We start from the raw sequence: 144179 nt of genomic DNA, 5'->3' as shown, positions 1-144179 counted from the left end.
TTACATATCCACAAATTGCAAAGCATGCAGTTGTTCTCTATCTTGCCTTGATTTATAAGTAATAAAAAAACCTGTCCATTAAAACAATCTATTCTCACCAGTGTTTCCAGTGTCACCAAGTGTTTCAAAGACAGTTGTACACCTTTCAATTAAAGTGGGACATATTTACAGTTTTTTTGAAGCACATACTCACATCTGCCAGTCACTGTGTGACCCCCCTTCATGGTTTTGATCTCAGCCTTTTCAAAGATGTAATTGCAGAACTCCTTGGCGCTCTGCACAAAGCAAGGATCCAGATCTTCATCAGTCAGCTCATGCATTCTTTTCATTTTCTTGGGATGGGCTGGGCGGTCAAACACAAAGCACTTGCGGATACGGAAGTACTCTTTGATGCACTCTCGAGGTAAGTTGTACTTCTGGAGGTTTGTTGAGATACCTTGGAGAACAACTGGGATAAAGCTGACATTCTGAATTAAACAGGTTTCTTCCTAACCTGAAAGCATTTGGATAGATTGGAGTAAGATATCTACAAAGTAGAAAAAGTGGAAAGAAAGAAATGTTGCAGATTGCATATTCCCCTGACCCACACCTGCAGTTGGGGACCCAATAAGCCATTCAGTTATGTGTCAAATTCTTTAGAACATTTTACCTTCTTTTAGCATGAGAGAGTTTTCAAGGTATTGATCTGCTGTAATGGGCTTGTCATCTATCTCCAGCTCCAAAGAGAAATCTCGCACTGTCCACACAAAAGAGGGAAAGTAATAAGCCAATTCAGATGATTGATTCTCTTCATTTGAATCTGACTGCACTTTAATGTGATTAGACAATTCGGTCACATAGCTGTAGATGCCCGAGTTGAGGAGAAAAGTTTAATATTTTCTTGAAGCAGTTTCTGAGCACATTGGTATAATGTCCATCAATGCAGGACAAGACACATATTGATCAAGTTATGGAATAACCAGCTCCAAAATTATGCCATTAAAGTAATCACCCCTTAATCAAACAATTTAATCCCTGAGATCAGTGTATTTTTAGGAATGTACAGTGGGTCTCAAAAGTATTCACCCCCACATTTCATTGTGTTACAACATGAAATCAGAATGGATTTAATCAGAAGTTTTTGCCACTGATCAACACAGAAAATGTCCATAATGTCAAAGTGAAGAATATAATCTGCAAATTATTCTAAATTAATTACAAATATGAAACAGACAATAATTGAATGCATAAGTAATCACCCTTTCAGTCAATATTTCGTAGAGGCACGTTTGGCAGCAATTACAGCCATAAGTCTATGTGGATCAGTCTCACCAGCTTTGCACATCTGGATACAGCAATGTTTGCCCATTCTTTGCAAAATTGCTCAAGCTCCATCAAGTTGAATGGGGACCTTGGTGCAATTTTCAACTCTTTCCACATATTCTCCACTGGATTGAGGTCTGGGCTTTGACTGGGCCACTCCAGGACATTGACATGTTTGTTTTTGAGCCACTCCAGTATGGCTTTAGCTGTATGTTTGGGGTCATTCTCCTCCTGGAAGATTAATCTTCTCCCAAGTCCCAGGTCTGTTGCATTCTTCAGCAGGTTTTCTTCCAGGATCTCTCTGTACTTTGCTGCATCCATTTTGTCCTCTATCTTTACAAGGTTTCCAGGCCCTGACACACAGAAGTATCCCCATATCATGATGCTGCCATCATCATCCTTCATGTGTTCTCAGGATCATGTGTGGTGTTAAGCTTGCGCCAAATGTAGCTATTAGCCTTGAGGCCAAAAAGCTCTATTTTAGTCTCATCAGACCATAGAATCTTCCTCCACTTGGTCTCAGAGTTTCACACATGCCTTCTGGCAAACTCTAGCTGAGATTTGGTGTAAGTTTTGCCACTCTCGCATAAAGGCCACTTTTGTGAAGCACCGGGGCTATAGTTGCATTCGATTATTTTCTGTTTTGTATTTGTAATTAATTAAAACAATTTGCAGATTATATTTTTCACTTTGACATTATGGACATTCGGATTTCATGTTGTAACACAATGAGACATGGAGAAGTCCAAGGGGGGTGTATACTTTTGAGACCCACTGTAAACCTTTCAAGTCACTATAGAAATCAAAGGAGTTATAGCTTTTCACAGTTTCTCTAGGATGTAAGTGGTCAAGAAACACTGAAACTGAGTCATTGAGTCCATAGTTGCATGTATAGAGTTACCCTGAGGCCTGAGGTGTAAAATGTAGCTGGCATTCTGCTACAAGAAGTAATTGCACACATTGAGGTTTGAATCAGGCTATAACACTAAGGATGGATGATAGAACATCTGGATCTAGAACACTTTCTTATCTAAAGGATAATTTTGTCCCCTTCTTCTCCTCCAAGATCAGATATATCTGCAAGGTCTTCAACAGTCCCACCTCCTCTCCCATCATGCCCAAGTCTTCCACTGACCAAGCTTCTTTTTCTTCATTCTCACCTCTCTCGGACTCTGAAGTTTCCTCTCTCCTCCTACGTCACAAACCTACAATGTGTGCCCTCAACTCCTCACTCCTCTCTGGCGGTTTCCCCTCTGCATTTAAACAAGCTGCTGTAATCCCACTCCTCGAGAAACCTTCCCTTGATCCCACCTCTCCTCAGAACTATCGCCCTTTCTCCCTACTCCCCTTCCTCTCAAAGACCCTCGAGCGTGCTGTCCACCATCAGCTCTCTGCATTTCTTTCTCATCACTCACTCCTGGATACTCTGCTATCCAGCTTCCGCACAACTCACTCCACTGAGACGGCTCTCCTGGCAGTCACTGACTCCCACAGCTGTGCTCGGGTGCCTCTCCTCAGTCCTCATCCTCCTTGATCTCTCTGCAGCATTTGACACTGTCAATTACTCCATCCTCCTCTCCTGCCTTGTTGACCTTGGAATCTCTGGAACTGCTCTCACCTGGTTCTCCCCCTACCTCAACGACCTGACCTACCAAGTGTCCTGGCGAGGTTCCTCATCCACCCCCCAACCTCTCCTCACAGGCGTACCCCAAGGCTCCATCCTGGGCCCGCTCCTGTTCTCTCTCTACACTCATTCCCTGTGCCCCCTCATCGCATCTCATGGTTTCTCCTACCACTTCAATACAGATGATGCCCAGATCTTCCTGTCTTTTTCCTCTTCTGACCCTCTCATCCCCTCTCGCATCTCTTCCTGCTTTTCTGCTATCTCCACCTGGATGCACTTGCACCACCTCAAGCTCAACCTTTCCAAATCGGATGTCCTCTTTTTTCCCCCACTCTTCCTCACCTTCTGCTGATCTCTCCATCTCAATCCCCCTGGAATCCACGACACTCTCTCCTTCTTCTTCTGCTAAAAACCTAGGAGTCACCCTTGATCCTGTGCGCTCCTACACCCAGCACATCACCACGCTGACACACACCTGCAGATTCTTCCTGAGCAACATAAGCCAAATCCGACCCTTCCTCACCAACTACTCAACTCAAATGCTCATCCAGTCACTGGTCCTCTCCCGCCTGGACTACTGCAACTCCCTCCTGGCCGGCCTGCCTGCATCTACTACCTGCCGCTCCAGCTCATCCAGAACTCTACGTCTCGTCTGGTATTCTCTCTGCCACAATTCGCACACACTACTCCACTGCTCCGCTCCCTCTACTGGCTTCCGTTACCGGCACTTATATTTTGGATAAGGGTGTCTGCCAAGATAATAATAATAATAATAATAATAATAATAATAATAATAATATTATTATTATTAATAATAATATTAATAAAGGATACTGCAGCTGCTCTAGGGCAGTATTGTTGATGGTCCCCATACTGTTGTACACTAAAGTGCTACTGAGAAGGACTGCCAGAGCAAAGATCCAGTTATCATTGCATTCATCCCCCTGCCAAGACAGAGAAAGAGAATTAATGATTGCAGATTCACGTCATGCACTTCCTGTGCAGTGACACAATAAGCTATCACCTGAAAACTGGGTTTATCTCTGGACTGTCTATAAGAAGCTCACATCAATTTTTTGATTCAGCACCAGGAAAAGACTGTTCATTCATGTTGCAGTTGCATCATTGCAATCCTATCTCTGTCTAAATACTAAACAACAACCTTACAGCTGCCAATACCGAGTGTCTGGATTTTGGAGGCCAAGCACAGAAAATCTGATTCCACATTGTACCCAGTATCTGCCACAGTGTATTGATCACCACCAGGTTTGTTCATTGTATTGTAGAAGTCTTGTCATATGTTGTTATATGTTAGCTGATACACATACAGTGATCCACCTCCGCTGTGCGTACATTGTTTAGTTGTACCATTTGTGGTTGAAGGACACTGTTTGTTTATAGCCTACTTGTTTGTTTGAACCATGGATGCACACGTTTTTTTATGAAGAGAAATATGAGCTATTAAATAAAAATGCTTAAGTGTTCTGTAGCTGCTGGAGCTGGCAGTGCTGGAGCTGGACCGGAGCTGGATTCAGGCTCACTCCGGAGCCTGGAGCTGAAGCTGAGGTCATGGAGCTGCTCCAATCCCTCCCCCTCCATTAAACTCTACCAAACAGGGCATAAAATCACTCAAAATGTCTAGGAGCCATCTGGATACTGAATATATTTTTTAAGTTGCCAGACCAAATTGTATTTATTTATTTAATCACCAGGAAATGTACCCATTGAGACCAAGGTCTTATTTACAAGGGGGTCCTGGGACACAAACAAACAGTCAACACATTAATTAATGTGTGTTACAACATTCCAAATACTCAAACAATACAATTAAAATAAAATAAATCAATAAATCACTTAACTGGTCCTATTTACAAAGCAGGAGCATGTCATTTTAAGTAATTGCCTACATGTTTAAAACCAGATAAGAGTGTTGGGAAAATAATTCCAAGTTTTTGATAGCCTTTATCCAAAAGGCAGTTCTTTCTTGCATGTACGTAACCATGGAACAACCAGGCTATCCGTACCACTAGACCATAAATTATATGTGTTGCTATTCTTTACCACCAAAGCATACAAATATGCAGGAACCAAACCATTGATCACCTTAAATACAAAACAATACCAATGGTATAGTCTATGGTTAGGTAAAGTAAACCACCCTAGCTTGATATACAGTTGGCAATGATGCATCGAAGAAGGGCACTGTAAAACAAACCCACCAAATGAATGACCATGAATTGTACAGCACATCTAATTCATACAAATATGTTTTACCAGCAGTTTGATAAATGTAGTCACCATAATCTAAAATTAGTAAGATAGTAGTTTTCACCAACTTTAGTCTACTGGAAACATTAAACACATTCCTATTTCTATAAAGAAAGCCTAGTTTTGGTCCAATCTTTTCAACCAATGAATCAATCCACCTGCCTAAATACTTATAATATTGAACCCTCTGAAGTGACTCTCCCAGGAAAGTAACAATGTTCCAAGATACATTGTCAACCTTTCTCTTATTCAAAGTAAACAACATTGTATTTGATTTGGATCCATTTAGCAGTAGTTGATCACAAAGTAATCTCTTATGCATAATGTTAAAAGCACACTGCAAGTTATTTTGTATGATCTCTATTGTTTTCTCAGACGTATATAAGATTGTATCATCAGCATATACATGTATACTAGTATTATTATCTATATCTGTGCCCAAGCAATGCATATAAAGAGTAAACATAATTGGTCCAAGTATCGAGCCCTGAGGAATTCAAAAGTTGAAATAAATGCATCAGGTCTTATTGCTTTTGTTCTATCTTTAAGGTAATTTCTAATCCAATCTGCAGCCCTTTCACTGAAACCCAGCCAGACCAGTTTTTTACACAGAATTGCATGAACTGCAGAGTCAAAGGCTTTAGATAGTAAAGGCTTCCAAAAATAAAGCACCAGCAATGTTACCTGAATCCAGCACAACAGATATATCAAGCACTTTAAGAACAGCAGTGTGTGTCACAGAGGGTACCAGAGGTTCTGTGTGTTTTCTCTTAATTTTCACATATTGTGTTTCTTTAATTGTGTTTGATTGTTTTTCTTGTATTATTCACTTTGATTATTATTCTATTATCACTGATTGGTTTATTGTGTTCACTTCATATTAATGCATGTGTATTTGATTGCACGGGACACTGACAAGCAATGCAGCACACCTGTTACACTGAACGGCACGCCAACCTTCATTCACAGCCACTACACCTGTTCCTACTTAGCGCAAGACTTCCTGTATAAAAGCCTGCAAAAGCCTCAAGTTAGTTGAGGTGCTATTTGGAAAATAATCCCATGTGAAGGGCCAGATGACACAATAAATAAATAAATAAATAAATAAATAAATAAAAATAAATAAACAAACTAACAAATAGTTTGATCACGGTTAATTACATTATTTGTCATTTAGCAGATGCTCTTATCTAGGGCGATGTACATTTGTACCCATTTATACAGCTGGGCATTTTACTGGAGCAATCTAAGTGAAGTACCTTGCTCAAGGGTGTAACAGCACTGCTCCACCCAGGATTTGAACCCTCAACCAGAGCCCTAATCACTACTCCACAGTGCTGCCTACGTTAATGAAATATTGTACGGGTTCATGTGTATATATAGGCTCCAGATAACCAAACTTACACAAAACATTTTTTATCAAATAACTACACAACCTACAATATACAATAGACCTCACATACTGTGTGTTAAGACCATCAATAACAATTTAACAGGTTTAAGCCAATGAGAAATATAGCTACATTTGGAAAAAATATATAACACTAAATACAGCACTGAAATGCTAAATATTTTTCTTAAAATGAAACCTTGGCTCATGTAGATATATATTCTAAAACATGTTTAATGCTGTGTAACTGTTTGTAGAATATAAGTCTTTATATGTGTATTGTATGTCATTGTAAACAGAAATTAAAACAAATTATTTTGAAAATTCAAAAAGTACCATATTGTAACCGTTGTCATTAGGAACTTAAGCTAGTGGAGCTCTCAAAACAGATGAGTTTGTTTCCCGCTTCCAGAAAATATTAGCAAACAACTTCCTAAAATACCGGACAGGGGGTCAAAGTACATAAAAATAGCACAGTGCAATAAAATACCATAATTTTCACAGACATCTTTTTCATGTTTGAATGATTAAATATGTTTTTTATAAGTTTTTCAGTTTTGGTAAACATTTATTTACATTTTGTTTTAAAGAGTAATAAAACACTGACACTTTAAAAGCTCCATGAAGTTGGCACCCCGTGTGTTCAGAATATGAATAACAATATATGCATTAATTTGTGCTGCATTTGTGCTGGTTTGTGCCACAAAAATCATTGTTTGTGCTGGTATGGCTCCCAAGATATTAAAGATTATATTTTATGAGCTGTGACATCACTCAGCACCCCATCAACGTCCAAATCGCACCACAATTTTCTATTTAGTTTGTGCTAGGTTTGTGCTGGTTTGTGCAGTATTTGTTTTCATCAGAACAATTATAGTTTTTTAGATATTCATTTTTTAATTATCAGCAATGACATCACCTAGCACCCCACAACATTCCAAATTGATCCAAAGTGGTGTCATTCGTTTGTGCTGGTTTGTGCAGCAAAAAAAATTTGTTTGTACTGACATGGTTTTTCAGATATTAAACATTATATTTTAATTACTTAACAGTAGTCTCTGTCCTTTATGCTACGATTGTGCCGATTTGTGCTGTAAAATACATAGTCTATGTTGGCCGTATCCAGCTTCAAATGCGTATTCTGATTCAATATAATTCTGCTTGTAGGTTGCAGTGCAATTGCACAACAATTTTATTCGGCTGCCTACAGCAAAGCAGGAGAGTCAGGTTTGGACTGCTGACAACACCAATCAAGCCATGTTTTGCTTTAATGATAATTAAACATGTCATCAATGCATACACTTCTCCATGTCTCATTTTCATAGGTTAGGACTACATAATTTTGTATAGAACACCCACATACAACAAAACTGAAAGCAGATGTTTGTTACAGTAAAAAACAACAACGAAAAAAGTCTATTATATTTATTTTAGTAAAAGACATCGATGTCAATCGAATCATTCCTAATTCTGGAATGTCTAAATCATCTTCTTTCATTATCACATGTCTATGTGCTATGCTGACCACTGTTTTATTAGGGTACATGGGTTAACTTTTTATTAAATAAAAGAGAACAATTTTAATGCAATGCGATTGAAATAACTTAAAATGCATGAATAGCATCGACCGTGTAGTAAGAAGTTGCCCTGGATAACTGATGTCTGGTGCAAAAAAAACCTTTTCAATTGTATAGGGTTTGCATGGAGTTATAAGCTACTTCCTTGTACCCAGAATGGAGTGGTGAACCTGTTGATAACAGGTATCAATTTGTGAACTGAAAGTTTATTCATGTTGTCATGGTTTCCAGTGTTTGTTTGCAGTTTCATAGTAGAGGTTTAGGCTTCAGCCTATCAGGGCTGGCCGTAGCCTTTTGATGGCCATAGGCGAGATATGATTGTGGGGCCCCCCACCTTGCCGCAAAACTTTTTAGTGGTGCCCATCTTTATGGCAGAGAGAAAATGTTTAAGTAAAACTAAGAGAGACACAAACATTTAAATAGGGCACATCACAGAACATGTATTGCACTTTAACATACACTGAAATATATTTAGTAGTAATACATACAAATGTAAATAGTGCTCTGTGCACATTGAAATAACAGCAATAACTAATAAACAGTTTAGGTAAAAAAAAACACCCACACCATAAATACTCAGTAGTGTAGAGGTTAACTACTAATCATTATCATCATTTGGATGGCAACTGCAGTAGGCTAGCTATCAAACGAAAGATAATATTTTGGTGTGATTTGGATGTTACTCCTTAAAAAAGTAATAACTCCAGATATAAGATAGCACAAATGTTTCTTTTTACGGCACAAACCAGCACAAACCTAGCACAAACTAAATAGACTATTGTGGTGTGATTTGGACATTGATGGGGTGCTAAGTGATGTCACAGCTTATAAAATATAATCTTTAATATCTCAGGAACCATACCGGCACAAACGATGATTTGTGTGGCACAAATGCAACACAAACAAATGCATATATTTGTATTCATATTCTGAACACATGGGGTGCCAACTTCACTGAGGTATTATGGTTCCATCCTAGCTTCTTAAAAGCAGCCGGAGCTGGAGTAGCAGTGAGGAGCTGCACCGGAGCTGCTGCAAAGCTGGAGCTAAACCTCTGGAGCCACTCCGGAGCCAGAGCCATCAAACCCGGAGCATTGATTGGGAGTATTGCGAATTCGGCTTGTTGGCGATGTGGGAGCGCTATAAGCCTCCCGGCCTCTCCTGCATTCTTTACACAAGACCCTAAGGGGTGTATGGGTATATAATATAACCGATTATATCCCTGCACAGAATACAACGCGAACCCTGATGCATGTGTAGTGTGTTTGGGATTATAAGAGGGGAGAAAAGGATAATGTTATAAAGAAAGACTTATTTATTTTGTATTAATATAAAGTACTAATATATTGTATGTTATCTGTATATGTAATGCCAATCTGGATTGTGTATTTTGTTGTATAATGTTTTGTTGATCAATGTTATATTTATATAGATATATACTATAAGAGTCTAGAATGAACTTTATTTATGCAAGAGGAGTCTTACTCTATATAAACAGGTATCAGTAACACTCTAGATTGAGGGTGTCAATAGATATTTCATAGTTATTTAATTAATAATCTATATGTGTTCAACAAACACACTATTGCATTTTCTTGAATGTTTATCAGCTATATCTATAGATGTGCCATATGGAAGCCACGTTGTGTGTACTTGTACAAGTTGTAGGCTTACTTAAATATCTATAAACACACCATAAGGACACTACATGAACATGCAAACATTTACATAATATAGTGTTAATAGATCAACAGATATTTTATTTCTTGTCATTTGCCACTTAAAATAAAGTGAATGCTATTTAAACCTTATTGATGATCTACGAACATTCTATAATAGGTACATTTAACTCCATACAGGTAACATAATGACACGATAAAAAACTACTTTATACCAAATTATGTATGGTGCCTTCTTTCCATCAGAAGAATCTTACATGTCCAGTGCCCGAGGTCTCTTGCTGCTCTCACTCAGGCAATGTAATGTGACATGTCTCAATGACCCACCTTCTCCACGTCCCCCAGGCCCTCAGTGTCCAGCAGCACCAGGGTCAGGTCAGGTTTAGTGGGATGAGGGACACACCACATCCAGATGCCCTTGGTGTGGGACTGGATGGTGGAGCCCAGGGAGAATCCTGAGGGACAGACAGGATAGACTGGTACTGAGGGGAGACGCACAGTCCTGAAAAGCATACCTGGCAGTAGGCACAGACAACATCCCCTGACTGTTTTGATTTTTTAGAAGACACTATTTGAATATACATGCACATATATTATGTATAATATATTTATTGTCCAAAAAAGGTATAAATATATATAATTAACAAAGTACTTTTCATAAATATACAGTTCATGGTTTTAGTGTTGGTTGGGATGTCATTTTGTACTGTTCAGATGTGAAATGTGTCACATATTAATTATAGATATGACTCACCCTGTCTCTTCCCCGCCAGCCTGTTCATGAGGTAAGATTTGCCAGTGCGGTACAGCCCAACCACCGCCACAGCCACTACCGGCTGCTCGATCAGCTTCAGGATGCCCAGTGCCTCAGGAACGACCTGCAGCTTCCCGTCCTCGCCGTTCTTGATCAGACACACCGGAGCTGACATCGGCACCATGATACTAGCCATGACTGCTCCTGTAAATGGAGACAACCTAAAAAGTTATCGTATCTTAATAATAACTCATATATACACTCACCTAAATGATTATTAGGAACACCTGTTCAATTTCTCATGAATGCAATTATCTAACCAACCAATCACATGGCAGTTGCTTCAATGCATTTAGGGGTGTGGTCCTGGTCAAGACAATCTCCTGAACTCCAAACTCAATGTCTGAATGGGAAAGAAAGGTGATTTAAGCAATTTTGAGCGTGGCATGGTTGTTGGTGCCAGACGGGCCGGTCTGAATATTTCACAATCTGCTCAGTTACTGGGATTTTCACGCACAACCATTTCTAGGGTTTACAAAGAATGGTGTGAAAAGGGAAAAACATCCAGTATGCGGCAGTCCTGTGGGCGAAAATGCCTTGTTGATGCTAGAGGTCAGAGGAGAATGGGCCGACTGATTCAAGCTGATAGAAGAGCAACTTTGACTGAAATAACCACTCGTTACAACCGAGGTATGCAGCAAAGCATTTGTGAAGCCACAACACGTACAACCTTGAGGCGGATGGGCTACAAACAGCAGAAGACCCCACCAGGTACCACTCATCTCCACTACAAATAGGAAAAATAGGCTACAATTTGCACAAGCTCACCAAAATTGGACAGTTGAAGACTGGAAAAATGTTGCCTGGTCTGATGAGTCTCGATTTCTGTTGAGACATTCAGATGGTAGAGTCAGAATTTGGCGTAAACAGAATGAGAACATGGATCCATCATGCCTTGTTACCACTGTGCAGGCTGGTGGTGGTGGTGTAATGGTGTGGGGGATGTTTTCTTGGCACACTTTAGGCCCCTTAGTGCCAATTGGGCATCGTTTAAATGCCACGGCCTACCTGAGCATTGTTTCTGACCATGTCCATCCCTTTATGTCCACCATGTACCCATCCTCTGATGGCTACTTCCAGCAGGATAATGCACCATGTCACAAAGGTCGAATCATTTCAAATTGGTTTCTTGAACATGACAATGAGTTCACTGTACTAAAATGGCCCCCACAGTCACCAGATCTCAACCCAATAGAGCATCTTTGGGATGTGGTGGAACGGGAGCTTCGTGCCCTGGATGTGCATCCCACAAATCTCCATCAACTGCAAGATGCTATCCTATCAATATGGGCCAACATTTCTAAAGAATGCTTTCAGCACCTTGTTGAATCAATGCCACGTAGAATTAAGGCAGTTCTGAAGGCGAAAGGGGGTCAAACACAGTATTAGTATGGTGTTCCTAATAATCCTTTAGGTGAGTGTATTTATGTATTTATTTTTTGCCATTGCTTGCTCAATCTCAATTTACACTCTATATTACTTAAATCAATTTGAATCTCTACAGTTCAGCCACCATACTGCTTTAATATTAATTTGATTTGATCTGTTGAAATATAAAGTACCTTGATCAGCTCCTCTCACTGCTGTGTGCTGATCACTTTGCTCCTGAATCTCCAGTGACTGCAGGTCAGCAGACATCTTCTCATCCTCATTGTTCTCAGTCCCGCGCTCTGGCACTGGCACAGACATTGCACTTCTATCTGTGACTGTGCTTCTGTAAATGCACACCCCATGAGACAGAGTTCATGAAAGTTTGGGGATTGTCTGTATGCTTGTTTGTGCAGATGTGCGAATTAGGAGTATTGCAGTACTATTCTTTACATACTTATGTTGAAGTGACATAGAAATTTGCTTAAAGCTGCAACTTAACGAATGAATCACTGTTGGTTTCAATTTTGATTGCATAATGTCTTTCAGTGCAGGAAATAATACCTTTTGGTTTAGCATTTTCATTATATTACAAACAAGATGTGATAAACATCATACACTTTTCAAAATTGCCAATTTTAATTGTATGTTTATTAAGATGATGAAGATCCATTTTAGATTAGATTTTTACAGGTCCTGCACTACATTATCCCTGTTAGTTAACTGGCTATTGAGTACTAGCAAGTATAACAGTCAGAACCCAGTTTAAATATAAAAATAAGAAATTTTACCTTTCAGAAGGACTGTACTGCTCTTGAAAGCACCAAAGTCTTTGTGTTTCGCCCTCCTGGTGATTTTATAGGGCAAATCAACACGGCACTGATAATGTTTAACATGGCATTGTCTAAATAAAGCATCAAGTAATAATGATTAGGAACACATTTAAATTTCAAGGTCAGGGTCATATAGAGGAGGAGAGCCTGTCTCTGTCCACCAGTCTGTGTTTTATTATCTGAGCTAACATCTAAGAGCTGGCTGTAGTAAACATTAACAAGTCATCAAGAGCAGTTACCAGAAATCAGGTTTGAACTTCAATAGACGTTGCGGTTAATGGGTGTGGAGACATGTCATAAACAAATTTTAAATGGGTGCTATATCCATTGTCTTATTGTTAAGATTTTCTAGGTACTTCCCATTTTGTGAAATATTGCTTTATGACCGATTGCATATGATCACATTGCATCACATCATTATTTTTCTGTTCGAATGCATATGAAATATATACAGTGGGAGAAAAAAGTATTTGATCCCCTGCTGATTTTGTATGTTTGCTCACTGACAAAGAAATGATCAGTCTATAATTTTAATGGTAGGTGTATTTTAACAGTGAGAGACAGAATAACAACAAAAAAATCCTGAAAAACGCATTTCAAAAAAGTTATAAATTGATTTGCATGTTATTGAGGGAAATAAGTATTTGACCCCTTCGACTTAGTACTTTGTGGCAAAACCCTTGTTGGCAATCACAGAGGTCAGACATTTCTTGTAGTTGGCCACCAGGTTTGCACACATCTCAGGAGGGATTTTGTCCCACTACTCTTTGCAGATCCTCTCCAAGTCATTAAGGTTTCGTGGCTGACGTTTGGCAACTCGAACCTTCAGCTCCCTCCACAGATTTTCTATGGGATTAAGATCTGGAGACTGGCTAGGCCACTCCAGGACCTTAATGTGCTTCTTCTTGAGCCACTCCTTTGTTGCCTTGGCTGTGTGTTTTGGGTCATTGTCATGCTGGAATACCCATCCACGACCCATTTTCAATGCCCTGGCCGAGGGAAGGAGGTTCTCACCCAAGATTTGACGGTACATGGCCCAGTCCATCGTCCCTTTGATGCGGTGCAGTTGTCCTGTCCCCTTAGCAGAAAAACACCCCCAAAGCATAATGTTTCCACCTCCATGTTTGACGGTGGGGATGGTGTTCTTGGGGTCATTGACACCGTTCACCCAATTTTGGATGTAACTACCCTCAAATTAAAGATGAAAGTCTACACTTAAAGAACATATTGTTTCCTTTCAAATCCATTGTGGTGGCGTACAGAGCCAAAATTATGAAAATTGTGTATATAGCACCCTTAGATCAGCATCTGAAGTATTGGAGAACATTATGGAAATCAGTCTCCTCGATTCTTCCCTGAAACCTACGCTAATAGAATACATTCACATGATGTAGGCATTTAAATGTAAAATGTAGAACACTCTGTCTGGGTATCAGAACAAATTTCCTAGTACTTGTAAGGAATAAAACAATCTGAACCTGGGGAAATTCCACCCTGGTAATATTCTACAGTTTAATGTTGTCTCCTCAAATGCTCTTGGGTATTGTCCTAATTCACAGGGGGTAAACTCAGATGGCTGAGGGAGGGAGGTCTCTGGTATTGACAGCATAACAAAATGACAGGCTGCCTACCAGTCTTGTATCAATAGCATATAAAAACAATTGATGAAGATGAGGCTGTTGGCAGGGGTGAGTTAATCACCTCCAAAAGAGATACGGGTGATGGGAGCCAGAATCGTTTCCCTGGAATGTGGGAGTGCGGGATGCTCTCCCACAAAGGTCAGCTGCCATTGGATACTCTGGTGTGGCACTCTGGAAGGTGGAGTTGGACATGGGTTCAACTTATAAAAGTTGACTTGTCCATCAAGTAGGGGTATCAGTTTTGCATTTGCTGTACCTTGTGTACTTGTATGTTGTGATCTGTATTATTTTCTTCATTAATAAATGAATAAATAAAGTTAAGTACAAGGCATCAAACATTACAAATTCAAATTTACATTATACAAAGCAATTCAAAGTATAATACATTTTACAACTTCCAATTTACACAGGTAAGTACAGTAAGTGAGGTCATACATCCTGGAAAGTGCTGTCAAGATGTTAGGTCACAGTCAAGGGCTATGGGAAAGGGAGCAAGGGGGATATCAATCAATAATACAAGTATTAGTAATGCAAGAAGCATGGTAAAATGTTGTGAAGTGCTATCTTACAGGGGATTAAAAGGAATAATATTACAAGTACTGTCTAAAAAGATGTGTCTTGAGTAAGCACTGGAATTAAGTCAAGGACTCTGCTGTTTTGACTTCGGTGGGAAGGTCGTTCCACCATTTAGGGGCCAGGGATGAGAAGGAGCGCCCTTTCTCTCCCCTCCTTCCTTACTCCACCCACTCCCTCTTTCACCTTCCGCCGTAATCTCTGCTCCGTCTCCACTCTGTTTGGCTCATACAGTTATTTCTTATGCAATAAACAAGAGGGAATTTGGAACCAACATGGCGCATACAGTCTTCAGTTTCATAGCACTCAATGAGTTGTTAGGACGAACGAATCCGCCAGGCTCGAGAGTCAGTGAGTCATTGAACGCTGTCGAGGCGGGTAACCGGCTCCTGAGTACCGCTGCTGTTCACAGGGAGAATCAATAGAACCGATTCATGTGCGGACACGGATTCGATTCCCATCGGTCACCAAAATTATTCATTCAAAAAGAACGAATCGTTCGTGAACTGCACATCACTACTCCACAGACAGTAAGTCTAAGACTCTGGTGTTTTACACCGATCAGCCATAACATTATGACCACTGACAGGTGAAGTGAATAACACTGATAATCTCGTTATCATGGCACCTGGGTGGGATATATTAGACAACAAGTGAACATTTTGTCCTCAAAGTTGATGTGTTAGAAGCAGGAAAAATGGGCAACCTTAAGGATTTGAGCAACTTTGACAAGGGCCAAATTGTGATGGCTAGACGACTGGGTCAGAGCATCTCCAAAACTGCAGCTCTTGTGGGGTGTTCCCGGTCTGCAGTGGTCAGTACCTATCAAAAGTTGTCCAAGGAAGGAAAAGCGGTGAACCAGCGACAGGGTCATAGGCGGCCAAGGCTCATTGATGCACGTGGGGAGCGAAGGCTGGCCTGTGTGGTCCGATCCAACAGATGAACTATTGTTGCTCAAATTGCTGAAAAAGTTAATGCTGGTTCTGATAGAAAGGTGTCATAACACACAGTGCATCGCAGTTTGTTGCGCATGGGGCTGTGTAGCCGCAGACCAGTCAGGGTGCCCATGCTGACCCCTGTCCACTGCCAAAAGCGCCTACAATGGGCATGTGAACATCAGAACTGGACCACGGAGCAATGGAAGAAGGTGGCCTGCTCTGATGAATCACATTTTCTTTTACATCACGTGGATGGCCGGGTGCATGTGCGTCGTTTACCTGGAGAACACATGGCACCAGGATGCACTATGGGAGAAGGCAAGCCGGCGGAAGCAGTGGGATGCTTTGGGCAATGTTCTGCTGGGAAACCTTGATCGATCCATGGAGGCCCCACCTCGCAACTTACAGGATTTAAATGATCTGCTGCTAAAGTCTTGATGCCAGATACCACAGCACACCTTCAGAGGTCTCGACGGGTCAGGGCTGTTTTGGCGGCAAAAGGGGGACCTACACAATATTAGGTAGGTGGTCATAATGTTATGGCTGATCGGTATTTATGAGTGCAATATCTTAGTGTTTTGGTTTCTCTCTATCTTACTGTGCTCTGTGCTTGTCAGATGTGATAAATGAACTTCAGCCGCCATCCCTTGTTTAAAAATGCTGTAAATATGTGTGTTTCGAGATATGTAACGGCGGTGACGAGCCGGTGGGTGAGCTCCAGGGACCGCAAAGCGGCGACGAGCTGGAGGCTGAGCTCCAGGGACCGCGGAGTGGCGGTGACGAGCCCCCGAGACAGGCAGCTTCCATATTGGGGAGAAAGGCCCAGAAGCTGCGGGATGGCCATGACGAGCCCCCAAGACAAGCGGCTGGGGCACCGGAGAGAGAAGCCCGGAAGCCCCGGGGTCCAGATGAGTCGGACTGGTGGAACTTTAAGAGGGAGCACATTGCACAATTAAGTGGCTGGGGCGACAAGATGAAGCAGACGCAGCTTGGAGCATGTTTGAGGGAAGATGAGTGGGAGGTGGTGGAACAGGCTGTGAGTGGACAAGCAGTGACATGCACAGAGACAGGACCCAGCATGACTGTGATGTGGATCAGCAAGATGGCAACAGCGAGGAAGTCCGGCAAGAGGGAGGATACACTGAGCCAGAGTGCGCAGCCCAGCTACCACTCCCCGCTGAAGAAGAGGAAGCTCAGCTGGGAGAACACCATCAGGGGCAACCACAACAACCAGGCTCTGATAGTGAAGCCCGTCCGGCAGAGGCCTCCCCTGAGCCGACGGGACCTGCAGAGAGCGAGAACGACTGCAGCCCAGAGCAGCGCAACAACGCCACCAAAGTGACGCTGGAAGACGAAGAGCGGAAGTGCGGCCATCTTGTCGGGGATGTAAACAAGACGGAGCTCTGCTTGAGATAGCGCTGGCATACGTGGCCCAGAAACAGCTCCCCACCCATGTAGAAGACACTCAAGCGGGAGAGCAGCGCCAGGGGCACTCACAGCAACCCGGCTACGATGGCGAGGCCTCCCCCGAGCTGACGGGAACTGCAGAGAGAGAGAACGTGTCACAAGTGGTGTGTAATGGCATAAACCACTAATTGGGTTGTATTATCACTGATTGATTTATATATTTCCTTCTGTTATCTTACTGCTGTTGCACTTACTCACTAATTGTGTTGCTTTATTATTGGTTGTTATTAGTTGTTGTTGGGTGTTTTGATTGTGTATATATTGTTTTATTATATTTTATTTGGTGATGGGTTTATTATAAGAAAATCAAGATGACACTTAAGAAAAATAGATTTCAATATCCCTCCATATTAAAGCGAATACCTTCACTTACCTCTTTAACATTTTGATACACGTTTCAATGGTAACATATTATGAAAATTCATAATGGCTTTTGAAAATATTAGCATATTTTTCTTACAATCAATCTTGAAGTCAAAGTTTCACATTCAACCTTTTAGTGTGAATAACAAAATAAAACCACCTTAAACATGTTTTATAATATTTCACATTTGAAAATCCAAAGGTCAAACCAATAAAGTCCTTTATTATCTCTCCACTATTTCCCTTTTGCTGTCACAGTTCTCCGCCCTTCTAAATTCATGCATATTAGCTACCTTTAGCTATTAATAATAATAATAATATAGTATACATTTCCGTAACTTTGGTAAGGATAATGGACATGTCAAAGTTATGGAGGTTCCTTTTAAATTCCATGAGAAATGTATATGGGTCATTTTTGATCTGGCATATGCAAACTAGGGGTAGAAATGCAAAAACTCCTTTTGCTCAATGAGTTAAAAAAGGAGTCAGAGAAATAAAAATGGTGATTACTGAACATTAAAAATGAGATATTTAATAAATACTGTATTAATTACATTGATTTTATTGTAGCAAAAAGAAAGGTCAGTTTGACGAGTGCAATTTCACTGAACTCGTACGCAAAGTCAATACAGGAAAAAAAAAAAAAACATAAGGCGGGGTCATTTTGACCCAGTATATGAATCCTAGGTTTAAAATAAAATAGTGATAAAATAAATAGTAATTCTCATTTCCATTTCAGTTACAAATATTAAGCAAGGAGGGTTGAGAGGAGTAAGACAGGAAAGGGGATAGAGAGAAGGACATTAATGAGAGGAGGAAGACTGCTAGGGAAGGAAAAGACCAGAGGGACTTTGCCCCATCTTTTACTACAGTACTACATTTACCATGGTAATAATATACCAAAATGTAAATGTCCCCTTTTTTATTTCAGAAATCTGGTCACCTTTCTTTGGCAGCTTCTGTGGTGCACACACTCTCATTCATGTTGAGCTTTGAGGAGCATAATGCCTTAACAGAAAGGAATAGGGACAGTAAATTTAATAATTAAAAAAAAAATCATGATTGAGTATAAACATACAAATGGAATACATTTTTGGAAGCAGTCTATAAAGTACATTTAACATTCACTTGCAATTTTAATTCTTACAATTTTATCTTCTGCTACTCGTCTTTGCCAAGGGTTATTTTGGCAGCAGGAAAACAAAAAAAAAAACTACATATAATGAAAGTAATGTTCTGTACGACCTACTTTTGCTTCTTATAGGCTGTGCAGTAGCTAATTATATTGTCACACAAAGGTTTGTGACTTGACCTTAATCACTTTAGGTTTCTTACATTTACTTTATCTTATTATGTTTCACTTATTCATGGATTGATTCTACTTCATTATTGTGTGTGTTTTTTTCCTTTTTTGGTCCCAATTATCTAATTGGTTGTGTGGTTTGATTTCATTAAAATTATTATTTGCACGTGTTATTTTCTTTGCCGAGTTTCACAATCTAGAAGTGCATTCCACGTGGATTAACCCACATTCTGCCGCTGGTAGCTTCATTTACGCCCCTGACCTGAAGACTTGGGCTATTTAATCGACTGGCTGCAATCAGTCAGCAGGCTGCTGGTGCAGAGCAAACACATAGTGGCCAGTGTCAAGGTTGTGGGATGGGAGGCGGAACAGTGTGCAGCGGCAAAGAAGAAGAAGAAGAAGAAGAAGAAGAAGAAGAAGAAGAAGAAGAGTAGCCTTTTCCTGTCTGGATTACAAACTCTATACCAGAAGTCGGCAGAGATTCCTGGTGAAGAGGGCTTGGCGAGCGCAGACAGAGAGGACAGATCCCCCGGGTCTGAGCTAATGCATCTGTTCATTTGGCAACTTTTGGCAAGGATAAAAAAAAAGCACAAGCAGTAGATTGTTTAAATGGCATGTTTATTAATATAGCCATGTATCCTCCTATTTTCCTCCTGTGTTCAGCAATTGGACAAACGCAGCTCTGTCAAAAAATACAAAGACAGAGAGACTTGATTATTATCTATAGTTCCCAGGGCAAATAAAGACAATTACAAATACCTGTTGGTGCTAACAAGAGTATTGCCTGATTGACAATTGGTATAGCTTCTTACTCTTTTCATAGGCTGCTGTGGATACATGGACAAGAGAGACAACAGGAAGCCAGTCAAGCATTTAGTTGCAGCATAATACAGTGGCACTTACCTGTGGTGGTGAGATGTACCTGTAAGCGCATCTGGAAGTACCTGAAAAAAGTTTTGGGATTTATGCAATAGGCTTGCGACGATCATATCTCACAGAGCCCCGATACCATACTCATCTGGCAGTGGTGGTGCATGATGTTGCCATCTGCAGGGACAAGCCAAGTATAAGTTTGTATGCTTAGCACTTTACGTTACCTAAATTAGAAGGGGAATTGTTAGCTTCTGTTATGGTTTTAGTTAGGATCCTTATTTTGTTCCTTTCTTCTGTATATTTCTTTTCCAACTTTGGGTAGGGATTATATAATATTGCCTGGGTTATTAAAGGCACTTTTAATTAGGTTTTATAAATTGTCATTCCCTGTTGAAAGAATTTGCCAGTGTACAGACTTATTGCCCTGTAACTGTTATTGGTCCTGTGTTTGTAATAAACAAATGGAATGTAACTTAGTGTTGTCTGTCGTGGTGTACTGGGGTCCTGAGCCGGGCCTGTGCAGGGATAAGCATGAGTCCCCCCTCATTAAACCGGGGTGGTGTAGTCCATTGTGTTCATACGCTATTGCCAACCTTGGCTTGTGTTTTCTTGAAACAAAATGTAATCATACTAAAAAAAGAAAAAAAATCCTCTGAATTAAAATTGGTTTTGTTAGTCTGGGTGTTAATGCTTAAGCAAAAAGGAGTTGCTTGAAAATTAAGATATTTACTTTACTTAATTCTGACAATGAGATTAGAATTATCATCTTGACCTGTTAAATATAGGCTTCCTTATAGGGAGATAAAGCCTTTTTTACCCAGGGCTGGAATAACAAATTCTGGGCCCCTGGGCATGAATGTGTAATATATACACTAAACCCAAGTGTTTAAGTTTTGAACACAGTTAAACACTTATCTGTAACACTTTTTAAACATGTCAAGGCATTTATTTTCTTGAACACATTTAGAAAACTAACATGCTCATGTGTTTAGGAAATAAACACCTTGACATGTTTATACATTGTAATACTTTTTAAACACATTGACACATTGATTTAAATGTAGGTGTTTATAATCTAAAAAACCTGATGGAGATGCCAATCTAATTGAAATATACATAATTAAAAGTTTAACATGATTACTAAATATAATTAAGCCACATGTTAATTAAAATAAACATTTGTTATAAAACAATGAAATACAAATTTGTATTGACCTATATACAATGCCTTGTCATTTTTCCTATTTTGTTGCATTATAACCTGTAATTTAAATTGATTTTTATTTGGATTTCATGTAATGGACATACACAAAATAGTCCAAATTGGTGAAGGGAAATTTAAAAAATAACTTGTTATAAAAAATCTCAAAAAAAAAAACGCAAAAGTGGTGCGTGCATATGTATTCACCCCCTTTGCTATGAAGCCCCTAAATAAGATCTGGTGCAACCAATTACCTTCAGAAATCACATAATTAGTTAAATAAAGTCCACCTGTGTGCAATCTAAGTGTCACATGATCTCTCACATGATCTCAGTATATATACACCTGTTCTGAAAGGCCCCAGAGTCTGCAACAGCACTGAGCAAGGGACCACCATGAAGACCAAGGAGCGTGCCAAACTGGTCAGGGACAAAGTTGTGGACTAGGACTAGGACTAGGACTAGGACTAGGACTAGGGATCAAAAAATATCCAAAACTTTGAACATCCCACGGAGCACCATTAAATCCATTATTAAAAAATTTAAAGAATATGACACCACAACAAACCTGCCAAGAGAGGGCCACCCACCAAAATTTTAATACCCACCGTATTTTAAATCTGGAAGCATCCTCAAGAAACAAACTATTTATACCAATTCAAGCACAATTATATCCTAGAAAAGATGCATAGAAACAGTTACAGCAATAACACTATAGTCTGGGTCATGGCCAAAAAACACAAAATAATCTAAGTAGAAATTTCACAGTGAACGTGTAGAATATTGGTCCTAAGCACTTACACACTAAATATTGAGCTCAAACTTTGATTATATTGAAAGGGCAAAAATGTGTCTTTTAGGTGGAAGGATAAGTGATAATATTCTTAATCTAGAGACTGAATTAGTAATTTCAGTAAATAATCTGATGTAGATGAAACAATACATGCAACCTCTTCCTGGGATCCCAAGAATGACTCTGCATGACCTATTAAAAGTAGAAGTCGATGAATGCATTTTGTAACTGATCAAATTAAAAGGAAATATTGGAAAGCACAGTACCAACAAAAACACTCAAATATAAACACTTAAAGCATAGATGCATGTAAATGTATCAAATGCAGTGGGTCTCATGTAACTAAAACCTACTTTTAAAGGGGGGAGCTGTGTAGAGACCCAGCAAATTGACTAGTAATGGAAGGACATGTGGGGCTGTGCATGTATGGTCTGTGTATTGGGGGTGGGGCGGTTTGTGTTTGGGGATGCACATCTAATGCTTTTATTGTGCATGTTTATTAGTTCAGTGGTCCAGCATGTATACTGAAATATTTGGTACTTCATGTCTTCTGAAGTGGGATGCCAAATAGTTTTCCATATGCCTGTTGTAATATTTGACACCCCATCCCAGGTTATGTGTGTGGTCATGAACGTGCATTTATTGTGGATTGAAGGAGAACAGAATTGCTGGTAGGTTACAGTTCTAAGGCAGACATGGGTTCAAATGCAAAACTGATAACCAAGTTAATTTTAAATCACATTCAACTCCCAATCGCCTTTAAAGTCTCCTTAGTAAATAATACAGATACTTATTGATTGCCCCCATGTCCCTTTGCCCTGAACTATTAACTATGACTCCACATCTTGTCTGCAATTATTAGCTCACAAATCTAGGATGTAGGACTGTAACTGTATATTTTCTGATTCCAGCAATTGACAACAATTGTGTCACTGTCCAAATATTTATAGACCTATGTAATGTTTAACATTTATAATGCTCTTATGTTTTGTAAGTTGCCCTGGATAATGGCGATAACATCTGCTAAAAAATAATCATAATACAGTATGCATTTTATATTAATAAATCTAAAGCTACAGTATCACAATGTGGAGAGTTTACAAAGTTTAAGTATAAAATTGAGATTCCAATGCAGTTGGTTACATTCCAGTAACGATTTGAGAATGTACTGTGGGACAGGGTTACAGGGGGACCCAGTTGTGGTGCATAGTATAGGTGCTCAATCAGGTGTGTGTCAGATACCAGCAGGACAGAGCAAACAAAGGCAAGGCAAGGCCAGATGTGGTCATGGTTACAGGCAAGTTTTCGGCAATCAGGCAAACAGAGAATCAGGGGAAGTCCAAGGTCTTGGTCAGGAGGTAAAGCAGGAGGTGAAGGATGCAAGACTATAACACAGCACAGGGCTACTGCTCAGAAATATAGTTAATACTGACAAAACTTCACAGTAAGTGAGAGTCAGTGAGGGGTTTTTATATGGAGCAGAGGGAAGCAGAGAACAAAGTTGGGAGGTGCAGGGCGGATGGGAGCAGAGGGTGATTGAACAAGTGCACAAGGTGTTCAGGAATGTTGACTGAATGATTGAATGAAGGGAGCTGGGAGAAGTGACTGGTATGGAGAGGGCAATGATGACCTCTGGTGGGGATATGTGGAGGTGCATTTAGACAGGGATCGTAGAGGTGCTAGATGGGGCTGTGACCACAGTAATATAAAAAAGGTTCAAATTTCTAGAAGACCGGGGGTGCCAAATATTTCAGTATACGTGTTGAAATATTTCAGTATACCTGCTGTAATATTGAGCATCCCCATCACAAGAGAAAACAGGGGATGCCAAATGGTTCTGTATACATGTTGAAATACATGCAAAACAGTTTTGCACTTGTGACAGGGCCAGTGGCTTCTGTTTGAAGAGCATTCAAATTCAGCATAGTAGCAAGGAATTATGTATTTATCTGTGAAATATATAAAACAAGTAAATGTGAGAAAACCCATTTGTAAGACTGATTTAAAGATTTAGAATCTTGTCTGTAATAAATAATAGAAGAGGCAATGTTTAAAAACATAGGATGAGAAGGGTAAAAGTGTACTTTATACATTCCAGCTTAACTGTATAGTACATTATCCTTGAAATGTCTATCAATAATACATTATTAAAATATATATATTAGTACTCTCAAAAACATACTTACCAACACCTTTTTCTACAAAACAAATTGAAATTCCCTATAGATTGTTAAGGAGGTGGTTCTCTGTACATTTGACAGGGGTCTGGCAAAATTGGCAATCTTGTTCATCTTTTGATAATTGACACAAATCCTCCAGTGATGAAAATATGATGTGACTTATTTGAAAAAGGACATATTGGAATTTTGCTTTGTTGCCTAAATTCTGGGCACTTACAACATGTTGACAAGTTCAGTTATGGACACAAAGGGCAATGTCATAACTATAGCTAAACTTAAGTATAACATAAGATCAGACAGTTCAAAGTGCAAAACGGGTTAGGATGCAAAAAACATAAATAAAAAGAGGGAAACAATACACTTATGAATTTAAACGTGTAGTAACATGAAGGAACACAGTAATATATTAAAATAAAAAAATTCAAGGAAGATTACAATAATACGTTCATTCTACTTCTTGTGGTCAGTATAATATACCATATGAAATGGGGAGCACGTTAATTCGTCCTTGATAATTCGTCCCTGTCAGTTTGCCCCGGCTACAATTCCCCCCAGGATAATTGGTCCCGGCAACAATTTGTCCCTGAGATAGTTCGTCCCCGCATCAATTCGCCCCTATAACAATTCGTCCCCATCATTATACGTTCTCCACTTGATCATCTGTAACCATGACTGCATTCACCTATTGTAGAGCCATAGAACTCACATATGTGTATACATAGTATGCAGGCTATATACATATGTATATACAGTGCATCTGGAAAGTATTCACAGCGCTTCACTTCATCCACATTTTGTTATGTTACAGCCTTATTCCAAAATTGATTAAATTCATTATTTTCCTCAAAATTCTACAAACAATACCCCATAATGACAACATGAAAGAAGTTTGTTTGAAATCATTGCAAATTTATTAAAGATAATAAACAAGAAAAGCACATGTACACTCACCTAAAGGATTATTAGGAACACCATACTAATACTGTGTTTGACCCCCTTTCGCCTTCAGAACTGCCTTAATTCTACGTGGCATTGATTCAACAAGGTGCTGAAAGCATTCTTTAGAAATGTTGGCCCATATTGATAGGATAGCATCTTGCAGTTGATGGAGATTTGTGGGATGCACATCCAGGGCACGAAGCTCCCGTTCCACCACATCGCAAAGATGCTCTATTGGGTTGAGATCTGGTGACTGTGGGGGCCAGTTTAGTACAGTGAACTCATTGTCATGTTCAAGAAACCAATTTGAAATGATTCGACCTTTGTGACATGGTGCATTATCCTGCTGGAAGTAGCCATCAGAGGATGGGTACATGGTGGTCATAAAGGGATGGACATGGTCAGAAACAATGCTCAGGTAGGCCGTGGCATTTAAACGATGCCCAATTGGCACTAAGGGGCCTAAAGTGTGCCAAGAAAACATCCCCCACACCATTACACCACCACCACCAGCCTGCACAGTGGTAACAAGGCATGATGGATCCATGTTCTCATTCTGTTTATGCCAAATTCTGACTCTACCATCTGAATGTCTCAACAGAAATCGAGACTCATCAGACCTGGCAACATTTTTCCAGTCTTCAACTGTCCAATTTTGGTGAGCTTGTGCAAATTGTAGCCTCTTTTTCCTATTTGTAGTGGAGATGAGTGGTACCCGGTGGGGTCTTCTGCTGTTGTATCCCATCCGCCTCAAGGTTGTACGTGTTGTGGCTTCACAAATGATTTGCTGCATACCTCGGTTGTAACGAGTGGTTATTTCAGTCAAAGTTGCTCTTCTATCAGTTTGAATCAGTCGGCCCATTCTCCTCTGACCTCTAGCATCAACAAGGCATTTTCGCCCACAGGACTGCCGCATACTGGATGTTTTTCCCTTTTCACACCATTCTTTGTAAACCCTAGTAATGGTTGTGCGTGAAAATCCCAGTAACTGAGCAGATTGTGAAATACTCAGACCGGCCCGTCTGGCACCAACAACCATGCCACGCTCAAAATTGTTTAAATCACCTTTCTTTCCCATTCAGACATTGAGTTTGGAGTTCAGGAGATTGTCTTGACCAGGACCACACCCCTAAATGCATTGAAGCAACTGCCATGTGATTGGTTGGTTAGATAATTGCATTAATGAGAAATTGAACAGGTGTTCCTAATAATCCTTTAGGTGAGTGTATATAAGTATTCACTGGTCAGCACTGTGGACTTGGTGATCTGGGTTCAATTCCTGAGCGGTACTTTTTTTTTTTTATAAATAATTTCCTGGAGTTAAATGGTATCAGAGTAGAACGAACAATTACAAGGCAATTACAACGACCTTCCCATCTAAGTCAAAACAGCAGAGTCCTTGACCTCCTTCTGGTGTTTATTCAAGACACATCTTTTCAGACAGTACTTGTAATATTAGTCCTTTTAATCCCAGTTAGATAGCACTCCACAGTTTTATTATGCTTATTGCATTTTTGATTGTTTTCCTCCTTGCTCACTTTCCTGTAGCCCTTGACTGTAACCCTACATCTTGACAGCACATACAATTTGCCTGTGTAAATTGTAAATTAGAAGTTGTAAAATGTATTATATTTTGAATTGCTATGTTTGATGTAAATTGAATTTGTAATGATTGATGCCTTTATTGAACTGTATTTTTGCACTTTGTTTTGCAGTTATGTTGTAAGTCGCTCTGGATAAGGGCGTCTGCCAAGAAATAATAATAATAATAATAATAATAATAATAATAATAATAATAATAATAATAATAATTATTATTTAATAATAATAATAATAATAATAATAATTATTATTATTATTATTATTATTATTATTATTATTATTATTATTATTATTATTATATATTCCAAATGTACAATTTTTCTTAGTAGATGTGTTACTTTATTATAACAGGTTGAGGTGTAGGAGGATACTACCCTTATTAAACCTAAGGATTAACCCTTATGACAATTCACACTGTATTTGACCCAAGTCAAATGTACTTTGCCATAGTTTTCCATTCTTTGTATCTTGGTTTACTACAGAGGTTGTATATTAATATTCAACAGCTTTATATGCTGTTGCAATTGACGTTTTTTCCTGGGACCTGGGCTTTGAAAATGTAATCATGGACACCGACTTTGGGTCTAACATAAACTGTTAATTAACATTTTTTGTGTATGTGTGTCACGTCAAAATACAGTATTCAGTTACATTTAGCTGAGGACAAATTACATAAAATTTGCAGGGTATCATATAATTAGTCAAAAATGTATGTTTCACCGAGTGTAAGTTGTGAAGTTCACTTAGCATCAGGTGTAATGCAGTTAAGAGCAATTATCTGTCAGTCCTACATTTATCTTGGACGAGTATGTAGCCTAACAATTATAAAACGAAGGAATGTTAAGCACACTTTGATATAGGCTTTAGTTTAGCCTACTTTCTATGTTTCCATTCCAGTTTGTGTTTTTTTTATATTGGAAATAACACTCTTTTCTGATTTTTCTGAGTTTTCTGATTAACATACTCTAATAAGATGTCAAGTCGAATTACAAAGCCGACTCTTGGTTTAGCGGTGATGCATTTCCTCCCTGAGGTTTACAGCTTAAACCTGGCTTCCAGCAGACACTAGTTACAATAGTAAATTCATATTTCAGTCTGCTGATGTGTGAGTTTAGTTGTGGGGGTTCTCTTATCTGTCACACTGCCTTGGCTACCGAGTAGTAGACAGATAACAAAACAAACTGTAATGTAGTTGATGTGAGAATAACGAAAGAAACTATGTTTGCATGTACATAAAAGCAGTAGAAAAGGTTGAGGAGTAACATTAAAACTCTACATTGTCAGCATGAACAAGCGTGAAACGTGTGTAATTTAATTCAACTGTATCTTGCCCTGGTTAAGGGCTTCTGCTGCGGTAATTAAAAATATGACAAAAACTGTTGTTTGCAGTTACAAATCTGTAGTAACAGTAATACATTTAGGGAGGCAAGTTGTGCCATTTGAAAGATGTCTACTAGCATGATGATTAAAATAATAATAATTATTATAATAATAATAATAATAATAATAATAATAATAATAATAATAATAATAATTAGCAAATATTTATTTGTATTTTTGCACATGGAAATATTTTCTTATGGTAACGTAATGCTTGTCTGAATAAAATGTTGTCTACACATAGTGATTGATACCCATCGAAAGAAGCCTGCTGTAATCGCTTCTATAGTTATATCCTCATAGACAGCAGCGCTCATACACTTCCTTCGGTTCCTACATCACTATAACTCATTACTTAGCCTATACTTTTTAAATATCGTTGTGGGAGTTCACCACCAACGGCAGGAATGACGGAGAGGACGCAGGGTAAACCACAAACAGGAACTTTATTATGCACAAGATATATATATATATATATATATATATATATATAAAATCATGTTACGCCACTATAGCATAGCATGAATCACCTATACCCACATTTTTCAGTTTACTATAACTGTTTCATCATGTTTTGTTCAGGAAATAACATGGATAGTGATTGACTTTACTATAATGGTCTGCTCCTATGCTCTGCTACTATAATGGTGTGTAGAAGTGCTGTCCGGATGGTATTCTTCCACTAGCTAAAAATATATGCATATACAAATATATTATCTTGCACTAGCAAAAAAACACAATAACAAGTTGTGCAAGCAGGGCAGAGGGGATGTTATGTCCCAATGTATGTTGCAATATTTAACCCATGTATTTTTGACCATGTACACGATCTTGTACGAATACTGTCTGCATAGATACCATCCTCCAATCCAGGACGACAACACCCCAGATGTTTAAGACCATTGGAGTGAATCTGCCACAGAGGAAGCATAACCAGATTGTATAACTATAACTTGCTTGCTGTATAACTTGTGTTAACCCGCAATAAACTCTCTATCCGAATTCAAGACTCTGAGCTTCATTCACTCAAGAATGTTTCTTCACAGAGTTCATTAGGAGATAACATGAATAAGTCATGCCTTTAAAATAATTGTCTTTAAACATGAAGTACATGTGATTTACTTGTAATTAAGCATGATAACGCCGATTATTGCAAGGAAAATTTTTAAACATTTTAAAATTCAAAATTGTGATGAATCCATACATTTTGTTTGCTTTTATTCGTATAAAAAGCACTGCTTTGTACATGTGATTAACACCATTTGCAAAGGAATTATGCATGAATTCATGGGGAACATAATGGAGAAAAAAAAAGACCCTTCATGTTCTGCTTTCTACGTCATAATACACTAATCCTGTCTCCCATAGGTGTTCAAGGCTGCCACTCCCGAAAACCACAGGTCTCTAGCTTTCGAATGAGCCTAATTCCAGCCATTTCCTTATAAGCAGTGCTGAGATACCGTATGTGAGGAGAGAGAGGGGTCGCAGTCCATGCCCTGTTACCTGAATCCTGTCCCTCATGGGATAATTGGGATCATTTTCTTACAGGGCAGGGCTGTGGCTTTCCAATGATACCAAACACGCTCATGTCTGAGCAGGCTGGGCTCCCAGACCGCACTCAGGGAAGCAGGGCGCATACAGAGTGGAATAGATGCGATTCTCAGACAGAGCAGAAAGACGCTATACAGCCGCAAAACCAAATACAAAGTAGAAAAATGGAATCAGACACAAAAAATAAAACACCTTACCCTTCGAAAACAAATCACAGATGCTGAGTCTGTTTACAAATCTATGAAAGTCACTGACAGTCTATTCTGTCTTAGAATAGAAAGCTATGGCAGCTTTGTGGCTGGAATGAGTACTATAACAACAGTAAAGAATAGCCTGTCTATGTAAGGTCTAAAGTGACAATATTCAATAGCCAGATGTTTGGAATTATGTTTCCCCATTTAGTATTGTTTTTATTTGTATATAGTTATTCCGGCTGTTGGTAGTCTAATATAAATGGCTGAATTTCTGTTCTGGAGGTCAGATCTGAGTAGTTTTTTTACAGAAGTTCATAAGACTTTGAAGTTTCACTGTCCAATGTCAAAAGTCTGCCTGGAACACTAAAAAAGTGGTTAATATTGACCATAAATTCACTTTTTTCTTATAAGTGCTTTGTTTCCTTCAGTTTTTTATGTATTTATTAACTCTGGTGGAGCAAACACAATTATTTATGTTATTTTCTGAATCTCCATTTTGTGCTGAGTGTTTCCAGACACTTGGCTCTAGCCCTTGTAGTTATAGTTATAAGTAAAAATATGACAACAGTAAAATCAGGTGAAAGTAGGGGGTACCTCAGAGGGAGAACCATGAATCATAATTAATTCAAACCCTATCACTCGCTCACCAAGGGGTTGGGAAAACATGAATTAATGTGTGAAGACATGATTATATGATCAACTCCATTTATTAACAATGAATTTCATATGAATTAGAGCCTTTAAATCATTATGAATTCACATACTTGAATTACAAATTAATTTAATCTGAGTTCACACAAATTACATAATGTATTCATGTGTTTTTCCTGTATTGTACTATCGGAATTCATAAGGAATTAATGTTACCAATAATTCTGTGTAGTTTTGACTTAAAGTGCCCAATTGTCATTGAACCTGTTTGAAATACTCTATACCATTTCAAACTGTGTTGTTATGTTACCTGTACGGGGTTACATTTACCTGTTAATACAATGTTCATAGAGCTTCAATAAGGTATAAATAGTGTTCACTTTATTTTAAGTGTTCACATGCATTAAATAAAACATCTATCAAAATGCTATTAAGTCATCTATTAACACTATATTATGTAAACGTTTGACTCGTTTGGAATGTAATCGTCACTTTGTTATTATCACTAATTGATTATTAATTGTTGGATTGTTTTCACTTTATTTTCACGCGTGTTTGAGTACATGAGCCACTGACAGCTAATGCGGCACACCTGTTCCACTAAACGGGGCCCCACCCTTCACTCACAGCCACCTGACCTGTTTGCACTCAGCGGACAACCTGTATAAGAGCCGCCCTCATTGGAGGAGAGGGAGAGCAGTGAGACAGTAGCAGTAGCAGTAGCAGTAGCAGTAGCAGTAGCAGTAGCAGTAGCAGTAGCAGTAGCAGTAGCAGTAGCAGTAGCAGTGACCGGAGGACCACAGGACCACAGGACCATAGGGAAGGCACCGTGCTTGGTTGTGGTGTGCGGACATACCTGCTGTGAGGTTACCAGACAGTGGAATTTTAGCCTCCGGGGGTGCTAAGGGTCCTTGCGGGAACACCGGTTGGAGGAATATTTTGCTGCTAAGTTTTATTCTCCTGGTGCTGTTGGAGCAATAAACCAGTGATTGAATGTGAATTGACAGACAGCGATTGAGCGGACATTGAACTTCGGACTCAAGCCCACAATTGGATCTACCTTATAGGACTGGGAACGAGGTCTCTTGACAATGGATGGCACCCCAGATTCCAGGGTCCGATCGGGGAGGAGTGCCGCAAGGATGGACCTACATCCCTGGCCCAGACGGGAGCCTTGCTTTCGTGCCAACTCAGGACTTGCATTATTATTGCCATTGGATTGATTCGGGACTATTTATTTTTCGTCTTTTATTATTGCTGGTCTTATTCATTGCTGCTGTTTTGTATGGTTTTAGGGCTTAGTTTTAAGATTTTAGTATAGGATTTTATTATAAGTATTTGTGTAGTTTTTAGCTTTTGTATTTTACTATTTTATCACCCAGATAATTAAAGGTGATTTTTAAGTGCTTTAGTTGAGGACTGAGCCCTGGGGAATAGCAGACTTCCTGCCCTGCTAGTTGCATTGCAGGGTAGTTGCGTGACAACTGGCATTCATAATATATTACAATTCATGAACTTTATTTGTATAGCTTATTTACTAATCTGTGAAATGTATTTTATTGATGACAAAACATTGATGCAAATACATTATTGTTATACAGACAAATTGCTCCCCTGTCCCCAGAACTACACAGCTATGGCTTCCTTCCCACTACAAGGAAGAAATGTATTTTAATAGTTTAATAGTCCCCAATACAATTTTAACAAAAATATTGTAACTAATGACATGTAAATGCATTAGCTTTTCAGAATTGCCACTTTATTTTTCAGAGGCCTAAGAATTATTTCAAAATCCATTCTTCTTGTACCACTGGGCTCTGGCAACAACATCATTGGCAAAGTCCTTTCCAGGGGTGTGATCATCCACCTTTTCATACGACTCCACATTTCCATCTCCAGCACAGTAGGCTGCTATCCCCCCTGAAACACATTAAATTATTCAATTCAGGTTTCTTCCATATCTGGCTCCTATGCTGTAATTAATAAACATATTTACTTGACATTTACCTTTGCAAATAAAAAAATGTGTATTATTGTAGAGCACTTAAAGGTTTGGAAGCCTTTAATTGATCTTAATTTTGCTGTAAGCTTAAGCATCCATGACCATCCACCAATTTTTTGTTGAGCTTAAGCATCCATGAGAAGCATGTTTACCATGTCATTTGGTTTACTTTGCAACTTTTAAGGTACTATGTTAACTAGGTACATCTGTATCTAGGGGAAATGTGAAGTAAGCCTAACAATTCACAAACAGAACCTCCTTTGCTGTGGGATGCAACAAACAGTTTCTAATAGCAAACATAGTATGTTCCTGTGTATACATTGCATAGGATCTCATATTGAAATCAGGATTAACTGTTTTTCCTTTTGTTCACTTTGCAATGTGTGGCAGTCAGCTACCTTTAAACCAATGCTCCTTGGGCCAATTTGGAAACTTTATCTTAATCCTGATGATGAAGTCAATCAGGATCTGGGTGCCTTGAGCAACATGTTCCTCACTGTTCCACTCGGCTTCTGGTGTGTAGTAGAGCTTATTAACCTGAAATGCAATTAAAAAAATGTCTTTCAGTAACTGTGACAGAACTGCCTTCATCCAATTTGTGCATTGAATTCAGACTTGCTCACACTAAAAGGCAATTCAATATATACTAAAAGCTTCATTCATCAATGGGTCCCACTGACTAGGTTCATGCAAAAATACATCTCCTGTAATGAAAAGGTTTTACTGTTGAACAGCTGTTCGTAGACTTTTATTCTACAATGACGATTCATCAACCAAATATAGTTGCTTGAAGCGCAAGTCTCGGCACCTACAGAAAAATACTTATTCATCCATAACTTCAAATGGTCAATCAAAATTTGAACAGTTTGGTATATTTTTCTTCCGTGGTGTTTTAAAGTAACTCTTGGCATTTATTGGCTGCCCTTACTTTGAGAAGCATCTCCAAATGCCAATGAGAATTCTAGCATTTTCTGTTGGTCTTACTTCATAGTTAGTTGAAATACAGTGAATATTCCACTTCTTGTAGAATGACCCATTAAAAGCCACCCAGCAACACAAGGTATAGATAGCAATTTGTATTTCTCTGTATTTTTATTTTACGTAGATCCCTTCTAAAAATGTATAGGATAAACCACAACAAAAGTGCCTATTTTTCATTATTATCCATTATCTGCGGTGTTTGAAACGATTATCATTTTAGTCTTCTACGGACATAATGTTTAAATATAAATTATTGCTTATTTTGTCGCACCTGCATAAGTCCAAATGCATTTTCACAGTCTCCCCAGCCATTCTTCAGCACTGCCCCAGCCCGAGACTGTCGAGAAATGATGGCACTAATGACAGCAGGGTCCATTTGTTTACGTTTGCCCACACGGACTATGATATCCTTGTAATCATTTAGTCTGCTCAGGTCCTGCTCTGCCATCTTACAAGAAGCACTAACCCCTGTTGAGGATACACAGTAGACAAAATGTCAAACAAAATATTTCTGTTATTCACCTTAGTTGTATCTCATGCCTGTAATGAAGAAACAAAATATATACCACCAACAGACACAACCAAACACAATTACCAGTTGGCAGCTCTCTCTACATATGTAAATATACACTGCTAAAAAAAAATGAAGGGAACACTTAAATCACACATCAGATCTTGATGAACGAAATATATTAAAGATCAAAATCTTTACTGTACATTGTGTAATTCGTTGAGAACAAAATTACAACGTCTGGGCATGCTCCTGATGAGACGGCAGATGGTGTCCTCGGGGTTGGGTCGGGTCTCCTCCCAGACCTGGATCAGGGCATCAGTGAGCTCCTGGACAGTCTGTGGCGCTACTTGGCTGCGTCGGATGCACCGATACATAATGTCCCAAAGGTTCTCAATTGGATTCAGGTCTGGGGAACGTGAGGGCCAGTCAATGGCATCAATGCCTTCGTCATCCAGGAACTGCCTGAACACTCTGGCCACATGAAGCCGGGCATTGTCCTGCACCAGGAGGAACCCAGGCCCACTGCACCAGCGTAAAGTCTAGTGATGGGTCTGAGGATTTCATCCCGGTACCTAACTTCAGTCAGGGTACCGTTGGCTAATATGTGGAGGTCTGTGCGACCCTCCAAGGATATGCCTCCCCAGACCATCACTGATCCACCGCCATACCGGTCATGTTGGATGATGTTGCAGGCAGCATAACATTCACCATGGCATCTCCAGACTCTTTCACATCTGTCACGTGTGCTCAGTGTCAACCTGCTCTCATCTGTGAAGAGAACGGGGCGCCAATGGCGGACCTGCCAATTCTGGTGTTCTCTGGCGAATGCCAATCGAGCTGCACGGTGCTGGGCTAGATAAGTCCCACTAGGGGATGTCGGGCCCTCATGCCACCCTCATGGAGTTTCTGACAGATTGGTCAGAAACATGTACACCAGTAGCCCACTGGAGTTTTGTAGGGCTCTGGCAGTGCTCCTCCTGTTCCTCCTCGCACAAAGGAGCAGATACAGGCCTTGCTGCTGGGTTGATGCCCTTCTACAGCCCTGTCCAGCTCTCCTCATGTAACGCCCGTTTCTTGGTATCTCCCCCATGCTCTTGAGACTGTACTGGGAGACACAGCAAACCTTCTTGCGACAGCACATATGGATATGCCATCCTGGAGGAGCTGGACTACCTATACAACCTGAATGGGCTGCAGGTACCACCTCATGCTACCAGTAGTGACAAGGACACTAGCAAAACGCAAAACTAGAGAAGAATCAGTCAGGAAGGATAAGGAGAGAGCAATTGTCTATGGCCACCACCAGCAAAACCATTCCCTTTTTGGGGGTTGTCTTGCTGTTGTCTCTCCAGTGCACCTGTTGTCACTTTCATTTGCACCAAAACAGGTGACACTGATTCACAATCGCTTAGGCTTCCTAACTGGACAGATTGATACCCCTGAAGTTTGTGTTCCCTTAATTTTTTGAGCAGTGTGTGTGTATATATTCAATAACTGTCTGAGTAAAAGACATTGAAGATTAAGAACAATTAACTAGTAAAACCTGCAAAAGCCTCGCCCAAGTTCAAAGCTGTTGTTTTAAGATAGTACTTTAAGACTTTACAATATATACCAGTTAATTTTACTTTTGCCAATCTCTTAATGTACTGTAGCCATATTTATTATGAATATTTGTTCATACCATTCACAGTTAAATTATTTTGTTTGGCTGTTTCTTCCAATGCACCAGTAGTCTCAATCATCATGACATCACCATAAATACAGTCTAAAAAGGCAAAAAGAATATGAATCATTACTCACCCATTCAGAAAACATTATATTGGAATTGTCATGCTGTGTCCACCCAGACTAGAAAGTTTGAATTTCCACTTACAATACAAGAGACAAAGTACACAGAATCCAATATCTAATGTCTGTATTACAAAGTTTGGGTAACGTGTCAGTAACGTAACGTGCTACTGTACTGTTATAATATTACTTGTCTTAATAACTAGTTAATATAATGCATTTGAGTTTTAATTCCAGTAATAATATTCCAGTTACTTTCCATATAAAATAAACGAGAGGTTTCTCACTACATTCATTTCAATTATGTGGGGTTTAAATCGGAAGCAAGTAGCAATACACTCCACAAGACTTATTAATCATGTTCGCCATATCTAAAACACAAAAACAATCTGCACAGCATGTAGTGTCTCTGCAGTGCAGTGAGTGCATCACTCGGCCTGTTTGATAATTAATAAAATAGCTTCTGGGTGCTTGTGTACATGTTACTGTCGTCAGATGCACAGAACTGAACTGTAAGGTGCACATTATTGAAACCCAGGCTGTATTTGAAACCACATACTACCCACACTACGCGTACTACATACCAACATTTAAACATTACAGAAATGTCGGTATGTAGTATGTATAGTATGGGTAGTATGCGGTTTGGAATACAGACCCAATCCTTCTCCAGGCAAGCCACGCCCACACACGATTCAAAACATTGGTATTGGTTGTTGAGTAACTGTCAATAACTTTTTATGTAACCAATCACTTGCAGAAAACACTTTTGAGTCTTTTGATGTGGCCAATCGCGTTCTTCATTTATAAAAGTAAGGGCGGATTCCAAAACTTTTTTGTTCAAGGTTCATGTAGTTTAATTTAGACAAAAGTGACCGTAAGCGATCTCTACTGTGTTTCCACTTGATTTGTATTTACTGTTTTAATTGCAGTTTATAGCAGACTACTGGCATATTACTTTGTTTTCTATTATTGCTGAGCCTTTGTAATGAAGTTGCTGATTAATAAAACGTGTGTGGAAGTAAGATAATATCGTCCAGCCAGATTAATTTGCAGTTTTCTACACTATGGACACGAAAACTAGGGTAACCCACTGTTTAAGTTTATTGGTTTGGCACACATTTAAAACACGCATTACCAGAATATGGAAATTAGTCACATTGTTTCGCAGGGCAAAAGGAAGGAATGTAGCGGGTAACGAGTAATATAACACTTAACTAATATGTAATACTAATATTATGACTTTTTTCTCAAGAAACGAATAACGACTAATATATTACGTTTTATCAGTAACGACCCCAAACACTGGAAATACAGAGACTATTAATAGCACATTGAAAAGCCAAAAGTCTTAATTTGGTTATTTTAGGTTGTGAAAAAAAAAACTATGAAAAATAAATTCACATTACTGAACCTCCGAAAAACTTGTATGACGTATTTTATGCTTTATAAGTAAGTGTGAAGGAAAACTGATTACATTATCTAATATTCCATAAATACATATTGGGAGAAATACTTATATGAACCAGCATGTAAACATAATGTGCAGTACACCAGGTGAATATTTGTTGTGGGCAGTCACTCAATGTATGTTTTCTAACTAGTCCCAAGCTGGTATATTAATGTTTTACAAAGCAATGACATAAGAAGAACATAAGAACATAAGAAACAAAGTGTTTGAGAGAGAGAGAGAGAGAGAGAGAGAGAGAGAGAGAGAGAGAGAGAGAGAGAGAGAGAGAGAGAGAGAGATTTTAAATACGTTTCACTTTTTAAAGAACACGGGTGCTGGTATAAAAATAAGATCTGTAAAAACATAGAAACTTAGAAACACAAGGTTAATAAAACAATGTAAACTAAACATGAAAAATGTGTAACACTTTATTTGAAGTATCCATATGTTATTGATTATGTTGTTAATTGTTATATGCTATTATTACAAACTATACATATGTTAGACTTGTTTTTTATATAATATAATATATTTAATAACATACATCATAATAGGTATTATAACATGACATTTACACACTGACATCAATCTTTTATCATAATGTGCCATGCCATTTATTTAGCTGCTATAAAAATCTTATCTTGCTATTTAATTGCAAATACTACTTTATATGTTATAGCTCTACCTAATTGAACTGAATTATAATGTTTTTGCTTTTATATTCTATGATATAATATATCATTCTGTTCTATTTGTAAATTTCTCATTACATTGCCAGGTAATCTGAAGCATTGCTGAATTCTCTTTTGTAGCCATCTAACATTTTTGTTATTACTTTATTTTCAATCTGTTTCAGAGGCTTTTCTAGTGTCAGTTTCCACCAAGAAATGTCAATTGCCTTTAAAAACAGAAAATACGTGCTAAGCAGAGTGTTCTAGTCAGATGTGTGACAAAATTAAGAGTAGACAACTTCCAACTGGACAAGTCCACATTCCACAAACATTCCCTTCTGGTATTCTGACTGAAAAAGCAACTAAACTGCTTCCCTCTAAACCTGTATAATATTTAGCATATTTAGCAAATTATTGCTTTATTGGATCAGCACCTCACATCCCAGTCCCCTGCTTCAATCTGCACTGTATTTAAACCCCCTGTTCCTTGATTTTGTCACAGTATCACTTCTATGCTTTCCCCCTGTTTTGCCTGCATTCTATTTGACGTCTTTATTGCCTATTATGACCATCGCTTCTTGGATTACCCCTTTGTTTTGTTTGCACGATCACCTGACCTCTTGCCTGCCCCTTTGACTACTCTTTTGCTTAATCCTGCGGATCCTGTTTTCCGTCTCTCGACCGTCACCCATGTTGACTTTCTTCACCTGGGTTCATCTCTCTTCTCCCATGCCGGGCATGACAGAAGATATAGCACTTATGGACCCAGCGGAGAATTCGAGCATCAGTTTGGATATGGTTGTCCAGGATGCTCGATTATCGGAACATGATTCCAAACTTCCAAAGCCACAACATAGGAGATCTGCCTTGCTGTCCCAAAGAAATTGATGCCTCTCGAAATGCGAGAAATTTTGGTTACAGTGCTCCCTGCATTTCACCAAACAAACCCATGGCTTTTCCTGATGATGCTGCCAGAATTGCCTTCATGATCACCCTTCTGACAAGGAAAGCCTTGCAGTGGGCGGCGGCGGTTTGGTTGCAACAAGGTTCCATCACACGTTCCTTGAGCATATTCCAGGCACATTTCAAGGACGTATTTAACCATCTCACGGAAGGAAGGGGAGCTGGGGAGCAGCTTTTTACACTTCACCAGGGCACATCATCAGGCGCCGATTATGCACTGCAGGTTCGCACTCTGGCGGCATGCAGTGGATGGGATGAACTAGCCCTGCTGATGATGAATTACATGATGAATTACAATCCAAGCTGGCATGTCGAGATGAGGATATGGGATTGGAAAAAACTAATACAACTGGCGGTAAGGTTGGACCATCTCCTCAAGGCCAGAAGACGACGTCCTCCACACAACTTCCTACCTCTGTCAGCCAGAGCCTCTCAAACCCTGCACTCCACTCCTGATCCTGAACCCATGCAGTTGGGGTGTATCTGTCTCACAGCCAAGGAAAGACAGAGGAGGATGCAGCAGCATCTATGCCTTTATTGCGGCCAGGCTGGGCACTTCCACGAATCCTGTTTGACTCGTTTGACTCGTACCAAACCTAACTCCGATGTTCCTTTGAGTCCACTCCTGACTCACAAGCAATGTCTTTTTTCGGCCAGTATTATGTGGGAAACTACTAATATCCCCATTTCTGTATTACTGGATTCTGGATCTGCAGGCAACTTCAACCATCGGACAACAGTAAATAAACTGGGAAGTCCCCTGCTCTCCTGTGTGCTGTCGCTTTCAGATCATGGCCATTAACAATCAACCTATAGGAGCGGGCATGGTGACACAGATGACCATTCCCATCATCCTTCAGATCGGCTGCCTGCACACTGAAATGATATCTCTGCTTGTCAGTGACTCCCCTGGCACCGTCATTATTCTAGGTCATTATTGGCTTTTCACAATCCTACCATTTCGTGGAGGGAAGGAGAAATCGTGTTGTGGGATGGACAATGTTTTGCTCGCTGTCTCTCTCTCACCTGTTGAGCCATGGACAACGAGTCCTGTCCAATCTACTTCCCTGGCAATACCCACAGAATATGAAGACCTTGGGACAGTCTTCAGCAATGCTCAGGTGTCTCGTCTTCCTCCTCATCGATCCTGGGATTGCACCATCAACCCTCTTTCAGGGACTTCCCCATCGCGGGGTTGAATTTATCCCTTATCTATTCTGGAAACCACAGCCATGGAGGAGTACATCACGGAGGCTCTTGAACTTGGCATTATATGTCCCTCTACCTCCCCCGCAGCACCCAGTTTCTTTTTCATTGGCAAAGAAGGATGGAGGACTCTGGCTGTGTATTGATTACCGGGGGATTACCAGTTACAGATTGCACATGTCATTTGGGGGAAAATAATAAATATTTTGTTTTCATCGGTGGTTCATTTTCTACTGTGGCCCTCCATCCCACGCAACCTCCAAAAATTGATCCTCCATCACCAGACATTGGGAACCCCTGGTATAAACCAAGGATTGGGACCAGAGCTTCCACTGAAACCAGAGCAAGATGCCAATGAAGACTTCAAACAGGTATAAGAAATGAAATCTAGTGTTTTCTATTTGTGTGTAAGTTGGGACTGTTTTTGTTTTGTGCTTACAGTTATTCTAATGATATGGAAGATGTACAGGTGATCAATCGTTCAATACCGCATATATTCTGATAAAGATAGCAAGTCTATGAAACATTAGATTTTTGTTTTCCCTCCCTAGTGGTTCTGTAAACCATATCCAGTTAAAAAGCATAGTTTTGATATGTCTAGTGCAAGTGTCAATACTTGATTTGTGTAAATATCACATACATCATTTTTTATCCCCCACCCAGGACACCAGAACTTCAACTGGAAACAGTGTTAATTATTTGTTAATTGCCTCGGGGCATAGGGCAATCATGTGAAGTTTTTATACAATTGCATGTTGTTTAGAGCCTCCATGTACGTGTGTGCACCTAGAAGTCATCTGTCTATTGTGACAATCCATTAATCTTTTACAAGTATATAAACAGAGTTTTAGATTATTATTGCTAGTTTTATTATTAGTTGTACTTGTTTAGTTTTAGTTTATGTAGTTTTTAGTAAAGGCTATGCAGTGCTGTAACGACATTCGTTCAGAAAACAATGCTGAATAGAAGGCACTAAAGCATCGTCTGTGGCAACCAGATCCATCACAATGCTGTGAAAAGTTCTGTAGCGCATCCCTCCAAGCTTATTGTATTGCACATTTCCATAAATGGCACTGAGCAAGCTGGTAATGGCACAAGTTTTGATTGTGACTGAGTTTTAGTTATTTACTGTTAATTGTTTATTATTATTATTATAAAGTTTCAGTGTATTTTCATTTGTGTTAATTGAATATTATTTGTATATGTTTTGTTTATTTGCATCTTAGTGTATTGTTTGTTTTATCATTACAAAAGTTCAATATTATAAAGTATAATATTGTAAACTAAAAAGGAATGTATATTGCATTTGCATTGTTTTATTTGTTCTTCTCTGTTTTTTCTCTCTTGAACATGGACATGTAGTACACAGGAGTGTAAAGGGTTAATGAAAAACACATTTTTATTTTTTATTTTATTTATCATATATTTACCTTTTTAAGAAATGTCAGGTGTTAAAATTCTGGTACCTGGGAAGGGTTTTAATTTTTTTATATGGAGTTGGAGTGGTTAAAAGGACAATCCGTGTGTATGAAGTGTTAATATATTTAGAAGTCTTGAAAATATATTACGTATTTCAATATATGAAAGTGGCCATAATTCACATTTGTATGTTTTAAAAATATATTAATGTATTTCACGATATTCAAAAACTGCAATTAACATATTTTAAATTATAGTACAAATATTGTAATATATTTTCCAGAAAAATTGCAATGTATTGTAATATATATTTTAAACTATACTGTATTGTACATACTCTGTTGTCAAGCCAATAAACCTAATTTTAACTTGAATTAGAATTTTATATATTTTACAAAACATATCTCAATATACAAACAGCCATAACTTATATATTTTAAAATATATTGTAGTATATTACAAGATATTATATGTTCCAGGAAGATAGGACAATATATTGTAACATATATGTTAAAATATATTTTTATATTTTCATAATATATTTATAATATATTCATATATTTTGAAAAATATATCACAATATACAAATGCTTAAAACTTCATCATTTTCCTTGCCAAGCCTAGCATTTCAGTTGTACTTTTAACATGGCTGCAGTGTTCACACTTTAAGATGTAATCTGCCTTTTGGGGGCCCTGAGAAGGAAGTAATTTTTTACAATGACATATCTTTAATGGTTTACACATTTTTGCCACAGGATTAGTCATAGTCTGCAGCACTCCATCATGTGTTGTCTGAAGTCTGTCAATCAACAATGGTTCTCACTGATATGTATTACACTTTGCAGGTTTAAATAAGGATCTAGTCCAAGGGTTCACAAACTTTGTCAAAATGAGCCTCCCTGAGCAATGACAAAAATTACTGCGTCTCCTCATAGTTTACTAAAACAACACAACAATATGTTGTAAAATCTTAGGGATTTTACAAAAAAATATAGAGATCAGTATGAGTTGCTGAAGTATACATTGGATATCAAAACCAGCAGAAATGGAAACGGCTAAAATGAAAATGTACAACCATTGAAGAAAAATGAGACAAACCAATGATAGATTAATTCAGTATAGTATTCATTTCTACCTTATCAGTGTGGGGTGTGTGTTTGTTTCCTCAACGCGCAAAGTAGTGGGATTCGGGGTTGCAATTTAGACATAAGTCAGCTTCCAAAGAAAGTCGGGAGCGTTTTTTTTTTTTTTTTTTTTTTTTTGCAGTTAATGGTGAGAAGCCGCTTCATGTAAAGCCCAGTTTTAAATAAGCTTCGTAACATTTTCGGATTTGGCATTGTACTGTAACCTCCACTGCTGCCCTCACTTCAGGTTGTATTGGACACTTTTCTACCTTTCTCACAAAACAGATCAATTTCTCACAGCTACGTTGCTGAATTTACTTTACTACACACGTGTATTATTTATTTGTTTATTTATTTATGTAGAAGCGCCTTTCAGGATAACCCAAGACAATGTAAAAAAACATCACTTGCTTTGGAACAGTAGAACGTTAAGCACAAGCTTTTTATTATTATTATTATTATTATTATTATTATTATTATTATTATTATTATTATTATTTGCGTTATTTAAGAATATATATATATAGCAGGTTGCTGATGTGTTACTTGTCGGAGAAACTACACAACGTACCTTTAATAATACATTATTTAGATTTCAGGATACCCAAGAACGCTACAAAAACACGTCTGATGTACTGTTGCTTTGGAACAGTAGAACATTAGGCACAAGTTTTTAATTTATTTTTGAATATAATTAATATATCGTAACAATTTTGGGGGGTTTTCAGGTCACGGCAAGATGTGGAATCGAACTCCGGTCTCCTGCGTCACAATATCACAATACAACGATTTTACTGCATCACTAAAAGGCCCAAGCCTCGTAGGGAGGCTCGAGATCGCTACAATATATATATATATATACTAGCTCAAGCCTTCCTTGACACCCTTTCCCTGCCAATATTTATAAGTAAATCTATAATATGACACTAGGTGTGTTATTCTATTTCTCACTTTGTAACTAAATCCTATTATTTTGATTATTCGTTTCTTAATAATATTCCAAATGAAATAAACATTTATTTTGTTGGTGTGTGTTTGGGTCAGAGCAGATACAGTCACTGGTTTACACTTCGTTTCATTCAGGGACACATTAACAGCACAACACCCCACTAACCTACTCAGTGCACTGATATCCCCAGTAGCCTTAACATTGGAGGAGCAATTGCATTGTGAATTATTCATTTATACTGTTTATAATTAGAAAACGGCCCCGTGTATTAGTTCTGGATTAACTAAAGCTTCCCTCAAACTGACATTCAATTACACCAGGAACTTAAACCAACACAGGCGCTTCATTAACAGACAGTAGTTTAGAAACATGGACATATGCAAATAATAAAAACTTAAATGAATCAGTTCAGTCTCTGTATTTCACTCCGTCCAGAATCGGCTTCCTCGGAGGTGGAGCGCATTCACAGTCACGGTCAATGAGCTCATTGACCTTTTAGTTAAGGCCTTTTAGAAAACAGCAAACATCGTTTCCACGCTTTTTCTCTCTCTAGCCCTGAATGCATCAGTTGCTCACACACTTGACATTTGCCCGTGTCTCTGTCTGATCAGACACAATGGCCCTTCTATTCAAGTCCACTTTGTCTGGTATAATGGCACAGCTAAGACGATAAACCTTTCCTTGAAAAGTAGAGGTGTTCTGGGAAGGGGAGCGGAGAGTCTGCTCTTTAAGCTGCGTTGTTACATGTACATGTATTGTATTCCTTGATAATGACAGCTGCTGTGATCCCACTGCACAAAACACCGATGTCACTACGGCTCTGCATTTAGATTTGAATTTAATCAGGATTTGTGCTGTAAAATATGTTGTAAGTACCCATGGCTGAGGTCCTCTGCTACGGAAAACATGCATAGGCTACATTATTATTATTATTATTATTATTATTATTAATAATAATAATAATAATAATAATAATAATAATAATAATAATAATAATAATCCTTTGAGTTCTGTGTCGCGCTGTTCCTCCCGTGCACGTAATACATTCTGACTAGAACTACCGACGCCAAAACTTTCTTCCACCACATTTATTATATAATACAATCAATTAAACAATTAATTAAATACTAATTATCATAAAACAAACTTATTATTATTATTATTATTATTATTATTATTATTATTATTATTTGTCCACAGAAATGCGTGTTCTGGATTACATTAGTACGGCTTTGAAAATGAGACACAAGAGAGACGAACTCTTTGATTCTTGTTCATCCCTTAAAGTAATTATGAGTTAGCAGTGTAACGTATAAGCAAAACATAAATATATGGAGCAAACATAATTAATCGTAGAATGGGTGTGATTCAAACAGAAATGCTTAAGATACGAATCTGACACGACTCACTTTTGATCGAATACACAAAATAGCATTGCAGGATTTGTAGGTTATAATAGCGATGACTTTCGCCCCATTTTTGGTGCCTCCTAAAGCTGACGCCTAAACCCAGGTCTGTCCAACCCTGGTCCTGGAGAGCCCCTAACCAGTTTTAAGTTTTTAAGTTTTGTCAATTAAATAGATAAATTGCACACTTCACTCCAGACCCTGAAATGTTCTGTTGGTTCAGTGTTTTGAATAATCGACACATTGTAACATGTCTACGAAAATAGAATAGGTTGAGATAAGCCTACCTGAGTAAATAATGACATGAATTAAGTCATTGGGAGCTCCTTCAGGAACAAACACCAGCAGACAGTTTTTAAATCACACAAATGACTGACCGTTCACCAGGAAGGTTGACCTGGTGGCGTTGGTTCCAGTTGCCGCTGCCGGTCCTGCAGTCACCGAGTTCCCGTGTGTTACAATAACATTTAACCTTTGATTAATGTTATAAGTTAATACATAGATTATGTTTATGAGCAGCAAGAGGAGGCTCTGACACCGACAACACGTCACTTCCACAGGACAATTTTATATAGTAGGAAAACTTCACTTACAAATTAATGTATACATCTTATTCTGATATTTGTGGTATTTTACTTAAAAAAATAAGCAATAATATCGGCTAAATGGCACAATTTGGCTAACGTGAAACTAATGTTTGTATCCACTGCAGCTTTCACAGGTTACTGTAACAAACATATTCTGCATATGCAGTGCAAAGTAAGTCACCATAATATAGGAAACTATGTAGATGTCGCCTGCAATAAAACGGACTTCCGCCATCATGCACATGACAGTTGGGCAGCAGTTGGGCAGAGTTGTAGCCGGTGAGTGTGAAGCAGGAGCAGACTGCATTGTGCACCTGTACCTTTGCTATGAAATGTATATATTAATGCTTTTCTCCCATTACTTACATGCAATCGTATTCTGTCTTAGTTCTTCGGCTATTTGGTTTTCATCGATGGCTTGCAGCACCTCGACCGTTACTGGGGCCGCCTTACACTCTGTGTAAGTGCGCACTATTTTATGCGCCAGGTCCGCCGGCTCTGCTGTCTCGATTACTCCCTTGCGGATCTTCGGTTCCCCAGGACGGTCGCATAATTTGGTCTTAAATTTCTTCAGGTCTCTCTCCGTGAGCTCCTCCAGGGCGTCTGTGATATGATCTTGGATGGTTTTCGACATTATTTATCTATTGATTTCAAACAATACGCAGTGCTAAGAGGTCCTGCAGTCAGCGCACAAGAGGACACAGAACTGTGTAGGTCACAAATGCTCATATCCTTTAAAGTGAAAGAAAATAATAAAAAGTTTGGTTAAGGATTGGGGGGTGGGGGGCATAGATTTCGCACTGGGGGGCGTGGTTTGCGCATAGTTGCTGATTCGTCATCATTCATATCTAGCAGACGGGGACGCTATCAATATTGGGGGGGGGGGGTTAATATAGAATGCAAAAATGTCAGCCCTTGTGCCAAATCAATATTGACATAAAAAATAAACATTGTGCAAGCAGAGATCTTAACTTACATTAACTGCACCTATTATATATTGTACTGTATGTCGGGTAGTTAGTTGTAAAGGTTATAATGCAAAGCTGTCCTACTTTAAATGTTTCTTATAGCAATTGTCAAGCCCTTGGTGCGTTTTGGTCAGAAACATATTACTAATCAGATTGCCATATTAAAGTGTTTACAATATGCAAACACAACCACGATTTATTGAAATGAGAATTACCATATATGGGCAAAACCAGACAATTTGTAAAAGAAACATTAACGTATAATCGTTAGTGCTTGTTTAAACCCTCAATAGATTAATACTTAAGCGAAAGTATTGCACACTGGCCTCCGTTGGCGACACCGGGTCTGGACACTCCGGCTTTAATTCACGCCTTCCGATGTTGTACAATTACAATCCAATCGAGGTTCATACCAAAACGTCCACTTACAGCAGAATAGGGAAAACAAACGCTGTTTACATTGTCCAACATCACTTTCTAGGGCTTATACAGCAACGCTAGATTGGGTACGAGTTGATCGTTTGCGATTCACAGGTTGGTCAAACTCGTGATTTGGTTTTGGCCTATATATTTAGAAAACAATTCACACAGGTTTTCTTTTTTTCTTATTTAAATTTCCCCCAAATTTAGTACTAAATTGATTCGTTTAATGGTTCGCAGCCCTGGTTCTGGGGGACTCTGGACCCCATATGTCTGCTGGTAGTTGTCATCCCAGCCCCAGGTCTCAGCTAGACCGGACCGATCTACACCTGATAACAACCCAGTCGGCACACAGGCGGGGAATCACTTCAAACAAATTAAGGACAACTGGACGTCAAAGGGATCTCTCTGGGACCAGGGTTGGGAGCCTAAATATATTCAGCTTGCAGCTCTCACTGCTGTTGCGATCTATGTCCTTGCATGATTGTGGCACAGTTTACTACGAATTCGATGGATGGCAGTTTAAGAAAATTAATTCCCCAAACTGTCCATTGGATATTTATCGTTCTTTTGTAAAGTCTCATGAAGCACATCCTAGTCTTTTTTTTTTTTGCCAGAAGAGACCATAGCTTTGCTGAAAAGCAGCCTCATCTGCGGTTGGGGGACCTTTTCCACTGCAATAGTGTTGTACAATTCCTGACTGATAACGTCTTTAGCAAGGAGGTTGTCTAAGATGGGTCCCACCAGAGATTGATTGTACATACACTGTACATGTTAAAAAAAGAGATTTTGTAATAAAAACAAACGTAAATAGTGCGAAATATCAGCAATAACTAATGAACATTTTAGGTATAAACACAAATCAAGATTTAAGGGGGAGAGAATGGCGCAGTATGAGAGTGAGGTGAACAGGTGGGCCTCGGTCAGTGGGCGGCACTGATGGACTGCACCGCTGCGGAAGCCGTGGCCATGCAGCTGAGACTGCAGAGTGCGGGAGCCCCGCTTACATCAGTAACCGGAGGGAAACCCCACCAATTCTCCCCTGTTATCACCTCCGCTCCGGAAATAGGAAGACATAGGAACTATTGAACAATCTTGTTTGTTTTAAATAACTGAATGTAATGCAATGGTGAATGAATTATGATTGTGCAAATCTTGATGAATGCAATAAGGAACAAGAAAAGTCTACCTTCAGCTGAGGCAGTTCTTTCACATTTTTTGAGGTATCTGAAAGACAAAATAATTTTAAAGTTAGACCACAAAGGCTTAACTACGGTGGCTCGTTGAGGACATGAAAAAAATAAATAAAATAAAAGCCCCTATGGTTATCTCGTGATCACGACATAATGGGGACTGGAGGGGGAGAACACAAAACATGCAAATGTGATATAGGTGTATTTAATCAAAGTAATCAAAGTGAAAAATGTGCAGTGGACTGAGATCGCTACATATGTAACAGTTAAAACTGTTACTGTCACTGGGAGACAGACATACACAGAGAGAGAGAAGGACAACTGAACCTTGCGGATGAATCCAGGACACAAACAGCACTCCTTTACTAATGAGAGAAACTGAGTGTCTCTGATCAGCATCAGTGAAGGGTCAGGTCCCTCCAGAGCTGGACAATGGCAGTAAGGTCAGCTGCTCCCTGGACACCTGTGACAATGAGTTTCTCCACCAACCTGTCTGTGAGATCTTGACCAGTTCCCCCCGGCAGACATCCTCCAGTCGCTCCTTCAGTTCAGTGACAGCTTTCCCCACAGCCTCAAGAGAGAAGAGTGGACTGGCTGTGATGTTGGGTGAGTCTGCAGCTCCAGGAGGGGCACAAAGAGACTGGCAATTCTACAGCAGAGAGAGAGAGAGAGAGAGAGAGAGAGAGAGAGAGAGAGGGAAGGGCACAGTGGAAATTGTGCAGCAGAGAGAGGTTTTGAGTCAATGCAAAGTGACACCAATACACATTCCTGGAGAGAAACTAGGAGCAACTCCATTGGGGAGCTCTGTGTGAAAGACTTCTGTCCTGCAGATTGTCTCAGAGCAGCGACATTACCTGGAGGAAGTGGACGTGGTCCTCTGTGAGGGAGAGCTGCTTCAGATCAGCATCTCTCGTCCTCAGATCAACAATCTCCTGCTCCAGTCTCTCCATGAGCCCTCCAGCCTGACTCACTGCAGCCGTCTCCTGAGCTCTGATCATCTGTGTGACCTCACAGCGCCTTCTCTCAATGGAGCGGATCAGCTCAGTGAAGATCCTCTCACTGTCTTGCACTGCTGTCTGTGCAGAGCTCTGAGTGAGAGACACACATGGGTTATTACAGAGGGACAGCACTGACACTGGACTGCACCTCAGTATATATACTCCAGTGGGTTGCTGTGGGGGTGCCAGTGTGTGTTAATGTCGGCTCCTCCTCTGTTCAGTTCCCACCTTGAGTGACTCCACAGTGTCTCAGCTCCTTCTCTCTCTGCTGGTATTGTCCTTGTGTTTCCCCTGTGGACAGAGACATGGCATACACTGATCAGCCATAACATTATGACCACCTGCATAATATTGTGTAGGTCCCCCTTTTGCCACTAAAACAGCCCTGACCCATCGAGACATGGACTCCATTAGACCTCTGAAGGTGTGCTGTGGTATCTGGCACCAAGACGTTAGCAGATCCTTTAAGTCCTGTAAGTTGTAAGGTGGGTGCTCCATGGATCGGACTTGTTTGTCCAGCACATCCCACATATGCTCGATTGGATTGAGATCTGGGGAATTTGGAGTCCAAGTCAACACCTTGAACTCGTGATTCGTCAGACCAGGCCACCTTCTTCCATTGCTCCGTGGTCCAGTTCTGATGCTCACATACCCATTGTAGGCGCTTTTGGCAGTGGACAAGGGTCAGCATGGGCACCCTGACTGGTCTGCGGCTACGCAACCCCATACGCAACAAACTGCGATGCACTGTGTGTTCTGAAACCTTTCTATCAGAACCAGCATTAACTTTTTCAGCAATTTGAGCTACAGTAGCTCGTCTGTTGGATCGGACCACACGGGACAGCCTTCACTCCCCATATGCATCAGTGAGCCTTGGCCGCCCATGACCCTGACTTTTGATAGGTACTGACCATGTTGTTATGTTACCTGTACGGGGTTACATTTACCTGTTAATAGAACATTCATAGAGATTCAATAAGGTATAAATAGTGTTCACTTTATTTCAACTGTCCAATTACATTAAATAAAACATCTATTGAAAAGCTATTAAGTCATCTATTAACACTATATTATGTAAACGTTTGACTCATTTGGAATGTAACAACTTTCCGACACAACATAAAGCTCAAGGTGAGAACACAAGATAGATTCTTGTTCAACACAACATAAAAGAGAGTGTGACATTCAAGGGTAATTCAACCGAAAATACTTTGTAATCCTTACAGCTACTTATTGGAAGCAGAGTTTATATTAAGTTATTGTAATTATTTCAGAAATATGGGTGTTACATAGATTTTACAGTTAAAATGTGTTCAGTGTTATTCCAGTACACTATTGTAGATCTGGTTACAGACACAGAATTATTAGTGTTGTACAGATACACAGACCAGTTTGGGTGGTGAAGAGCCAATATTAATATTTTATATATGCTGTATAATATTTTATATTAGAAATAATAATATGCAGACTAAGCAACCCTCTGGACATTCTTCTCTCCACTTTGACTTCTGTTTATTATGATAAGAGGATCACCCAAACAGATAAATTGACACAGATACCAGTTTGCTTAGTGTTTGTTTGTGGTTTCCTGTTCTTCTCTCAAGGCTGAAGATGTTACATTATAGTGATTGATTACCTCATTGTCCATTGTTAAAGAAATGTGAGATTTGGCAGTTTGTATGCCACGACAGGAAAACACCTGCTTTCATGATGACCCCCTTCCTCAGGAAGACCACCACAAACCTGATCTCAAGACAACACTTTGGGAAATCTGTGACTGTCCCTGCCCACAGACCCACATGTCATGCATTGCATAAAAGCTGTTGACTTCTGTTGTTCAAAGAGTCTCTGCTGGAGAGATCCCATGTCAGGGCCCTTCCAGGCCTGGCATGTTAAATAAATACATGTTATCATCTGTGCATCAAGACTGGGGTCTTCAGGTGTTTTTTGAATCACACACATTTGCCACTCCCCTCCTCGGCAGCTCAATGTAATATTATTTTATCTCTCTTTATCTTTCAATAGAACATTTTGTGCATTCTGGAGCAATTTAACGTAAGGAAGCCTAAAAAGGTCACATGGTATTTTACTGTATATACAGGCGATTGTACAACACGTGGAGTGTAGTAACATAGTGTAATGTGTGCAGTACTTCACTGTAAATTAGAGGGATATTTACAGCAGTTGTTTACAGTATACTTATGCTTTCCTTTGTGCTTCATCACCAATTTTTTTGCATACTCTAAATGCCTGCTGATTAGGAAATGTATTGATATATATATATAAGAAAAAATAGTTACAATTGTATTGGTTTTGCGTGTTCATGTAGTGTCCTTATGGTGTGTTTATAGATATTTAATTAACAGTCTACAACTTACAAAGTGCACGCAATGTGGCTTCCATATGGAACATCTATAGATATAGCTAATAAACATTCAACAGAACACAATAGTGTGTTTGTTGAACACAATAGTGTGTTTGTTGAACACATATAGATTATTAATTCAATAACTATTACATATCTATTGACGCCACTCAATATAATGCGTTACCGAAATTAATAGTGATAAGGAAACGATATGAATGAAAACCACACCAAATATAAGAAAGTATAAATATAACAAGTACTAATAAAGAAAATAAACACACAGTGATACATAAGAACATAAGAAAGTTTACAAACGAGAGGAGGCCATTCAACCCAACGTGCTTGTTTGGTGTCCATTAATAACTAAGAGATTCAAGGATCCTATCCAGTCTTTCTGAATGTTCCCAAATTTTCAGCTTCTACCACATCGCTGGGGAGTTTGTTCCAGATTGTTACAACTCTCTGTGTGAAGAAGTGTCTCCTGTTTTCTGTCTTGAATGCCTTGAAGCCCAATGTGAACATAAAAAGTCCACATAAACTCCTAGGTCTTTCTCATGCATGACTTCTTCCAGTTGTATGCCTCCCATAGTGTAATTATAGTGGACATTTTTGTTACCTGCATGTAATAGCTTGCAATTGTCCACATGGCCCAGTATGACATAGTATGCGTTTTTCTTTTTTTTTTTTGCTGACAAATTGTCATGCTGACAATTAAACTCTGAACCTCGGGGATGCTGTTTCTTATCACAAATTATAACTGGATGCTTGCTAATGTTCAAAAGGATTTTCCTGATGAATAATCAGAAAGCAATGGAGAAGAGTTTGGAATGAGCGATTACAAATTTAGATATAAAGAATACCAGTAAAATCCACAATTTTAGAGTACTGCTTTAAGCCACTGTGTTTCCTGCTACCTTTAGCAGTCTTCACATGCTATTGGGGGAGAGGCAGCACCAGGGTGTGCAACATAGATATAGAATTGTTAGGACATTGTCTATAGTGTAATATTTATAGACCTACATGTAATCATTGTTCATTTATTCTTGGGAAAGACTGAAATAATTCAAATGAATGCATGTTTAAGAGAAAAATGTACATTCACAACAAAATAAATAAAAACTGAATGTTATTTACTAGATGTAAGCTGATTTATCTGGATTGACACAGCAAATTTTTCAATTCACTAATATGTTATTTTTTTCATTCAACTTATTGCGTCAGTCCTTAAACAGTTGCTGGCATTCATAATAATATAATAATAATACAATTCATGAACTTTGTTATTTACAAATTGTTTAGAAATGTATTTTTTTGTTATCAAATGTTTTTATTGATGACAAAACATTGATGCAAATATATTATTGTTATACAGACAAATTGCTGGCCCACCCAGCTATGGCTTCATTCCCCCTCCAAGGAAGAAATGTATTTTAATAGTCCAATAAGAGTTTAATAGTCCCCAATACAATTTTAACAAAAACATTGCATCTAATGAAACATAAATGCATTAGAATTTCAGAATTGCCACTTTATTTTTCAGAGGCCTAAGAATTATCATTATTTCAAAATCCATTCTTCTTGTACCACTGGGCTCTGGCAACAACATAATTGGCAAAGTCCTTTCCAGTGGTGTGATCATCCACCTTTTCATACGACTCCACATTTCCATCTCCAGCACAGTAGGCTGCTATCCCCCCTGAAACATTAAATTATTCAATTCAGGTGTCTTCCATATCTGGCTCTTATGCTGTAATTAACATATTTATTTTAATAACTTGATATTTACCTTAGCAAAAAAAAAAAAAAAAGTATTATTGTAGAGCACTTAAAGGTTTGGAAGCCTTTATTGATCTTAATTTTGCTGTAAGCTTAATCATCCATGAGCATCCACCAATTGTATGGTGAGCTTAAGCATCCATGAGAAGCATGTTTACCATGTCATTTGGTTTACTTTGCAACTGTTAAGGTACTATACATTGCACAGGATCTTATTTTGAAATCAGGATTAACGGTCTTTCCTTTTGTTCACTTTGCAATATGTGGCAGTCAGCTACCTTTAAACCAATGCTCCTTGGGCCAATTTGGGAACGTTCTCTTAATCCTGATGATGAAGTCAATCAGGATCTGGGTGCCTTGAGCAACATGTTCCTCACTGTTCCACTCGCCTTCTGGTGTGTAGTAGAGCTTATTAACCTGAAATTCAATTAACAAAAATGTATTTCAGAAATTGTCACAGAACTGCCTTCATCCAATTTGTGCATTGAATTCAGACTTTCTCATTTTCACAGATTTTGCTCATTTTCTTTAAAGCATGACACTAAAAGGCAAATTCAATATGTACTAAAAGCTTCATTCATCAATGGGACTAGGTTCATGGAAAAATACATCTCCTGTACTGAAAAGGTTTTACTGTTGCACAGCTGTTCGTAGACTTTTATTCTACAATGACGATTCCTCAGCCAAATATAGTTGCTTGTATTGCAAGTCTCTGCACCTACAGAAAAATATTTATTCATCCATAACTTCAAATGGTCAATGAAAATGTGAACAGTTTGGTATATTTGCCTTGTATGCTTTGCAGGAATAACAGATTTTTCTTCCGTGGTGTTTTAAAGTAACTCTTGGCATCTATTGGCCGCCCTTACTTTGAGAAGCATCTCCAAATGCCAATAAGAATTCTAGCATTTTCTGTTGGTCTTACTTCATAGTTAGTTGAAATACAGTGAATATTCCACTTCTTGTAGAATGACCCATTAAAAGCCACCCAGCAACACTAACAAAGGTATAGATAGCAATTTGTATTTCTCTGTATTTTTATTTTACGTAGATCCCTTCTAAAAATGTATAGGATAAACCACAATAAAAGTGCCTATTTTTCATTATTATCCATTATCTGCTGTGTTTGAAATGATTATCATTTTAGTTTTCTACGGACATAATGTTTAAATATAAATTATTGCTTATTTTGTCGCACCTGCATAAGTCCAAATGCATTTTCACAGTCTCCCCAGCCATTCTTCAGCACTGCCCCAGCCCGAGACTGTCGAGAAATGATGGCACTAATGACAGCAGGGTCCATTTGTTTACGTTTGCCCACACGGACTATGATATCCTTGTAATCATTTAGTCTGCTCAGGTCCTGCTCTGCCATCTTACAAGAAGCACTAACCCCTGTTGAGGATACACAGTAGACAAAATGTCAAACAAAATATTTCTGTTATTCACCTTAGTTGTATCTCATGCCTGTAATGAAGAAACAAAATATATACCACCAACAGACACAACCAAACACAATTACCAGTTGGCAGCTCTCTCTACATATGTAAATATACACTGCTAAAAAAAAAATGAAGGGAACACTTAAATCACACATCAGATCTTGATGAACGAAATATATTAAAGATCAAAATCTTTACTGTACATTGTGTAATTTGTTGAGAACAAAATGACAACATCTGGGCATGCTCCTGATGAGACGGCAGATGGTGTCCTGGGGGGATCTCCTCCCAGACCTGGATCAGGGAATCAGTGAGCTCCTGGACAGTCTGTGGCACTACTTGGCGGCGTTGGATACACCGATACATAACGTCCCAAAGGTTCTCTATTGGATTCAGGTCTGGGGATATGAGGGCCAGTCAATGGCATCAATGCCTTCGTCATCTAGGAACTGCCTGAACACTCTGGCCACATGAGGCCGGGTATTGTCCTGCACCAGGAGGAACCCAGGCCCACTGCACCAGCGTAAAGTCTGGTGATGGGTCTGAGGATTTCATCTCGGTACCTAACTTCAGTCAGGGTACCGTTGGCTAGCACGTGGAGGTCTGAGCGTCCCTCCAAGGATATGCCTCCCCAGACCATCACTGACCCACCACTGAATCAGTCATGCTGGGTGATGTTGCAGGCAGCATAACATTCACCACGATGTCTCCAGACTCTTTCACGTCTGTCACATGTGCTCAGTGTGAACCTGCTCTCATCTGTGAAGAGAACGGGGCGCCAATGGCGGACCTGCCAATTCTGGTGTTCTCTGGCGAATGCCAATCGAGCTGCACGGTCATGCCACCCTCATGGAGTTTCTGACAGATTGGTCAGAAACATGCACACCAGTAGCCCGCTGGAGGTCATTTTGTAGGGCTCTGGCAGTGCTCCTCCTGTTCCTCCTCACACAAAGGAGCAGATACTGGTCCTGCTGCTGGGTTGATGCCCTTCTACAGCCCTGTCCAGCCCTCCTCATGTAACGGCCCATCTCTTGGTATCTTCTCCATGCTCTTGAGACTGTACTGGGAGACACAACAAACCTTCTTGCAACGGCACGTATGAATGTGCCATCCTGGAAGAGCTGGCCTACCTGAGCTACCAGAATGGGCTGCAGGTAGCATCTCATGCTACCAGTAGTGACAAGGACACTAGGAAAATGCAAAACTAGAGAAGAATCAGTCAGGAAGGATAAGGAGAGAGCAACTGTCTGTGGCCACCACCTGCAAAACCATTCCCTTTTTGGGGGTTGTCTTGCCGTTGCCTCTCCAGTGCACCTGTTGTCACTTTCATTTGCACCAAAACAGGTGACACTGATTCACAATCACTTAGGCTTCCTAACTGGACAGATTGATATCCCTGAAGTTTAATTGACTTGTTGTTATACTGTGATGATTATGTGTTCCCTTAATTTTTTGAGCAGTGTGTGTGTACATATTCAATAACTGTCTGAGTAAAAGACATTGAAGATTAAGAACAATTAACTAGTAAAACCTGCAAAAGCCTCGCCCAAGTTCAAAGCTGTTGTTTTAAGATAGTACTTTAAGACTTTACAAATTATACCAGTTAATTTTACTTTTGCCAATCTCTTAATGTACTGTAGCCATATTTATTATGAATATTTGTTCATACCATTCACAGTTAAATGATCCTGTTTGGCTGTTTCTTCCGATGCACCAGTAGTGTCAATCATCATGACATCACCATAAATACAGTCTAAAAAGGCAAAAAGAATATGAATCATTACTCACCCATTCAGAAAACATTATATTGGAATTGTCATGCTGCGTCCACCCAGACTAGAAAGTTTGAATTTCCACTTACAATACAAGAGACAAAGTACACAGAATCCAATATCTAATTGAAACCCAGGCTGTATTTGAAACCACATACAACCCATACTACGCGTACTACATACCAACATTTAAACATTACAGAAATGTCGGTATGTAGTATGTATAGTATGGGTAGTATGCGGTTTGGAATACAGACCCAATCCTTCTCCAGGCAAGCCACGCCCACACACGATTCAAAACACTGGTATTGGTTGTTGAGTAACTGTCAATAACTTTTTATGCAGCCTGAAGAAACCCTCTTAACGAAAACGGGCTGCAAATGGAAAATAAGTCTTTTAAAAAGGCCGGCCCGGAAGAACAGAGGGTTCAAACAGCTTTTCTTACAGATATCTTCCGGGTTTGCATTTTCAACAAAAGGTGCATAAATGTCCAATCAGCAGAGGGCAGTGTCCCGGATGTGCATGTGGATTGGCTCAGCCCTCGCTTCTCTACTTCCTCTTCCTCCTTTGGATGGTGGAGTTACCAAGGCTGCGTGCCAAATCGCACACTTGCTCCCTACACACTTCGACAAGTGTAGGGTGAAACTAAAAGCGCTCAATGGGACACACTTCAGCATCAGCATTCAGCGCCTTTGCATTTGACCGAAAAAGTACCTACGCAGTCTTTTCTTGTCATCTGTCTCTATTTAATAATAATAATAATAATAATAATAATAATAATAATAATAATAATAATAATAATAATTTTGAAATACACTGTTCGTTAATATCACATCCTAGTTTTATAGGATACTACTTCAGTAGTACTAACAATTCCTGTTAGCAGTGGCAGTTGCAAAAGATTGTTCAGTACTCTGCGCCGGCTGCACACCTGGTTGAGAAGAACCATGGGTCAGGACAGGCTCAATCACCTGGCAGTGATATCAATTGAGAGGGGGGCTGTCTGCCACAGATCATTACAGCACCATAGATAGATTCACAATGCTCAAACCAAGGAAATACACATTAATGATTCCACCCTCTAGCAGATGATGGAGAGACAGACAGAAAGACTGCAGCAGAGGATGGTGAAATAGCAGCAGATGATGGAGAGAGAGAGGAGAGAGAGCAGCAGATGATGGAGAGAGGAGAAGAGAGTCAGACAGCAACAGATGATGGAGAGGTGAACAGTGCAGCACTACACTGCATGAACTGTATCTGAGATGTGTGTGTGTGTGTGTGTGTGTGTGTGTGAGGGAGATAAAATAGTAATATTCCAACAAACCAATGTTAACATAAATACATGTAACAGTTTCTCTAGTTTGGTAGTGTAGCGTGTCAATAAATGTTTAATGATAGCAGTTGTGAAGTATTCTGTTTCTACTCAATACTAATACAAATTACTAACAACTACTACTATTTTAACATCACATTCATAATTCATCTGGAAAGAAAACAGTTTTTGAGGTTGGCTTACACATTTACATTTTTCAATTATTAAGACGTACTTTGAATGTAAGTAAGGTGCCAGAGTGCATAAAAAAAAGCATAAAAATAGAGCTTGTTATCCAGAGGAGGATCCGGGCTAAGCCCTGGATGTCCTCATCCTAGCAACGTTCCCGTCTTTCAGTGGAGAGTTGCAGTGTGAAACAGACTCACATTGTGAAGTGTGAAACTCTGCTCGGGTCCTGAGCTCTGGATCCTGCAGACTGGAGACTCTCTTCACTGGGGAGACAGACAGAGACACACAGAGAGAGAAGGACAACTGAACCTTGTGGATGAATCCAGGACACAAACAGCACTCCTTTACTAATGAGAGAGACTCTGATCACTGTGTGCAGCTGACATCAGAAATCTCTCACACAAGAGCTGCTCTCATAAACCTCCAGCCTCTCTGTCAGCGAGGCGTCAGGTCCTTCCAGAGCTGGACAATGACAGTAAGGTCAGCTGCTCCCTGGACACCTGTGACAATGAGTTTCTCCACCAACCTGTCTGTGAGATCTTGACCAGTTCCCCCTGGCAGACATCCTCCAGTCGCTCCTTCATTTCAATGACAGCTTTCCCCACAGCCTCAAGAGAGAAGAGTGGACTGACAGTGATGTTGGGCGAGTCTGCAGCTCCAGGAGGGGCACAGAGAGACTGGCATTTCTACAGCAGAGACAGAGAGAGAGAGAGAGAGAGAGAGAGAGAGAAGGAAGGGCACAGTGGAAATTGTGCAGCAGAGAGAGGTTTTGAGTCAATGCAAAGTGACACCAATACACATTCCTGGAGAGAAACTAGGAGCAACTCCATTGGAGAGCTCTGTGTGAAAGACTTCTGTCCTGCAGATTGTCCCAGAGCAGCGACATTACCTGGAGGAAGTGGACGTGGTCCTCTGTGAGGGAGAGCTGCTTCAGATCAGCATCTCTTGTCTTTAGATCAACAATCTCCTGCTCCAGTCTCTCCATGAGCCCTCCAGCCTGACTCACTGCAGCCGTCTCCTGAGCTCTGATCATCTGTGTGACCTCACAGCGCCTTCTATCAATGGAGCGGATCAGCTCAGTGAAGATCCTCTCACTGTCCTGCACTGCTGTCTGTGCAGAGCTCTGAGTGAGAGACACACAGGGGTTATTACAGAGGGACAGCACTGACACTGGACTGCACCTCAGTATATATACTCAAGTGGATTGCTGTGGGGGTGTCAGTGTGTGTTAATGTCGGCTCCTCCTCTGTTCAGTTCCCACCTTGAGTGACTCCACAGCCTGTCTCAGTGTCTTCAGCTCCTTCTCTCTCTGCTCGAGTCTCTGCTGGTATTGTCCTCGTGTTTTTCCCAGCTGCTTCTGTGAACAGAGACACAGCATCATTCCTAAAGAGGCTTTTCCCAAACTTAATGAACACATCTATACTCTCAATACAATGCAATGCTATAGCACTGAGTTAGCAATATATTTAAATGCAGCATATTAAGAGTTAAAGGCTCCAAGACATATTTAGTTACTTATATATTGCAGTAAATGTCTGCCACAGAAAATGGTCAACCAAGCCAGTACTCCTCCAAACTTTCACAGTCTCTCCTTACGCCAATATCATAAGATTGGTTGTGATAGATTAGACACTCCCAGGTCCTACCAAGTACACTGTGTGCCCTCCCAACCAAAAATTAAATTGAATTTGAGCAAACAAAGAAAAATCTATGACAGTGTTAGAACACAAGCCCCAGATTAAATATAAAAATATTCTGAAGCTGTATATACTCATAATCAGCATCAGAATTATAAAGACACTGTACCTTAAAGATTACTGGTTTAATCCAGTATGGATTAATCCCGTTTCTTTTTACAATATAACTTTGCAAATATATCTCCTTGTGGTCATTCCTTAAAACAGGTTTCAGACTAGCTTTGTCTCATGTATTTTATGGAGACTCATGTTCTGTGCTGTACAAGACTGAAGTGTGATCACCAAAAACAGATTTCACTTCACAAAACTCAGTAGTTCTGCTTGGCAGCCTGTAAACTGTGATCATAAGCACAGCACAGCGCTGTTCTACTATCCCTCCATACCCTGAGTCAGAGAGCTCCCAGTACAGAGTGACAGTCCTCACCTGTTTCTCAGCGCTTTCTGCTGCAGCGGAGACTGTATCGTGGCCTTTATGATCATCCATTACACACAGCAAACAGATACACTTCTGATCAGTGCAGCAATAGACCTCCAGCAGTTTCCGATGATTAGGACAGAGAACATCATCCAGACGCCTGGTGGCATCAACCAGCTTGTGCTTCTTCAGTGGAGCCACTTCATAGTGAGGCTGGAGGTGAGACTGACAGTAAGAGGCCAGACACACCAGACAGGATTTCACAGCTCTCGTCTTTTCTTCAGTGCAGAAATCACACAACACATCTCCAGGTCCAGCAGGACTGTGAACAGGAGGAGGAGGAGGGGTATTTAGCCCTGTCTTCTTCAGTCTCTCCACCACTTCAGCCAGCATGGTGTTTCTGTGCAGTACAAGCCTGGGGGTGAAGGTCTCTCTGCACTGGGGGCAGCTGTAGATACCAATGTTATCATCCTGGTCCCAGCAGCTCTTAATACAGCCCAGACAGTAACTGTGTCCACAGGGAATAGTCACTGGATCCTTCAGTGTGTCCAGACACACTGAGCAGCTGATCTGGTCCAGGAAAACTCCAGCTTCTGCCATTTCACTGAGAGACTGAGAGGCAGAGAGACACAGTTCCAGTCAGGCTGTTTCAGCAGAAATGAAACTTCTCTGTGTGTGGAGGGACTTCCTGGATCTGACCAGAGCTGCAGGAAGTGTGGATTGGGGCTGAGGCCAGGCTGAGGAGAACTGTGCTGTTTTCAGCTCTGCTCCAGCTTGAACTGTCATGGGCAGGGCGTGACAAGCCATTAGCAGTTAATTGATCACTTTTTATTTATTTATTTATTATGATTTATTTTCATTTAATTACTGTTTCTGTGCACTGATTCGGTTTTCGTGATTGCTTTATTTATGAAGTATGTTCCTTTACTTTCTTATTTATATTTTTGTGGTTCATTGGTGATTGGGTTAATTGGTTTATTTGAGTGATTGCTTTGGTTGTTGAACGCACGCCGCCGGATTGCATTCCACATGGACTTACCTGCACGTCATCTCAGTGATTGCCTTCACCTGCACCCCTACCTCTCCTGATAGTTTTTAAACCCAGAGATACGGTCAGTCCGGGCGCAACCTACCATGGAGCAGGACACTAAGCGAAGGTGCAGCGCAGGAGGGAGGAACACGGCAGAGAGTGGCGGGTATCTCCTCAAAAACGGATTCTAAAAGAAATTTGGGAAACGGAGGATATTGCACTATGGGAGCTGACCGAAAAACTCCACGGAGCTTGACTTTCTTGACTGAAACTTTTTGTCGGTGTTTCATCGGTCTGTTCACCTAGTGAAAAAGGGTCCCTGTGCGGGGTTGTAGAGACTTGCCTGCTGTACTGGTGGTCCAGACGTGTGCCTGTGAAATAGGAGGATTATTGAACAATTGCATTTGAGACTTGATTTATTAGCCCTTACCTGCAATTGTTGGGGTCCCAGTTGGCTGACGGGTCCCGGCAATACAGATCAGACTTGGTTATATCCTCCGAAGAGAAGGGAGGGGGCTCTGCCTGCAGTACTGTACTGTGGATGGGAGACTGTAAAACTTGGTTGCTGTTATTTGTATTTTAGATTAGGAAATTGAGTCTTATTCATTGTAGTTGGGTTTTTTCTCTTATTTTCTTGTTTTGGGTAGGGTTTTTAGTGGTTTTAGACAAAGGTGCAGAGATTATAGACAGACCAGTCTTTTATAACTTCAAAATTTATACAGAGATTCAACATGGCAGAAGTAGCGACAACTATACACTCACCTAAAGGATTATTAGGAACACCATACTAATACTGTGTTTGACCCCCTTTCGCCTTCAGAACTGCTTTAATTCTACGTGGCATTGATTCAACAAGGTGCTGAAAGCATTCTTTAGAAATGTTGGCCCATATTGATAGGATAGCATCTTGCAGTTGATGGAGATTTGTGGGATGCACATCCAGGGCACGAAGCTCCCGTTCCACCACATCCCAAAGATGCTCTATTGGGTTGAGATCTGGTGACTGTGGGGGCCAGTTTAGTACAGTGAACTCATTGTCATGTTCAAGAAACCAATTTGAAATGATTCGACCTTTGTGACATGGTGCATTATCCTGCTGGAAGTAGCCATCAGAGGATGGGTACATGGTGGTCATAAAGGGATGGACATGGTCAGAACCAATGCTCAGGTAGGCCGTGGCATTTAAACGATGCCCAATTGGCACTAAGGGGCCTAAAGTGTGCCAAGAAAACATCCCCCACACCATTACACCACCACCACCAGCCTGCACAGTGGTAACAAGGCATGATGGATCCATGTTCTCATTCTGTTTACGCCAAATTCTGACTCTACCATCTGAATGTCTCAACAGAAATCGAGACTCATCAGACCAGGCAACATTTTTCCAGTCTTCAACTGTCCAATTTTGGTGGGCTTGTGCAAATTGTAGCCTCTTTTTCCTATTTGTAGTGGAGATGAGTGGTACCCGGTGGGGTCTTCTGCTGTTGTAGCCCATCCGCCTCAAGGTTGTACGTGTTGTGGCTTCACAAATGCTTTGCTGCATACCTCGGTTGTAACGAGTGGTTATTTCAGTCAAAGTTGCTCTTCTATCAGCTTGAATCAGTCGGCCCATTCTCCTCTTACCTCTAGCATCAACAAGGCATTTTCGCCCACAGGACTGCCGCATACTGGATGTTTTTCCCTTTTCACACCATTCTTTGTAAACCCTAGAAATGGTTGTGCGTGAAAATCCCAGTAACTGAGCAGATTGTGAAATACTCAGACCGGCCCGTCTGGCACCAACAACCATGCCACGCTCAAAATTGCTTAAATCACCTTTCTTTCCCATTCAGACATTCAGTTTGGAGTTCAGGAGATTGTCTTGACAAGGACCACACCCCTAAATGCATTGAAGCAACTGCCATGTGATTGGTTGGTTAGATAATTGCATTAATGAGAAATTGAACAGGTGTTCCTAATAATCCTTTAGGTGAGTGTATATGCAGAGATTCTTATACTGTGTAATGTGTTTTACAAAATATGCCTGATCCGATTGCTGCACAAGTTAAACCCCAGGATGTGGTGCAGCTGGAACTGAGAGCTGATTTATTTAACAATTTTTTTACATTTACATAACTGTAAACCCGGCTAAGATGCAGATATCAAAACTGAATCTAAATCGTCTGTGGGGTAACCGTGGAGTGAGACCTTAAAGATTAAGTAACTAATAAAAGATGCTTTGCAATTTCTTCAGTTTGTTTTACAAAAAGCATGATGTGTCGTACTTTCAATTTTTAAATGACCGAGAGGCCCAGGTACAGTGCCAACACCAAACAATTTTTTTTTGTTTTAAATAGTAGCTTATGCTAGATTAGTTGTATAACAAACGATATACGAACTCCGTAGTGTTTGTCAGCAGACCAGGACATTGGATGCTGTCTCCTGGAGATTCTCGTGTTAACAATTGAGCTAGACCCTTAGGACCACAGAGTACAGTTTGTATCAGGGGGACCAAAGATGTATGCTTGTTTAGACTGAATCCCCGCATACAGATCCAGGATAAATGCATTTAATTACTTTGTACAAAAAATACTTCACACTATATGCTATAGTTACTATTTTAGTACAAGGTTTTAACAGACCCAAGGGAAACCTTTTATGGAAGGATTGTAGCTTGAATTATTGTACACCCCTTTACATCTAATTCATGTCTTGTTGCTTGTTACTTTTGAGATGAATCAAATGCATTTGTTTAATTGACATCCATACCCACATTTGCCACAAGGGGGAAATTGATTTCAAATGGTTTATCTTTTAAAGTAACCTTCGGACTGATCTTGTCTATTGGGTTTGTAAGAGAGTGGGTGAGTGTAAGTGTGTGTGTACAGAGAAACTGGGACAAAAGTCTAACTAGGTCTCTGTTGGATGTCTAGTGCAATATGACTAGTTTCATGTTTTGGATTACAGGATTACCATCAGTTATTTTTGCAAAAGCTGTGAAATTGTCTATGAAATTGTATTTAGTAATGTGTAGAATGTTATTTAAACTGTAAAATGCACACAAAGAATGCTATGATAAAGACCATTCTTGGAACACTGTACACTGCATAATATATTTATTCATACACCTACCAGCCGTACCTTTCTGAATGAAAACGACCACAGAACAATAATACATTCCAAACCTGTTTTTGATGTTACTTTAACCTGGGTATTGAAGTATTGTAAAGCACACCAGCTTGATGTGCCACAGCTCAAAGATTTCAATGCTGTATTTAAATCAATCATTGCTTGTTGCTAGAGTGCAGCTGAGGAAATAATGCAAGTGTGAATATCTGTAACCGCATAGACTGACTCAAATCAGCAGCCATAGAATTTTCAAAGAGCCACACAACTATAGTGCATAGCTAAAGTCCAGCCTTCCTGACTCACTGTAACACAACAAGGTAGCAAAGGGATGTGATGTCCTAACTAATTTTAAAAAGCAATGCATGTTTATAAATGAGTGCCCCCTGCCAGTGAACCCCCAGATCACACTTCTAAAATGAAATTGCTAGAACTGTACATGCAGATAGATGAATGCAATGTATTACTTTAAATAAAAAATGCTTCACACATTGTCTGCTGCCGTATTTTAGCACAAGGCTTTGATAGACCAAGGGAAAGCAAAAGCCTGGTTAGCGAAGTGCAGAACACTCATTCATGTAAGAACACCGCCTCCAAATGCTGCTAGAGAAACACTGTTTCATATGGAACACTGGCAGTCATTGAACTGGGTACACCAGATTACATATACATCACATTGTGGCAGTGTCTTGAACACTTTTAATTCATGCAACTTTTGAGCCACAACAAATACATTTACAGTTAAAATAACATGTAAACCCACACTCACTGTTTTTTGTATATCTGCCACAAGGGAGCGCCACTTGACTACATGTAGACTTTAATTTTTTTAATTTTATTTTTTTTCCTCAAAGAGGAAAAAGGAAAGACCTGCATTTAAAAATCCTAGCAATTTCAGTACTTGCTTTTTGGGATTGTTTATGAATAGCCAGACACAACAAAGGCCTTCTTAAAGTGTGACAGTGTCGGAGAGGAAGATAGTTTGTCCCCAGAAATCGCATGAAAGCATACAATCCAGGTTTCTCCATTCAGCAGTATGAAATTACACAGTCCATTTGTGTTGGTCTTTGTGAGTTTAATCTTAATCTTTCAATCTCCTGCAGAAGTTCTGTGTTCCTGCAAACAAACTCCACAATATTATAGTGAACAGAAATAGTAACTTTTTCATCCAACATTCAAAATATTTGTGGAATCTCAAGGTGTTTTAAGGTTTGCTACTTTGAAGAAACTAAAAAAACCTATATTCTAACCTGTGAAAAGCAGATCTATGCAAGCCAGGAGTAATTGCAGGGATAGAAATAATATTAATATGAAACAAAACATGGTTTTGTTGTCATATTTAGGCATGGCAACCATGAAAGGAGTTATTAAGAATACCAGTCCCTGTGTGAGTTCCTGACACCTTCTGCACCACCCAGATTAGAAGTCCAAATGTGAATAAAATAGTTAACTTTAAATATACTGTAATATTGTGTATATCATAACCCAACATCAAATCACTATATCACAACAAAAGCAGTTAATCAAAACATAATGGCACTGCATTTTGCAATCAAGACATAAGAGGTCACAAACAAGAGAAAATGGTTTTCCTCATCATGCGTTTCTCAAATTGCACACCTTTTTTTTCCATCTCCCTCTCTGTTTTCCAGGGTTTATGTTCTGATTTAAAAAACTACTTTTTTGCCAATTCAGATTTTGCAGATCATCAATCAAGCAAAATTTCAGACTAAAACAAGTTGTATGTAGGAACTAGTGGACATAAAGACTAAAAAAGTATTAGTGTAGAGTGCTTTAAACTGACATTATTTGGACAGTTGTGTTGTAAGGTGGGGGCTTTCATTTCTCTGTCTTAGTTCTCTATCCAAAACAAACTATATGTGATCTTAATGGACCTTGGTTTACAGGGCGTCCATGAGCAATTGTATAAAACCTGATCTAGTCCTTAATTTAAAGATTGTAAGATTTGCTCAGCTGGGCTTTGCCTTAATGCTCTGTCTCTCCATCTCTGCTTTTGCAGCTTCCTGTTGCATCTTGATTTTCAGTTGCCTCATGTGCTCTTCCCATTTCTGCATGATCTTTATTTTTTGGTTTCTATTTTTCCCATTTTAACATCTCAGATTTTGACTTCTCCTCTGCAGAGAATAAATAAAATGTGTATGATAATAATAATAATAATAATAGTAATAATAATAATAATAATAATAATAATAATAATAATAATAATAATAATAACAACAACAATGTTGATGTTATTCTTACATTGGGTCAATTGCAACGAACTTGCTATTGGAGCTCTGTACTAAATTGCATACTAGCTAGTACGGTACTATCTCGGGATCACTGCCTATTAAAGTTAGTAGCCATTGCAACAAAAAAAGAGGCAGAGCAATGTTGGAGCAGTAGTTACCAGTCTGCAAGGAAGTTCAGTCTGCGAGAGCTCCCTCTACGAGGTCACAGTACTCCTTTTGATGACTGACTATCTAGACAGTGACTTGGCTATTTGAGTCAGGGGAACAGAAGATGGAAGCTATTGAGAGGATGTAGACTGTGCAGTCCAGAGAAGAGGCAGCTGATTTAAGTAATATGTACGGGGCCAGAAAAAGTAGGACTTTCCCCTATCACCCTCAAGGTAATGGTGCTTGTGAGTGCATGAACCAGACCCTGTTGTCCTTGCTGGGGGCTTTAGTGGAGGATGAGCAGAATAATTGGCCAAGTAAGCTTCCCAAGCTGGTGCATGTCTATAACACCATTGTGTATGAGAGTACTGTCTTCTCACCTTTTTCTCTCATGTTTGGTAGGCAGACCCAGCTCCTGCTGTATGTGGCCATGGGAGCTTGCCTACAGGACAGCCGCAGAAGTTGGAGGGGTGGGTAACCAGTCATAATCAGTGGTTACTGGAGTGCCACCAGTAAGGCAAAGCAGCATCAGACTTGGGATTGCCAGGGCCAGAATCCGCAGGCCAAGAGTGTCCCTCCCTATTGTCAGGAGAACAGGTTCTTGTTCATAACTTCAGGTGGAGGCCCCGGGACTGCTGCCCAGGGAGACCTGTATGCCCACCCGAGCTGCAGATAGATAGTTTATGACAAGGGAAATCCCATGAAGAGACAACAAAGACTGATAATCAGAGACTCTTCAGTTTTTGTAATGGGGTTGGATTTGATTTGTTTCAGGGTTTTAGATTAGTTTACTTTTTAGGTTAGGGTTTTATAGTTTTATCGTCCATCATTTAATAAAGGTGATTTTTGCAGCTAGTATTTTATATTAGTTCTCCTGCATTGTCGCAGTAGTTGTATTTGTATATTATTTTTGTGTGCAGACTTCATGCCCTGCAGTACAGTGTAATTATTGCATAACTGCATACACTGGAGTATGAAGAGAAAACAAAAAATGTTACCGCAGTCTGTAGTGCGTGTTCTGGGATCTGGGCTGAGCCTGCATGGGAGGGGTGGTTGTGAGGTCCTCCACCTGGCATAGTCAGGTTATTGGGAAAAGGGGTTACTTACCACCCATGACATATAGGCTTTGTCTGGAAACAGATGGTTAAAACAATGATCTGCTCATCTGGATACCCCTGACTGGGTAAGAGTTATAGTTATCACTGTTGTTACTCAGTCAAAACAAGTCTGAATTGAATTGAAGTGTCATAATTTAAAGTTGCCACTTGGAGGCAACAAAACAATCAGTATGTAATTCATAGACAGTACTGTGATAAGCTTTTTGGTTTGACCCATATCAGCCCTCGCATGCTTCACCAGGCAGAGTTACAATGACAAACAGCATTGCACAGAGACATAACTATAGGTAGCTCATGTGTGACCTTCACAGTCAGTTTAAAGAAAACGAAAGAATCAACAGAAGACCTTAATCTCTCCCTGCATCGCCACCAAAGTGGATTCAGACAATGTAATGCCATGCTAATTATTTTTCACCTCTCAAATGCTTACGATATCCACCTAATCGAACAGAAGTGCTGTGAGTGACAGGAGAAAATACTTGCCCCTCACCTTTCTGCTCTCCCTTGGACTCTTTGCCATTCTTCAACCAGTGGATAGTGGTTATGGGGTTACTGGGAATCATGATATTGCACCAAAGCCTAATACTGGCATTAGTTCAATTGCCAGATGTAACAGTGCCATCTAATGTTCCCAAAACAACATTACTGGCAGCACCTCAATTCCCTCATAGACTCACCATCCCACAATTAACCAAATTAATCTGGTCAGTGATATTGGACATTTGAAATCATCTACATGTATACTACAGTTAACACTGAAGACAAAAACTGCAACATGCATTTCTCAATCTGTGTATGTTTCCTTAATTTGTGTCACAACCTGAAATATTGATATATTTAAAAAAAAAAAAAGTCACCTTTAACTTACACAAACTACTAAACACTTTAAAGAGGCAAGAGAATTTTGGACCGCAATCTTCAAGTCTTGCCACAGATTCTCAATCGAATTCAAGTCCAGGCTTTGACTGGGCCACTCTAGGACATTCACTTTCTTGTTTATAAGCCACTCCAGTAACACTTTGGCTGTGTGCTTATGTCTCTCCTGGCCGGGGATAAATATATTTATAAATATGGTTTGTGAAAAGTAACTATGATTTGACAAGTAATTAAATACATAAAGCAGAAAGTAACTATTTGAAAATAATTAAATACCATTTGTAATAATAATTAAAACAAAAATGAATATATTCCAGAAAGTAACTGTTTTGAAAAATATTATTTTATAAAATATTTAAATATTTGTAATGTAGTTGAAATACACTGGAATACTCTATATTTGTCAGATATATGGAATTTAACCTTTATTCAATACCCAGCTACACCCACTGCTGTATTTTTTATTATTATTTTTATTTCTTGGCAGACGCCCTTATCCAGGGCGACTTACAACATAAGTGCAAAACAAAGTGCACAAATACAGTTAAGTAAAGGCATCACACATTACAAATTCAATTTACATAAAACATAGCAATTCAAAATTATAATACATTTTACAACTTCCAATTTACACAGGCAAGTACAGTAAGCGAGGTCCTACATCCTGGACGGTAAAAGCTATGTGCTGTCAAGATGTAGGGTCACAGTCAAGGGCTACGAGAGAGGGAGCAAGGAGGAAAACAATCAAAAACACAAGAGGCATAATAATAAAACTGTGAAGTGCTTTCTAATGGGGATTAAAAGGACTAATATTACAAGTACTGTCTGAAAAGTGCCGGAAGGAGGCTGTTTTGACTTCAGTGGGCAGGTCGTTCCAACATTTAGGGGCCAGGGATGAGAATGAGCGGCTCTGGAGGAAGGAGAGTGGAGAGGAGGTAGAGTTAGTCTTCTGGCACTGGAGGAGCGCAGTGGTCTGGAGGGGATGTATGGAGAGATGAGATGTGGGAGGTTTGGGTGTGGTGGCAGATGAGGGGGGATGTCTGCAATCTTGGAGGAGAAGGAGTCATCATCAGTAGTGAGAGATGAGGGGGGAGAGGGGTCAAGGAGGGAGGAGAAGGTGGAGAAGAGTTTGTGGGTTGTGATAGAGGAGAGAGAGAGGGGGACAGAGAAGAGCAGAGCAGTGGAGAGCAGAGTCCTGTTCCTCCTCCCCACCCGGTAAGATGAGGCGAGTGGGACAGGACAAAGAGAGAGGATAGGGCAGTAGGGGTGCTAGAGTTGTCTGGGGAGATCCATGTCTCGGTGAGAGTGAGGAAATCCAGAGACTGGTGGGAGGTGAAGGCGGAGATGAAGTCGGCTTTGTTGGAAGCAGTTCCACAGGCCCCCAGAGAGTGGAGTAGAGGGGAGGGGAGGGGAGGGGAGGGAGGAGGATGGGAGAGGCAGAGAGATGAGGTTGGAGGGATTAGGGGATAAGGGCTGTTAAATACTTCACCTGTATCTAATTAGGACAGTGCACACCTGTGTTGCGTTGAATGACACAAGGCTGTCAGGATGACCCTCCCTCCCATGCAGGACTGCTAATAGCACAATTAATGGCCACTTTATATCTGAATACAGACAAAGACCGTGCCAGACACACGCAGTTACACTGAGCAATAGCTCATAGTAATGCTAAATAATCACAGCCTACAGTGTAACGCTTCTGATTACAGAAAGGGCGTGTCGCGATGTGCTAAGTAAGTTGCTAAATTTACTAACTAAATTAACTAACAAACAGTCACTGCTCCCCCTACTACAATACAGTTGCAAGAAATATAATCCGTAGCTAAACAAGTAACCACATAAACAATCAATGTAACTCTTTACTAAACTTAGGAAAAACGTTCAGGAGCGAGTCAGTTCTCAAAAGACCTGGGACAAATCAACGGATAGTTGATTAATTATTGTTCATTATCATCACATATTTAAGCTAAATTATTTGTCTTGGGCTGTTTAAGAATCAAATTAAAGTTGACCACTGAATTATCTTTAGAAAACGGCTTCATTTCACTTATTTAATTTGTTCAATTGATTGGAAAAAATATATATTTTAATTCAGTAGGTAATTATTTGAAAACTATGTCCAATCTTCAATTATCAAGTTAGTGTTAAACCTCCTCACTGTTTACCTCTTTCCAATGGTTTAAAGATCTGTGTTGGACAATCACTGCTACTCCAATATGCTTCTGAAAAGGTCTAAAAACTTTTATGTCCCTCTGAGGGTAAATATTTGTGACATACTATTTGTGTTACTCTAATAGTAATGACTGAAGGAAGTGTTTTCTAATACTGTAGTAATAGCACAATAAAAACTATAAAGATATTGTGACTGGTAATCAAAATAGCAGAATCCTGAGAGAAATCCATAATTTAACATAACAAGCCTTCGCCACCTTGGGACCAGCTTGTCCTTTTCACAAACAATCAAAATCGGGAGTTTTAATCGCCCACCACATGAGCAAACTAATTTCACGACCAAAGGCTATGTTTTCTTCCACTGACGTTGCTATCTGAATATTCAGAGTAACCTTCCTCTTAAGTGTAATATCACTGCACAATCACTACGAAAATAATTTTGTCTTAAAGTTATTTGACTGCTTATTTTAACTACTCTTTCATTAACTTGGCTTAGTCAGTGTACCTTTTTTTAATAACAAAGAGTTGTTTGCATCTTTCAGTGTTTGTGTGTGATCTGTTCTAACTAATTTAACTCTTCTGGTCAAATGACTAACACAATTGGGAAAACAAACTTATTTTAAAAAGCACTACAAGAAGAACCGAGCATTCACAGACCTGCATCACATAGTAGTACCTGATCTTCAGTGACTCAATCCATCACACATTCCTGCTGTGAACTGCAATACAATCTGAATTCATATTATATCTTTGAAGATAATTTATTGATAAAAAACACAAAAACAGATAAGACGCAAATAAAGTAACAGATCTGAATTCCACACTCCATGTGTTTCTGAACTCCACGTCAGAACTGATAACTAGATTCATCTGAGGCGTGGGGGACACAGACAAAGGAGGCTACTCCAGCTGGCACAGGGTCACACTGGTATCAACTGTCCAATCTAACCCAATCCCAGGATAGAGCTTATCAGTGAAGGTGGTCTGGAATCTGTGCAGGAGGGTCATGGTGTCAGAGACACCGTAGAATGACAATGTTACAGCTCCATGGTCCACAAACACTCCTATTCTGTGGGGAGCACAAGTGGATATAACAGTCCTCTTATTGTACCGGACAGAGCAACTGGACCCAGAGCACTGCAAACTCCAGGACTTTGAATCCAAGGCAACAGTCACGACCCTCTCCTTTCCTGCCGATTCCTCTATATGTGACTCCTGTATCAACCTGTTCTCCACTCCACTCAGCCTCCCAATAATGGCGAGTCCCAGACAGACCCTCTCTGCACAGCACTTGACACAGGCAGTCAAATCTCTCTGGGTGATCAGGATAGGACTGGGTGTCTCCACTCACGGTCACAGTCCTGCCTTGCTGTATCAGGTTTCTGTGCATTGTGTTGGGATCCATTGTGATGTCACAGGAATCTGATTGGAAAGGAGAGACCAGACAAGCAATCACTGGAGATCTGCAGTAGAGTCCCTCCCCCACAGCACAGAAAAACACTGTCTGTCACTATATCTTTCTGCCTTAAGGCCTATTCTGGAACAAGCAGAGAAGCTACCATATTATGTTAACACAAGTTTAAAGTAACATAACTGTATAATAATAATAATAATAATAATAATAATAATAATAATAATAATAATAATAATAATAACTAACCTTTCAGATTTCTGTCAACTGGAGACTCCTACACCTCAATTGCTTTTAGCTACAGGGTTGGCATCTCTACAGTCTACGATCTGGCTTTCCATTGGTCATTTCCCTAAATGTCATGTGACAAAATCGCAGCGTTGGAAGCACTTTCTATTTTAATTGCATCGCAAGCAGTGTGAAAGCTCCCTATCTAAACAATGTGTTCTATTTATTTTTTGTCACAGTGAGGTTTGTTGTACCACAAAATCGTGTTGCGTCTGGTTTGAATAGACCTTTACTCTGTGTCTTCCTGTGATGTCTGGGTGTCTGACCATCTGTCTCTTTGTAAGTGTCTGTGTTTGAGTTTGTGTGTGTGTATTAGCATTGTTGGGTGTGTATTAATAATGTACTAAAGGGACTAGCAGAATTAAAAAACAAATCACCTGGGCCAGATGAGATATTTCCAAAAGTACTTCAAGAAATGAAGGAAATGTATAGGCTGATATCTAAAATATTCCAAATGACTCTCAGAACAGGGGATGGGCCAACTGATTGGAAAACTGCAAATGTCATACCTACCCACAAGAAAGGGGACAAAACTGAGTCAGGAAATTACAGACCAATCAGTCTCGCCTGCATTACTTTACAAAAAATTATTAGACTGAAAATCGAGGAGCATCTTAATGAAAACCATATTCTTGGAGATCGTCAACATGGTTTAGATGAGGCAGATCATGTCTTACTAATTTATTAGTTTTTTTTAACATGCAACTGCAGCTGTAGATCACGTGAAAGCATATGAAAGCTTTAGACAAGGTTCCGGTACCATGACCAATCCTAAAATTAGAAGCTGTAGGCATTCAGGGTAATGTAAGTAGATGGATTATGAACTGGTTGCTGTATAGCAAACGGAGGGTGTCGATTAGTGGAGTTGCTTCTAACTGGAGTGAGGTTGTTAGTGGAGTACCACAGGGATCAGTAATGGGGCCTTTGCTTTTTCTAATTTATATTAATTAATTGGACTGGGATAGTTAGCAAACTTGTCAAATGTGCAGATGATCCTAAAATAGGTGGCTCAGCAGATACAAACTCTGCAATACAGGTTATTCAAAGGGACTTTAAATTATAATAATACTCAGGTGTGGTCTGACACCTGGCAGATAATTCAATGTGGACAAGTGCAAGGTATTACATGCAGGTTTTCGTGGACTCCTCACTTTCCTCATCCAAACAATGTGGAGAAGCAATAAAAAAGGCAAACAGAATGTTAGGGTATATTGTCAAAAGTGTAGAATTGAGAACAAGGGCAGTGATGTTCAGACTGTACAGTGCACTAGTTAGACCTCATCTGGATACTGTTTACAGTTCTGGGCTCCACACTTCAAGAAGGATATCACTGCTCTAGAGGAGAGCAACCAGACTTATTCCAGGTCTGAAGGGAATGTCCTACTGAGAGACTGAGGAACTGAACCTTTTCACCCTGGAACAGAGGAGACTACGTGGGGACTTCATTCAAGTCTTCAAAATCATGAAAGGCATTGTTCACATACACAACTGTGAGTAAGTACTAGTTTTTGGTCTCATACTCACATCTATATACATATCTTCTTCCTTTTGCAGTGAAATTAGCAATTTAAACCCCACTGCTCATGGCCATATCCTGTAATGGGTTGTTAGATATTCTGATAGAAGTTCTGATTCCAGATAGACAAATTTTACAATGAACTCAAAGTAGGTATCTCTACTTATGGAAGCTAGGAAGCGTAAAAGAGAGAGGGAGACGGGTGTGAGGGAGACTGTATATAAGCATCCCTCAACTGTTTATGTCAGGGGTGTCCAACCCTGGTTGGGGGGGGTAGTGGCAGGTTGGCTGATGGTGTTTCTTTCATGATGTCCGGGGGGCTGACAGCATTCATCAGGGGCACCGGAGGGTGGCAGCCAATTGTTGCGCTGGAGAGAGGCAGCCAAATTTCAAAATGTCGCCTCAAATTCAAGTTCAAGCAACAGCCTAATCTAGCCTAATTGGAGGGCCCTATGGATGGATGGCGCCCCTAGCATTTGCCTATTCTGCCCATGCCACGGGACATCCCTGTACAATACATATACACACTACCGGTGAATAGGTTTAGAACACCCCTATTTACCATTGAAATTTAAGCACAGTTTTTAAGTACAATTTCCTACACCATTAAAAGGCACAACTGGAGGAAACTCTTTCAGGAAGAGGTCTGGCAGACCCAAAGTTTCTGAGAGTCGAGAGTCAACAGCTTGCGTGATAGGCAGCACACAGGACAACCGCTTCAAGCACAGTTTAACACTGGTCGAAGTAAGCAAGTCTCAGTTTCAACTCTGAAGAGAAGACTTCGAGCTGCAGGTTTGACAGGTCGAGTGGCAGTAAGAAAGCCATTGCTAAGATGGCACAATAAGAAAAAGAGGCTTGCCTGGGCCATGAAGCACCGCCAGTGGACTACTGAAGACTGGAAGAAGGTCTTATGGACCGATTAATCAAAACTTGAAATCTTCAGTTCATCACGCAGGGTTTTTGTACGCTGTCGAGTAAGCAAAAGGATGACACCAACTGTCAAACATGGAGGAGGTGATGGTCTGGGGCTCTTTTGCTGGATCCAGAGTCGGTGACTTGCACAGAGTGAGTGGTACTCTGAACTAAAATGGCTACCACAGCATTTTGCAGCGCCATGCAATACCCTTTGGTATATGCCTAGACAGAACTGGACAGAAGGGTGACAGAAACAGCAACATACAAGTGCAACACATTTGTGGGAACTTCTGCAACAGTGTTGGGAAGAACTTTCTGAACAATATTTGATTTCCATTGTAGAAAGAATACACTGACACATTAAACTGCATAACTTTCAATAAAAACTGGAAAAATTGAGGTGTTCTAAAACATTTGACCGGTAGTGTATATATATACATAATGAAAATAGTTAAAGCTAGCATTCTGTAAATTATTCTAGGGTGCAGCATATTTCTCTACCATGAAGGATTCACTCTCCATGCTGACAACACCTGTCTGTGAGGAGCACTGGGTATTATCTGTTCCTTTCCTGTTACTCAGCAGAAGCTTAATATAACATTTTACGAATATATTCAAATAATATTAGTTTCACAATAATTGTCGCCAATACATGATTATTGCACACCTTTAATTTGACTGTCTTTCCTCAGAAAAGACTGAGGTGATAATGAGTTTCATTTAAACTGTTATACAGATTGGCTGGAAATAAAACCTGTGACAAATTCCTCATACAATTCTGTTTAGTATTTAATTTATTTTGCTGTCATTGTCATTTAACAATAATTAGACCATTCCATTATGATTAACAGAAGACCACAAGTGTGTAAAGCAGTAAATAAAAAAACAGCAGATCCTATAGTTGAAATGTACTTTTATTTTAATTAATTGGTCTTCAGTTATGCTTTTAAGTTGCAGTTAATTGAACATTAAGTAACACAAAAGACTGCTCTGAACCAAATGAAATCAATGTGGCACATTAAGTCTTAACAAAGAACACTATACACATTCTTGATTAGTGATTTCCATCTAAGTTATCTTCATTCCTTCAGAGAAATATACTTCAGAGGAAATCTATAAGAAACAAGCAGCAGTGGCGAGTTTTTTGTTTTCCATTGTTAGTACGTTTACGAGTACAATGAAGCACTCGACTGATAACTGAAGGCAGAAGAAACCTAATCAGCAGAAGTTGGTGAATTGGGGATGGGAGGACTGGAAGATTAATTTAATTGCGACTGGACTGGTCATGAATACCCCAACAGAAGAACATCGAGTAAACGATGGATGCAGGTAGGTCACATTCTCTTCCGTTTCTTGTTGTTGGACCTTGATTTGTGCTCACATTGAAATGTTGAACGGGTCTTTGTATTTCTCAGCGGGAGTCTTTACCTAATTTCTTAATTGCTACAGCCTATGTCACTATGTAAATTGAATATGGTGTTAGGTTGTCTTTAATGGCTCCAAGCTCCTCTATCAATGCTGTTTGAATGTGCTGTGTATACATTTATATTTGCTGCTTTTGTACTGACTGGTTAAGAAGTGATTATATGCTTTATGCTGCCCTATATTGAGTGAGCTCTTGCTCTTTCTGTTACAAATGAGAATATCACCTCCTGCTGTTAAGTTAAAACTGTTTGGAATATATACATATCAATATATCTACTGTCCGTTTTGATGCATGTGTAGTGAAATTTGCCATTTACCCTGATTGCTTTGTAACAGGGGTATGTTATGTTATCAGGCAAGTCCTGATAATGGGTTTCACATCGGAATGTTATGCAGATGTTTTCTGTTATATATTTATTGCTAAGATTTTAATGTTTGCCTGGCACCCCATGTTAAACAACTGTTACAGTTTATCATGAGTGTGGATGTCTATTCAGCTGGATTTTGTGACACCAGCTGGTGCTGCCTAGAATACTGTACATTGTCCAGGAAATAAACCTATTCAAAGTCTTCTGAGAGACTTAAACTCTAAATTTAATTTTACATCATTCTCCAGGGTATATAAGGTTTCCAACTGAAGACAAAAAGCTGTCTTCAATAAATCCTCCTAACACAAAGACAAGAGAAATGGAGAAGTGTCAACTGTGAACCCTGAGAGTAAACCTTCTCAGCACTTGCCACTCTGATAAGCATCTGCTGTATGGTTAATAAAAGCCAGTAAAAACAATTGTACAAGAATAATTCAGTTATGACACCTCTTCAGTTTTTTTAGGTGGGGTGTGTCCTGAAATAGGCATTCATATTCACTTCACCAGGATTCAACTCCTCCTGAAATGTAAAAGTATCTAAGGAAACTATTTCTAAACATATGTCTGCTTGCCTGCCTCACATCATGCAACAATGCAAAAGTTATTTTATTTGTGAATTTTGTCACTCAAATGAAGTTTTGTCAATTTAATGCTATAATGTTATTTAACAAAATCCCCTGGTTTCCTGCAAATGTGATTTGCTACAGCGCCATTTTTGTCCACTTCATTACAATGTTATTCTGTTAATTGGCTGATCACTGCATTGTGCTAATTTGACAAGTTCATGGACAGTTTGGAAGAAGGTCCAAAAGCTTCAGAAGTTACTTCAATGGAGGGGGTGGTATCTCCGATACTCCTTAACTTGGAAATGAAGATTCCGATCTTATTGAGGTTGAACTGAATCTCCTCGACTTTGTTGCGGACCTCTTTGGCAGCTTCAGTCTTGCACCCTGCATGCAGATCTTTGGCCTTGCGGATAATGTTGACCATATCCATAATCAGGGCGATGCCAGCAAGTAAGCCGCCCACCACTGCTGTGACCCTGGCTGCAGCGTTGGCTCCCAAAGCGATGACATCATCAAGCAGACTAACTGCCCGGGCGAGGGAAAAAACGCTGGTCAGTATGCCCACTCCCCCCATTAACGCCGACATGCCGCTGACCTCCTCCTGCAACTGCGACAGTGTCTTGCAGACGGTTTTGATGGACTCCTGCAGATTGTCAAAGTCTTTTTCAATGCTCTGCATCTTAGCTTCCAGCTCCTCCTTGTATTGCTTGTTCTTGATGCGTCTCCCAACGTCAGAAGAGATTGACGTGATGCTGCCAGCTACGCCAATTCCCGCCCCGACCCCGCTGATTATTAATGAGGTCCCGAAGGTGACAGGCATCAGCGCCAAGCCAATGATGGTCAGAATGGACACGGCTGCCGCCACAGAACTTCCTGTGATACTGCCTATGGTGGTGCCCTTGTGAGTAAAGTCCATCCAATCTGCAATGGCTTCCATCTCCTTCAGCAAGTCTTCAATGACCCTCCTCTTGTCCAAGTACTGGCTTTCCATGGATCTGATCATTTCCTGTTGGGTAAAAGACACACCTGTTACAATCACCCGAGTGAAACCAGTGCCCTGTGAAACTCACCATGAACCATTTCAAAACAGTAGTCAAGAATTATAATCACTTGAATTACTGGTTGATAATATATCCGGTTTTGTTTTTGGTTTGTTGCTCTTTTTGTAATAGGTTTGTAATTTTGTGAAATGTGTATCACACATTGGTATGGGCATCTGACAAGAACTTTAAAATAATAATATGCTAAAACAAGGCACTGTTATAGCAGAATCTGTAGTTAAGCTTTATCCTTGAATGTAGAATGGCCTTATATCTACTTATCAGTGGGGACTAAAATGAGTCCGCAGTTGATGTTTTATTCATGTATGATCTTTGATTTCTTAAGATTTCCCAAATTCCCCTTGAGTTTCACAGAGACCTACCACCCGATCAATAAACTCAGAATACATTCTGTAGGAATTATGACCAAGACCAAATAAAAACCGTGACAGTTCTACCAAGTGTAAATGAGCAAACGCTGCACTTGATGGTGAGACTGCATGAAATACTAATTCAGTTATGAAAAAATACATAATTCTGTGATTTTCATGCATAATATTGTGTTATTTCTGATTCAGCTTTAAACACTTGTTACCAGAGGCATGCGCTAGGTACAATGAATAAGAAGGCATCCATTCAGGTGATCATCACCTTGCATTCATTTAGAAAAAGAAAACCTACAGTAATCACTCAGTCACCTTTTCAAATGTCATGTCACTGGGAATAGAGAACATATACCTGAAATGCTTTTCTTAGAAGATCATCAAAGAACGGCCTGCAGAATTTAACATGGGAAGCTACCTTGCTTGGCCCCAGACCTAAAAAGACACATTGGAATAGATTAGGTGTAATTACATGAAAGGATTCACTGGGTTTTTCCTTGAATACTTACATGTTTTAATTAAATAAACATCATTCATCTACCAACAAATATGCATACAGGAAACACTTATCTGACACAAGGCCACTACCTTTGTATGAAAAGGAATATCACAACAGGTCTGTGATATTTAATTCTTTTAATATCATTTCTTTTCTGAGATAATTTGGAAATCCATTTGTTTCTGAAAGCTTTGTATTCTATGTAGAATTTTCAATTGTCTGCCTTTTTCGAAAGACACTGTTGTGAATGTCTACCATAGCCTGAACCTCTGTTTAATTCAGCCATTTAATCAATTTCAATTTGTCATGTAAAGCATGTCATCTTGCATGACTGAAACCGGCTTCTAAACACAGCCAGCGAGCTTATGGTCCTCTGGTTTACTTTCCATCAGTTTCCCTACATAGTTGCATTTATTTGTTTCTTAATTTCAATTAAAGACCTCAAAATCTAATGGACTGGAGACCAGAGCTGGGCCATGATTGGACACATCGTAGTGGGTGGCTATTTGCTAGTTTGACCATTTTTGCCAATTCAGGATGTTATGGCCAGTTGTGGCTCACCTTGAAGAGCAATGTATTCCTCATCGAAATCCTCAATCCTCTTCTTCATTTCGGTGAAGGCATGAAGGCCTCTGCAGTCAAAGCAGGAAGTCAATCCGTGCTTCATCTTTAGTGCTTCAATCTTCTCCCAGCACTTCAATTTTGACACCTCCTCCACACGGCCATTCTTCAGGTTGCCCAGCAGAGTCTGAGCCAGAACTCAGCAGTTAGTATACATAATAGAAATCATTCTAACCAAAGAATGATGTTGCCACATTTTCATAAATTGAAGACAGAATCAGGTAACAATACAGGATTTGTTGTCTCCAGGGGATGTCACAATATTGTAAAACAATGTCATTTGATAGCATTTATCTACATTCCTGAGAAAACAATTGGACCAACAACAAAACAGAGAATGAAAAACTAATTTAAATTGAAGAAATGCATTTATCATAATTGACAACTGAACTGTGGTTGATGTGTATTGAAATGCCTGGAATCAACATATAAAATATGCATTGCTGTGCATGCAGCAGAGAATGTTAATACACATTTAACTGTCTATAATATATATAACACAAACAGAACAGTTACAACATGAAATCAGAATGGATTTAATCAGGAGAAACACAGGAAATGTCCATAATGTCAACGTGAAAAATACAATCTGCAAATTGTTCTAAATTAATTACAAATACAAAAAAAGATAATAATTAAATGCATGAGTAATCATGAGTATTTGGTAGAGGCACCTTTGGCAGCAATTACGGCCATGAGTCTATGTGTATGTCTCTACCAGCTTTGCCCATTCATCTTTGCAAAATTGCTCAAGCTCCATCTAATTGGATGGGGACCTATGTTAAACCACAATTTTCAACTCTTTCCACATATTCACAATTGGATTGAGGTCCAGGCTTTGACTAGGCCACTCTAGGACATTGACCTTTTTGTTTTTAAGCCATTCCAGTTTGGCTTTGGCTGTGTGTTTGAGGTCATTGTCTTGGTGGAAGATGAATCTTCTCCCAATTCCAAGGTCTCTTGCAGGGTTTCTTCCAGGATTTCTCTGTACTTTGCTACATCCATTTTGCCCTCTATTTTTACAAGGTTTCCAGGCCCTGATGCAGAGAAGTATCCCCATAGCATGATGCAGCCACCACCATGCTTCAGGGTAGGGATGGTGTTCTCAGGATGATGTGTGGTATTTTGCCACTCTCCCATAAAGGCCACTTTTCTGAAGCACCCAGGCTATTGCTGCAGTATGCACAGCGTCTCCCAGCTGAGCTGTGGAAGACTGTAACTCCTTTAGAGTTGCCATAGGCCTCCCTGACTAGTGCCCATCTCACCCAAATACTCAGTTTTTGAGGACAGCCTGATCTAGGTAGATTTACAGTTGTGCCATATTCTCTCAATTTCTTAATAATGGACTTTACTGTGCTCTGGGGGATATTCAATGCCTTTGAAATGTTCTTATATCCTACCCCTGATCGGTGCTTTTGAAGAACCTTATTCCAGATTTCCACTGAATGTCCCTTCGTCTGTAGTTTTAGGAGACAGACAGGTGTATTTAACCTGAAATCATGTGACACACTTATTTGCACAGAGATAGATTCCATTCAACTAATTATGTGACTTCTAACGACAATTGGTTTTGCCACAGCTCAATCAGGTGTGTCATAGCAAAGGCACAGATGACTTACGCATTTAATTATTTTCCATTTTGTATTTGTAATTAGTTTTTTCAGTTTGACATTATGGACATTTTCTGTGTTGATCAGGAGCGAAAACTCCTCATTAAATCCATTCTGATTTCATATTGAAATGTGGAAAAGTCCAAGGGGGGTGAATACTTTTGAGAGCCACTATATATATCTCAACACTGCCAGAAGCAAATATGTTTACTGGGTTCCCGTCTTTCCAATTACAATCCACACTTTCCTCACATCAGGTGCAGCTGAATACCAAATATCCCTCAGTAATGAGAGACCGTATGTTCTTTACTGACACAGAATATTGGTAATTAAATAGTAATGAGAATAGAGAAAGATAGTAAACTTTGCTCCCCTAAAAATAAATGTAACCTACACCACCTTGCCAATTCCCAATCCACAACCTGTTAATGCTACAGGAAACCCCTTACAACCCCAACATGACAGACACAACCCATTCAGAGGCAAATTGGGATCATCTATTCTTGCTTTACCAGTAAAATATTTGTGATGTAATATGACAGCACTGGGATCTTTAGGGGTGATTTAAGAATGATGTTCTTCTGCTCACCTCAAGCTCCACTCTTTTGCTGTTGATTTTGCTTGTGTCAGTGAGATAAAAGCTGTATTTCTTAAAGATGTTCAACGAGGCATCATGGGCATCTGATAGACGTTCTTCCAGCTCTTGGAGTTCCATTAGCAAGTTCTCATTCTCAAGCTTGGCTTCTGACTCAAAGGTTTCCTTGCCCTTGAGAAAGCTCGTTCCAGCTGGGATTGGGTCAGGTCTTGGGCAGCAGCCTCCAAACACACACTCTCATTGTTGTTGAGCATGGAGACATAAGAACGAGCCAGGGCTACAATGGCTTAATATATAGAAATAGCAGCATTACATGATGCTGACATTATAAACACATTCAACACAGTGCAAAACATAACAAAGCAGGAGAACGATTAAAGTGATTCTCATATACAAAAATTATCAGAATTCAAGTGTTAAAGCTCAATTTATGTATTGTCTATTCATGTACTGTAACAGTTATACAAGCATTAAAGCATCCAGATGGACAGAATCTGCACTTTTACCTCCAGGCGTGCAGTATGTCTTCTCCTTGCCAATCATTTTAGGATTGCAGAGGTCATCTACATAGCTGATCAACCTGGAGAGAGATTTCTGGAAGTCTTCATCTAAGTCTGTGAGCTGCAGCTCTGGCAGCAACCTGTGAAATTGAGAAGCAAAAAGAGTCAGGACCCTCACTTACTGCCAACATCAAAATACACTTCAAGACTTAAGCTTTCAATGACATTGTGCATGACCCATGTGCAACATTACCCAGGTGAATTTATCAAACGGTGTTAGAAAATATAAGAAACTTTCCAGTAAGTTAGTAGTTAAAACTTGTTCTTATTAGGATTTCTTAGCTATCATTATGATTTGTCTGCTCAGACTTATCTGTGTGGCAGATGAAAACAATTTCTGCTGCCGTGGCAAATTCTTTGGGTAACGAACCAAAATGATCTATCTTATTAGTTCTTATTAGTTCTTATTAGTACAGTGTGTCCTTGGTACCAGTGCATCCATGTCTGAACTAATTACAAAGAAAACCTTATGAAATGTTGTTACTTTGTCTTTGATATTAACGCCTCCATGCTTAAACTAATTATAGGAATACCTTATTAATTATCGCTTCCCGTGTCTCGGAAGTGCCCCGGACATATGCCAAGAAGATATCATCCAGTTTCGGGACTGCTTGTAGATGTATAAAAGGCTATATGAAACTTTCAATAAATGAAGATAAACGAACAGACTTCGGTGTCTGTGAATTTTTCCTTCCCGAGCGCTCGTCTCCTGTTGAAAAGTCTCATCTGTTACTGGAAGCTCTGACTGGGGTGCCAGATTCACTGGGATCTGAAGGGTTGCTTCAACTGAAGCGTTGTACTTTAACAAAGGGTAAACATGCTTTGACAATATTTGTGAGCGATGTTAACATGCTAGCGCTGTGCTTCACTACACTCTACCATGAATAAGCTGTATAGTCAACCATAGTCAACATGCCTTAGGAATATGCATATGCAATGATGGCATATCATGGTATGTCTGTGGCCCTGTGTAGTAAACCGCAGTTAAATCATGTTGAACACATAGGTAAACAGTGTAAAGCTAGGGCAAAACCACCGTAAAACAATGTTCACCAGGGTAAACTTGGATACAAAATAAATAAACGAAATCTAGAAAAGACAGTAGTCTTTTTTGAGAGGTCTGTGCAAAAAGGCCTTACCGGAGATTTTTTTTTTCTCAACTGGAGTGGGCAGGATACAGACTTCCAGACGTGAGAAGCACATCTCCAAGCTCTTCCGCATTTCTGGTTTGAGGGACTGCAGCACCTCCTCCAGGTACTCGTCCGTCTCGCTCTCTACGAACTGGTAATCGCGGATCAAGAAGCAGAAGCAGTTTGGAAGATAATGTGCTGGTTCACCACCACCATCTGAGCACTTGGAAACCACAATTTCACACACCACTTGCTGCAGAGCACTGTGGAGCCAGTTAAGAGTCTTCCACACACAGACTGGAAACAAAAACCTCTGAATTTCTGCCTGCACTTTGATTAATCATACGAAGGCCTAGGCTACATCAATACTTTGACCGATCCACAAATCATGACATATAAACCTATTGCCTTTTTAGTTATAAATACTAGATTGTGGCTTTAAAAAGTATTTAATTTGCTGTAAGGTCAAAGTTTTTCATTTGGTTCATGTCAAAATTTTACAGCTTACACATTGTGGAGCCAAATTCCACATTGATGCTTAACAAAATTATCTGTTGATTTGGATTCTCCAAACTAGGTAAGAGTTACAGTTGCTGAGACAGAACACTGTTGTTCCTCAATCAAAGCAAGTCTGAATGCTAAATGTCATTATTTAAAGCTGCCACTTATTGAATCGTGATGTCGCACAAAAGCATAATATTGGCAATAAGATGCTTCCTACTGTCGTCTCCTTCCTGGATGAACTGGACTTCCTTCTCTCCTCCCTCCCCTCACTGTCCTCACCTACCATCCTCCTGGGAGACTTCAGCATCCACCTCTCCAAATGCTCCTTATTAACTTGAAATATAGGCTTTGTCTGAAATTGGAACTAATCAGATGGTTAAAAAAAAAATCTGCTGATCTGGATTCTCCTGACTGGATAAGCACTAGTCAACACTGGTGTTCCTCAGTCAAAGCAAGTCTGAATTCTAAGTGTCATTATTTAATGCTGCCACTTGGGGGCAACAAAACCATCAGTATAAATTGAATTCGTAGACACTACTGTGATAAGGTTCACAGGTATTGCGTGTATACAGGGGTGCCGCATGTATATGTGTATACATTGCGTGTATACAGGGGTAGGCATCCTAGGCAATTTCCCAGGCCCCTGGGCTGAGGGGGGGCCACCTAATGGGACCCCCCCCGCTCTCATGGAAGAAATTTCCGCCCCTCCCCTCACGGGAGAAAACTCCGTCGCACCCCCCACCCCCCGCCGTCAATAATTGTTTTGCCCGGGGCCCCCACATACCCTTGAATCGCCTCTGTGTGTTTACGTCAGAAAAATGGTTGACAGACATTAATCAACCATGCGAGACGTCTATGTAGGTGTCAGCTCTCCCCTTGGTCTTCTCCAGGACAGTCCCTATTATATCATTTATCTTGTATTTCTCCTATATTTTTAACACTTTAAATAGTCGTGTGCTAGGACCCAGGAGGAGAAGTTGAAAACAGCAGGAAAGCCAGGCATCTTAATAAACTGTAATACACTGTAGTATACTCTAGGTTAAAAACATCTGTGATAACTCATGTGCACCAGGAGCAGGTTTGCAATTGTTTTTCCCTGGTGGGTGCAAGTGGGGTGTGCAAAGAGAGCTTGTGCAGGAGCAAATGGCCCCCCTATGCCCCCCCTGTGGTGCTGCCAAAGTACATTTTAATAGACTACAATGCAAACCAGGGAAAACCATTGTGAAGCAGGAAAACTACTGCCAATTGTCCAAGCACTTTTACTAAACTTTCATAAGTGTAACAGGCTTGTTTAACAATCAGCCCTGTCATATTAGGATGTTCTTGTCTTGGTCTAGATCAGCTGCCATTAGAAAGGATACTTGAGGTCCTGCATTGCACTGGCATCGATGCACCTCAGAGTGTTGTAGAGGAGAAAGCTGGAGAGCAATGCAGTCAGTAAAATGATCTTCTGGTCATTAATTGGCTTGCCTTCATGGTCATCCAGTCCCTCAGTGTCCAGGAGGATCAGGGTGATGTTGTAATGGGTTGGGTGAGGTCGGGCCCAGAGCCAGATCCCTTTGGTACAGGGCTTTCTGGAGTGACCAACAGGAAACCCCTGACCACTCCCAAAGAACCGGGACAACAGGTAGGATTTCCCTGTCCTGTGCTTGCCCACGATGGCGATCACCTCTGTCTTGTTCGTCAGCTGCTCGAGATACGCCGTAACCTCCTTGTTGATCACCAGCCGATCATCTTGGAACTCGATGAAAAGCTTGGGCTCTTCCATGGCTTCAGGACAGAGAGGGAGAATGAGTTCACAGAATATCACAAGTCACATTTCAGGTAGAGGGACCGTATGGATCCATAGTCACTGAGGAACAAGATGGGATTATGTAGCAGAAGAAAAGACTTTAACATTTATATTAAGCATCACACCTTGAATTTCAACACATATTTACTCTGCACAGGAATCCAGCTACACTGATCAGCTGTTCACAATTCCAGCCACCCATCGAAGAGCTAAACCACATTACCAGAGTGATCAGGAGAGTAATTGTTTGGGAGGGACAGTGCAGGCATGGTCAATGGATTGTCAAAGCATTCATGACTGTGTTACATTGATCTGATACACTGTTGTGAACCTGTTATCTGTTATCTCCCCCACATAAATCTTTGATCCCAAAAAAAAGTGCTTAGAATCTGCCAATTTACAAATGAATAATAACTTGTTAATTAACAATTGAAAACCGAGTCTGACCAATACAAATATATGAGATATTTTAGTTTAGATCTTATTTTAGTCATTTTGTTGCTATTCAGTAAGATTAGGCCAATACATGTTCAGTATAGATAAGGTCTAATGCTTAAACTTAAACGTTTGCCTGTTTGAAGACAAATTTAAAATCCCTGTGACCTTAAATGTACGAGGTATAATATTTATTGAAATCAACACCTGTGTGTGTGTGTGTGTGTGTGTGTGTGTGTGTGTTCAGTGTGGGACAGAGTATTCTTACTCTGCTGGTTTTTACTCCTCTCTCGTGATTCCTTGGAGAAACACTATACTATATTATTACACAAGTTTTATTCACAATACATCTTCACTATGGCCCAGTGTTAGAAAAAGTAATGGAGTCTAGAAGTCCAGGTTTAATAAGTGGCATGATGCAAAACGAAACATAGGCCTGAATTAGTTACAGTACAAAATGAACAACCAGGTAACGACCAACAGAGGATAACAAAACACAATGAGAAGGAAAATAAATAATACCATAGTTTTCCGTAAGCTCTCTGGTAGGATAGCCTATAATAGACTCAATACCTAAACATGCTCTGCAATTTTCGCTAAGCTTAGAAACGCACTAATATATTATTTATGTATTTATTTATTTCTCTTAGCAGACGCAGGGCGACTTACAAAATATGAGCGCAATATAAAGTACAAAAAGTACAAAAATACAGTGCAGTTCAAGGCATAAAACATTACAAATTCCAATTTACATAATACAGTTACATATATAGGAGGAGACTCGGACGCCGTCCACATTAATAGGACAGTAGTTTTTATTAAAACACAGTATAATTGGTGTATTAATGTTGTACACATACATTACTAAAACTCGCATGTTATTCTAATGAGATGGCAGAAAACTAAAATTAACTTAGTACAAAAATAAACGCGTGCCAAGATTGTATGTCTACTAAAACTTACAGCAATGTTTTTGTGTATTAAACATACTAAATATCATTTCATATGTACAAAGACACAGCAACACACCCGCGTTACCCGCAAGTCGAAGGTTCATTTCCACCCCCGCTGGCCGCGACAGAGGTCATGTGACATGTACTTTTACATGTATTTATTTATTTATTCGTGTATTTGTTCAGCAGATGCTGTGATCCAAACATGTGAACAGCATTACAGTTCATACAATAAGTTCAATTCCGTGAAGTTAACCGGGGCAGTGATTTGGGACGCAGCTCGGTCCTCTGTAAAGACGTCATCCCTGCCTGTATTCTCGCAGTTTTCTCAAACCACAACACGCAACTTTAATTTCTTAGGCCTGTTCAATAAAAATACAGTCATACTTAAATGCATAAACTATCGACTTTCGACAATGTAAACTAATAAATGCAGCCGATCCAAGTCTGAGGCAGGGACTCAATCACTTCCTTATTGAAAACAGCGCATTTTAACATATGTCAAGTAACAGTCGTAAAAGCAGTGGGTGAAGAGATCCAGTTCAAATGGGAAGCCAAGAAAAGTTAGTTTAACAGTAAAACAGCGCAATCCAAATCCTTTCAATGCTACCTTTTTGTGCAGAATGAATCCTCTGTACTGTGGTTTCTTCCAGGCGCACCGAGCCGATCGGCTTGTCAATCTGTACCCAGTGCAGTCTGTGTTCAGTGGCTATGGGACGTCATATATAAAGGCATGCACACAGCCCTGCCCCTTTCTCATTATGACTTGCTGTTTTCTTACTTTTACAGGGAGCCAGGTGAGGAGGAACGAGATCAAACGTGTCTCACCTCCCCCGACACAGAGCCAAGCATTTCTAAGCACAGCATAACCAAATGTCAGCCCAAATTCAAGTGGCAGCCTAATCTCGCCTAATGGGAGTATTTAGTATTTGGTATTGTTGCGAGCTATTGTTCAGTGTAACTGCGTGTGTCTGGCACGTCTTTATCTATATTCAGACTCAAAACGGCCATTAATTGTGCTATTAGCACTCCTGCCTGGAAGGGAGGGTCATCCTGACAGCCTTGTGTCATTCAACGCAACACAGGTGTGCACTGTCCTAATTAGATACAGGTGAAGTATTTAACAGCTCTTATCCCCTAATCCCTCCAACCTCATCTCTCTGCCTCTCCCATCCTGCTCCCTCCCCTCCCCTCTACTCCACTCCACTCTCTGGGGGCCTGTGGAACTGCCACTCAGCTTCCAACAAAGCCGACTTCATCTCCGCCTTCACCTCCCACCAGTCTCTGGATTTCCTCGCTCTCACCGAGACATGGATCTCCCCGGACAACTCTAGCACCCCTGCTGCCCTATCCTCTCTCTTTGTCCTGTCCCACTCCCCTCGTCTTACCGGGCGGGGAGGAGAAACAGGACTCCTGCTCTCCCCTTCTCTCCTCTTCTCTGTCCCCCTCTCTCTCTCCTCTATCACGACCCACAGCTTTGAATTCCATGCAGTGGAACTCACCCCTCCCTCTCACCGCTTTCTTCTAGTTCTCTACTGTCCTCCTGGTCCACTCGCCTCCTTCCTGGATGAACTCGACTTCCTTCTCTCCTCCCTCCCCTTGCTGTCCTCACCTACCGTCCTATGGGCAGACTTTAACATCCACCTCTCCAACCCCTCCCACTCTGCTGGATTTCTTCCTCTCCTTCACTCCCTTAACTTCTCTCTCTACCCATCTCCCCCCACTCACAGGGCAGGACACCAGCTAGACCTCATCTTCTCTAGAGGCTGCTCCCCTTCGACACTCTCCATGACACCCCTGGACATCTCAGACCACCACTTAATCTCCTTCATTCTCCTTTTCCCTCCCCTCCCTCCCCGACCCACCCACTCCCTCTGTCACCTTCCGCCGTAATCTCTGGCTGTTTCCCCTCTGCATTTAAAAAAGCTGCTGTCATCCCACTCCTCAAGAAACCAACCCTTGATGCCACCTCTCCTCAGAACTACTGCCCTGTCTCCCTACTCCCCTTCCTCTCAAAGACTCTCGAGCGGATGGTCCACCATCAGCTCTCTGCCTTTCTGTCCCAACAATCACTCCTTGATCCTCTGCTATCTGGTTTCCGCACAACTCAGTCCACTGAGACGGCTCTCCTGGCAGTCATTGACTCCCTCAACTGTGCTTTGAGCAGCCTCCCTCTCCTCCGTCCTCATCCTCCTTGATCAGCATTTGACACTGTCAATCACTCCATCCTCCTCTCCTGCCTCGCTGACCTTGGAATCTCTGGGACTGCTCTCACCTGGTTTTCCTCCTACCTCAATGACCGGACCTACCAAGTGACGTGACGAGGTTCCTCATCCATCCCCCAACCTCTCCCCAAGGCTCCATCCTGGGCCCCGTCCTGTTCTCTCTCTACACTTGCTCCCTGGGCCCCCTCATCGCATCCCATGGTTTCTCTTTCCACTTCTACAATGATGAGGCCCAGATCTTCCTGTCTTTTCCCACTTCTGACCCTCTCATCTCCTCTTAATCTCTTCCTGTTTGTCTGCTATCTGATGCACTTGCACCACCTCAAGCTCAACCTCTCCAAATCGGATCTCCTCTTTTTCACCCACTCTTCCTCACCTTCTGCTGATCTCTTCATCTCAATCCCCTTGGAATCCACCACACTCTCTCCTTCTTCTTCCGCTAAAAATCTAGGAGTCACCCTCGATCCTGCGCTCTCCTACACCCAGCACATCACCACGCTGACACGCACCTGTAGATTCTTCCTGAGCAACATACGCCGAATCTGTCTCTTCCTCACCAACTACTCGACTCAGCTGCTCGTCCAGTCACTGGTCCTCTCCCGCCTGGACTACTGCAACTCCCTCCTAATTAAGTTCAATTTACTGACCCTCACCTACCGCTGTCTGGACCACACTGCACCAAGCTACCTTCAGACCCTCGTCTCCCTCGTCCATCCACTCCAGACCACTCCTCCACAGCCCGCTCCTTCTCATCCCTGGCCCCTAAATGGTGGAACGACCTTCCCACTGAAGTCAAAACAGCAGAGACCTTGACCTCATTCTGGCGCTTACTCGACGCATCTTTTCAGACAGTACTTGTAATATTAGTCCTTTTACTCTCCTGTAAGATAGCACTTCACAACATTTTACCAGGCTTCTTGCGTTACTAATACTTGTATTATTGATTTCCCCCTTGCTCCCTTTCCCGTAGCCCTTGACTGTGACCTAACATCTTGACAGCATTTAGCTTTTACTTTCCAGGATATATGACCTCACGTAATGTATTTACTTATGTAAATTGAATGGTGTACAATTTATTATGCTTTGAATTGAATTGTATAATGTAAATTTGAATTTGTAACGTTTGCTGACTTGTACTGAATGGTATTGCACTTATATTATAAGTCGCCCTGGATAAGGGTGTCTGCCAAGAAATAATAATAATAATAATAATAATAATAATAATTCAAGATGGAAAACGGGAGACACTTCTTCACACAGAGAGTCGTCACAATCTGGAACAAACTCCCCAGCGATGTGGTTGAAGCTGAAAATTTGGGAACATTTTAAAATGGACTGGATAGGATTCTTGAAGCACTCAGTTTTTAATGGACACCAAATGAGCACGATGGGTCGAATGACCTCCTCTCTCTAGTAAACTTTCTTACCTGGGAGGAGCACTGGGTATTATATGTTCATTTCCTGCTATTCAACACAAGCTTAATGTAACATTTTATGAATATAATCAAATTATATTAGTTTCACATTCATTGTCACCAATAAATGATTATTGCACACCTTTGATTTGACTGTGTGGTGATAATATGAGTTTCAGTTAAACTGTTATACAGATTGACTGGAAATAATATTCTGTTTAGTATTTAACTTATTTTGCTGTCATTGTCATTTAACAATAATTACACCATTCCATTATGATTAACACAGGATCACAAGTGTTTAAAGCAGAAAATAAAAGTGCCGCAGGTCCTATAGTTGAAATGTACTTTTATTTTAATTAATTGTTCTTCAGTTATGCTTTTAAGTTGCAGTTCATTGAACATTAAGTAACACAAAAGACTGCTCAGAACCGAATGATATGAATGTGGCACATTAAGGCTTAATGAAGAAGTTAACCTCATTCCTTCTGAGAAATATACTTCAGAGGAAATCAACAAGCAACAAGCAGCAAGTTGAAGCAGCAATTTGATTCAACAAAAGAGGAAAAACATGGGATTTATGCAGAGAACAGTAAGGCAATGAATGGAGTGGTGAGTTTTGTTTTCCATTGTTAGTACGTTTATGAGTACAATGAAGCACTCGACTGATAACTGAAGGCAGAAGAAACCTAATCTGCAGGAGTTGGTGAATGGGGGATGGGAGGACTGGAAGATTAATTTAATTGCGACTGGACTGGTCATGAATACCCCTACGGAAAAATATCAAGTAAACAATGAAGGCAGACAGGTTACATTCACTTCCGTTTCTTGTTTTTGGACCTTGATTTGTGCTCACATTGAAATGCTGAACGGGACTTTATTTTTCTCAGCAAGGATTCAGCTCCTCCTGAAATGTAAAAGTATCTAATGCCTGCTTGCCTGTCTCACATGGCATGAGAAAAATGTTGCTGCAACATTGGCCTGACCACAGGGTGTTTTTAATGTTCTCCTATTCCAGCACGGCAATGTTGTCTGCACATTTCAGAGGTCCACCTCTCAAATTACAATCATATTGCCAGCACTGATACAACACATTTTCTTTATGTTTTTCCATTTTGCCTAACAATGCAAAAGATATTTTATTTGTGAATTCTGTCACTCAAATGAAGTTTTGTCCATTTAATGCTATAATGTTATTTAACAACAACCCCTTCATTCCTACACCATACAGTGAGGGAAAAAAGTATTTGATCCCCTGCTGATTTTGTACATTTGCCCACTGACAAAGAAATGATCAGTTTATAATTTTAATAGTAGGTGTATTTTAACAGTGAGAGACAGAATAACAACAAAATAACAGAATAACAGAATAACAACAAAAGGCAACAAAGGAGTGGTTCAAGAAGAAGCACATTAAGGTCCTGGAGTGGCCTAGCCAGTCTCCAGACCTTAATCCCATAGAAAATCTGTGGAGGGAGCTGAAGGTTCGAGTTGCCAAACGTCAGCCTCGAAACCTTAATGACTTGGAGAGGATCTGCAAAGAGGAGTGGGACAAAATCCCTCCTGAACTACAAGAAATGTCTGACCTCTGTGATTGCCAACAAGGGTTTTGCTACCAAGTACTAAGTCGAAGGGGTCAAATACGTATTTCCCTCTTTAACATGCAAATCAATTTATAACTTTTTTGAAATGCGTTTTTCTGGATTTTTTTGTTGTTATTCTGTCTCTCACTGTTAAAATACACCTACCATTAAAATTATAGACTGATCATTTCTTTGTCAGTGGGCAAACGTACAAAATCAACAGGGGATCAAATACTTTTTTCCCTCACTGTATTTGTCCACTTCATTACAATGTAATTCTGCTAATTGGCTGATCACTGCATTGTGTTAATCTGGCAAGTCCATGGACAGTTTGGAAGAAGGTCCATATGCTTCAGAAGTGACTTCAATGGAGAAGTTGTTTATCTCCCATACTTTTAAAATTGGAAATGAAGTTTCCGATCTCATCAAGGTTGAACTGAATCTCCTTGACTTTGTTGCGGACCTCTTTGGCAGCTTCAGTCTTGCACCCTGCATGCAGATCTTTGGCCTTGCGGATAATGTTGACCATATCCATAATCAGGGCGATGCCAGCAAGTAAGCCGCCCACCACTGCTGTGACCCTGGCTGCAGCGTTGGCTCCCAAAGCGATGACATCATCAAGCAGACTAACTGCCCGGGCGAGGGAAAAAACGCTGGTCAGTATGCCCACTCCCCCCGGTAACACCGACATGCCGCTGACCTCCTCCTGCAACTGCGACAGTGTCTGGCAGACGGTTTCGATGGACTCCTTCAGATTGTCAAAGTCTATTTCAATGCTCTGTACCTTAGCTTCCAGCTCTTCCTTGTATTGCTTGTTCTTGATGTGTCTCCCAACGTCAGAAGAGAATGCCGTGATGCCGCCAGCTACGCCAATTCCCGCCCCGACCCCGCTGATTATTAACGAGGTCCCGAAGGTGACAGGCATCAGCGCCAAGCCAACGATGGTCAGAATGGACCCGGCTGCCGCCACAGAACTTCCTGTGATACCGCCTATGGTGGTGCCCTTGTGAGTAAAGTCCATCCAATCTGCAATGGCTTCCATCTCCTTCAGCAAGTCTTCAATGACCCTCCTCTTGTCCAAGTACTGGCTTTCCATGGATCTGATCATTTCCTGTTGGGTAAAAGACACACCTGTTACAATCACCCCAGTGAAACCAGTGCCCTGTGAAACTCACCATGAACCATTTCAAAACATTAGTCAAGAGTTATCATCACTTGAATTACTGGTTGATATATCCTGTTTGTTTTTGGTTTGTTGCTCTTTTTGTAATAGGTTTGTAATTTTGTGAAACGTGTATCACACATTGGTATGGGCATCTGCCAAGAAATTTAAAATAATAATATGCTAAAACAAGGCTCTGTTATAGCAGAATCTGTAGTTAAGCTTTATCCTTGAATGTAGAATGGCCTTATATCTACTTATCAGTGGGGACTGAAATGAGTCAGCAGTTGATGTTTTATTCAAATTGGTTTTATTCATGTAGCATCTTTGATTTCTTAAGATTTCCCAAATTCCCCTTGAATTTCACAGAGACCTACCACCCGATCAAAAAACTCAGAATACATTCTGTAGGAATTATGACCAAGACCAAATAAAAACCGTTACAGTTCTACCAAGTGTAAATGAGCAAACGCTGCACTTGATGGTGAGACTGCATGAAATACTAATTAAGTCTTGAAAAAAGACCCAATTAAGCATTGTAAGTGGAATTGGAAATTGGTACATTTTTCATTTGATACAAGTCTATATAACATCATTCAGGACAGCAGTTTCAATACATAATTGTGTGATTTTCATGCATAATATTGTGTTATTTCTGATTCAGCTTTAAACACTTGTTACCAGAGGCATGCGCTAGGTACAATGAATAAGAAGGCATCCATTCAGGTGATCATCACCTTGCATTCATTTAGAAAAAGAAAACCTACAGTAATCACTCAGTCACCTTTTCAAATGTCATGTCACTGGGAATAGAGAACATATACCTGAAATGCTTTTCTTAGAAGATCATCAAAGAACGGCCTGCAGAATTTTACATAGGAAGCTACCTTGCTTGGCCCCAGACCTAAAAAGACACATTGGAATAGATTAGGTGTAATTACATGAAAGGATTCACTGGGTTTTTCCTTGAATACTTACATGTTTTAATTAAATAAACATCATTCATCTACCAACAAATATGCATACAGGAAACACTTATCTGACACAAGGCCACTACCTTTGTATGAAAAGGAATATCACAACAGGTCTGTGATATTTAATTCTTTTAATATCATTTCTTTTCTGAGATAATTTGGAAATCCATTTGTTTCTGAAAGCTTTGTATTCTATGTAGAATTTTCAATTGTCTGCCTTTTTCGAAAGACACTGTTGTGAATGTCTACCATAGCCTGAACCTCTGTTTAATTCAGCCATTTAATCAATTTCAATTTGTCATGTAAAGCATGACATCTTGCATGACTGAAACCGGCTTCTAAACACAGCCAGCGAGCTTATGGTCCTCTGGTTTACTTTCCATCAGTTTCCCTACATAGTTGCATTTATTTGTTTCTTAATTTCAATGAAAGACCTCAAAATCTAATGGACTGGAGACCAGAGCTGGGCCATGATTGGACACATCGTAGTGGGTGGCTATTTGCTAGTTTGACCATTGTTGCCAATTCAGGATGTTATGGCCAGTTGTGGCTCACCTTGAAGAGCAAAGTATTCCTCATTAAAATCCTCAATCCTCTTCTTCATTTCGGTGAAGGCATGAAGGCCTCTGCAGTCAAAGCAGGAAGTCAATCCGTGCTTCATCTTTAGTGCTTCAATCTTCTCCCAGCACTTCAATTTTGACACCTCCTCCACACGGCCATTCTTCAGGTTGCCCAGCAGAGTCTGAGCCAGAACTCAGCAGTTAGTATACATAATAGAAATCATTCTAACTAAAGAATGATGTTGCCACATTTTCATAAATTGAAGACAGAATCAGATAACAATACAGGATTTGTTGTCTCCAGGGGATGTCACAATATTGTAAAACAATGTCATTTGATAGCATTTATCTACATTCCTGAGAAAAAACCGACCACAAAACAGAGAGAATTAAAAACGAATTTAAATTGAAGAAATGCATATAAAATATGCATTGCTGTGCATGCAGCAGAGAATGTTAATACACGTTTCACTTTCTATATATATATATATATATATATATATATATATATATATATATATATATATATATATATATATATATATATATATATACAGTGAGGGAAAAAAGTATTTGATCCCCTGCTGATTTTGTACGTTTGTCCACTGACAAAGAAATTATCAGTCTATAATTTTAATGGTAGGTGTATTTTAACAGTGAGAGACAGAATAACAACAAAACAATCCAGAAAAACGCATTTCAAAAAAGTTATAAATTGACTTGCATGTTACTGAGTGAAATAAGTATTTGACCCCTTCGACTTAGTACTTGGTGGCAAAAACCTTGTTGGCAATCACAGAGGTCAGATGTTTCTTGTAGTTGGCCACCAGGTTTGCACACATCTCAGGAGGGATTTTGTCCCACTCCTCTTTGCAGATCCTCTCCAAGTCATTAAGGTTTGGAGGCTGACGTTTGGCAACTCGAATCTTCAGCTCCCTCGACAGATTTTCTATGGGATTAAGGTCTGGAGACTGGCTAGGCCACTCCAGGACCTTAATGTGCTTCTTCTTGAGCCACTGCTTTGTTGCCTTGGCTGTGTGTTTTGGGTCATTGTCACGCTGGAATACCCATCCACGACCCATTTTCAATGCCCTGGCTGAGGGAAGGAGGTTCTCACCCAAGATTTGATGGTACATGGCCCCGTCCATCGTCCCTTTGATGCGGTGCAGTTGTCCTGTCCCCTTAGCAGAAAAACACCCCCAAAGCATAATGTTTCCACCTCCATGTTTGACAGTGGGGATGGTGTTCTTGGGGTCATTCCTCCTCCTCCAAACACGTTGAGTTGAGTTGATGCCAAAGAGCTCGATTTTGGTCTCATCTGACCACAACACTTTCACCCAGTTCTCCTCTGAATCATTCAGATGTTGGCAAACTTCAGACAGGCCTGTACATGTGCTTTCTTGAGCAGGGGGGCCTTGCGGGCGCTGCAGGATTTCAGTCCTTCACGGCGTAGTGTGTTACCAATCGTTTTCATGGGGAATATGGTCCCAGCTGCCTTGAGATCATTAACAAGATCCTCCCTTGTAGTTCTGGGCTGATTCCTCACCGTTCTCATGATCACTGAAACTCCACGAGGTGAGATCTTGCATGGAGCCCCAGACCGAGGGAGACTGACAGTTATTTTGTGTTTCTTTAATTTGTGAATAATCACACCAACTGTTGTCACCTTCTCAACAAGCTGCTTGGTGATGGTCTTGTAGTCCATTCCAGCCTTGTGTAGGTCTACAATCTTGTCCCTGACATCCTTGGACAGCTCTTTGGTCTTGGCCATGGTGGAGAGTTTGGAATCTGATTGATTGATTGCTTCTGTGGACAGGTGTCTTTTATACAGGTTACGAGCTGAGATTAGGAGCACTCCCTTTAAGAGAGTGCTCCTAATCTCAGCTCGTTACCTGTATAAAAGACACCTGGGAGCCAGAAATCTTGCTGATTGATAGGGGATCAAATACTTATTTCCCTCATTAACATGCAAATCAATTTATAACTTTTTGAAATGCATTTTTCTGGATTCTTATGATGTTATTCTGTCTCTCACTGTTAAAATACACCTACCATTAAAATTATAGACTGATAATTTATTTGTCAGTGGGCAAACGTACAAAATCAGCAGGGGATCAAATACTTTTTCCCCTCACTGTATATATACACAATCAAACATAGGCTCTCAAAATAATTCACCCCCCTTGGAATTTTACACATTCATTGTGTTACAACACGAAATCAGAATGGATTTAATCAGGAGTTTTTGACACTGATCAACACAGGAAATGTCCATAATGTCAAAGTGAAAAATACAATCTGCAAATTGTTCTAAATTAATTACAAATACAAAAAAGATTTATAATAATTAAATGCATGAGTAATCATGAGTATTTGGTAGAGGCACCTTTGGCAGCAATTACAGCCATGAGTCTATGTGTATAAGTCTCTACCAGCTTTGCACATCTGGACACAGCATTTTTTGCCCATTCTTCTTTGCAATAAAAAAAGGATTTTGGATAATTGGATGGGGACCTTTGGTAAACAGCAATTTTCAACTCTTTCCACATATTCTCAATTGGATTGAGGTCCAGGCTTTGACTAGGCCACTCCAGGACATTGACCTTTTTGTTTTTAAGCCATTCCAGTTTGGCTGTGGCTGTGTGTTTGAGGTCATTGTCTTGGTGGAAGATGAATCTTCTCCCAATTCCAAGGTCTCTTGCAGGGTTTCTTCCAGGATTTCTCTGTACTTTGCTGCATCCATTTTGCCCTCTATTTTTACAAGGTTTCCAGGCCCTGATGCAGAGAAGTATCCCCATAGCATGATGCAGCCACCACCATGCTTCAGGGTAGGGATGGTGTTCTCAGGATGATGTGTGGTATTTTGCCACTCTCCCATAAAGGCCACTTTTCTGAAGCACCCAGGCTATTGCTGCAGTATGCACAATGTCTCCCAGCTGAGCTGTGGAAGACTGTAACTCCTTTAGAGTTGCCATAGGCCTCCCTGACTAGTGCTCTTCTCGCCCAAATACTCAGTTTTTGAGGACAACCTGATGTAGGTAGATTTACAGTTGTGCCATATTCTCTCAATTTCTTAATAATGGACTTTACAGTGCTCTGGGGGAAATGCAATGCCTTTGAAATGTTCTTATATCCTACACCTGATCGGTGCTTTTGAAGAACCTTATTCCAGATTTCCACTGAATGTCCCTTCGTCTTCATGATGTAGTTTTAGGAGGACTACTAAGGATTTGTAATAACCAACTGTGGGACCTCCCTGAAATTATGTGACACACTTAATTGCACAGAGATGGATTCCATTCAACTAATTACGTGACTTCTAAATACAACTGGTTTCACCACAGATCAATCAGGTGTGTCATAGCAAAGGCACGGATGACTTATGCATTTAATTATTTTCCGTTTTGAATTTGTAATTAGTTTAGAACAATTTGCAGATTATATTTTTCACTTTGACAGTATGGACATTTTCTGTGTTGATCAGGAGCAAAAACTCCTGATTAAATACATTCTGATTTCATATTGAAATGTGGAAAAGTTCAATGGGGCTGAATACTTTTGAGAGCCACTATATATATCTCAACACTGCCAGAAGCAAATATGTTTACTGGGTTCCCGTCTTTCCAATTACAATCCACACTTTCCTCACATCAGGTGCAGCTGAATACCAAATATCCCTCAGTAATGAGAGACCGTATGTTCTTTACTGACACAGAATATTGGTAATTAAATAGTAATGAGCATAGAGAAAGATAGTAAACTTTGCTCCCCTAAAAATAAATGTAACCTACACCACCTTGCCAATTCCCAATCCACAACCTGTAAATGCTACAGGAAACCCCTTACAACCCCAACATGACAGACACAACCCATTCAGAGGCAAATTGGGATCATCTATTCTTGCTTTACCAGTAAAATATTTGTGATGTAATATGACAGCACTGGGATCTTTAGGGGTGATTTAAGAATGATGTTCTTCTGCTCACCTCAAGCTCCACTCTTTTGCTGTTGATTTTGCTTGTGTCAGTGAGATAAAAGCTGTATTTCTTAAAGATGTTCAACGAGGCATCATGGGCATCTGATAGACGTTCTTCCAGCTCTTGGAGTTCCATTAGCAAGTTCTCATTCTCAAGCTTGGCTTCTGACTCAAAGGTTTCCTTGGCCTTGAGAAAAGCTCGTTCCAGCTGGGATTGGGTCAGGTCTTGGGCAGCAGCCTCCAAACACACACTCTCATTGTTGTTGAGCATGGAGACATAAGAACGAGCCAGGGCTACAATGGCTTAATATATAGAAATAGCAGCATTACATGATGCTGACATTATAAACACATTCAACACAGTGCAAAACATAAAGCAGGAGAACGATTAAAGTGATTCTCATATACAAAAATTATCAGAATCCAAGTGTTAAAGCTCAATTCATGTATTGTCTATTCATGTACTGTAACAGTTATACAAGCATTAAAGCATCCAGATGGACAGAATCTGCACTTTTACCTCCAGGCGTGCAGTATGTCTTCTCCTTGCCAATCATTTTAGGATTGCAGAGGTCACCAACATAGCTGATCAACCTGGAGAGAGATTTCTGGAAGTCTTCATCTAAGTCTGTGAGCTGCAGCTCTGGCAGCAACCTGTGAAATTGAGAAGCAAAAAGAGTCAGGACCCTCACTTACTGCCAAAATCAAAATACACTTAAAGACTTAAGCTTTCGATGACATTGTGCATGACCCATGTGCAACATTACCCAGGTGAATTTATCAAAGGGTGTTAGAAAATATAAGAACCTTTCCAGTAAGTTAGTAGTTAAAACTTGTTCTTATTAGGATTTCTTTGCTCTTATTATGATTTCTCTGCTCAGACTTATCTGTGTGGCAGATGAAAACAATTTCTGCTGCCGTGGCAAATTCTTTGGGTAACGAACCAAAATGATCTATCTTATTAATTCTTATTAGTACAGTGTGTCCTTGGTACCAGTGCATCCATGTCTGAACTAATTACAAAGAAAACCTTATGAAATGTTGTTACTTTGTCTTTGATATTAACGCCTCCATGCTTAAACTAATTATAGGAATACCATATTAATTATCGCTTCCCGTGTCTCGGAAGTGCCCCGGACATATGCCAAGAAGATATCATCCAGTTTCGGGACTGCCCCGAAACTCCTTTGAAATACTGCTTGTAGATGTTTAAAAGGCTATATGAAACTTTCAATAAATGAAGATAAACGAACAGACTTCGGTGTCTGTGAATTTTTCCTTCCCGAGCGCTCGTCTCCTGTTGAAAAGTCTCATCTGTTACTGGAAGCTCTGACTGGGGTGCCTGATTCACTGGGATCCGAAGGGTTGCTTCAACTGAAGCGTTGTACTTTAACAAAGGGTAAACATGCTTTGACAATATTTGTGAGCGATGTTAACATGCTAGCGCTGTGCTTCACTACACTCTACCATGAATAAGCTGTATAGTCAACCATAGTCAACATGCCTTAGGAATATGCATATGCAATGATGGCATATCATGGTATGTCTGTGGCCCTGTGTAGTAAACCGCAGTTAAATCATGTTGAACACATAGGTAAACAGTGTAAAGCTAGGGCAAAACCACAGTAAAACAATGTTCACCAGGGTAAACTTGGATACAAAATAAATAAACGAAATCTAGAAAAGACAGTAGTCTTTTTTGAGAGGTCTGTGCAAAAAGGCCTTACCGGAGTTTTTTTTTCTCAACTGGAGTGGGCAGGATACAGACTTCCAGACGTGAGAAGCACGTCTCCAAGCTCTTCCGCATTTCTGGTTTGAGGGACTGCAGCACCTCCTCCAGGTACTCGTCCGTCTCGCTCTCTACGAACTGGTAATCGCGGATCAAGAAGCAGAAGCAGTTTGGAAGATAATGTGCTGGTTCACCACCACCATCTGAGCACTTGGAAACCACAATTTCACGCACCACTTGCTGCAGAGCACTGTGGAGCCAGTTAAGAGTCTTCCACACACAGACTGGAAACAAAAACCTCTGAATTTCTGCCTGCACTTTGATTAATCATACGAAGGCCTAGGCTACATCAATACTTTGACCGATCCACAAATCATGACATATAAACCTATTGCCTTTTTAGTTATAAATACTAGATTGTGGCTTTAAAAAGTATTTAATTTGCTGTAAGGTCAAAGTTTTTCATTTGGTTCATGTCAAAATTTTACAGCTTACACATTGTGGAGCCAAATTCCACATTGATGCTTAACAAAATTATCTGTTGATTTGGATTCTCCAAACTAGGTAAGAGTTACAGTTGCTGAGACAGAACACTGTTGTTCCTCAATCAAAGCAAGTCTGAATGCTAAATGTCATTATTTAAAGCTGCCACTTATAGAATCGTAATATTGGCAATAAGATGCTTCCTACTGTCGTCTCCTTCCTGGATGAACTGGACTTCCTTCTCTCCTCCCTCCCCTCACTGTCCTCACCTACCATCCTCCTGGGAGACTTCAGCATCCACCTCTCCAAATGCTCCTTATTAACTTGAAATATAGGCTTTGTCTGAAATTGGAACTAATCAGATGGTTAAAAAAAAAATCTGCTGATCTGGATTCTCCTGACTGGATAAGCACTAGTAAGTCTGAATTCTAAGTGTCATTATTTAATGCTGCCACTTGGGGGCAACAAAACCATCAGTATAAATTGATTTCGTAGACACTACTGTGATAAGGTTCACAGGTATTGCGTGTATACAGGGGTGCCGCATGTATATGTGTATACATTGCGTGTATACAGGGGTAGGCATCCTAGGCAATTGCCCAGGCCCCCGGGCTGAGGGGGGGCCACCTAATGGGACGCCCCCGCTCTCACGGAAGAAATTTCCACCCGCCGCACCCCCCACCCCCCGCCGCAAGAATTGTTTTGCCCGGGGCCCCCACATACCCTTGAATCGCCTCTGTGTGTTTACGTCAGAAAAATGGTTGACAGACATTAATCAACCATGCGAGACGTCTATGTAGGTGTCAGCTCTCCCCTTGGTCTTCTCCAGGACAGTCCCTATTATATCATTTATCTTGTATTTCTCCTATATTTTTAACACTTTAAATAGTCGTGTGCTAGGACCCAGGAGGAGAAGTTGAAAACAGCAGGAAAGCCAGGCAGGCGATAGCCTATCTTAATAAACTGTAATACACTGTAGTATACTCTAGGTTAAAAACATCTGTGATAACTCATGTGCACCAGGAGCAGGTTTGCAATTGTTTTTCCCTGGTGGGTGCAAGTGGGGTGTGCAAAGAGAGCTTGTGCAGGAGCAAATGGCCCCCCTATGCCCCCCCTGTGGTGCTGCCAAAGTACATTTTAATAGACTACAATGCAAACCAGGGAAAACCATTGTGAAGCAGGAAAACTACTGCCAATTGTCCAAGCACTTTTACTAAACTTTCATAAGTGTAACAGGCTTGTTTAACAATCAGCCCTGTCATATTAGGATGTTCTTGTCTTGGTCTAGATCAGCTGCCATTAGAAAGGATACTTGAGGTCCTGCATTGCACTGGCATCGATGCACCTCAGAGTGTTGTAGAGGAGAAAGCTGGAGAGCAATGCAGTCAGTAAAATGATCTTCTGGTCATTAATCGGCTTGCCTTCATGGTCATCCAGTCCCTCAGTGTCCAGGAGGATCAGGGTGATGTTGTAATGGGTTGGGTGAGGTCGGGCCCAGAGCCAGATCCCTTTGGTACAGGGCTTTCTGGAGTGACCAACAGGAAACCCCTGACCACTCCCAAAGAACCGGGACAACAGGTAGGATTTCCCTGTCCTGTGCTTGCCCACGATGGCGATCACCTCTGTCTTGTTCGTCAGCTGCTCGAGATACGCCGTAACCTCCTCGTTGATCACCAGCCGATCATCTTGGAACTTGATGAAAAGCTTGGGCTCTTCCATGGCTTCAGGACAGAGAGGGAGAATGAGTTCACAGAATATCACAAGTCACATTTCAGGTAGAGGGACCGTATGGATCCATAGTCACTGAGGAACAAGATGGGATTATGTAGCAGAAGAAAAGACTTTAACATTTATATTAAGCATCACACCTTGAATTTCAACACATATTTACTCTGCACAGGAATCCAGCTACACTGATCAGCTGTTCACAATTCCAGCCACCCATCGAAGAGCTAAACCACATTACCAGAGTGATCAGGAGAGTAACTGTTTGGGAGGGACAGTGCAGGCATGGTCAATGGATTGTCAAAGCATTCATGACTGTGTTACATTGATCTGATACACTGTTGTGAACCTGTTATCTGTTATCTCCCCCACATAAATCTTTGATCCCAAAAAAAAACAATAGTGACTGCTTAAATCTGCCAATTTACAAATGAATAATAACTTGTTAATTAACAAATGAGAACCGAGTCTGACCAATACAAATATCTGAGATATTTTAGTATTTTAGTTTAGATCTTATTTTAGTCATTTTGTTGCTATTCAGTAAGATTAGGCCAATACATGTTCAGTATAGATAAGGTCTAATGCTTAAACTTAAACGTTTGCCTGTTTGAAGACAAATTTAAAATCCCTGTGACCTTAAACGTACGAGGTATAATATTTATTGAAATCAACACCTGTGTGTGTGTGTGTGTGTGTGTGTGTGTTCAGTGTGGGACAGAGTATTCTTACTCTGCTGGTTTTTACTCCTCTCTCGTGATTCCTTGGAGAAACACTATACTATATTATTACACAAGTTTTATTCACAATACATCTTCACTATGGCCCAGTGTTAGAAAAAGTAATGGAGTCTAGAAGTCCAGGTTTAATAAGTGGCATGATGCAAAACGAAACATAGGCCTGAATTAGTTACAGTACAAAATGAACAACCAGGTAACGACCAACAGAGGATAACAAAACACAATGAGAAGGAAAATAAATAATACCATAGTTTTCCGTAAGCTCTCTGGTAGGATAGCCTATAATAGACTCAATACCTAAACATGCTCTGCAATTTTCGCTAAGCTTAGAAACGCACTAATATATTATTTATGTATTTATTTATTTCTCTTAGCAGACGCAGGGCGACTTACAAAATATGAGCGCAATATAAAGTACAAAAAGTACAAAAATACAGTGCAGTTCAAGGCATAAAACATTACAAATTCCAATTTACATAATACAGTTACATATATAGGAGGAGACTCGGACGCCGTCCACATTAATAGGACAGTAGTTTTTATTAAAACACAGTATAATTGGTGTATTAATGTTGTACACATACATTACTAAAACTCGCATGTTATTCTAATGAGATGGCAGAAAACTAAAATTAACTTAGTACAAAAATAAACGCGTGCCAAGATTGTATGTCTACTAAAACTTACAGCAATGTTTTTGTGTATTAAACATACTAAATATCATTTCATATGTACAAAGACACAGCAACACACCCGCGTTACCCGCAAGTCGAAGGTTCATTTCCACCCCCGCTGGCCGCGACAGAGGTCATGTGACATGTACTTTTACATGTATTTATTTATTTATTCGTGTATTTGTTCAGCAGATGCTGTGATCCAAACATGTGAACAGCATTACAGTTCATACAATAAGTTCAATTCCGTGAAGTTAACCGGGGCAGTGATTTGGGACGCAGCTCGGTCCTCTGTAAAGACGTCATCCCTGCCTGTATTCTCGCAGTTTTCTCAAACCACAACACGCAACTTTAATTTCTTAGGCCTGTTCAATAAAAATACAGTCATACTTAAATGCATAAACTATCGACTTTCGACAATGTAAACTAATAAATGCAGCCGATCCAAGTCTGAGGCAGGGACTCAATCACTTCCTTATTGAAAACAGCGCATTTTAACATATGTCAAGTAACAGTCGTAAAAGCAGTGGGTGAAGAGATCCAGTTCAAATGGGAAGCCAAGAAAAGTTAGTTTAACAGTAAAACAGCGCAATCCAAATCCTTTCAATGCTACCTTTTTGTGCAGAATGAATCCTCTGTACTGTGGTTTCTTCCAGGCGCACCGAGCCGATCGGCTTGTCAATCTGTACCCAGTGCAGTCTGTGTTCAGTGGCTATGGGACGTCATATATAAAGGCATGCACACAGCCCTGCCCCTTTCTCATTATGACTTGCTGTTTTCTTACTTTTACAGGGAGCCAGGTGAGGAGGAACGAGATCAAACGTGTCTCACCTCCCCCGACACAGAGCCAAGCATTTCTAAGCACAGCATAACCAAATGTCAGCCCAAATTCAAGTGGCAGCCTAATCTCGCCTAATGGGAGTATTTAGTATTTGGTATTGTTGCGAGCTATTGTTCAGTGTAACTGCGTGTGTCTGGCACGTCTTTATCTATATTCAGACTCAAAACGGCCATTAATTGTGCTATTAGCACTCCTGCCTGGAAGGGAGGGTCATCCTGACAGCCTTGTGTCATTCAACGCAACACAGGTGTGCACTGTCCTAATTAGATACAGGTGAAGTATTTAACAGCTCTTATCCTCTAATCCCTCCAACCTCATCTCTCTGCCTCTCCCATCCTCCTCCCTCCCCTCCCCTCCACTCCCCTCCACTCCACTCCCCGGGGGCCTGTGGAACTGCCACTCAGCTTCCAACAAAGCCGACTTCATCTCCGCCTTCACCTCCCACCAGTCTCTGGATTTCCTCGCTCTCACCGAGACATGGATCTCCCCGGACAACTCTAGCACCCCTGCTGCCCTATCCTCTCTCTTTGTCCTGTCCCACTCCCCTCGTCTTACCGGGCGGGGAGGAGAAACAGGACTCCTGCTCTCCCCTTCTCTCCTCTTCTCTGTCCCCCTCTCTCTCTCCTCTATCACGACCCACAGCTTTGAATTCCATGCAGTGGAACTCACCCCTCCCTCTCACCGCTTTCTTCTAGTTCTCTACTGTCCTCCTGGTCCACTCGCCTCCTTCCTGGATGAACTCGACTTCCTTCTCTCCTCCCTCCCCTTGCTGTCCTCACCTACCATCCTATGGGCAGACTTTAACATCCACCTCTCCAACCCCTCCCACTCTGCTGGATTTCTTCCTCTCCTTCACTCCCTTAACTTCTCTCTCTACCCATCTCCCCCCACTCACAGGGCAGGACACCAGCTAGACCTCATCTTCTCTAGAGGCTGCTCCCCTTCGACACTCTCCATGACACCCCTGGACATCTCAGACCACCACTTAATCTCCTTCATTCTCCTTTTCCCTCCCCTCCCTCCCCGACCCACCCACTCCCTCTGTCACCTTCCGCCGTAATCTCTGGCTGTTTCCCCTCTGCATTTAAAAAAGCTGCTGTCATCCCACTCCTCAAGAAACCAACCCTTGATGCCACCTCTCCTCAGAACTACTGCCCTGTCTCCCTACTCCCCTTCCTCTCAAAGACTCTCGAGCGGATGGTCCACCATCAGCTCTCTGCCTTTCTGTCCCAACAATCACTCCTTGATCCTCTGCTATCTGGTTTCCGCACAACTCAGTCCACTGAGACGGCTCTCCTGGCAGTCATTGACTCCCTCAACTGTGCTTTGAGCAGCCTCCCTCTCCTCCGTCCTCATCCTCCTTGATCAGCATTTGACACTGTCAATCACTCCATCCTCCTCTCCTGCCTCGCTGACCTTGGAATCTCTGGGACTGCTCTCACCTGGTTTTCCTCCTACCTCAATGACCGGACCTACCAAGTGACGTGACGAGGTTCCTCATCCATCCCCCAACCTCTCCCCAAGGCTCCATCCTGGGCCCCGTCCTGTTCTCTCTCTACACTTGCTCCCTGGGCCCCCTCATCGCATCCCATGGTTTCTCTTTCCACTTCTACAATGATGAGGCCCAGATCTTCCTGTCTTTTCCCACTTCTGACCCTCTCATCTCCTCTTAATCTCTTCCTGTTTGTCTGCTATCTGATGCACTTGCACCACCTCAAGCTCAACCTCTCCAAATCGGATCTCCTCTTTTTCACCCACTCTTCCTCACCTTCTGCTGATCTCTTCATCTCAATCCCCTTGGAATCCACCACACTCTCTCCTTCTTCTTCCGCTAAAAATCTAGGAGTCACCCTCGATCCTGCGCTCTCCTACACCCAGCACATCACCACGCTGACACGCACCTGTAGATTCTTCCTGAGCAACATACGCCGAATCTGTCTCTTCCTCACCAACTACTCGACTCAGCTGCTCGTCCAGTCACTGGTCCTCTCCCGCCTGGACTACTGCAACTCCCTCCTAATTAAGTTCAATTTACTGACCCTCACCTACCGCTGTCTGGACCACACTGCACCAAGCTACCTTCAGACCCTCGTCTCCCTCGTCCATCCACTCCAGACCACTCCTCCACAGCCCGCTCCTTCTCATCCCTGGCCCCTAAATGGTGGAACGACCTTCCCACTGAAGTCAAAACAGCAGAGACCTTGACCTCATTCTGGCGCTTACTCGACGCATCTTTTCAGACAGTACTTGTAATATTAGTCCTTTTACTCTCCTGTAAGATAGCACTTCACAACATTTTACCAGGCTTCTTGCGTTACTAATACTTGTATTATTGATTTCCCCCTTGCTCCCTTTCCCGTAGCCCTTGACTGTGACCTAACATCTTGACAGCATTTAGCTTTTACTTTCCAGGATATATGACCTCACGTAATGTATTTACTTATGTAAATTGAATGGTGTACAATTTATTATGCTTTGAATTGAATTGTATAATGTAAATTTGAATTTGTAACGTTTGCTGACTTGTACTGAATGGTATTGCACTTATATTATAAGTCGCCCTGGATAAGGGTGTCTGCCAAGAAATAATAATAATAATAATAATAATAATAATAATAATAATAATAATTCAAGATGGAAAACGGGAGACACTTCTTCACACAGAGAGTCGTCACAATCTGGAACAAACTCCCCAGCGATGTGGTTGAAGCTGAAAATTTGGGAACATTTTAAAATGGACTGGATAGGATTCTTGAAGCACTCAGTTTTTAATGGACACCAAATGAGCACGATGGGTCGAATGACCTCCTCTCTCTAGTAAACTTTCTTACCTGGGAGGAGCACTGGGTATTATATGTTCATTTCCTGCTATTCAACACAAGCTTAATGTAACATTTTATGAATATAATCAAATTATATTAGTTTCACATTCATTGTCACCAATAAATGATTATTGCACACCTTTGATTTGACTGTGTGGTGATAATATGAGTTTCAGTTAAACTGTTATACAGATTGACTGGAAATAATATTCTGTTTAGTATTTAACTTATTTTGCTGTCATTGTCATTTAACAATAATTACACCATTCCATTATGATTAACACAGGATCACAAGTGTTTAAAGCAGAAAATAAAAGTGCCGCAGGTCCTATAGTTGAAATGTACTTTTATTTTAATTAATTGTTCTCCAGTTATGCTTTTAAGTTGCAGTTCATTGAACATTAAGTAACACAAAAGACTGCTCAGAACCGAATGATATGAATGTGGCACATTAAGGCTTAATGAAGAAGTTAACCTCATTCCTTCTGAGAAATATACTTCAGAGGAAATCTATAAGCAACAAGCAGCAAGTTGAAGCAGCAATTTGATTCAACAAAAGAGGAAAAACATGGGATTTATGCAGAGAACAGTAAGGCAATGAATGGAGTGGTGAGTTTTGTTTTCCATTGTTAGTACGTTTATGAGTACAATGAAGCACTCGACTGATAACTGAAGGCAGAAGAAACCTAATCTGCAGGAGTTGGTGAATGGGGGATGGGAGGACTGGAAGATTAATTTAATTGCGACTGGACTGGTCATGAATACCCCTACGGAAAAATATCAAGTAAACAATGAAGGCAGACAGGTTACATTCACTTCCGTTTCTTGTTTTTGGACCTTGATTTGTGCTCACATTGAAATGCTGAACGGGACTTTATTTTTCTCAGCAAGGATTCAGCTCCTCCTGAAATGTAAAAGTATCTAATGCCTGCTTGCCTGTCTCACATGGCATGAGAAAAATGTTGCTGCAACATTGGCCTGACCACAGGGTGTTGTTAATGTTCTCCTATTCCAGCACGGCAATGTTGTCTGCACATTTCAGAGGTCCACCTCTCAAATTACAATCATATTGCCAGCACTGATACAACACATTTTCTTTATGTTTTTCCATTTTGCCTAACAATGCAAAAGATATTTTATTTGTGAATTCTGTCACTCAAATGAAGTTTTGTCCATTTAATGCTATAATGTTATTTAACAACAACCCCTTCATTCCTACACCATACAGTGAGGGAAAAAAGTATTTGATCCCCTGCTGATTTTGTACATTTGCCCACTGACAAAGAAATGATCAGTTTATAATTTTAATAGTAGGTGTATTTTAACAGTGAGAGACAGAATAACAACAAAATAACAGAATAACAGAATAACAACAAAAGGCAACAAAGGAGTGGTTCAAGAAGAAGCACATTAAGGTCCTGGAGTGGCCTAGCCAGTCTCCAGACCTTAATCCCATAGAAAATCTGTGGAGGGAGCTGAAGGTTCGAGTTGCCAAACGTCAGCCTCGAAACCTTAATGACTTGGAGAGGATCTGCAAAGAGGAGTGGGACAAAATCCCTCCTGAACTACAAGAAATGTCTGACCTCTGTGATTGCCAACAAGGGTTTTGCTACCAAGTACTAAGTCGAAGGGGTCAAATACGTATTTCCCTCTTTAACATGCAAATCAATTTATAACTTTTTTGAAATGCGTTTTTCTGGATTTTTTTGTTGTTATTCTGTCTCTCACTGTTAAAATACACCTACCATTAAAATTATAGACTGATCATTTCTTTGTCAGTGGGCAAACGTACAAAATCAACAGGGGATCAAATACTTTTTTCCCTCACTGTATTTGTCCACTTCATTACAATGTAATTCTGCTAATTGGCTGATCACTGCATTGTGTTAATCTGGCAAGTCCATGGACAGTTTGGAAGAAGGTCCATATGCTTCAGAAGTGACTTCAATGGAGAAGTTGTTTATCTCCCATACTTTTAAAATTGGAAATGAAGTTTCCGATCTCATCAAGGTTGAACTGAATCTCCTTGACTTTGTTGCGGACCTCTTTGGCAGCTTCAGTCTTGCACCCTGCATGCAGATCTTTGGCCTTGCGGATAATGTTGAACATATCCATAATCAGGGCGATGCCAGCAAGTAAGCCGCCCACCACTGCTGTGACCCTGGCTGCAGCGTTGGCTCCCAAAGCGATGACATCATCAAGCAGACTAACTGCCCGGGCGAGGGAAAAAACGCTGGTCAGTATGCCCACTCCCCCCGGTAACACCGACATGCCGCTGACCTCCTCCTGCAACTGCGACAGTGTCTGGCAGACGGTTTCGATGGACTCCTTCAGATTGTCAAAGTCTATTTCAATGCTCTGTACCTTAGCTTCCAGCTCTTCCTTGTATTGCTTGTTCTTGATGTGTCTCCCAACGTCAGAAGAGAATGCCGTGATGCCGCCAGCTACGCCAATTCCCGCCCCGACCCCGCTGATTATTAACGAGGTCCCGAAGGTGACAGGCATCAGCGCCAAGCCAACGATGGTCAGAATGGACCCGGCTGCCGCCACAGAACTTCCTGTGATACCGCCTATGGTGGTGCCCTTGTGAGTAAAGTCCATCCAATCTGCAATGGCTTCCATCTCCTTCAGCAAGTCTTCAATGACCCTCCTCTTGTCCAAGTACTGGCTTTCCATGGATCTGATCATTTCCTGTTGGGTAAAAGACACACCTGTTACAATCACCCCAGTGAAACCAGTGCCCTGTGAAACTCACCATGAACCATTTCAAAACATTAGTCAAGAGTTATCATCACTTGAATTACTGGTTGATATATCCTGTTTGTTTTTGGTTTGTTGCTCTTTTTGTAATAGGTTTGTAATTTTGTGAAACGTGTATCACACATTGGTATGGGCATCTGCCAAGAAATTTAAAATAATAATATGCTAAAACAAGGCTCTGTTATAGCAGAATCTGTAGTTAAGCTTTATCCTTGAATGTAGAATGGCCTTATATCTACTTATCAGTGGGGACTGAAATGAGTCAGCAGTTGATGTTTTATTCAAATTGGTTTTATTCATGTAGCATCTTTGATTTCTTAAGATTTCCCAAATTCCCCTTGAATTTCACAGAGACCTACCACCCGATCAAAAAACTCAGAATACATTCTGTAGGAATTATGACCAAGACCAAATAAAAACCGTTACAGTTCTACCAAGTGTAAATGAGCAAACGCTGCACTTGATGGTGAGACTGCATGAAATACTAATTAAGTCTTGAAAAAAGACCCAATTAAGCATTGTAAGTGGAATTGGAAATTGGTACATTTTTCATTTGATACAAGTCTATATAACATCATTCAGGACAGCAGTTTCAATACATAATTGTGTGATTTTCATGCATAATATTGTGTTATTTCTGATTCAGCTTTAAACACTTGTTACCAGAGGCATGCGCTAGGTACAATGAATAAGAAGGCATCCATTCAGGTGATCATCACCTTGCATTCATTTAGAAAAAGAAAACCTACAGTAATCACTCAGTCACCTTTTCAAATGTCATGTCACTGGGAATAGAGAACATATACCTGAAATGCTTTTCTTAGAAGATCATCAAAGAACGGCCTGCAGAATTTTACATAGGAAGCTACCTTGCTTGGCCCCAGACCTAAAAAGACACATTGGATTAGATTAGGTGTAATTACATGAAAGGATTCACTGGGTTTTTCCTTGAATACTTACATGTTTTAATTAAATAAACATCATTCATCTACCAACAAATATGCATACAGGAAACACTTATCTGACACAAGGCCACTACCTTTGTATGAAAAGGAATATCACAACAGGTCTGTGATATTTAATTCTTTTAATATCATTTCTTTTCTGAGATAATTTGGAAATCCATTTGTTTCTGAAAGCTTTGTATTCTATGTAGAATTTTCAATTGTCTGCCTTTTTCGAAAGACACTGTTGTGAATGTCTACCATAGCCTGAACCTCTGTTTAATTCAGCCATTTAATCAATTTCAATTTGTCATGTAAAGCATGACATCTTGCATGACTGAAACCGGCTTCTAAACACAGCCAGCGAGCTTATGGTCCTCTGGTTTACTTTCCATCAGTTTCCCTACATAGTTGCATTTATTTGTTTCTTAATTTCAATGAAAGACCTCAAAATCTAATGGACTGGAGACCAGAGCTGGGCCATGATTGGACACATCGTAGTGGGTGGCTATTTGCTAGTTTGACCATTGTTGCCAATTCAGGATGTTATGGCCAGTTGTGGCTCACCTTGAAGAGCAAAGTATTCCTCATTAAAATCCTCAATCCTCTTCTTCATTTCGGTGAAGGCATGAAGGCCTCTGCAGTCAAAGCAGGAAGTCAATCCGTGCTTCATCTTTAGTGCTTCAATCTTCTCCCAGCACTTCAATTTTGACACCTCCTCCACACGGCCATTCTTCAGGTTGCCCAGCAGAGTCTGAGCCAGAACTCAGCAGTTAGTATACATAATAGAAATCATTCTAACCAAAGAATGATGTTGCCACATTTTCATAAATTGAAGACAGAATCAGATAACAATACAGGATTTGTTGTCTCCAGGGGATGTCACAATATTGTAAAACAATGTCATTTGATAGCATTTATCTACATTCCTGAGAAAAAACCGACCACAAAACAGAGAGAATTAAAAACGAATTTAAATTGAAGAAATGCATATAAAATATGCATTGCTGTGCATGCAGCAGAGAATGTTAATACACGTTTCACTTTCTATATATATATATATATATAATATATATATATATATAATATATATATATATATATATATATATATACAGTGAGGGAAAAAAGTATTTGATCCCCTGCTGATTTTGTACGTTTGTCCACTGACAAAGAAATTATCAGTCTATAATTTTAATGGTAGGTGTATTTTAACAGTGAGAGACAGAATAACAACAAAACAATCCAGAAAAACGCATTTCAAAAAAGTTATAAATTGACTTGCATGTTACTGAGTGAAATAAGTATTTGACCCCTTCGACTTAGTACTTGGTGGCAAAAACCTTGTTGGCAATCACAGAGGTCAGATGTTTCTTGTAGTTGGCCACCAGGTTTGCACACATCTCAGGAGGGATTTTGTCCCACTCCTCTTTGCAGATCCTCTCCAAGTCATTAAGGTTTGGAGGCTGACGTTTGGCAACTCGAATCTTCAGCTCCCTCGACAGATTTTCTATGGGATTAAGGTCTGGAGACTGGCTAGGCCACTCCAGGACCTTAATGTGCTTCTTCTTGAGCCACTGCTTTGTTGCCTTGGCTGTGTGTTTTGGGTCATTGTCACGCTGGAATACCCATCCACGACCCATTTTCAATGCCCTGGCTGAGGGAAGGAGGTTCTCACCCAAGATTTGATGGTACATGGCCCCGTCCATCGTCCCTTTGATGCGGTGCAGTTGTCCTGTCCCCTTAGCAGAAAAACACCCCCAAAGCATAATGTTTCCACCTCCATGTTTGACAGTGGGGATGGTGTTCTTGGGGTCATTCCTCCTCCTCCAAACACGTTGAGTTGAGTTGATGCCAAAGAGCTCGATTTTGGTCTCATCTGACCACAACACTTTCACCCAGTTCTCCTCTGAATCATTCAGATGTTGGCAAACTTCAGACAGGCCTGTACATGTGCTTTCTTGAGCAGGGGGGCCTTGCGGGCGCTGCAGGATTTCAGTCCTTCACGGCGTAGTGTGTTACCAATCGTTTTCATGGGGAATATGGTCCCAGCTGCCTTGAGATCATTAACAAGATCCTCCCTTGTAGTTCTGGGCTGATTCCTCACCGTTCTCATGATCACTGAAACTCCACGAGGTGAGATCTTGCATGGAGCCCCAGACCGAGGGAGACTGACAGTTATTTTGTGTTTCTTTAATTTGTGAATAATCACACCAACTGTTGTCACCTTCTCAACAAGCTGCTTGGTGATGGTCTTGTAGTCCATTCCAGCCTTGTGTAGGTCTACAATCTTGTCCCTGACATCCTTGGACAGCTCTTTGGTCTTGGCCATGGTGGAGAGTTTGGAATCTGATTGATTGATTGCTTCTGTGGACAGGTGTCTTTTATACAGGTTACGAGCTGAGATTAGGAGCACTCCCTTTAAGAGAGTGCTCCTAATCTCAGCTCGTTACCTGTATAAAAGACACCTGGGAGCCAGAAATCTTGCTGATTGATAGGGGATCAAATACTTATTTCCCTCATTAACATGCAAATCAATTTATAACTTTTTGAAATGCATTTTTCTGGATTCTTATGATGTTATTCTGTCTCTCACTGTTAAAATACACCTACCATTAAAATTATAGACTGATAATTTATTTGTCAGTGGGCAAACGTACAAAATCAGCAGGGGATCAAATACTTTTTCCCCTCACTGTATATATACACAATCAAACATAGGCTCTCAAAATAATTCACCCCCCTTGGAATTTTACACATTCATTGTGTTACAACACGAAATCAGAATGGATTTAATCAGGAGTTTTTGACACTGATCAACACAGGAAATGTCCATAATGTCAAAGTGAAAAATACAATCTGCAAATTGTTCTAAATTAATTACAAATACAAAAAAGATTTATAATAATTAAATGCATGAGTAATCATGAGTATTTGGTAGAGGCACCTTTGGCAGCAATTACAGCCATGAGTCTATGTGTATAAGTCTCTACCAGCTTTGCACATCTGGACACAGCATTTTTTGCCCATTCTTCTTTGCAATAAAAAAAGGATTTTGGATAATTGGATGGGGACCTTTGGTAAACAGCAATTTTCAACTCTTTCCACATATTCTCAATTGGATTGAGGTCCAGGCTTTGACTAGGCCACTCCAGGACATTGACCTTTTTGTTTTTAAGCCATTCCAGTTTGGCTGTGGCTGTGTGTTTGAGGTCATTGTCTTGGTGGAAGATGAATCTTCTCCCAATTCCAAGGTCTCTTGCAGGGTTTCTTCCAGGATTTCTCTGTACTTTGCTGCATCCATTTTGCCCTCTATTTTTACAAGGTTTCCAGGCCCTGATGCAGAGAAGTATCCCCATAGCATGATGCAGCCACCACCATGCTTCAGGGTAGGGATGGTGTTCTCAGGATGATGTGTGGTATTTTGCCACTCTCCCATAAAGGCCACTTTTCTGAAGCACCCAGGCTATTGCTGCAGTATGCACAATGTCTCCCAGCTGAGCTGTGGAAGACTGTAACTCCTTTAGAGTTGCCATAGGCCTCCCTGACTAGTGCTCTTCTCGCCCAAATACTCAGTTTTTGAGGACAACCTGATGTAGGTAGATTTACAGTTGTGCCATATTCTCTCAATTTCTTAATAATGGACTTTACTGTGCTCTGGGGGAAATGCAATGCCTTTGAAATGTTCTTATATCCTACACCTGATCGGTGCTTTTGAAGAACCTTATTCCAGATTTCCACTGAATGTCCCTTCGTCTTCATGATGTAGTTTTAGGAGGACTACTAAGGATTTGTAATAACCAACTGTGGGACCTCCCTGAAATTATGTGACACACTTAATTGCACAGAGATGGATTCCATTCAACTAATTACGTGACTTCTAAATACAACTGGTTTCACCACAGATCAATCAGGTGTGTCATAGCAAAGGCACGGATGACTTATGCATTTAATTATTTTCCGTTTTGAATTTGTAATTAGTTTAGAACAATTTGCAGATTATATTTTTCACTTTGACAGTATGGACATTTTCTGTGTTGATCAGGAGCAAAAACTCCTGATTAAATACATTCTGATTTCATATTGAAATGTGGAAAAGTTCAATGGGGCTGAATACTTTTGAGAGCCACTATATATATCTCAACACTGCCAGAAGCAAATATGTTTACTGGGTTCCCGTCTTTCCAATTACAATCCACACTTTCCTCACATCAGGTGCAGCTGAATACCAAATATCCCTCAGTAATGAGAGACCGTATGTTCTTTACTGACACAGAATATTGGTAATTAAATAGTAATGAGCATAGAGAAAGATAGTAAACTTTGCTCCCCTAAAAATAAATGTAACCTACACCACCTTGCCAATTCCCAATCCACAACCTGTTAATGCTACAGGAAACCCCTTACAACCCCAACATGACAGACACAACCCATTCAGAGGCAAATTGGGATCATCTATTCTTGCTTTACCAGTAAAATATTTGTGATGTAATATGACAGCACTGGGATCTTTAGGGGTGATTTAAGAATGATGTTCTTCTGCTCACCTCAAGCTCCACTCTTTTGCTGTTGATTTTGCTTGTGTCAGTGAGATAAAAGCTGTATTTCTTAAAGATGTTCAACGAGGCATCATGGGCATCTGATAGACGTTCTTCCAGCTCTTGGAGTTCCATTAGCAAGTTCTCATTCTCAAGCTTGGCTTCTGACTCAAAGGTTTCCTTGGCCTTGAGAAAAGCTCGTTCCAGCTGGGATTGGGTCAGGTCTTGGGCAGCAGCCTCCAAACACACACTCTCATTGTTGTTGAGCATGGAGACATAAGAACGAGCCAGGGCTACAATGGCTTAATATATAGAAATAGCAGCATTACATGATGCTGACATTATAAACACATTCAACACAGTGCAAAACATAACAAAGCAGGAGAACGATTAAAGTGATTCTCATATACAAAAATTATCAGAATCCAAGTGTTAAAGCTCAATTCATGTATTGTCTATTCATGTACTGTAACAGTTATACAAGCATTAAAGCATCCAGATGGACAGAATCTGCACTTTTACCTCCAGGCGTGCAGTATGTCTTCTCCTTGCCAATCATTTTAGGATTGCAGAGGTCACCTACATAGCTGATCAACCTGGAGAGAGATTTCTGGAAGTCTTCATCTAAGTCTGTGAGCTGCAGCTCTGGCAGCAACCTGTGAAATTGAGAAGCAAAAAGAGTCAGGACCCTCACTTACTGCCAACATCAAAATACACTTAAAGACTTAAGCTTTCGATGACATTGTGCATGACCCATGTGCAACATTACCCAAGTGAATTTATCAAAGGGTGTTAGAAAATATAAGAAACTTTCCAGTAAGTTAGTAGTTAAAACTTGTTCTTATTAGGATTTCTTTGCTCTTATTATGATTTCTCTGCTCAGACTTATCTGTGTGGCAGATGAAAACAATTTCTGCTGCCGTGGCAAATTCTTTGGGTAACGAACCAAAATGATCTATCTTATTAATTCTTATTAGTACAGTGTGTCCTTGGTACCAGTGCATCCATGTCTGAACTAATTACAAAGAAAACCTTATGAAATGTTGTTACTTTGTCTTTGATATTAACGCCTCCATGCTTAAACTAATTATAGGAATACCATATTAATTATCGCTTCCCGTGTCTCGGAAGTGCCCCGGACATATGCCAAGAAGATATCATCCAGTTTCGGGACTGCCCCGAAACTCCTTTGAAATACTGCTTGTAGATGTTTAAAAGGCTATATGAAACTTTCAATAAATGAAGATAAACGAACAGACTTCGGTGTCTGTGAATTTTTCCTTCCCGAGCGCTCGTCTCCTGTTGAAAAGTCTCATCTGTTACTGGAAGCTCTGACTCGGGTGCCTGATTCACTGGGATCCGAAGGGTTGCTTCAACTGAAGCGTTGTACTTTAACAAAGGGTAAACATGCTTTGACAATATTTGTGAGCGATGTTAACATGCTAGCGCTGTGCTTCACTACACTCTACCATGAATAAGCTGTATAGTCAACCATAGTCAACATGCCTTAGGAATATGCATATGCAATGATGGCATATCATGGTATGTCTGTGGCCCTGTGTAGTAAACCGCAGTTAAATCATGTTGAACACATAGGTAAACAGTGTAAAGCTAGGGCAAAACCACAGTAAAACAATGTTCACCAGGGTAAACTTGGATACAAAATAAATAAACGAAATCTAGAAAAGACAGTAGTCTTTTTTGAGAGGTCTGTGCAAAAAGGCCTTACCGGAGTTTTTTTTTCTCAACTGGAGTGGGCAGGATACAGACTTCCAGACGTGAGAAGCACGTCTCCAAGCTCTTCCGCATTTCTGGTTTGAGGGACTGCAGCACCTCCTCCAGGTACTCGTCCGTCTCGCTCTCTACGAACTGGTAATCGCGGATCAAGAAGCAGAAGCAGTTTGGAAGATAATGTGCTGGTTCACCACCACCATCTGAGCACTTGGAAACCACAATTTCACGCACCACTTGCTGCAGAGCACTGTGGAGCCAGTTAAGAGTCTTCCACACACAGACTGGAAACAAAAACCTCTGAATTTCTGCCTGCACTTTGATTAATCATACGAAGGCCTAGGCTACATCAATAGTTTGACCGATCCACAAATCATGACATATAAACCTATTGCCTTTTTAGTTATAAATACTAGATTGTGGCTTTAAAAAGTATTTAATTTGCTGTAAGGTCAAAGTTTTTCATTTGGTTCATGTCAAAATTTTACAGCTTACACATTGTGGAGCCAAATTCCACATTGATGCTTAACAAAATTATCTGTTGATTTGGATTCTCCAAACTAGGTAAGAGTTACAGTTGCTGAGACAGAACACTGTTGTTCCTCAATCAAAGCAAGTCTGAATGCTAAATGTCATTATTTAAAGCTGCCACTTATAGAATCGTAATATTGGCAATAAGATGCTTCCTACTGTCGTCTCCTTCCTGGATGAACTGGACTTCCTTCTCTCCTCCCTCCCCTCACTGTCCTCACCTACCATCCTCCTGGGAGACTTCAGCATCCACCTCTCCAAATGCTCCTTATTAACTTGAAATATAGGCTTTGTCTGAAATTGGAACTAATCAGATGGTTAAAAAAAAAATCTGCTGATCTGGATTCTCCTGACTGGATAAGCACTAGTAAGTCTGAATTCTAAGTGTCATTATTTAATGCTGCCACTTGGGGGCAACAAAACCATCAGTATAAATTGATTTCGTAGACACTACTGTGATAAGGTTCACAGGTATTGCGTGTATACAGGGGTGCCGCATGTATATGTGTATACATTGCGTGTATACAGGGGTAGGCATCCTAGGCAATTGCCCAGGCCCCCGGGCTGAGGGGGGGCCACCTAATGGGACGCCCCCGCTCTCACGGAAGAAATTTCCACCCGCCGCACCCCCCACCCCCCGCCGTCAAGAATTGTTTTGCCCGGGGCCCCCACATACCCTTGAATCGCCTCTGTGTGTTTACGTCAGAAAAATGGTTGACAGACATTAATCAACCATGCGAGACGTCTATGTAGGTGTCAGCTCTCCCCTTGGTCTTCTCCAGGACAGTCCCTATTATATCATTTATCTTGTATTTCTCCTATATTTTTAACACTTTAAATAGTCGTGTGCTAGGACCCAGGAGGAGAAGTTGAAAACAGCAGGAAAGCCAGGCATCTTAATAAACTGTAATACACTGTAGTATACTCTAGGTTAAAAACATCTGTGATAACTCATGTGCACCAGGAGCAGGTTTGCAATTGTTTTTCCCTGGTGGGTGCAAGTGGGGTGTGCAAAGAGAGCTTGTGCAGGAGCAAATGGCCCCCCTATGCCCCCCCTGTGGTGCTGCCAAAGTACATTTTAATAGACTACAATGCAAACCAGGGAAAACCATTGTGAAGCAGGAAAACTACTGCCAATTGTCCAAGCACTTTTACTAAACTTTCATAAGTGTAACAGGCTTGTTTAACAATCAGCCCTGTCATATTAGGATGTTCTTGTCTTGGTCTAGATCAGCTGCCATTAGAAAGGATACTTGAGGTCCTGCATTGCACTGGCATCGATGCACCTCAGAGTGTTGTAGAGGAGAAAGCTGGAGAGCAATGCAGTCAGTAAAATGATCTTCTGGTCATTAATCGGCTTGCCTTCATGGTCATCCAGTCCCTCAGTGTCCAGGAGGATCAGGGTGATGTTGTAATGGGTTGGGTGAGGTCGGGCCCAGAGCCAGATCCCTTTGGTACAGGGCTTTCTGGAGTGACCAACAGGAAACCCCTGACCACTCCCAAAGAACCGGGACAACAGGTAGGATTTCCCTGTCCTGTGCTTGCCCACGATGGCGATCACCTCTGTCTTGTTCGTCAGCTGCTCGAGATACGCCGTAACCTCCTCGTTGATCACCAGCCGATCATCTTGGAACTTGATGAAAAGCTTGGGCTCTTCCATGGCTTCAGGACAGAGAGGGAGAATGAGTTCACAGAATATCACAAGTCACATTTCAGGTAGAGGGACCGTATGGATCCATAGTCACTGAGGAACAAGATGGGATTATGTAGCAGAAGAAAAGACTTTAACATTTATATTAAGCATCACACCTTGAATTTCAACACATATTTACTCTGCACAGGAATCCAGCTACACTGATCAGCTGTTCACAATTCCAGCCACCCATCGAAGAGCTAAACCACATTACCAGAGTGATCAGGAGAGTAACTGTTTGGGAGGGACAGTGCAGGCATGGTCAATGGATTGTCAAAGCATTCATGACTGTGTTACATTGATCTGATACACTGTTGTGAACCTGTTATCTGTTATCTCCCCCACATAAATCTTTGATCCCAAAAAAAAACAATAGTGACTGCTTAAATCTGCCAATTTACAAATGAATAATAACTTGTTAATTAACAAATGAGAACCGAGTCTGACCAATACAAATATCTGAGATATTTTAGTTTAGATCTTATTTTAGTCATTTTGTTGCTATTCAGTAAGATTAGGCCAATACATGTTCAGTATAGATAAGGTCTAATGCTTAAACTTAAACGTTTGCCTGTTTGAAGACAAATTTAAAATCCCTGTGACCTTAAACGTACGAGGTATAATATTTATTGAAATCAACACCTGTGTGTGTGTGTGTGTGTGTGTGTGTTCAGTGTGGGACAGAGTATTCTTACTCTGCTGGTTTTTACTCCTCTCTCGTGATTCCTTGGAGAAACACTATACTATATTATTACACAAGTTTTATTCACAATACATCTTCACTATGGCCCAGTGTTAGAAAAAGTAATGGAGTCTAGAAGTCCAGGTTTAATAAGTGGCATGATGCAAAACGAAACATAGGCCTGAATTAGTTACAGTACAAAATGAACAACCAGGTAACGACCAACAGAGGATAACAAAACACAATGAGAAGGAAAATAAATAATACCATAGTTTTCCGTAAGCTCTCTGGTAGGATAGCCTATAATAGACTCAATACCTAAACATGCTCTGCAATTTTCGCTAAGCTTAGAAACGCACTAATATATTATTTATGTATTTATTTATTTCTCTTAGCAGACGCAGGGCGACTTACAAAATATGAGCGCAATATAAAGTACAAAAAGTACAAAAATACAGTGCAGTTCAAGGCATAAAACATTACAAATTCCAATTTACATAATACAGTTACATATATAGGAGGAGACTCGGACGCCGTCCACATTAATAGGACAGTAGTTTTTATTAAAACACAGTATAATTGGTGTATTAATGTTGTACACATACATTACTAAAACTCGCATGTTATTCTAATGAGATGGCAGAAAACTAAAATTAACTTAGTACAAAAATAAACGCGTGCCAAGATTGTATGTCTACTAAAACTTACAGCAATGTTTTTGTGTATTAAACATACTAAATATCATTTCATATGTACAAAGACACAGCAACACACCCGCGTTACCCGCAAGTCGAAGGTTCATTTCCACCCCCGCTGGCCGCGACAGAGGTCATGTGACATGTACTTTTACATGTATTTATTTATTTATTCGTGTATTTGTTCAGCAGATGCTGTGATCCAAACATGTGAACAGCATTACAGTTCATACAATAAGTTCAATTCCGTGAAGTTAACCGGGGCAGTGGTTTGGGACGCAGCTCGGTCCTCTGTAAAGACGTCATCCCTGCCTGTATTCTCGCAGTTTTCTCAAACCACAACACGCAACTTTAATTTCTTAGGCCTGTTCAATAAAAATACAGTCATAATTAAATGCATAAACTATCGACTTTCGACAATGTAAACTAATAAATGCAGCCGATCCAAGTCTGAGGCAGGGACTCAATCACTTCCTTATTGAAAACAGCGCATTTTAACATATGTCAAGTAACAGTCGTAAAAGCAGTGGGTGAAGAGATCCAGTTCAAATGGGATGCCAAGAAAGGTTAGTTTAACAGTAAAACAGCGCAATCCAAATCCTTTCAATGCTACCTTTTTGTGCAGAATGAATCCTCTGTACTGTGGTTTCTTCCAGGCGCACCGAGCCGATCGGCTTGTCAATCTGTACCCAGTGCAGTCTGTGTTCAGTGGCTATGGGACGTCATATATAAAGGCATGCACACAGCCCTGCCCCTTTCTTATTATGAAACCAAAATGACAGAATTTGCTCTTTTCTTACTTTTACTTTTACTTTTTTTTCCTCTAAACCTTACATTTATATGGCTCATACAACTTGTTTAGAATAAGTTAAAATCTCATACTTCTAATCAACATCAGCGCAGTCATTTTCACTGAACACCAAGCACGGAAAATGCGATACTGAAATAAACCAAGTGACTGTGTTGTGTTGTTGTGAGTCATTGTGGTGGCATCCAGTCCGGACTTTTTCAAGATGGAGGTCACTACAGGCATTTTGTAGTTGGAGGGGACAGTTCCAAGGGAGAGGAAGAGGGAGAGGGAGAGGTTGACAATGTGTGTGATATATGGACACAGAGCAGGGAGGCAGGTTTTGATGAGAACAGTGGTGAGGGGAATTATTTAGACACACCTGCCATGCTGATGCAGATGGAAGTCAGTGCTCTCACCACAGCTGTGCCTCACTCAATTTTAACCTCCCAGATCTTAATATCAGGGAAATCCCCCAGATCACAGGTTTTATCCCATGCTTTCTTTTGGAAGTTCTCTCTGCACCTCTGTGAGTGTTGAACCTTTGAGTGTTAGCCATAAACTCCTGTGCTTGTTTGTTTTATTTGCCTTTCTTGTGTTAGTTTATTTTGTTAATTTAGATTTTTTGTTGTTGTTTTTAAACTCCTCTTGGAGTTTGAAGGCTCCTCTGTGAGGAGGATGTCGTTCTTTTATTTTCTAAAGAGAATATCAGTGCCATATTAAATAATCAGCTAATCTGAACCCTCCATGTCTGGCTATGCTGTTACACAGATATATTAGACTTATAAACTCAGCAAAAAAAGAAATGTCCCTTTTTCAGGACACTGTATTTTAAAGATAATTTTGTAAAAATCCATACTGTGAGACGCCTAAGACAGCACAACAGGGAGACAGGAAGGACAGCTGATTGTCCTTGCAGTGGCAGACCACGTGTAACAACACCTGCACAGGATCGGTACATCCCAATATCACACCTGCGGGACAGGCACAGGATGGTAACAACAACTGCCCAAGTTACACCAGGAACACACAATCCCTCCATCAGTGCTCAGACTGTCCGCAATAAACTGACAGGGCTTGTAGGCCTGTTGTAAGGCAGGTCCTTACCAGACAACACCGGTAACAACGTCGCCTATGGGCGCAAACCTACCTTCGCTGGATGTGATTTCCTGCAAGACAGGAATGTCAGTGTTGTGCCATGGCCAGCAAAGAGCCTGGATCTCAATCCCATTGAGCACATTTGGGACCTGTTGGATCGGAGGGTGAGGGCTAGGGCCATTCCCCCCAGAAATGTCCAGGAACTTGCAAGTGCCTTGGTGGAAGAGTGGGGTAACATCTCACAGCAAGAACTGGCAAATCTGGAGCAGTCCATGAGGAGGAGATGCACTGCAGTACTTAATGCAGCTGGTGGCCACACCAGATACTGACTGTTACTTTTGATTTTGACCCCCCCTTTGTTCAGGGACAGATTATTCAATTTCTGTTAGTCACATGTCTGTGAAACTTGTTCAGTTTATGTGTTAGTTGTTGAATCTTTTTATGTTCATACAAATATTTACACGTTAAGTTTGCTAAAAATAAAAGCAGTTAAAAGTGAGAGGACGTTTCTTTTTTTGCTGAGTATATTTTGTAATTATTTACATATAAATATATAACAATATATTAAAATGTCAGTAATTCGTATATTACAAATATATTAAAAATATATTTAAATTTAGAAAATAGGTTTTATAATCTATTTTGACAATATATTATTTCTAAATATATTCTGGATAAAAATATATTTTACAAAATATATTAATACATATTTTTTCTGTATTGGTTTATAGTACTGCTTCTGTGATCAGCTGTCCAGAATGTGGTCAAAATGTGAACTAACACAAGCTACAGTGATTTGAAACCTGAATAGTTTTACCTGGCTCTCTGACAGGTTTAGGGATCTGACAAATACATTCAAATCCTTATGGCCAGGTGAGCAAAAGTTGATCTCTGTGTTTTATATCCTTGGGGTAACAACAATAACAATGGAAAAAAAATCGGCATGAGAAAGGAAGAAACAGTCCTCTGTCTTGCGTTAATCATCGATGCCACACAGGACTTTAATGTGAAGCAATGATGGATCAGCTTCCCTGCATTGCTGAAACCCAGAAACACAAACAGACAGATATATGTAGGAATGCCTTGGCGTGTATTTATTGTAAAAAAAATCGAACCCTTCTCTGGGTCCTCAGATATACACCAAATGATATAAACTGAGCAGGGACAGCTACGCCTGTTTACCCTGTGCAAAATGTATTCTATTTTAAAGAAAATGAAAAGTATTTAAAAGAAAACAGAAGATAATCAGAAATTCTGTAGCTCTGTTGAAGCTTTTTAAAATGTAAAAAAAAACCAGAAGCAAACACCTCTAAAAATATAATATGCTAACTTACAACTTATACTTATCCATTGTTATCCACATCACAATAAAAAAACCAACCCAGCTACAATAATAACATTGTGGCAGTATAAACAGAGAGCAATATCACATTGTGGAAAATCAACATTGTAGACTCCAGGAGATATTGTTGGTAAAACATTGTAAAATAACATTTTAAAATCACAATAATAAATGTACATTGCAGAGAAACTATTTTCTATCCCCCAGCCCCCATAAGATTTAAATCAGTAGAATCATATTTGATTGACACTGTGCAGTGACAGAGCAATATTAATAGAATAATTTTTTTTTTAAATGGTAATTTAAATCAAGCGTTGGCAAGCAGATGTGCAGCTCAGTGAATATGAATGCAGACTACAATGGATGTACATTTTACTGAGGAGAGCACAATGTCTGACTATTGCACACTGAGAAATCACTTTACTTCTTAGATTTAAGGAGTGCATACTGAGAGGTTTGCATCATCATGGGTTTTAATTTGATCAATGAAGCTTCTTATCTCACAGAGATGGATCTGAATTTCCTTGACTTGTTCACGGACCTTCTTTGCAGCTTCAGTTTTGCACCCTTCATGCAGCTCTTTGCATTTCGTGACAAGGGAAACCACATCTATAATCAGAGAGATGCCAGACAGCACCCCACCCACTACTGCAGTAACTCTTGAGATTGCCCTGGCTCCTAAACTGATGACATCATCAATCAGAGTAGTTAATCGTAACATTGAGAAATTGGTCAGTAGGCTTAAACTCCCCTGAAATACTGGAAAGTTTACAGCATCTTCCCTTAACTCTACCATAACAGTATTATAATACTGGATAGATTCTTCAAGTTCTTTCCAGTCATTTTCAATGGCTTTCATCTTAGCTTCCAGGTCTTTCTTGTACTCTTTGTTTTTAAAGTATTGCCCCACATCAGCGGAGAAAGTTATAATGTTATAATGTTATAATGTTGTAATGTTACCAAAAGTGGTGCCTTTATGAGATTTGTCCATCAATGCGGCTGTTTCCAAAAGTTCCTTGTTAAAGACTTCAATTTTCTTTAACTTCTCTAAGAATTGAGTTTCGATGACTGTTACCATTTCCTGTTGGGGAAACACATTAAAGATCATTCCATGCTTATTCCCACATTGTATTAATATTATATTTCTAAGCAGTCACCCTTATCCAGGGCAACTAACAATATATCACATTATTTTTACATACAGTAACCATTTTATACTGGAGCATTTTAGGTACAACAGCTGTGTCCCTTGAGCAAGGTACTGTACTTAAAATGCCCTTATTATTTTTGTCATTTAGCTGACACTCTTATCCAGGGCAACTTACATTTGTACCCATTTATACAGCTGCGCATTGTACTGGAAGTGAAGTACCTTGCTCAAGGGTACAACAGCACTGCACCACCCAGGATGTGAACCCTCAACCTTCCAGTCTTGAGTCCAGAGGCTAATCACTACTCTACAGTGCTTCCCTTAACTTCACATGCTACATAACATTGGGGGAAATTTGCTAAATCCGCTTCCCTATTTGTTCATTCAAACCCATACCTCTCCAATCCCTGAGCTCCTATCTAGCTAGCACCTAGCTAGCACCTGAACAAATGCTGATAAGGTTGACCTGGCTCTCTCTCTTCCACCTTGCACTCAACTTTCTTTGTTAGATGCCAATGTTATAGTTAAATAACAAGTGAACCTGCTTATTTGTTAACAAAAGGAGTACAGAGTTTGTCTTTTTTATATTCGTTTCTTCTTTTGTCTAAGGATTTGTGCAGCTCCTGTGCTACCTGTTTATATTCAGTGTTTGTTGCTTTGTAGTTGTTTTCTTGTCTAGGTAATACTTTTTTTAAAGTTTTGTTTCAATTCTGAACATCCTTTATTACCAAGGAAACCAATTACTAAGCAATTGTGGTTTCTGACTATTTATTCTAGAAAATGTTTTCATCTTAATAAAAGGCAATCACAATAGTACTAGAAAGATGCAGGAAAACATACTTTGTAAGATTCTTTTAGAAGACTGCCAAAGTGCATGTGCAGAGCTGCTCATATGAGCTTTGCTTTGAGGGCCCCAGATCTGAAATGAAAATAATTGCAATTAGGAGAAAAAAAGAACATATTGAAAGATCTAAAATGTTTAACAAGAAGTAACAAGAACAATTAAGGAAGCCCAATGAATGATTATTACGTTACCATTTAATTCAGAGATGCAAGTAAAATTCAGTATATCAACAATGTGTAATATAATTAACCATTTTAACAGTTAAACATTTGTGTCTTTTTGACTCAGGACCCTGTAATAAGTGGTAGTTTTCAGATAAAGTATAGCATAATGATTACTGAACATATGAGACTGATCCATATAGAACCTGATCATCTTCAATCAAATTTAGTGAATTGGTTAGTGCTTTACCTTCAAGCTTAGAGTATTCAATATTGAAATTTTTGATCCTGTTCTTCATTATGCTGAAAACATCCAGACCTTTGCAGTCAGTGTTAGAAAGCAGTTTGTGCTTGATTTTGAGCTCCATAATTTTTAAATGACACTTCTGTTTTGATTGTGCCATATTCTGCTGCAGATATCCATTCCTCATAGTTTGTAATAGGTCCTGAGAAAGAAATCAACACAACATTTCATGATCAATGTAATCTAGAGGCTAGAGAGAGGTAGGACTGGTGGGGCATGTAATATGGGCAAGGGGCAAGGACATGTCTGAATTAAAGAGGGGGGTAATGTAAACTTAATTTATCTGGTAAATATAGTTACTGTTAGTTTTACTCTGTTTTATTGGCCCACCCCTCTTGCTCTGTTTATCAGGCTTGTCATTTGCACTGTGGCTGGCTGGTGGATGTACAATATTGACTGGGGAATGGAGCGGAGTTGTGGACTGGAACCATGTCTGAAGGAACCATGTGAGAGGCTGGAACTGTGAGTTTGAGTGGAGGGGTCAACCAGAGTTGAATATGGAAGAACCGAGAAGCAATTACAGATGAGTGATCTGTGTTTTTCACTGTGGGTTGTATTCTAAAACTATGCTGCTATATTAATGAGTGTTTCTAACGTATGGCTGTTCCTAGTATTCTTGTCTTGTGAAGTTGTTTCCTATTTTTCTTTACAGACAAGCATGATTAGTCACTTCAACCACTCTACATTTCTCCTGGTCTCTGCTGTCCAGATCGCCACTGTTTCTACTGAGTAACAATCCTAAGTATTACTCTGTATTGGCAACAATCATACATTTGATCTTAGAGCTGGATAAAATAGGTTTATAATGGGCATTGTAGATGGTTTCTTTGTGTAATTCAGTTGTGAATCCCCATGGGTACAGATGGTGGTTGACAGCACACAGGGAGGGGCTATTTTAGCTTTTGTTTGGGGGTAATTTTAATTGGAAAAGGAAGGTAGATTGAGGGGTTAAGAAGTGTCCTTACACCCTCCCATTCTTTTTAAAAGGGCAGTGTGTTGGAGTAGTAGTTTGGTAGTAATTATTCCTCTGTATCAAGGGGGCCTGAGAGATTTAGTTTTCAATATTTTTAATGTATCTACTTGTATGACTATCCATCTGCCTAAAGTGGATGTTGTAATAAATGATTTGGTTTTAGTGTCCCGAATAACTGAAGTATTGAACAAGTATATTTGTACTGAAGTACAATTTGCTTGCTTCATTTGTGGTGATTAATTAAAGTTGATATTGAAACTTATGGGGCACTTTTTGCAATTGTGGTGTTGGACCCATTGCTGCTGTTAGCTGGATTTACATTAAATTATTGCACTTTGTTTGGTGGCTGTGATTGTAAGAATTGAACAACTGCAGGAGTTTTCATTGCATATGCACTGATTCCTTGCCGCTCAGTCTGTATCAACAATTGCTGTTGCACATTATTTGGAGTAGGATAGGACCTTGTTCAAGAGCTGAATAAACAAATTTGAGATCATACTGTTGTTTGTTCTGTTACATCTGAAGAACTGCAAGTTACTGTACATTAGGGCTACAGGGATGGACTGAGACTAAAAATCTGCCCTGGACTTTGACCCAGACCGGCCCACCACAACTGCCCTGTAAGTCTCTCGATGTACTGACTCCAATCCTCTGCATCTGCATTGTATGGATTAACCCTACCAAATAGCAGCATTTTCAATGCATTTGTTTGCTTAAGTAAAGATTTAAACTCTTTGTTACTCACAGCAAACCAGAACAATTATTTTATCCTTGTCACCAATGTAATTACTCGGAGCAGATGTTTTTCAGCAAAGGTAATCAGTTGTAAAAAAAACAATGTAATCACGCAGTACTATTGCACTTGTTTTTCTACCCTACAAATAACTTCTACCTTGTGGAAATGGAAACTAACTCCACTGATTGAGATGGTGGGGTAGGGACAATAAACTCAATTACTACAATAGCAAGTGAGCTAAAATTTGAGTCGAGTATGTATTGAGAAAAGGATGTATTCTGATGAAACCACAACATCTGTTTTGTGAGTAAGAGATTGATCAAGACTTTTACAAAGGGTTTTGATGGTCAAAAAGGGGGAGAATGTGGTGGAGTTAAGGAGAATTGAGATAGGATGGTAAGTAGAGGGCAGGAAAGAAGGTATATGGAGGTCAGATTTAGAAACATTCAGCTTCAGATTATACAAATCTATCTGGAATTAAATGTCTGAAAAGCAGACACAGATGCATTAGATGTTTTAATGAAATGAGAGGAAGATCTGGATATCATGAAATGGTAGCAGAATTCATGAATGTAGATAATAGAACCCCAGGAGAGGGAGATGAGAGACAAGAGATGGGGTCCCAGCAACAATCCTTGGTGAAAAAAAACAAGGTGAAAAGAATGAGCAAAAACAGGAAATGTAAAAGGAACAGTCACAGAGATATACAGAGAACCCATCATGAGCAACGCATGAGGTTCTCAAATCTGAAAGAGCAGAGGAAAACATAATTAACCATGTAAAAGATAACTGAGAGGATGAGGAGAATTAAAATATATAAGAACTTAAATGTGCAAACAGAAAGTAGATGGAGACAATGGAGAACAATTTCATTAGACTGATCATGATGGAATTTGGATTGCAGTGGGTCAAGCAGAGTGAAAACTGGTCAACTGCGCGTTTGAGTTGCAGCTATGAAAGGGGGTATACAGTGAGGGAAAAAAGTATTTGATTCCCTGCTTATTTTGTACGTTTGCCCACTGACAAAGAAATGATCAGTCTATAATTTTAATGGTAGGTGTATTTTAACAGTGAGAGACAGAATAACAGCAAAAAAATCCAGAAAAACGCATTTCAAAAAAGTTATAAATTGATTTGCATGTTAATGAGGGAAATAAGTATTTGATCCCCTATCAATCAGCAAGATTTCTGGCTCCCAGGTGTCTTTTATACAGGTAACGAGCTGAGATTAGGAGCACTCTCTTAAAGGGACTGCTCCTAATGTCAGCTCATAACCTGTATAAAAGACACCTGTCCACAGAAGCAATCCATCAATCAGATTCCAAACTCTCCACCATGGCCAAGACCAAAGAGCTGTCCAAGGATGTCAGAGACAAGATTGTAGACCTACACAAGGCTGCAATGGGCTACAAGACCATTGCCAAGCAGTTTGGTGAGAAGGTGACAACAGTTGATGCGATTATTCCCAAATGGAAGAAACACAAAATAACTGTCAGTCTCCCTCGGTCTGGGGCTCCATGCAAGATCTCACCTCGTGGAGTTTCAGTGATCATGAGAATGGTGAGGAGTCAGCCCAGAACTACATGGGAGAATCTTGTTAATGATCTCAAGGCAGCTGGGACCATAGTCACCAAGAAAACAATTGATAACACACTACGCCGTGAAGGACTGAAATCCTGCAGCGCCCGCAAGGCCCGCCTGCTCAAGAAAGCACATGTACAGGCCTGTCTGAAGTTTGCCAACATCTGAATGATTCAGAGGAGAACTGGGTGAAAGTGTTTTGGTCAGATGAGACCAAAATCGAGCTCTTTGGCATCAACTCAACTTGCCGTGTTTGGAGGAGGAGGAATGACCCCAAGAACACCATCCCCACTGTCAAACATGGAGGTGGAAACATTATGCTTTGGGGGTGTTTTTCTGCTAAGGGGACAGGACAACTGCACCGCATCAAAGGGACGATGGACGGGGCCATGTACCGTCAAATCTTGGGTGAGAACCTCCTTCCCTCAGCCAGGGCATTGAAAATGGTCGTGGATGGGTATTCCAGCGTGACAATGACCCAAAACACACAGCCAAGGCAACAAAGGAGTGGCTGAAGAAGAAGCACATTAAGGTCCTGGAGTGGCCTAGCCAGTCTCCAGACCTTAATCCCATAGAACATCTGTGGAGGGAGCTGAATCGAGTTGCCAAACGTCAGCCTCGAAACCTTAATGACTTGGAGAGGATCTGTAAAGAGGAGTGGGACAAAATCTCTCCTGAGATGTGTGCAAACCTGGTGGCCAACTACAAGAAACGTCTGACCTCTGTGATTGCCAACAAGGGTTTTGACACCAAGTACTGAGTCGAAGGGGTCAAATACTTATTTCCCTCATTAACATGTAAATCAATTTATAACTTTTTTGAAATGCTTTTTTCTGGATTTTTGTGTTGTTATTCTGTGTCTCACTGTTAAAATACACCTACCATTAAAATTATAGACTGATCATTTCTTTGTCAGTGGGCAAACATACAAAATCAGCAGGGGATCAAATACTTTTTTCCCCAACTGTAGAGATATGCAGATAGTTCTGGAAAGAAGTAGGTATTGGTATAAGAGAAGGTATTGTGACACTAGGTGATGTTGACCTTCAATCAGAAGGTTAGCTGCTGGAAAGCGGAGGAAAATGTAAATTAAGAAAAGCATTGATAGCAGACTGGAGAAGATGAATGGGGAATGGATTCAAGAAGGTTTGTGGGTGTTGTATTTTCAAGATACAGTAATGGTCAATGTTATGATTTTTAACTAGGCAATGACCTGACATTCCAAATATATATATATATATATATATATATATATATATATATATATATATATATGGCTAGCACTCATAAAGGTTTACAAATGTTTAAATGGTTCTTGTTGTAAATGGTTAAAAACAAGCTGAAAGGATAATAATAGAGTGGATTTGGAATTTCTGCTGTCCTACAGACTGGGCTCTGTCCTATTACCTAGTGTCTAATAGGTTACATTTATATACTACTGCTGTTGTGTCTTTATTGTAATTCATTTTTGTGTTTTATGACATGTTGATTTTTTTTCAGTATAACTGTTCTGAACCTTAAGAAGTAATTAGATAACTATAGATAAAATATAAGTAAAAATTATATATTATAATATTGATTAAATCTTAAACTTAAATCTTACTAATAATAACTGAACATAACTACACAATGTGAACATGGTGTATGTGAAAACCCTGAAAAGCAGGAAAGCAATACCTTGTCAAAAAATGCAATACCCGTTATTATTCAAGTTGGAAGTACTGCCAAAAGGGGGAGGGGTTATGCCAGTAACCATGGATACCTGTTGAAAACAGTTTCTATCAAAGCCGCCTATAGGCCTCTGTGTATGTCACTCAAACAGTCCCTTCCTGTTTCCTGTTTGTATATAATAGGAACTTCCTCTTTGACTTGAGATACCTTGATCACCTAAGCAAGAGTTTCCTTGTTGTCTTTTTTTATTATTATGATGCCCAAAAATTGTTACTCTGGTTAGGTTGTATATATATAATATACTGCACCTTCCAGCCCACATACATACATATTATTGTATTTTTAAACAGTTTGCATAAAACCGAAAAATTATCTGTGCAGGCTTTCCGGCTGTGGCTCAGCTACAAGCTCCGTTTTTTATTATTATATTCTTCATTGATAGTTCCTACTAATTTCTTTGTTATATTATTTTAGATGCTGTTTTTTTCCTGTTTTCAGGGTTTTCGTTCTACAGAGCAGGAACAAGCGAATGTAATTCTGAGACCCAGCTGTACCCAAGGCCTGCGGCTCACTGGTCTGTTGTAGAGATCTCACCTGCGTGAGGGGCTCCTCTGACAAAACCCCCAACATGACCCAATCAGACACAAATTGGGAGAATCTATTCTTGCTTTGCCTGTTAAATGTTTGTGATGTAATATAACAGCACTGGAATCATTAGGGGTGATTTAAGAATCATGTTCTTCTGCTCACCTCACGCTCCACACTTTTGCTGTCAATTTTGCTTGTGTCAGTGAGATAAAGGCCATATTTCTTAAAGATGTTCAACGAGGCATCATGGGCATCTGATAGACGTTCTTCCAGCTCATGGAGTTCCATTGGCGAGTTCTCATTCTCAAGCTTGGCTTCTGACTTAAAGGTTTCCTTGGCCTTGAGAAAAGCTCGTTCCAGCTGGGATTGGGTCAGGTCTTGGGCAGCAGCCTCCAAACACACACTCTCATTGTTGTTGAGCATGGAGACATAAGAACGAACAAGGTCTACAATGGCTTAACACAGAAATAGCAGCATTATATGATGCTGACATTATAAACACATTCAACACAGTGTGTCATGTGAACATGTTTTGAATGCATCATCTGTGTGATTTTCTATTATTGTTTTTTTGTGGGGGCTTGCTCATCACTGTTTTGTTGTTGTTTTATGTAAAGAAGCGTTCAAGGTGTATTGTCCAAATGCTTAGGACATTAAAGAGTAATGTAGATTAATTTGATTTAATCCAATATCAATTAAAACATAACAAAGCAGGGAAATTATTAAAGTTTAACATGTGATTCTCACATACAACATACAATTATCAGAATTCAAGTCTTAAAGCTCAAGTCAGTGTTTCTCATGTTTTAGGTTTAACATGAGACACACTGTTCAAAATATCTTGGAAAATTGTAGACATCATAAGAAAAATACAGTTTGCCTGTAGGTGAGAGAAAGCTGGAATTGTGGGAGAGCTACAGTGCTGTAACAGTAATGTAAGCTCTCTGTTATTTGGTTGAGAGACACTTGAGCATTTATAAAGCATCCAGACAGCAACAGAATCTGCACTTTTACCTCCAGGCGTGCAGTATGTCTTCTCCTTGCCAATCATTTTAGGATTGCAGAGGTCATGTACATAGCTGATCAACCTGGAGAGAGATTTCTGGAAGTCGTCATCCAAGTCTGTGAGCTGCAGCTCTGGCAGCAACCTGTGAAATTGAGCATCAAAAAGAGTCAGGATCCTCACTTACTTCCAACATCAAAATACACTTAAAGACTTAAGCTTTCGAAGGCATTGTGCATGACCCATGTGCAACATTACCCAGGTGAATTTATCAAAGTGTAAACATGGTTTGACGATGTCTGTGAGCGATGTTAAAATGCCAGCGCTGTACTTCACTACACTCTACCATGAATAAGCTGTATAGTCAACCATAGTCAACATGCCTTAGGAATATGCATGATGGCATATCATGGTATGCCCCTGGCCAGTAGTCTCTTTTGAGTGGACTTTGCACAAAGGCCTTACCTGAGTTTATTTTTCTCAACAGGAGTGGGAAGGATATGAATTTCCAGATGCGGGAAAGACGTCTCCAAGCTTTTACGCATTTCTGGTTTGAGGGACTGGAGCACCTCATCCAGGTATTCCTCCATCGCCTCGCTCTCGTCGAACTGGTAATCGCGGATCAAGATGCAGAAGCAGTTTGGAAGATAATTTGCTGGTTCTTCACTGCCATCTGAGCTTTTGGAAACCACAATTTCACGTACCACTTGCTGCAGAACACTGTCTTCTCACACAGAGACTGGAATCAAAGACTCTGAATTCCTGCCTGCACTTTGATTAATCATACGAAGGCCTAGGCTATATCAAAACTTTGACCGATCCACAAATCATGACATACAAACGTATTGCATTTTTATTTATAAATACTAGATAGTGGCTTAAAAAAATGATTTAATTTGCTGTAAGGTCCGTGTGTAATTTGCTGGCAAGTTTTAATTTGGTTCATGTCTATATTTTACAGCTTAAACATTGTGGAGCCAAATTCCACATTGATGCTAATAATTCTTTAGGTGAGTGTATATATATATATATATATATATATATATATATATATATATAGTGAGGGGAAAAAGTATTTGATCCCCTGCTGATTTTGTATGTTTGCCCACTGACAAAGAAATGATCAGTCTATAATTTTAATGGTAGGTGTATTTTAACAGTGAGAGACAGACTTAGTACTTGGTGGCAAAACCATTGTTGGCAATCACAGAGGTCAGACATTTCTTGAAGTTGGCCACCAGGTTTGCACACATCTCAGGAGGGATTCTGTCCCACTCCTCTTTGCAGATCCTCTCCAAGTCATTAAGATTTCAAGGCTGAGGTTTGGCAAATCGAACCTTCAGCTCCCTCCACAGATGTTCTATGGGATTAAGGTCTGGAGACTGGCTAGGCCACTCCAGGACCTTAATGTGCTTCTTCTTGAGCCACTCCTTTGTTGCCTTGGCTGTGTGTTTTGGGTCATTGTCATGCTGGAATACCCATCCACGACCCATTTTCAATGCCCTGGCTGAGGGAAGGAGGTTCTCACCCAAGATTTGACGGTACATGGCCCCGTCCATCGTCCCTTTGATGCGGTGCAGTTGTCCTGTCCCCTTAGCAGAAAAACACCCCCAAAGCATAATGTTTCCACCTCCATGTTTGATGGTGGGGATGGTGTTCTTGTGGTCATTCCTCCTCCTCCAAACACGGCGAGTTGAGTTGATGCCAAAGAGCTCGACTTTGGTCTCATCTGACCACAACACTTTCACCCAGTTCTCCTCTGAATCATTCAGATGCTCACTGGCAAACTTCAGACGGGCCTGTACATGTGCTTTCTTGAGCAGGGTGGCCTTGCGGGCGCTGCAGGTTTTCAGTCCTTCATGGCGTAGTGTGTTACCAATTGTTTTCTTGGTGACTATGGTCCCAGCTGCCTTGAGATCATTAACAAGATCCTCCCTTGTAGTTCTGGGCTGATTCCTCACCGTTCTCATGATCATTGAAACTCCACGACGTGAGATCTTGCATGGAGCCCCAGACCGATGGAGACAGTTATTTTGTGCTTCTTCAATTTGTGAATAATCACACCAACTGTTGTCACCTTCTCACCAAGCTGCTTGGCGATGGTCTTGTAGCCCATTGCAGCCTTGTGTAGGTCTATAATCTTGTCCCTGACATCCTTGGACAGCTCTTTGGTCTTGGCCATGGTGGAGAGTATGGAATCTGATTGATTGATTGCTTCTGTGGACAGGTGTCTTTTATACAGGTAATGAGCTGAGATTAGGAGCACTCCCTTTAAGAGAGTGCTCCTAATCTCAGCTCGTTACCTGTATAAAAGACACCTGGGAGTCAGAAATCTTGCTGATTGATAGGGGATCAAATACTTATTTCCCTCATTAACATGCAAATCAATTTATAACTTTTTGGAAATGGGTTTTTCTGGATTCTTGTGTTGTTATTCTGTCTCTCACTGTTAAAATACACCTACCATTAAAATTATAGACTGATAATTTCTTTGTCAGTGGGCAAACATACAAAATCAGCAGGGGATCAAATACTTTTTCCCCTCACTGTATATATATATACACACACAAACAGAGGCTCTCAAAAGAATTCTACCCCTTGGAATTGTACATATTTCTTTGTGTTACAACACGAAATCAGAATGGATTTAATCAGGAGTTTTTGACACTGATCAACACAGGAAATGTCCATCATTTCAAAGTGTAAAATAAAATAAATATCTGCAAATTGTTCTAAATTAAATACAAATACAAAACATAAAATAATTAAATGCATGAGTAATCATGATTATTTGGTAGAGGCACCTTTGGCAGCAATTACAGCCATGAGTCTATGTGTATAAGTCTCTACCAGCTTTGCACATCTGGACACAGCATTTTTTGCCCATTCTTCTTTGTAAAAAAAAAGCTCCATCTAATTGGATGGGGACCTTTGGTAAACAGCAATTTTCAACTCTTTCCACATATTCTCAATTGGATTGAGGTCCAGGCTTTGACTAGGCCACTCCAGGATATCAACCTTTTTGTTTTTAAGCGATTCCAGTTTGGCCGTGGCTGTGTGTTTGAGGTCATTGTCCTGCTGGAAGATAAATCTTCTCCCAATTCCAAGGTCTCTTGCAGGGTTTCTTCAAGGATTTCTCTGTACTTTGCTGCATCCATTTTGCCCTCTATTTTTACAAGGTTTCCAGGCCCTGATGCAGAGAAGTATCCCCATAGCATGATGCAGCCACCACCATGCTTCAGGGTAGGGATGGTGTTCTCCGGATGATGTGTTATATTTTTCCACTCTCCCATAAAAAACACTTTTCTGAAGCACCTGGGCTATTGCTGCAGTATGCACAGTGTCTCCCAGCTGAGCTGTGGAAGACTGTAACTCCTTTAGAGTTGCCATAGGCCTCCCTGACCAGTGCCCATCTAGCCCAAATACTCAGTTTTTGAGGACAACCTGATGTAGGTAGATTTACAGTTGTGCCATATTATCTCAATTTCTTAATAATGGACTTTACTGTGCTCTGGGGGATATTCAATGCCTTTGAAATGTTCTTATATCCTACCCCTGATTGGTGCTTTTGAAGAACCTTATTCCAGATGTCCACTGAATGTCCCCTCGTCTTCATGATGTAGTTTTAGGAGGACTACTAAGGAATTGTAATAACCAACTGTGGACCTCCCTGAAACACACACTTAATTGCACAGAGATGGATTACATTCAACTAATTACGTGACTTCTAAAGACAACTGGTTTTGCCACAGCTCAACCAGGTGTGTCATAGCAAAGGCACGGATGACTTATGCATTTAATTATTTTCTGTTTTGAATTTGTAATTAGTTTAGAACTATTTGCAGATTATATTTTTCACTTCTACATTATGGACATTTTCTGTGTTGATCAGGAGCAAAAACTCCTGATTAAATCCACTCTGATTTCATATTGAAATGTGGAAAAGTCCAATGGGGGTGAATACTTTTGAGAGCCACTATATATATCTCAACACTGCCAGAAGCAAATATGTTTATTGGGTTCCCATTTTTTCAATTACAATCCACACGTTCCTCACATCAGGTGCAGCTGAATACCAAATTTCCCTCAATAATGAGAGAAAGTATATTCTTTACTGACACAGAATATTGGTAATTAAATAGTAATGAGAATAGAGAAAGATGGTAAAATTTCTCCCCCTAAAAATAAATGTAACCTACACCACCTTGCCAATTCCCAATACACAACCTGTTAATGCTGCTGGAAAACCCTTAGGACTCCAACATGACAGACACAACCCATTCAGAGGCAAATTGGGATCATCTATTCTTGCTTTACCAGTAAAATATTTGTGATGTAATATGACAGTACTGGGATCTTTAGGGGTGATTTAAGAATGATGTTCTTCTGCTCACCTCAAGCTCCACTCTTTTGCTGTTGATTTTGCTTGTGTCAGTGAGATAAAAGCTGTATTTCTTAAAGATGTTCAACGAGGCATCATGGGCATCTGACAGAAGTTCTTCCAGCTCTTGGAGTTCCATTAGCAAGTTCTCATTCTCAAGCTTGGCTTCTGACTCAAAGGTTTCCTTGGCCTTGAGAAAAGCTCGTTCCAGCTGGGATTGGGTCAGGTCTTGGGCAGCAGCCTCCAAACACACACTCTCATTGTTGTTGAGCATGGAGACATAAGAACGAGCCAGGGCTACAATGGCTTAATATATAGAAATAGCAGCATTACATGATGCTGACATTATAAACACATTCAACACAGTGCAAAACATAACAAAGCAGGAGAACGATTAAAGTTTAGCAAGTGATTCTCATATGCAAAAAATTATCAGAATTCAAGTGCTAAACCTCAATTCATGTATTGTCTATTCATGTACTGTTATACAAGCATTAAAGCATCCAGATGGACAGAATCTGCACTTTTACCTCCAGGCGTGCAGTATGTCTTCTCCTTGCCAATCATTTTAGGATTGCAGAGGTCATCTACATAGCTGATCAACCTGGAGAGAGATTTCTGGAAGTCTTCATCTAAGTCTGTGAGCTGCAGCTCTGGCAGCAACCTGTGAAATTGAGAAGCAAAAAGAGTCAGGATCCTCACTTACTGCCAACATCAAAATACACTTAAAGACTTAAGCTTTCGAAGACATTGTGCATGACCCATGTGCAACATTACCCAGGTGAATTTATCAACGGGTGTTAGAAAATATAAGAAACTTTCCAGTAAGTTAGTAGTTAAAACTTGTTCTTATTAGGATTTCTTTGCTATTATTTTGATTTCTCTGCTCAGACTTATCTGTGTGGCAGATGAAAACAATTTCTGCTGCCGTGGCAAATTCTTTGGGTAATGAATTGAAATGATCTATGAATACGTTGTTATTAGTACAGTGTGTCCTTGGTACCAGTGCGTCCATGTCTGAACTAATTACAAAGAAAACCTTATGAAATTTTGTTACTGTGTCTTTGATATTAACGTCTCCATGCTTAAACTAATTATAGGAATAAATTATCGCTTCCCGTGACTCGGAAGTGCCCCGGACATATGCCAAGATGATATCTTCCAGTTTCGGGACTGCCCCGAAACTCCTTTGAAATACTGCTTGTAGATGTATAAAAGGCTATATGAAACTTTCAATAAATGAAGATAAACTAACAGACTTCGGTGTCTGTGAATTTTTCCTTCCCGAGCGCTCGTCTCCTGTTGAAAAGTCTCATCTGTTACTGGAAGCTCTGACTGGGGTGCCAGATTCACTGGGATCCAAAGGGTTGCTTCAACTGAAGCGTTGTTCTTTAACAAAGGGTAAACATGGTTTGACAATATTTGTGAGCGATGTTAACATGCCAGTGCTGTGCTTCACTACACTCTACCATGAATAAGCTGTATAGTCAACCATAGTTAACATGCCTTAGGAATATGAATGATGGCATATCATGGTATGTCTATGGCCCTGTGTAGTTAACCGCAGTTAAATCATGTTGAACTTCTGAATCTCAGAATTTCTGCCTGCACTTTGATTAATCATACGAAGGCCTAGGCTACATCAATACTTTGACCGATCCACAAATCATGACATATAAACCTATTGCCTTTTTAGTTATAAATACTAGATTGTGGCTTTAAAACTATTTAAGTTGCTGTAAGGTCAGTCTGTAATTTGCTGGAAAGTCAAAGCTTTTAATTTGGTTCATGTCTAAATTTTACAGCTTAAACATTGTGGAGCCAAATTGCACATTGATGCTTAACAAAATTATCTGTTGATTTGGATTCTCCAAACTAGGTAAGAGCTACAGTTGCTGAGACAAAACACTGTTGTTCCTCAATCAAAGCAAGTCTGAATGCTAAATGTCATTATTTAAAGCTGCCACTTATAGAATCGTGATGTCGCACAAAAGCATAATATTGCAATAAGATGCTTCCTACTGTCGTCTCCTTCCTGGATGAACTGGACTTCCTTCTCTCCTCCCTCCCCTCACTGTCCTCACCTACCATCCTCCTGGGAGACTTCAGCATCCACCTCCCCAAATGCTCCTTATTAACTTGAAATATTATTTTGCCCGGGGCCCCCACATACCCTTGAATCGCCTCTGTGTGTTTTTGCCAGTAAAATGGTTGACAGGCATTAATCAACCAGGCGAGATGTCTATGTATGTGTCAGCTATCTCCTTGGTCTTCTCCAGGACAGTCCCTATTATATCATTTATCTTGTATTTATCCTACAATAAGTGTAACAGGCTTGTTTAACAATCAGCCCTGTCATATTAGGATGTTCTTGTCTTGGTCTAGATCAGCTGCCATTAGAAAGGATACTTGAGGTCTTGCATTGCACTGGCATCGATGCACCTCAGAGTGTTGTAGAGGAGAAACCTGGAGAGCAATGCAGTCAGTAAAATGATCTTCTGGTCATTAATTGGCTTCCCTTCATGGTCATCCATTCCCTGAGTGTCCAGGAGGATCAGGGTGATGTTGTAATGGGTTGGGTGAGGTCGGGCCCAGAGCCAGATCCCTTTGGTACAGGGCTTTCTGGAGTGACCAACAGGAAACCCCTGACCACTCCCAAAGAACCGGGACAACAGGTAGGATTTCCCTGTCCTGTGCTTGCCCACGATGGCGATCACCTCTGCCTTGTTTGTCAGCTGCTCGAGATACGCCGTAACCTCCTCGTTGATCACCAGCCGATCATCTTGGAACTCGATGAAAAGCTTGGGCTCTTCCATGGCTTCAGGACAGAGAGGGAGAATGAGTTCACAGAATATCACAAGTCACATTTCAGGTAGAGGAACCCTATGGATCCATAGTCACTGGGGATGGGATTACATAGCAGAAGAAAATACTTTAATATTGATATTTAGCATGACACCTTTGCCAAGTTGAATTTCTACACATATTTACTCTGCACAGGAATCCAGCAACACTGATCAGCTGTTCACAATTCCAGCCACCCATCGAAGAGCTAAACCACATTACCAGAGTGATCAGGAGAGTAACTGTTTGGGAGGGACAGTGCAGGCATGGTCAATGGATTGTCAAAGCATTCATGACTGTGTTACATTGATCTGATACACTGTTGTGAACCTGTGATCTGTTATCTCCCCCACATAAATCTTTGATCCCAAAAAAAAACAATAGTGATTGCTTAGAATCTGCCAATTTACAAATTAATAATAACTTGTTAATTAACAAATGAGAACCGAGTCTGACCAATACAAATATCCGAGATGTTTTAGTCTTTTAGTTTAGATCTTATTTTAGTCATTTTGTTGCTATTCAGTAAGATTAGGCCAATACATGTTCAGTATAGATATGGTCTAATGCTTAAACTTAATTTTAAAGACAATTGTAAAATCCCTGTGACCTTAAACTTACGAGGTATAATATTTATTGAAATCAACACCTGTGTGTGTGTGTGTGTGTGTGTGTTCAGTGTGGGACAGAGTATTCTTACTCTGCTGGTTCTTACTCCTCTCTCGTGATTCCCTGGAGAAACACTATACACACAAAATAGACTGACTAAACTGAAATGCCTATTATTACACAAGTTTTATTCACAATACATCTTCACTATGGCCCAGTGATAGAAAAAAGGTAATTTGAAGCAATGGAGTCTAGAAGTCCAGGTTTAAGTGACATGATGCAAAACGAAACATAGGCCTGAATTAGTTACAGTACAAAATGAACAACCAGGTAACGACCAACAGAGGAAAACAAAACACAATGAGAAGGAAAATAAATAATACCATAGTTTTCCGTAATCTCTCTGGTAGGATAGCCTATAATAGACTCAATACCTAAACATGCTCTGCAATTTTCGCTTAGCTTAGAAAAGCACTAATATATTATTTATTTATGTATTTATTTCTCTTAGCAGACACACTTATCCAGGGCGACTTACATCATATGAGCACAATATAAAGTACAAACTGTACAAGAATACAGTGCAGATCAAGGCATAAAACATTACAAATTCCAATTTACATAATACAGTTTACATATGTAGGAGCAGACTCGGACGCCGTCCACATTAATAGGACAGTTTTTATTAAAACACAGGCGTTCAGGTGCGCAAGGAGAAATAATTAAACAAGACATACAACTGAATACATTAAAACTGCAATTGAATTGAATCACTTAAAAATAAATAACTCAAGTCATAACTATGACTCCATTGATTCAGACAAGCTTTCTAATAAACACAACATAGAAAACCAATCAAACTCTAATATAATTGGAGTATTAATGTTGTACACATACATTACTAAAACTCGCATGTTATTCTAATGAGATGGAAGAAAACTAAAATGAACTTAGTACCTTAAGCTCATTCCCAAAAATAAACGTGTGCCAAGATTGTATCTCTACTAAAACTTACAGCAATGTTTGTGTGTATTAAACATACTAAATATCATTTCATATGTACAAAGACACCGCAACACACCCGCGTTAAGCCCGCAAGTTGAAGGTTCATTTCCACACCCCCTGGGTGCGACAGAGGTCATGTGACATGTAACATGTACTTTTACATGTATTTATTTATTTACTTATTCGTGTACCTGTTTAGCAGATGCTGTGATCCAAACCTGTGAACAGTTGTATTGTTGCTCTTTTATAGCTGTAGTCAACAGCAGCGGGGAGCCAGGTGAGGAGGAACGGGATCAAATGTGTCACAACCCAGGACACAGACAGAGCCAAGCATTTCTAAGCACAACCCAGCTGGCACCCCTGTCTGTCACAGTCAACACCAGACAAACCACCACACTGCCTCTGTGCCACCTGATAAGAGTCCACCACATTGCCTGAGCAAATAAAAAGAGCACAGTCTCATATGCAGCCCTTGACTGTGACCCTACATCTTGACAGCACTTAGCTTTTAACTATTTGCACTTATACCCTTCTAAGGGAAACAAACAGGTCCAAGATATGCAGAATGTGTAAGGATAAACAACCTCCTGCTGAATGAACCACTACACAAGAAAACATAACATATCAAATGTCCCAAACTTCTCCCTCCGAGTTGTCCACTGTTCAGTTCCTGTTGAATTAACCAGCCAGTAACACAGTCCACCATTCCAAAGAAGCTAGCTGAGTATTAAAAGTGTTCAGCAAGGCCAGTAAACATTGCACTGTTCTTATGAGTAACTAACGTGTAGTTAATGAATGCCTACTATGTAAATAAAACTAATTTGGGAGACCTATTGTCTCAGGTCGAGGAGAATTTGGATGTTGAGGGCATCAGCATGAGTGAGGAGGTCATTAACAACTTTGAAGAGGGCAGTTTCAGTACTGTGGAGGGGGCGGAATCCAGACTGAAGGGATTTGAATATGTTGTTATTCAGCAGGTGAGTTTTTACTGTTTTATTTGGTAAAAGTATTTTACATTTTCAGAATAAAAACATTCAAAATTGTAATACTTATGATTTTTTTTTTAAATCAGTTACTAAAATCACAAAAAAAAAATCTCAGTGATAAAATTCAAACAACAAAACATGTGCTTAAGGAAAAACAAATGTGATAAAAGCAAAACTGCTAACCAACACAAAGTGCCAAATACATTGAAAT

At 40.2% G+C, this 144179-nt stretch overlaps 6 protein-coding genes and 1 long non-coding RNA gene across 7 annotated transcripts in view; all 7 read right to left on the bottom strand.

Annotated features, from left to right (window-relative positions):
* LOC136764841 (guanylate-binding protein 1) overlaps positions 1 to 12859 on the bottom strand; it is a 21173-nt gene extending 8314 nt beyond the window's left edge. The window contains exons 1-7 of the mRNA XM_066719173.1: positions 12814 to 12859; positions 12217 to 12368; positions 10595 to 10798; positions 10168 to 10295; positions 3761 to 3870; positions 650 to 840; positions 194 to 436 (exon numbers count right to left, since the gene is read on the bottom strand). Of these exons, the coding sequence (XP_066575270.1) occupies positions 194 to 436; positions 650 to 840; positions 3761 to 3870; positions 10168 to 10295; positions 10595 to 10798; positions 12217 to 12343 (1003 nt within the window). The 5' untranslated portion in view covers positions 12344 to 12368; positions 12814 to 12859. The remainder of the gene's footprint in view (positions 1 to 193; positions 437 to 649; positions 841 to 3760; positions 3871 to 10167; positions 10296 to 10594; positions 10799 to 12216; positions 12369 to 12813) is intronic.
* Positions 12860 to 32032: 19173 nt separating this feature from the next.
* Positions 32033 to 46281, bottom strand: LOC136764840 (lysozyme g-like). Its single transcript, XM_066719172.1, has 5 exons — positions 45929 to 46281; positions 35681 to 35764; positions 33757 to 33953; positions 32903 to 33041; positions 32033 to 32422 (listed from the first exon to the last, which is right to left on the bottom strand). Exons 1-5 carry the CDS (start codon positions 46194 to 46196, stop codon positions 32289 to 32291), a joined length of 822 nt encoding a protein of 273 aa, XP_066575269.1. The 5' UTR covers positions 46197 to 46281; the 3' UTR covers positions 32033 to 32288.
* A 6519-nt stretch (positions 46282 to 52800) lies between these two features.
* Positions 52801 to 60761, bottom strand: LOC136764838 (E3 ubiquitin/ISG15 ligase TRIM25). Its single transcript, XM_066719171.1, has 9 exons — positions 60122 to 60761; positions 59262 to 59357; positions 58890 to 59123; positions 58527 to 58686; positions 58198 to 58263; positions 56397 to 56480; positions 54484 to 54680; positions 53564 to 53702; positions 52801 to 53205 (listed from the first exon to the last, which is right to left on the bottom strand). The coding sequence occupies exons 1-9, from the start codon at positions 60710 to 60712 to the stop codon at positions 53072 to 53074; spliced, it is 1701 nt and encodes a 566-aa protein (XP_066575268.1). The 5' UTR covers positions 60713 to 60761; the 3' UTR covers positions 52801 to 53071.
* A 15079-nt stretch (positions 60762 to 75840) lies between these two features.
* On the bottom strand, positions 75841 to 82660 carry LOC136764837 (apolipoprotein L2). The gene is made up of 5 exons (XM_066719170.1): positions 82556 to 82660; positions 82044 to 82335; positions 79785 to 79971; positions 79080 to 79159; positions 75841 to 78307 (listed from the first exon to the last, which is right to left on the bottom strand). The coding sequence occupies exons 2-5, from the start codon at positions 82167 to 82169 to the stop codon at positions 77504 to 77506; spliced, it is 1197 nt and encodes a 398-aa protein (XP_066575267.1). The 5' UTR covers positions 82170 to 82335; positions 82556 to 82660; the 3' UTR covers positions 75841 to 77503.
* An 8735-nt stretch (positions 82661 to 91395) lies between these two features.
* Positions 91396 to 105392, bottom strand: LOC136764836 (guanylate-binding protein 2). Its single transcript, XM_066719169.1, has 8 exons — positions 105283 to 105392; positions 102843 to 103251; positions 101046 to 101297; positions 99839 to 99972; positions 99329 to 99621; positions 95338 to 95524; positions 94633 to 94712; positions 91396 to 93757 (listed from the first exon to the last, which is right to left on the bottom strand). The coding sequence occupies exons 2-8, from the start codon at positions 103247 to 103249 to the stop codon at positions 93011 to 93013; spliced, it is 2100 nt and encodes a 699-aa protein (XP_066575266.1). The 5' UTR covers positions 103250 to 103251; positions 105283 to 105392; the 3' UTR covers positions 91396 to 93010.
* A 3269-nt stretch (positions 105393 to 108661) lies between these two features.
* Positions 108662 to 122628, bottom strand: LOC136764835 (guanylate-binding protein 2). The gene is made up of 8 exons (XM_066719168.1): positions 122519 to 122628; positions 120089 to 120497; positions 118303 to 118554; positions 117096 to 117229; positions 116583 to 116875; positions 112604 to 112790; positions 111899 to 111978; positions 108662 to 111023 (listed from the first exon to the last, which is right to left on the bottom strand). Exons 2-8 carry the CDS (start codon positions 120493 to 120495, stop codon positions 110277 to 110279), a joined length of 2100 nt encoding a protein of 699 aa, XP_066575265.1. The 5' UTR covers positions 120496 to 120497; positions 122519 to 122628; the 3' UTR covers positions 108662 to 110276.
* An 11227-nt stretch (positions 122629 to 133855) lies between these two features.
* On the bottom strand, positions 133856 to 134655 carry LOC136764127 (uncharacterized). The gene is made up of 2 exons (XR_010821142.1): positions 134609 to 134655; positions 133856 to 134288 (listed from the first exon to the last, which is right to left on the bottom strand). It is a non-coding gene; the product is annotated as an uncharacterized LOC136764127 (long non-coding RNA).
* Positions 134656 to 144179: the final 9524 nt, after the last annotated feature.

This window comes from Amia ocellicauda, chromosome 12 (assembly GCF_036373705.1).
Source record: "Amia ocellicauda isolate fAmiCal2 chromosome 12, fAmiCal2.hap1, whole genome shotgun sequence".
Classification (NCBI taxonomy): domain Eukaryota; kingdom Metazoa; phylum Chordata; class Actinopteri; order Amiiformes; family Amiidae; genus Amia; species Amia ocellicauda.
This window is presented reverse-complemented; position numbering and strand designations above follow the sequence as displayed.

Excerpts from the sequence above, each read along its gene's own strand:
- LOC136764840 (XM_066719172.1), bottom strand. The coding sequence starts at position 46,196 with ATGTCGAAAACCATCCAAGATCATATCACAGACGCCCTGGAGGAGCTC. Across the intron at positions 33,954-35,680 it reads AAATAATTTAACTGTGAATG|GGGTTAGTGCTTCTTGTAAG; the intron begins GTATGAACAAAT and ends TATCCTCAACAG. Across the intron at positions 33,042-33,756 it reads ATGCATTTGGACTTATGCAG|GTTAATAAGCTCTACTACAC; the intron begins GTGCGACAAAAT and ends ATTGCATTTCAG.
- LOC136764838 (XM_066719171.1), bottom strand. The coding sequence starts at position 60,712 with ATGGCAGAAGCTGGAGTTTTCCTGGACCAGATCAGCTGCTCAGTGTGT. Across the intron at positions 58,264-58,526 it reads GGTCAAGATCTCACAGACAG|TGAAGAGAGTCTCCAGTCTG; the intron begins GTTGGTGGAGAA and ends CTGTCTCCCCAG. Across the intron at positions 54,681-56,396 it reads GGATCATTTAACTGTGAATG|GGGTTAGTGCTTCTTGTAAG; the intron begins GTATGAACAAAT and ends TATCCTCAACAG.
- LOC136764837 (XM_066719170.1), bottom strand. The coding sequence starts at position 82,169 with ATGGAACTCCAAGAGCTGGAAGAACGTCTATCAGATGCCCATGATGCC. Across the intron at positions 79,972-82,043 it reads GCAAAAGAGTGGAGCTTGAG|ACTCTGCTGGGCAACCTGAA; the intron begins GTGAGCAGAAGA and ends GTTCTGGCTCAG. Across the intron at positions 79,160-79,784 it reads GGAATACATTGCTCTTCAAG|GTCTGGGGCCAAGCAAGGTA; the intron begins GTGAGCCACAAC and ends GTGTCTTTTTAG.
- LOC136764836 (XM_066719169.1), bottom strand. The coding sequence starts at position 103,249 with ATGGAAGAGCCCAAGCTTTTCATCAAGTTCCAAGATGATCGGCTGGTG. Across the intron at positions 99,973-101,045 it reads GTTGAGAAAAAAAAACTCCG|GTTGCTGCCAGAGCTGCAGC; the intron begins GTAAGGCCTTTT and ends TCAATTTCACAG. Across the intron at positions 99,622-99,838 it reads GACATACTGCACGCCTGGAG|CCATTGTAGCCCTGGCTCGT; the intron begins GTAAAAGTGCAG and ends CTATATATTAAG.
- LOC136764835 (XM_066719168.1), bottom strand. The coding sequence starts at position 120,495 with ATGGAAGAGCCCAAGCTTTTCATCAAGTTCCAAGATGATCGGCTGGTG. Across the intron at positions 116,876-117,095 it reads GACATACTGCACGCCTGGAG|CCATTGTAGCCCTGGCTCGT; the intron begins GTAAAAGTGCAG and ends CTATATATTAAG. Across the intron at positions 111,979-112,603 it reads GGAATACTTTGCTCTTCAAG|GTCTGGGGCCAAGCAAGGTA; the intron begins GTGAGCCACAAC and ends GTGTCTTTTTAG.